The sequence below is a fragment of the Chiroxiphia lanceolata genome, chromosome 5, assembly GCF_009829145.1.
Source record: "Chiroxiphia lanceolata isolate bChiLan1 chromosome 5, bChiLan1.pri, whole genome shotgun sequence".
Lineage (NCBI taxonomy): Eukaryota > Metazoa > Chordata > Aves > Passeriformes > Pipridae > Chiroxiphia > Chiroxiphia lanceolata.
In genome coordinates this window covers 59,791,402-59,935,580 of record NC_045641.1, presented here as the reverse complement: position 1 = coordinate 59,935,580, position 144,179 = coordinate 59,791,402, and the positions used below count along the sequence as shown (strand labels likewise).

The 144,179-nt window shown below is 37.9% G+C and overlaps 2 protein-coding genes across 2 annotated transcripts; one reads left to right on the top strand and one right to left on the bottom strand.

The window, feature by feature from the left end:
* Positions 1 to 23,123: 23,123 nt before the first annotated feature.
* On the top strand, positions 23,124 to 24,174 carry LOC116787076. Its single transcript, XM_032688341.1, has 2 exons — positions 23,124 to 23,461; positions 23,532 to 24,174. Exons 1-2 carry the CDS (start codon positions 23,159 to 23,161, stop codon positions 24,123 to 24,125), a joined length of 897 nt encoding a protein of 298 aa, XP_032544232.1. The 5' UTR covers positions 23,124 to 23,158; the 3' UTR covers positions 24,126 to 24,174.
* Positions 24,175 to 83,523: 59,349 nt separating this feature from the next.
* On the bottom strand, positions 83,524 to 121,373 carry SYT10 (synaptotagmin 10). The gene is made up of 7 exons (XM_032688243.1): positions 121,155 to 121,373; positions 107,162 to 107,519; positions 100,695 to 101,259; positions 88,796 to 88,916; positions 88,268 to 88,439; positions 86,683 to 86,812; positions 83,524 to 85,572 (listed from the first exon to the last, which is right to left on the bottom strand). The coding sequence occupies exons 1-7, from the start codon at positions 121,303 to 121,305 to the stop codon at positions 85,501 to 85,503; spliced, it is 1,569 nt and encodes a 522-aa protein (XP_032544134.1). The 5' UTR covers positions 121,306 to 121,373; the 3' UTR covers positions 83,524 to 85,500.
* Between the last annotated feature and the right edge of the window lie 22,806 nt (positions 121,374 to 144,179).

Sequence of the window (144,179 nt, the reverse complement as noted above, 5' to 3'; positions counted from 1 at the left end):
GCACATATGGATAAAGTAAGAAAATTTAAACACTGACTTCCAAGTAAAAAGGGACATGGCAAGAAATAAAATATTCAGTGAATACATTAGAAATAAGAAGGAAAATGAGGAAAAGAGATTGAACAAAATGTTCTACAGAGAAAAAGAATCATTTTCTTTCATCACAGAAAACAAAAATTAATTGTTTGCTTTAATCTTCATGTAAAACGTAAATTGCACTGGATACTTTAACAAATTAAGTTTAACAAGTTGTTTGGAATTCAGGCAGAGTAGAAAAGGGGACAGTTCAGGGAATATTTATGTAAGTTTGGTACGTTAAAGTTCTCAGTGTTTGATGAAATTCATCCCAATAAATGAGACAAAGTAATCTCTAAATGATTAGTGATTATCTCCTGGAAGCTGTAGACAGGAGAGATTCTAGAAGACTAAGAAAAACAAACCTTTCATAATTTTTTTTAAGAGGAGCAAAGGAATTACAGATCAAGCAGTCTTCTTTCCTGGAAATAATATGAAACAAATTACTGCAGTAATTTCAAGCACCAACGAAATATAAAGGCTGTAACATAAGCCAACAAGGAACTACCACGAACAGATCATATTGATTTTTATGATTACCTTCTTTGAGAAGGGTGCCAGCCTAGTGTAGAAAGGAAAAAGCAATAGATATACATGTAAATTAACTCTTAAAAAGTTTTTAGGCATTTTTTTCAATATTAGAATCTCAAAAACTGAGGAAATATGTTGTGCATGTGTTTGTCTTTGGGTAGCTAGTAGTTGAAAACTTTATAAACAAATCCACATCTAACATGGAAGATGTGCTGAGTGAATTCCCTTAAGAACTCGCTGTTGCTCAGATTCTACTTGGTTTCTTCATGAAAAATGTGCATAATAGAATGGAGACTATATCTTTTAATTTATGGCTTGTACAAAGCTGAAAAGAGTTTTAAGTATTTTGGGAAAAATGCTAAAAATACTAGTGGCAGTTTGGAGAGTTGCTCAGAAACCTGAAAGGTTGTGTCTAAGTATTTATGAACCAGAGCTCTGTACCTAAGAAAAAAGAAAGCAAATTGAAATTTGTAACTGGATATATTTCCTTAAAGAAAGAAAGCAGTACAATGGAAGAAGACATAATAGGAAAGCAGTTTTAATTTTAGATTCATGAAGCAGAAGTTTGTACAGAAATCATCTAGTTACATTCCTGACTGAACTCCAGAGAAGCCTTGGAATGTATATTGTCTCTCTTTGGGAACTACATTTTTAAGGCAAAGTAAAGAGAATCCAGCGGTGTGAATGAAGGATTTAGAAAGCATGACCTATAAAGGAACTGGCTTACTGAGACGTAGTAGAGGGTGACTTGATTATATGTGGTTACAACATCAGTGATCACCAAATGTTTTACAAGGCCTGACAAAATCAATTTGTTTTTCATCATAGATGACTTTGGATGCAAAAACTTAGAAAACCTGGGAGGACGGTGGAGCATGAGAGGGCGTAATTTGAGGATATGGGGAAATTGCTTTTACCAGAAATGTTTAAGATCAGGGTATAGTACAATCTGTAAGGGATGGCCAAGGCCTGTATGATCTTGGTTTTGGTGGGGACATTACTTAAGATGTTCCCTGGGGTACTCTTTGAGTCTAATAATGACATAACAATGTCTGAAAAGAAGTTAGAGAGGATTCATTGCTTCTCATCTGGTGGAAACAATGCTGCAGGAGAGAAAAAAAGGTCAATCTGAGGACAAGAGTAGGAGCTTTTGAGGTGTGGACTCACATTGTTTTATGAAGGAGAACAATAATCTGTTTTTAATGTTAAACTTTCAGAACTTATTGGTTCTTGCCACTTCCTGTCATGTAATTATTTTGTAATCTTTAAAAAGCCTTACACAACTAGAGATGTTATGGTTTTATCTTGAATTTATAAAAGCAAGAATATTTAAAGGTACTGCCTTAAAGAGCTCTGAATACAGTCCATTTTTGCCTTTTTTACAATTTTCCACGTTAGATTTTGATGTGGTAATTTTCTGGCATTTGGAATAACAGAATTAATTTGTAGGACTGAGAATTCAGGTTCAGAGTAACTAGGTGATGGAGAAGAAGATGTAAGACAATTTAACCTATATTTGAACCTCAAATCATAAGCTACTGTTTTGTCTGGTCACAAAGAAAAAGCACTAATGAGCTGAATGTATTAATTCAATTTATATGACTGAATAATCTTTGGCTGTCAAGTTATATGCTTTGTGAAAGTCTGAATGTGGATTGTCAAATTGTCCAGCCAGGAAGAAAAACGCCTTTTACTTACAATGGGCTAATGATTGTTTGACAATTTAATTATACAACATGGAAATTGTAAAGAGGAAATGGGGTACAGAGGGAAGTCTGCTTATCCATACTGAAGTTCACTTCTTTGAATTAAATCTGAGGACAGTATATTGCACACAGAACAGGTTTCTCACCCCACACGTTCTAAATCGCTTGTTGGATGGATCCAGAATGGGGGACACTGCTAAATTTAATCTTAAAATAAGTTGATTAGAGCTTTACTACTATGCCTGACTCTTGGCTCCATAAATCTTTGCATATATTGTTGATTATGGTTCCTTTTAAAAAACAATGGCTTTTATTTGCTGTAACCTCATTTATGCTTTGTCTGTGTTAATTTTAAGTTAGTTGATTAACATCCTGCATTTCATCTGTACAGCATCTCATTTTAAAACCAGCATCCTGGTCCAGATTTTCAGTGTCCAGAAGCTTGCACGACTCTCTAGGGCATCCAAAGAGTAAGATGCATCTTCCAGATTCCTGGGAAAGCTCAGGAGATGATAACACAAGAGATAAGGAAGAACTGTGGTGGTCAGCATTCGCTAGGAAAGCTTGGACTTGAACAGAAGGGTAGAGGAGATGAAAATATCTGGAAAATTGTTCATCAAATTAATCACTTCAAAGCTCCTCTAACTTTTTTGCTTCACTGATAAGACTTGTGAAGTGGCAATCGTAATGGAAGCTTTCTTACAATTGGGAATATCACATATTCTGTGGCTCTGAGCTCAGATCAACTCAGTTCATGAAGGCTGCTAAACAGCTATCAGACACAAAATTCCCCTTTACACTGACTTGAACTGGATTCAAACTAGTGACCTAGAGAGGAAAGTCTTGCTAAGCTGCTGTTAGTTTTTCTTTCAATGATTTTCCTTCTTCAGAAAGAGCGAGCAGCTGAAAATGTTTGAAATCAAACATTTAACTCAAATATCCTTAGACACAAACACATTCCATTGCTTTTAAAATGTACATACTCTTCCTTTGCTTTACAGTTTGGACACGGGACATAGGAACACAGGGAACATTAAGACTTTTTCCAAAACACGGTATTTTTTGATCGTAAAGGGCAATGCTGAAATTGAAGTCTATTTCTGTTGAAAACAGGCACACATCTTGTTAGCACTGATAACTTCCAGATGGCACTACTGGCTCTCATAGTCTGGGTAGCTGTGCCTGGGAATCCATACAATAGAAAATGTCTATTAGCACCTGTTTTACAGCTGAGAAAGGTGCTGGGAGCATCAGGGAAAAGGATCAGTTCTGCACTCTATTCCTTTTCTTGAGATTTGTGTTTCAGCATAGAGCTTCAGATTGTATCCAGCCACTCTAATGTGTTGTCAAAACATGAAAGCCTTCTTTAAATCAGTTTGGATAACATGCATAATAACACTGTAATAAAAATTAAGAAATGCTAACTGCTACTTTTTAATTAGACTCCTTCTTCAAATAAAATAACCCTCAAGAAGAAGGTTATTTTTACTGACTGAAAAGTCAGATTTTCTAGACAATGCCATCAGAGGATTCTCTCTAGGCTACTTCATGAGATGTATTAAATTAATATTTTTATTGCCTTTCTCTTCATACAGTCCTTACTGACTATACCCATATTGTAGATATTATTAACATTAGAAAAAAGACACATTTTTCCTTTAGAAACAGAAAGGGAATTGTGCTTTATGGAATTTATGGAAGTTATTTATATTTTACTGCTGTGTATCAGCATTCTCCCGTCTTTTTGTTTTTCTCGAGATGTTCTGTCTAAAGGGTCTAACAGGACTGCACTCCTTTGCATGACTTTTTATTTGTACCGTTCCTTAGAAGCAGTTCCCCATATTTCATAGAATCACAGAAGAGCTGAGGTTGGAAGGGACTTCTGGAGGTCATCTTCTCAAATCCAGGTTGCCCAAGACCATATTCAGGTGATTTCTGAGTGTCTCCAAGTATGGAGACTCCACAGCCTCTCTGGGCACCCTGTGCCAGTGCCCGACCACTCTTAGAGTAAAAAAGTGTTCCCTGATGTTCAGCGGGAACCTGTGTGTTACAGCTTGTGCCCATTGCCTCAGGTCCTGTCATGGGACAGCACTGAAAAGAGCCTGGCTCTGCCTTCTTTGCACCCTCCCTTCAGATATTTATCTACATTGATAAGATCTCCCCGAGCTTTCTCTTCTGAAGGCTGATAAGCCCCAGCTCTCAGCCTTTTCTTGAAAGAGACGTTGCAGTGCCTTAACTATCTCTATGGCTCTTCTTTGAACTCTCATCATATACATATTTCTTTTGTACTGGGAAGCCCAGGACTGGACACAGCACTCAGCCTCACCAGTGCTGGAAAGAGTGGAAGGAAAGCCTCCCCCTGACCTGCTGGTAATACTACTTCTAGTGCAACCTGGGATACTGCTTAGCTTCTTTGCCACAGGGGTACGTTGTGGTCTCATGTTCAACTTGGTGATCCTTTTCTACCAAGCTGCTTTTCAGCTGCTCAGCCTCCAGCATGTTAGGTACGTGGGGTTTTTCCTCATGCAATACTTGGCCCTTCCCTTTGTTGAACTTCATGAGGCTTCTGCCAACCCATTTCCCCAGCATGTTGGAGTCCCTCTGGATGGCAGCACAATCCCCTGGCGTATCATCCACTCCTCTCTGTAGCATTGACAAATTTGCTGAGAGTCCACTCTGTCCCATCATCCACACCATAAATGAAGATGCTGAACGAGATGTGTTTATTAATAAAACAAATAAAAATGTGTTATTCCTGATCAAGCTGTACCTAGGCAAGCAAAAGGGCTAGTTAATCCTTTTAGAAGGGTGCTACTGTAAGTCTCTTGGGAAGAACAGTGATAATTTTGTATATTTCTTTTTAGGATTCATAAGTCGTGATGATGGAGTGGATAAGATAATTTGCTTTTAATTGTACCCTCCTCTCTCCCAAACCAATTTTGAGTCTTGTTTGGAATCACACAGAAATATACAGCCAAAGCTTGGGAATCAAAAGTGCTCTGAAACAAAGCTAGTTATATAACTCTTTTTAATGAGTTCTTTCTGATGAACTGGTGCCTCTTGGGCTAAATTTTGTCTTAAAATAGATCTTGTTCATGAGTTTTATGAATAGTATTATCTTGCTGGACACAAGATGGCAAAAACTCTGTTCCATTATGAAGCATATTTTTTCTGTCTGGAAATTCCTAGATACAACCTTTGTATAAGCAGGAAAGAACCAAGTTGGAATAACAACTGGTAATTAAACAACTCTTCCTCTGATTTCTATGGAACTGTCCTACAAACTATAGTCTAGATTACAGTCTAGGACTCATCCATACTGGAACAGCCATGGCTAAGTGTCATGGCAGATATAGTCAGATTTTTTTCCTATTAACTGTTATAATTGAGGATATCATTGGCCGCGTTTAAGTGTCTCTTACTTTTTCTGATGAAAAAAAGTCCTTTGTCATGTTTCAGTGATTTTAGAATGGATTTATTTTCTTCCAGTAAAAAAAGTGTGAAGTTTGAGTACACTATATAGAAACAAATAGACACGACATAGACACGAAGATGACACAAAGTTTAAGAAATAAATCTTTTTTTTTTTACTTCCCATCCCTCTCCCGCCCCCCACTGCCAGTTCCAAGCTAAGAATCAAGTGTTGCTTCCTATAGAAAAACTTAAAAGTTAGTTTACTCAATTTTCTTTCAACAGGAAAAAAGAGATTATGTCTAAACATGTCCATTTGTCTTAAGATAGCTACCTAAATATGTTCATGGGTTAGACACAATTTTATTGAAGAGGTCTTTCTAGCATTCAATGCAGTTTAAGACATGAAAAAAAAATTAAGGAAAACCCAGAAAATTAGATCTGTTGTCAAGGAAAATTTTTCTTTTTGTTAGTTTAGTTCCTCAAGATCAAACCTTCTACATGGTATCAGAATTCTGTTTTAAAATATTTTTAAAGATACCTTTTTGACAGTTTCTGGTTAAGAACCAGTTAAGAGCAGTCTAGTCAAAAAAGGAGTTAGGCAAACTGGTAGCATTTCTGGTACAGCATTTCTGTGACATTAGCTAGGCCAACATTTTTGAATTTAGAATGCTTAATCAAATGGTCTGAATTTGTAACATAAACTACTGAACTTGTAACTGCACTTTAACAGCAAAAGTGCAGAATAAGGGAGTCATGATATATTGTCAAAATAGTGGACAAGTTGTTCAAATAAATTTGTAAAAATTAATATTTTATAGCCTTGATTAAGGATTTCCCCTTCATTTAACTGATTAATCTACTCATCAATTTTCTTCCAGTGTTATTATGACCTGATTAATGAAAATATTTATGCCTTAAGATCCAACTGTAAAAAATCCCAACTCATATTAGAAAACGTGTTTTTACCAAGGAGATGTAGATATTAATATTTTTTAAGTTGATTAGGGATTTTTTTAAATGAACTTCACCAATTAACTTTCTGCATTATAAGGTAATTTAACACATAAATCTGGCTTGGGGTGACAGATTTGGCAGCAAGCAATATTAAGTCTGTTATTAAAGAAGGTGGTGGGTAAGACAATCATCAAGGTTAAAGTGATATTGTAAAACTTTTGCACTAAAATACAACCATAATTTCAAGGCAGAAACTAATGGGAACAGTTGCTGTTTGTAAACACAAGTGTCCTTTTTCTGACCAGAGTGCAATCAGAGTAAGAAAATGATCAAAAGAACCTCAGTCAAAAAGACAAATGTGGAGACAGTGAAAAGAGTATGTGATTGTACAGAGCAAGGGCTAGAAATACGTAGCTGACCAGGAAATATAGTTTGATAATTAATTAATTGCTTTTATAAAACAAATGGATAACAAGAATATATATACAATTCAGAAAAGAAACTTATGAATTGTGGTTGGATTAGACCAAACTGGGTGATTTAACAAGTGAAATAAAGGTCTTCTTGGAATTATTGGCTCCTCCTTCTGTGATACAGGGAAAAAAGAAAGATATTCCTGATAAAAATCTTTCTCGAAAAATTCCTACCGAACCCTTCTTATTCCCTGATGTGCTCTTGGGATTTCATTTCTCTTGCTACCCTTCACATTATGCTTGAGCACAAGTTATTTTAGTGTTGCTGTGTTCTTTCAATGGTAAGAGAAATCAACTAAGTCAAAATCAGTGTGCTTCACAGTTTCATCAATATCATATGATTTGTGATTGTAAATTTAATGACATTTTGAAGCATTTTCGGCAGCATTTTGTCATTGCATTATGTAAAATATTAGCATTATGTAAAATATTCAGAAGTACTTGCTGAAGCCCGTCTATCTGTTAAAGAGTTCAGCGTTTCACTGAAAAGTACACTTTTTATTTTTTTTTGGACATAATATTGTGCAGCATGAACTTGTAAATATCCACCAGAAGATTTAATTCTCGAAAGAAATAGAGGAACAATCTGGAATTGCAGACTTAGGAAATAAAAAGGAGCTCTGAAGTGTGCAGTAATGGCCGTGGAAACAAGCTATCTTTTCTTATTGCATAAGGGACTCGTGAAAATCACCAGGTCTGCTCCATGATAAGTAGCCACCTCTTGGACTATGAGCCACTGGAGAACTGAGAGTCTTGCTAGAAGCAAGGATGGCGAAGGCTGTACGTTCCACAGTTATTTTGGTAATGCCAGAAAACTGATGGATGCAAAGCCACATCAACCAGCCTCGTACACAACACCAACAATAACTTACTAGTTATAGCCTTTACAGCATCTCCAGACTGCTCACATCACAGTTGGGTACCATTTACCAACAGCAACTCTGTGTGATAAAGTCTTTCTTGTAACTCATTTTTCATTAACAAAAATGGACTTATAAGGAAATTAAATAAGTTATTAATCAAAATAGCCTTTGTATAGTATGCTGCCACTGCAGCTAAGACAAACGGTGTGCAGGTATCCATACAGAATAGTTTTTTCTGTCCAAAACCTGTGCTGTCATAGTCATCCTATGTCTGGGATGCATCTGCTTGCACCTCTTCTGTGAGACAGGGATTCGTGCTACCTTAAGTGTAGCAGACAAAGATCTGATTACAGAGCAACTGGTTGGGGTCACCACACTCTGCTGCTTTGCTCACCTCTTCTTCCCTCTCCATCTGGCACTACAACAGATGCCAACACTGTGGAAACAGCTGCTCTGCAGCTTCATAGCTGACTGACAGTGCAGGCGTCCTCTAGACTAAGGAGCTTCTTCCCAAGCCTGTGCTAACAACAACTGAACCTATGGAGTGGTGTGGTGGCTGGGAGTGATATGTACACGTCAAAAGGAGAAGACTCATAGAGCTGGAAGAGGGAATCAAAGGGAATTTGTGACTTCAGCTCATTTCTCGGAATCTGAGGTGTGTCTGATGGGTTGATAATACCCAACCCATCACACCCCACAGGAAAGTGCACGGTCCAGCAGGCTCGACTGGAGTATCAAGCCAAGTGGTTATAACCTTCCAAAATGCCAAATGCGAATTGTGGGAAGAATGATGTTGCTTTGTTAAAATAATAGTTTGGGTTGCAGTAGGATACAGCCAACTCCATAGAGACAAATAATCACGAATTGTTAAATCTACAATGAATAGTTCATCCAAACAGTGAAAAGTAGATCTCTGTAAGCAAGACCCCTTGATCTCTATTTTCCCCTGACAAAATAAAAGCTGTGTATGTTGAATGCCTTCTGAAATTTACCACGATAATTTATCTGCTAGTAAATATTTGGAAAACTCTTAGTGTGTTGTTTGATGAGTTTTATGTGTGCATTTTGTTTTGTAAGTTGTTTTGTCACAAAGGTTTTGAAGCACATAGCTGATCTGTCAACTCCAAAAGGCTGCTTGCTAGTAGGGATGCAAAATTCTGCTTGTGTACTAAAATTTTTATCTGTTTCTCAAAAGTTTACTCCATCATTTATTCTACCAGAATGGATATTTAGCATCTGGTTGTTGTGTGAGTTAATGATACAAAAAATAGCTGTTGACATTTAAGTAGCCATAATATGCACTTATTAGCAAGCAGAGAGACAGAAATGTTTATGTTTGTTAATTACACAGAGCTTACTTGTAAATTTTTAAAAGACTAATCTCCCTCTAGAAAGATCCTAGAATATTTCTTATTTTATACCCCATTTAGCTAAGTTGTGATATTGAGCGTCTTGGAGTGTCAAGAGCACCATCACGTTAATGAAATTTTTTATTAAAAAAATGTAGATGTTTTGCAAATTATCTTGATGTAGCATAATGGTGAAAACCAGACTTCAATGACCATCTCCATCCCTCTGGGCCTGGGTCTTTTACAGATTTGCTAAATAAGTCTGATAAGCCCCATACCTATAGCTGTAAAACTAGTAGATCAACCTTTATGTTGTCTGTTGTGTTATCACCACAATAATATGAGATGTCCATCAGCAAGATTTCAAGCCACCCAGTGTGCCACAGTGCTGTCAGGCCACGGGACAAGTAAATCTCCATGAATTCCCATGAACTACTTGGTTTGACTTCTTTTGAGTTTCAGTTTCTCCAGGGCAAAGCTTTATATTTTCCCCCTTTTTTGGAGTGTTGTGAGAAGATGCCTCCATGCTTGTGCTTCTCACACATTGCCAAGGAACAGAAAATTCAAGCAAGAACATTTAAATGGACATAGTTATTTAGCTACAGATAAAAAAATTAACAATTTTTACCCTAAAATGATTGTTACTTGGCTAGCTAAAAGTTGACAGGCCCTAGGAGTGTGAGCCTCTGGTTATTATGAAGATAATATCAAGACTTAGAACTCAAGTCAAGCTTAAACGAGAGCAGTGCTGTGATTTTTCAGGTGTAGACTACCTCCATCTTAAAATGCAAGCTAAACATTTGCATACCAAAATGTTAATTTTAGAGATGCATTCTTTCTAGCAGTGATAAAGCAGGAATTGATGAGACACACTTTAAAATAATAATGCACTTAAGCAGACAACTTGATATTGGACTGAGTGACAAAGCACTTGCTTGTCTTGGAGACTCAAATCTTCATTTATTTATTATTTAATCAGATACACTCAAACTCTGAAAAGGAGATTGACTTGTAATATTATCATGCCTTGAAAATACATTTCATTACAAAAGAGAGCATTGTCAGGGTATTCGGAAATTTTTCTCCTCTACTAATCCTTCCATTTCTCCTTCTTCCTTCTTATTTTTCTTGTCCATTTTGAAAGTGACAAGTAACAAAATTATTGCACACTCTTAGACTAAATTCCTCTGCATCACTCCAGGAACTTCTGGACTCTATGCATCAATCTCCCTCTACTTGCTTTCATCTCCTCCTCTGATGGCAGAAGTTTTGTGTGTTTAATATTCCCACTCTCTCATTGAGCTGTTCCTCTCATTCCCTTTTGGGACACTCATTTTCCCTGTGGCAGACTGGTCTCTAAATTCAATATAGCTCTTAGAAAAGTGGTTCACTCAGGTTTTTTCCTCTCACTCTCTGTAGAGATGCTCTCACTGTCTGTAGCCAGACCTGTCTGTGTGTCTTCACTCTCCCAATCCTATCATAAAGTATTCCTTTTCCATTATCTGTTAGTGAAAGTTATTTGGGATGTCTGTAGTTTTAAATTTTAATAGGAAGCGAAGACTGAGAAGGCACAGGAGTTTTGTTTTACCCCAAAAGTTCATAAACCACAGTCCACCACTTTTTTGGTCAGAAATTAGAGAGGAGGGTGAAACCAGTTTTTTTTCCATTGCTTTACTTCCCCTATTTATTTCTTTAATGCTTGTAACTGTCACAAAAAACCACAGAGTTCTACTCTGGATACCATGAAAACACTATGAAATTTCAGAATGGATCAGGTGCAGCATTCAGCATTTATCATGGTACAAAGAAATGCCAGACAGCTGAATGTGAAACATTATCCCAGTCAGCCAAAAGGATGGACGTTGCTTTGTCCTCTGGAAGTCTTCCATTAAGGCCATTTGTCTTTGGCTAGTCTGATTCCAGAGGAATATTAAAAACATACTTTATGCCTGCAAACTGATTGCTATGTATGTAGATGACATATATATTTGTGAAAAATCTAGAGTCACCTTTCCTATAACATTAGTGGTTCTGCTAAATTTATGTAAGTTAATTTCAAGAGATATGATGAATGATAAGAAACTACAAGTCGTGTGTTGATAAAGGTCTCATCCTGTTTGACCTTTGTTTGCTAAAAATATAATTCAAATGAACATTTCAAATTTGCTTTATCTATTTATAAAATAAATTAGAGGCTAGGTGATGAGTGAAACGTAAATAAGGCTTAAAGATTTAGCAGATTTATCATTTCTAAATCTTAGCTAGGGGAGTTTCTATAGGTTATTAAAATGACATATTCTTATTTAATTAAATACCTGCCACTAATGAGTCCTTCACAGTTAGCTTCTAATGTGTACTGTATTCATACAGAAGGCTTCTTTTTTATTTTTTTTTTTTTGGTTGGGAAATCCACAAATTACAGAAAAAAAAAATTAAAAACATTCAAACCTGCTATTTCCCCTAGTAGTTGTAACATAACTGCTTAAGTGTTCATTTTTTTCTGTTTCTCTATTAATGATGCATTATTGATCATAAAAATATGTGCTCAAAGGATGTTAGAAACAATATTATTGTAGTAGCTGTGAAAAATAAATGCAATACTAACAGATGAAGACAACTTCACTACTGCAAGTGTTAGATTTTGTTTGCAACAGCTGAAAAATTTCTTTCACATTTCAAAGAACAGCAAACCACCAGCCAGGTTAGCTGAACTATTAAGAATTAGGGGGATTCAACATTTTTCATTTTTTTTTTTCATTTTTGTCTGCAATGTAGATATTTTAGTTATGTACATTTTTCTCAACCTTGCCTAGATCTTCCATAATAGAAACATGTAGTAAAAGCAATTCCTGTATACACTTTCTCTAGAACTATAACATCTACTTTCCCATGCTTCATCACACTTCTGTCAAAGGATTTTTTAAGTTTATCCAGGTTTTCCATAACTTGGCTAAATTTGTTGTGTTTTATTAAACATTTAGTACAGAAAACTTTTAAAGTACCAACAGTTGGACAATATTAAGCAGTGAAGTGTAGTTAACATTCTATTAACAGTACACGTTTGTTTAAATTAGTTTTTAGTGATATGTTTGGCTAGAATGTTCACTTCATGATAGGATTTTTAGTCTTTATCAGTGTTTCTCAAATTTACCACTTGTTCTGGTAAAAAAAAAAAGAAATTCTTGTGATTTAGTTATATATCTAGTAACTTTGTCATGATTAATCCTTGCTAGGATTCTCTGTTCAATATTAGGCAATATCTATTGCCTTTGATGTATTTTCAATAACCCAAACACCTTTACTTATTGGAATTGCATTAGGTCAGGAGACTTCTTAACACAGATGATGTGTTCTTGAGTATCTGCATATTTCCACAATTTTTCAAGAAGTTTTACAAAATACTTTACATGAAAATTCTCAGCCAATAATCAGCTGAGACATACCAAACTAGCAAATGATTCTTTGGAAGTTATGTAACATAGAAGAGAAAGCTGGAGTGGCAGTGGTCTTATTTCCAATTGTTTCCAAAGCAGTGATATCTCAGTACTTTGTTTTAAGCAGAATTTCATATACTGAAAACAAACATGGTTGGTTGGTTATGTTTTTTCAAGGGCATCAGTGAGTTTAACCACATGTGACCTGTTGAGGGCGAGAAATCCATAACATCATCTTGAGTTACCAGAGACTGATGGGGTATCAATTTTTTTCTAAATGTGTTGTGTGGGGTACACGATATGGGCTTCAGGTCTGTTCCACAGCTGCACTGAGGCTTCTTTGAGGCACAGTGTGTTAGAAGGGATCAGTTGCTTGAGAGAGCTGCAGATCACCCAGTATTTGAAACCTGTCTGATATGTAAGATTGTTCTCGATCAATTTTACAACCTCGACTACTAAAACAACAGCAAAATTTCATTTGAATCAATACAGCACTACATCCATATAATATAATCCATATATTTGATTTGTTTAACTTCAAAATATGTATCTTTCTAGCAGCTGAACAACTATTGGCATGCAGCCAATAGTTACATGTCCCTCATGGCTTAGAACTTATTAGCAAGATGCAAAACCCTTTCTATTGCTTTTCCTCATTTCAGATGATCAGGCCAACAGTACCAAGGGGTGACAGACTGATTTACCTGTTCCATTTCTGGTGCATTTATCACTAAGTCTAACCACTAAAATATAGCTTGTGTCTCAGTATTTTGAAGAACTAAGCATTATAAAAAAAGCAACTTCTACCAAGAATCTCTTCTGGTTCTGTACAAGGCAAGTTCTAGTGAGGAGCTGCAAATTTGATATCCTTTTGCTAAGAGCTCTTAAATAATTACAAAGCCTCCCTTTCAGAACTTTTACTACTGGAGTAGATTCCTATTTTTTTGCTGTTGACTCTGTATTTCTATATGCTCTAAAATGGACCCAATCCTACTCTGAAGGTGTATCCAACTTCTCCAGGTAGGACAGGAGTCCAAAGGATAAAAAGCTCCTTTCTCACAGGACTTTCAGATCAAGACAAAGCGCTACGGTTGGGGGAAACATTTTGCTATACACAAGGTATTTTTTCTCCCTAAAATGATTTGTACTGTGTTAGTTACAGGCATCATGACCTCTCAAAGGCCATTTAGAGGAGTATTTTAGTCTTATATTAGTGGTACTCTATCTCTTCCTATGAGAAGCTGCAAGCTAACCAGTTCAGATATCTTTGCCAGGGGTACCTCCTGTCCAGATTTGCTTAGTTCCTTATTCTAAAGAGACACAAAAGAGACTCAAGACTTTAGCAAAGACTTTAGCGAAGACTTTAATGTCTAATTTCAGATTGACTGTCGTTGAGCATCGACACAACAATCCTGGAATATTTTTATAGGAAATTAGGTAAGGTGGATGCTTCTAGGGTGCAAAAATTAGGTGTCATATAACAGAAACTGATGTTGAAAGGAAAATCAGACAGAATATGATTAGTGCAAGTTAAAAAGCAGAAAAATTGAAATTTAAATGGAAACACATTTCTCTTCAACAAATACAAAGAAAAAATCTTTACAAGGAAATTTTAGACATCTATCAGAGAAAGTCTCACTTTCCAAAAGTTTATGCTTTCAGTTTGTTCCATTGTGTTGTGACCTATAGGAAGAAAACTGTAAGAAAGAATAATTTTGTCACTTTAGACAGTCAGCTATTACAAGAAAAAGCAGAGGAGTTCTCCTACAGTGTAACTACAGAAAAACAACAGTGACAAAAAAGCTTTCATTAATCTAGAGTTTTATAGCATAAAAGAAACTTATATGAGTTAAATAGTTATGATGTATCTAAATTACAAAATTTTAGAGCTTTCACTTTAATTCCTGTTACATTTGGAGCTATTTACATCCAGCCCGGGTTCCATCCCTTCCTTTTTCTAGAGAAATGGGATTTAAAAAACTGTATACCTACTTTAAGCTTAGATTGAAGCTGAAGAAGGAATGAAAATGTGATGCTAAAATCCTTTCTCCCAAAATGATCTTGATGCATCCATTAGATTTTGTAGCAAGTAACCCTCCACCTAGAACTAACAAAATTTCTTTGCTTCCTACCACACTAAATTCTTGGTTTTATTTCTTCTTCTGCCCTTCCCTCATCTTTCTAAAATCAGCATATACCTTTCATATTTCTCTCATCCTTTATAATTCTTCCATTTGATTTAACTGAATTTTCCTTCTCTTATTTATTAGATTACTTCTACCTTTCTTCTCCAGTGATTCCCTTCTTATGCTTCAGTTCAATATATAAAGACAGATTTTTCCCAGGCAAAGTAAAATAACATTAATGAAGGACTGAAGGTACATCGTATGGACAATAGCTCTGCTCACTAAGTTTTTGCTTTTGGAGAACTGAAGTTGGAAGAAATGGTGGAAAATTGTGGTATAAAGCATATAAAAAACTGAGTAGTAGAAAGGTACAAATAGCATAGCAAAGGCAATTCTGAAGGCAAGTCATAATTACAAGCTTATTAAAGTGACTTTGCTTTGAGTCCAAGGCCACTGTTTCAATGACATTGGAAGGAAGGCATGTTTCCACTGTTAGAACATCTCTTGAAAACACTTCCTTTATTTTTGCTTAACTAACTGCAGAGACAAGTCACAAGAGGGACTTGGAAACACTAAGTCTTGAGATTAAAAAATAGTACCAAAATTCCTTCTAAATTTTAATAAGAAGTTACATTATCTCACTGCCTAGTAAGTGGTAGGTAGTGCTGGAAAGATGCAGAAAGGCTGGCAGCTGGTGCCTGGACCTGAATTTGGTTGCAACAGCCAGAGAGGAAGGCAGTACTCAAGGGAAATTTATTATAGCAAAAATCAGCCACGGGGAAAAGACAAGACCACAGTTTTTGATTGTTTGTCCAGATGTATATTTGGAATAATTCAAGGAGGTGGAAATAAGAGGAGGAAGCAAGACAAAGATACCATCCTGTATTTTGACAGAGTAAAAAGCAATGTCTACTAAAAAGCAGAAATTAGATACTATGGGAAAGGTGCAGCAGTTAATCAACGCAACCAGTAAAGGCTGAGGTTTGCTAGATGAACAAGGGCATTGTGTTGGCAGAGGGGTGTTGCATCTTTTGTCACAAAAATTAAAGGTGTGCAGGAGTCAGTGTAATCAAGAATTAAAGCATCTCTTCAGAAACTGTTTTGAAAGGTCTTTTGGACCCTCTGGACTCAGGTGCAGAATGTTACTGTTATGATCTCATTCATCAGCAGCCCTATATCAAAACAAGAGGAAAGGAGACAATGACAAATTCAGAGGTTAAATGCAAGACACTTTCTAAAGAGGTAGATTAAGAATCAGATTGCCATAGTTATGCTGGCATTAATATGCTATAGCAACACTGTTCTGTATAAAAAGAGAGGGCTTTTTTTTTTTTCATTGTGTGAATTAATCTCACAGTATATTTTGTTTTTGCAGCAGGCCTGGATGGCTTTTTTTGCTAAATTTAGAGAATTAGATGTTGGGAGGAAGTCCTATTTATTGAGTTTATAATCTAAATAGTTTATAATCTAAATAGGTGTGTGAATGAAGCAATGCCAAGACTATTATCTTTCTTTAGGAGGTGGGACAAACTGATCAACTGACTAGCCCACAAATAATAGCAGTTTGTGGCAGAGCTTTACCACGGATTGTGTCTCCAACTCTCCTTTCCATCCTGCTGCAGGGAGGGGTCAGGGGGATGCGAGCGAGAGGCACTGTGGTCTGACATGTTCCAGTGGGAACTCTAAATTGGGGAATACCATTCCTAAAGAAACACAGAGATTAAGCACAGTGTGTATTCACAGAGGAGCATTCAGAGCTGCTGTGGGGGTGGGGGGAAGAAATATTGAATATGTATGCTTTTGAGTGCAGATAGGTGCAAAAGTGATAAGTGCAAATATATTTTTGGGATGAAAAGACTTAAATGCAGAGGTCCTCATTTCATAGGTTTTGACTTTTCAATGGCAATAGGGAAAGAAGAAAGAAAAAAAAGAGTGAAATCTGGAGTAGATATCAGCTAGCTAGGAACTGTACTCAGAAGGGAAGACAGAACAACATGAGACAGACTTGGATTTTAGAATAAGAGGAATAAAATTGTGGAAGATCTGTCCTAAATGAGATGGCAAGGGAAGGGTGAGAGAACAAAAGAAAGAAATATAGAAAACTGTCTGCAGAAAAGGTCATGGTGATTGTGGTGGCCACTTTGAGGCTTTTTGTAAATGTGGTATGACAAGAAGACAAGGTCAGTTTATGCAGGAGCACATAATGTAAGAGAAAACATATTGCCTGTCTCTGCAGGTTTGTTGAGAATTTGAGCTGAAATAGTGTTATTCTGAGTACTTCAAATAACAGAGATGTATGCAAAAAACCCAAAAGCTATTAACATGATTGCAGTATGAATTGCAGTATGCAATTGAAACCTTAGTTGTTTAAGTGACTATCTTATTAAGATGCTTACAACACTATAATTGTTCAAAGATGTTGTGAGGGCCAAAATCCTAAACAAACAGGAGAAATTGCATGGAATGGTACCAGCAATGTAAGGGAAAGTAAATGGAAAATTACAGTGTGTGTTTAGACTGAGTTTCCAACTGGAAGATGCCAGGCTAAGCAATGGTTTCTCAGAGCACAGGAAAATAAAAAATAAAAATTGCAAGTAGACTTAATGAATTGTGCTTTTACAGAGGGGAACTCAATTTTTATGTCTTCTCTGGCTTCATTTTAATTATATTCAAAGTTTTGGGAAAGGTAAATCCTAAAAAATACCAGCCTACACTATATCTTAATATATTCTTCTTCTTCCCCTCACACAAAATAAAGACTGATCTGTATTTCCAGAAAGATTCTTGGTATTTCAAAGCTTTCCCAAGAATGCACACATCTGTTTTTTGCATACATTAGCATACATATGTACTTCATGCATAACATCCTCTTTCTGCATATTATCTCCTGTCCCACAACACATTCAAAACCAATTCAAGTGTTTCTAGTTTGTTTGAAGCACTTCTCTATCTACAAGTAGATGTTTGGCAACAGCTGTTTTTTGGCAAGACAGCTTTCTGCAATTTGAGTCAGTCAGCTGTGGCTTTGTACATCTTCACTTGGTGGTCAGTTTTCTGTCTTATTTGTGATTATTTTTCTAATTCCTGATTGTACAATCCCAGAAAACTCTCTCCAGTATTCTAAGGCACCTGGTCATGCAGTTAGGTTTCACTCAAGAAAAATGAAGATTTTTTTAAATCTTCTGTAGAGTTACTATTCTCAAGCAGAAGTAGCCAGTTGTCTGAATGTAGATATGTTTGACTGCAATATTTTTGGGTCTGCCCTACTTTTAGAATTCATGAGCTCCTACAGTGCATTGCTGCAGACACTAAATCTACATTTTTCTCTCTCCATACTGGTCCTGTTTCTGCTTTGTTGACTGGATTCTGAGAGTGGCTGAATACCTGACTAGATCAACTCTCCTGTAAGACTGATTCTGGGGATGAAAGAAGCACTCCCTATTCTTATCAGTGTAATGATTTTTAATACAATAATTTAATTTTCAACTCAAAAAGTGGAACATAAGCTGTCCACTCAGATAAACTCATCATGGAGGGTAGGCCAGCCAGTGATTTATGAAAGTCATTAACAGCATGGTTGCAAGTTCATTAAGCCATTTTGTTGGCTTTGCAATTAGTGCAGATTGTTCCATAGCCAGCTGTAGAATGCTGAGATTTATGACAGAGATTTTTGTTATCCCTAACATTTACTGATATTTTACTACACAGTACAGTTTAAGCAAGGATGCCATGGTAATTCAAGATGTCATGTACTACTGACAGAACTTAGAATCATAGCAGATGTGTTTGTGCAATAGTTCCTGTTAAAGTCCGTGTACTGTGCTAAACATCTGCCATAACAAAATCTGCCAACAGATAAAATTAAGATATTGCTTCTTCAGGGTATGGAAAGTGCATTGATCTTACAGTAAGTGTACAAAGTAGCATATATTAAGTGACTGAGACTGTAAAGTGTGAAATTTTACAAATGAAGACACAATTTCACTTCGTAAGCTATAACCGTATATTGCCCTTTTGTAGAATGAGGAAACACTGCCTTGTGATACACTAAGTATTTAATCATTGCTTTCAATCGATCTTCATAACATTTCTCTAATGCCTTGAATCTCAGATCTTCCTTTTGCATGCTCTGCATGCCAAGACACTGGTGATTGATAAAAAAATACAGCTCATTTGGATGCGAAGTCAATAGAAGAGCACTCCTTAACTACCCTACTATGGCAGTACAAAACACTAGATTTAATTCCTCATTATAAACTGTTGCTCGAAAAATCCAACGCTGTTTGTAATGCCAGACACAACCATAACACAGTTTGGACTAGAGATATGAACATTGATCTTTCAGATTTGCTGTCTGCCCTTTTTTTAACTTTATGGGTACTCTACTGTGCTAGACTGAGAAATTCAATGCCAACTAAGATATTTTTTTTCCTGTTGTTACCTGTGGAATGAGAACAACAGGACTTTCAGGGAAAGTTTGGATGCCTGCTCTGAAATAAGCAGCTGTTCTGGGCCAGTTGGCCACAGGATCAATTGGCAGGGCAAGAAAATGAGAAAAAAAGAAGCTGTCCTCTTCATACCCATGTATCTGTTATTTAGAGCACTGAAGGGACAGAGCAGTGAAGGCAGAGAGCACAGATCCCTGCATGGGAGAAAGGGTCCAAAAAGCAGTCTGACTCACTCATAATATAAATACGCTCTGTGCAACCTGAAGGCATCAACCACAGGGTCTGCCCTGCAGTTCTCTTGTGTGCCATATCTGTTGACCGTAAAGATTATCTCTGATTATATTAATGAAATCTTATGGACCAGGCTGTAAGATATCTAGAGTGAACTCCTGCCTTCCCAAAGACAAGGAATGCAGTTCTGTGGTGACTATAAGCATGTGCATTCCACAGGTGAATGTATGGATCTAGACAGTAGAGATGACATGACTTAGACCAGAAGGACTCCGTAACATGGAATGATGCAAATAAGCCTCTTTTTTTTTTTCCTAATAATACATTCTAAGTTATATTCAGATCACACAAGTAATTGATTTTTATACGTGAACTAAGGTTTGCTCTTGCAAACCCAGAGCAAGATGTTTTTTGAATTGGAAAAATTTCCTGATATCATTTTAACACTAGTAAGAAAGTAGCAAGACCCCATTAATATACACTGTTACAGAGAAATTACAAATAGGTGATGTGTGAGGGTGAATTTCAATCAACAGTTTCATCAATGTGATGGATATTTTATTAACAATCTCATTTTCATCTCACTAGTTTTCCAAGTAAAAGAATTTACTGACCCTGCATGTACTTGGTTGTAATGAGGCTTCATTTATATTTTCACCACCAAAATACCAGCATGATTAAACTTTAAAATAGAAGGTGAACCAGGTCATTTCTATCAGTAAAGAAAACCTCTAAAAATTTGGTCCTACAAAAGGTACTGCAAATACATCTTTTCTTTTCTTTTCTGTATTCCCATGAAATGAGATAAATGCAAATTAGTCTATGTAACTGAAATTAGTCTATGCAACTAAAAATGTAGAAACCTCTTTAAACCTGCAATGCAACGCTGTCCAAAGCAAGGAATTAAATACTGATGCAATGTGATAACATTTTAGGGGACAAGAGTCATCTATTTATCTATATAAAATCCAATCTGGCCAGTTCTGGTGTTTCTGTCCCACTTTTCCTGGGCAGCTGAACAAATTACACTAGACAAGTGTAAACTGCAAACCTGTAAAGATAAGAGGTCTGTTTTGTTTCATGGTAAGAGCTCATTAACAGCAAAGATGTCTAAAGTATAGAACTGGGCTGGACATATTTGATTTTATTATATATGTTTGCAGGTTTGAGAATACTGATTGATGACTGATTTAATGTGCACTATGTTCTTTTGCTGCCTTCAACACTAAAAACCTGTGTGCCTGTGCATACATAGAATCATAGAATCAACCAGGTTGGAAAAGACCTCTGAGATCATCAAGTCCAACCCTCGATCCAGCACCGCCGTGGTTACCAGACCATGGCACTTTGTACCACATCCAGTCTCATCTTAAAAACCTCCAGGGATGGTGAATCCACCACTTCCCTGGGCAGCCCATTCCAATGTCTGATTACTCTCTCTGTAAAAGATTTCTTCCTAATATTCAACCTAAACCTCCCCTGGCAGAGCTTAAGACCATGCCCTCTTGTCCTACTGCTGGTTGCCTGGGAGAAGAGACCGATGTCCATCTGGCTACAGCCTCCTTTCAGGGAGTTGTATATATTACAGGAGGACAACCCATGCACATGAGCAACAGTATTAATCTGCTTAGGAAAGGTGGCAGCCTGGCACAAAGGGGTTAATATTTCTACAGACTAGGTGTATTACCAAATTATATGAACTCACAGAGAGACAGAAAGAATGATCTGCTGACTGCTGACAATGTCAGTGTGTCCTGTGCCCACCAAGATGACTTAGGGAGAAGGACGAGAGAGAGAAAGTTTGTTCCTGGAGGTTTCCTAAAATAAAATACATCTTTTAAGTTTACTTCAAAAAAACCTGGCAGAACTTTGTAGTGAGGTGGCATTTTCAGCACATTTATTTGATTATTTTCTTCTCTGCTGCATGGAACATAGATGGACTCTGTGGATGATTCCAAGTATGGAAACAAGCAACTACATTTTCAAAGTGCTGCCTCAGTAGGATATCGAGGCAATCATACACTTAAGGGTAAAGCAAAATTGAAAAATAATGTTCAAGACATAAAAAATAATGTTGAGACGTCACAGAAGCTGTATTAAAGTTGACTCGATCAACTTCATTTGTATTCTGTTTATTTTCACACAGAGGTTCTTCTTTTCATGATTATTTGCTATTGTAACTATGTGTATATATTTATAGAAATATATAATATAAATGTATATATTGTCCATAAACATACAAACCCCTCTCTCTCTGTATATAGTATGATGAAATATAGAAATACAAATATACACATATCTAAAAAACAGTAATATAATATTTAAATACGGTAACATGAGTTTAATTTTTGCCAGCTGGACAATCAGATGATAAAACATAATGCTCAGTTATCATCCCCTTAAGCACCTTTTATTCATGATCTGGTCACATTAATCACATTTTGACATGATACATTTACCAAACAATCTAAGCCAAATCTTTGTTTTACTGTGTAATTATGGACAATGCATCTATTCATGAGGTTTTGTGCATTCACTTGTTCCTTTTGAGAACACTGTTAACACTTAAAAGTGGTGGTGGGCAGTGATATGGAGATCACCATAATTTGAACAAATTCATGTGAAATATTAGCAACAATAGCAAAGCTTAAAATTCTAGACCTTTTCCCTAATTTTACTCTATTTTGTAGTGGATCAAAACTGTTATCAGTTTGTCCAACAGTTTGCTGCCTAGTCTTCTATGTCAGAGAATAATTTGACTTTAAAATGTTCCCTTTTCAAATAATATGACTATTTAAAGCATTAGTAACAGCTTCTTGAGTCCCTTTGGGGAAAAAATAAAAACTAAAAAAGCTTATACTTTTCCTGTAGCAAAATTGTTGGTATGTAACTACTGTCTAAGCAAAACATGTTGTGAAGTTGTGCATCTTGTCATAATAAATCATCCCCTGCGTAGCTGTAGTTTTGTGTTTGACTGGACTGAGGTCAAAGCACATGGCTAAGTGGAAAGGAGCAATATGAGCAGCAAAAATAGCTGCAAAACATAACAATGGGCTTGCTGTCTGCAACAGGGTTGCTTTGACCTGCTAACAAACACCTCTGAATATTCACTGGTGTTCATAAGATCTCATGTGCCATCTCAAGGAAGCCCTTTTTGGTGTCTGACCACTGAGCTTTGGTCAGCTATAAAGTAGTCAGGCAGTTGGACTACATACCTCTTGTAAGTCCCTGCCAACTAGAACTACTCCATGCAATCCTACGCCATGCTATGCTAAATAAACATGTGTGCAAGCTGCTGAACCAAATGAAAACAGAAAGTCAAAACCGCCTGGACATGTTAGAGTCCTGGGAAAACACATCTGAGGCCCCAGTGATTGATGTGAAACACTAGTGCAGAGCACAAGAGAAGGAGGGATGCAGTGGACAGTTCAGTGACGGCCCCAGACGCATCTGCTGGGGCAGAGTGCCGCGGCTGCGGATGGACCATTGTGATGTCACATAGTGGTGGATTTTGATGTCACCAGTGACAGATCCAATCCACCTAGTAAAGGACTATGATGTCACAAATGACTAGGCGTCCCTTGCAGCTTAAGTTTGGGCATTTAGTATGGCACGCTGGTAGCTCTCAGTGTGTAAGCACAGAGCTCTTGGAGGATTTTCCCTGGTTCAGGCAGCTAGGGCACCCAGGAGGTGTGCTCGTAGCAGTAGAGGTGGTCTTGGAGGGGAAACTTCACCCGGGGGAGCTGGGAAGGTTTCCTTCTTGGGGGACCTCGGCATTGTTTCCACTCCTCGCTGGGCCAGCCGACGACTGTGGCCTCTCTCCCTCGTCTTGCATGATATTCGCTGTTGCAGCGCTGGTGAGAGAGAACAGCAAGCCTGAGTGACCCTGCTGCCAGACAAAATCCAGCACTTTACATGTCCCTCTAGGCAGGACATGGCAGGAGCGCTGAAGAAAGCATGGGGGAGAGCACCTCTGCTGCAGGGGGTGGTGGCCTGCGCCAGCCACCCCAGGCAGGGCCGCTGAAGGCAGCAGCCGGCTCCAAGTGCCCCATCTGCCTGGGAGACGTGAAAAAGCCAGCCTATGTGGCCTACTGCATGCACCAATTCTGCTTTAGGTGCATCCAGCAGTGGGCCAGGGGGAGGGACGACTGCCCCGTGTGCAGGCAGCCCGTGGAGGAGGTGCTGCACTCTGTGCGAGGGGACGATGACTACGAGGTGTTTGTGACCGGCCTGCCCGCCCGCCTGCGCAGGAGGACGGCCATGGACAGGCCTCGCCGCCGGGCCCTGCAGCGACGCTACAACCTGCGCAGGAGGCCCACCATCAACCCACCCGCGGCTGGTGGGAGTGAGCCTGCGGGGACTGAAAGCTCCCAGGGGCAGGAGGCAGCTGCAGGACCCTCCAACACCCCATCCCAGCTGGCTCCCGCTCCCAGTGCTCCTGAGGAACCAACCCAGCTGAGGGCAGGCGAACATGCGGCTGCCCCTGATGCTCCTCCAGACCCGCACAACAGCAGAGTGTAGCTGCTGCCCCTCTACCATTTGCAATAAATAGTTTGGTGAATGGAAAGGAGTGCACGGTTGTGGCCCCTCCCTCTCCCCCTGTCCGAAAATCTGGACTTTTTCACGCATTGAGCAAATTGGTATATATTATTCATAATAAATTCAAGTAGGTATCCTATAAAGTGAAAGGGAAAGCAACATACTCCTCAATAAACTTCATGATAAAAATATAAACATTATTAAGATCAGAAAAAAATATAAGATGTCTATTCATACCTTGAATTATACATGTCTTAAATGAAAAACTAGCCATGATGCTCTTTTGCAGTATTTAGGTCATGGTGTAAATTTGCAAAACCAAACCAGAATGTCAAGGAAAACCACATTACCACAAAAACAAGGTGGAAAACTAGTGTCAAGAAATACACTTTATGTTTGGCTGAATCTGAAAACTAGAAGACGTACATATGACATCTAATCTGTATTGAACAATTTGATTTACAGTATGATTCAGATATTACATGATATTTCACTACTAATAGAATATGGTCACCCAAGGAATTAGAAAATGACTTTTGTTTTGAATGTCTCCCAGTAATAATAACATTAAGCACTCTGTTTGTTAAGTGTGATTAGTACAGAATGGAGTTTTATACAATAGTAAATGGTAATGTAATTACAGATGCAAGCTGTCTCCTAACACATAATTAAGTCAAATTTTATATGCAGTAGAGTTTGTATTATGGTTGATATGTATTCATAAGCAGACACACTTGATGTCATCTCTCAGCTAAAAACTAAAGAAAAAGTATCTGTGCACATCCCTCACAATTACTTATATTTGCCATGAATCCAAATCGGATATTTCTAATCTTTTATTCCCAACTAATATAACTGTGGTCCTTTTAAATCTATGTTTCAAAATAGACATACCTCCATTTTTAAGTTATTTAAGATCATTATACATATCCAAGCTTAAAAGAACTTGTTTTATGAATAACATTACAATCAGAGATATATTAAAAGAGAGACCAGCTAAACACTTGGAAGATCTATTTTAGGCTAGACTAAATAGTTAAACTGCATCAGGGTCAAGAAATCCTTGGAGCTGTTACTTGGCATCTGGGAAAGTATTAGGGCCAGTATCAGGGCCAGTATCAGGGCCAGTATCAAATACGTTTTGCCCTGATCTCCAGATATTGGTTAATGTATGCTGTTCCCACAGGTTCTGTCCCTGCTATCTATTGGTAACCAAAAAAAGTCCTCTCATTCTGACTCATTTTCTTCTCCAAAAATAAAATAATATAGACTGAGAAAAAACAGGTCTGTTAAGATATGACTGATGAAAAAAGAGAGAAGTGTAAGAGGCTAATTAATAATAAAAACAACAACAACAAGAATAATGAAGTATGGACTGATAACTGGAGGCTGTTTCAAGAGGTGGAGGTGGAAAGAAGCATAAGTGATTCCCTATTGTGTAATTGAGAGAGCACGGTACAATTGGGAGCTACCCTGGCTCTGTTGGTAAATTTGTCCTTGGGATTTTTGGAGTACCTACACAATGAATCTGTATGACCAATGTGTGACAGACACATTTATGTTACAGTAGGAACAGATGAAAGATTTTGTTGTATAGATGACTAAAAGTATTTCTTCTTGGGAGAACAGATCCAACATAGTGATCTCTTTTGCAGTTTGGGAAAGATAAGCCTGAAAACAGCAGCTTGGAGGCAGCCAATTTTCTACATCTTAATTCATGTGGTGCTTAAAAAATAATGGCAATGCTTAGATTTGTAGGACTCCTTTCTTCATGATCCCAACACATCTTGACCAGAGCAATTTTATTCTGTGGGTATTTGAGTGGCTGAATTCCACTACAGCAAATATATGAAGATTCCTTATTTCAAAGCAGAACAGGCAAAGCATAAAAGGCATTGATTTTACATCTGTTTGGCTATTCAGACCAAAAATGTTTCTGCAATCATCCAGTTAAAGAAAAGCATTAGCAGATTTACCTGCCAACCACAGTTATTCAACACTGAATCAGATCTGTCAAACTCTGCATCAGATCTCAGAACTTTATTCTTCCAATTCTTTTACTTCGGTTTTTAAGACTACTGATAACTCAATACACCACTTAACTTGATTGTGTGTGATCCATTTTACAGGTTGATTTATCGGCTGTTTCAAGGAGAGATGATTAATGCATTTGTCAGTAAATCTGAGCCTGAGAGAAGATTCTTAGGCTAGGACACAAATGGAGATTCTTTTCAAAAGCATTTTAGTTTTTTTAGTAAAATCATGGTAAGTAAAATTTAGAAACAAAATGAAACTTCAGAGAAGACAACCTAAAACTAGTAAAAGACTTAAAAAGGAAAAGTGTTAAAAGGAATCCTCACAGATCTCACAGAGAAGGCTGTGGAAATGTAGCCATGCAAAAAAATAAAATCAAACACAAATAATTGAGTTTACTAAAATTATAACCAATAACATTGTGACAAGCTTAAATATGTCATTTTCTATTCTTATTTCAGTATTTCTGTTACATTAAATGTAGCTGTTTCAGCACATGCTCATTTCCTTATCTGTTCATCACCAGCTCTGCTTTTGGGACAGATACTTTGTGGTTACACCAGCATTACAGCTCAGCACTGCGTGGCTTGATGCACAACCTGCTTGTGACCAACACCATGGAGTCTTTCAGCTGGCATATGGCACACATAGCACATAGCACATAAGGTTATGAGAGTTCCAAGAGCTCCTGAGACCTCTTCAAATCTTGCTCTTGAGAGCTAAGTGTTACTTCTCATCGGCTCTGTCAGTCCAAAATTGTAGGACAGCTACAACTGAAAGTACAAGAGAAATTTGTTCTTTCAAACTAGATAAAATTTAAGCCCAAATTAATCCTGCATTCTGTTAATAGGTATCATGAGCTAAGGTAAAATTATTTCAGGCCAAAGCTCAGCTACAGTTACCACAGCAGAATATACTTGTCTGCTGGTATAGGTGCATCACTGTCTGCCTTATGCTGTAAATGTCTGAAGACCTTACCTTCCTTTATTGTTTGTATCATCCCAAGTGTGGTGACTGTGACCAAAAATTGAGTTGTTACAAAAATAAAAGATAAACAGTAGTTGACAAAACAGTAAACAAAAATAAATGTGATATGCTGATCATGTGTTAGGAGGAGATTTGAGGAGGAAAGTTGTGTCTTGTAAGTCATCTAGCCAGGGAAGAAAGATGAGAGAAGACCTGCCAGAGAGAGTCAAGTTCTACCTTTGATGTACAGTGGGAGGAAGCACTCTGGCTGGCAGCAGCAAGCCCCCAGGGACTCAAAAACCCCAGAGGTAGGGTAGAGCTATGGGGATCTCCAATGCCCCATCCCAGCTGGCTCCCACACCCAGCACATCTCAGGAGCCAACCCCAATGAGAGCTCCCCCCGATGGTCCTTTTGACCCACACAGTGGCACAGTCAGTGGTGCAGCCCCTCAGCATCCCTGTCTACTGCTTCCAACAAGCAGCTTGGTGCTTTCCAGGGCTTGTGTGTGTCATGACCAAAGAGCTACACATCACAAGGAATGCTTTCTCATAAGTCTTAGAGTTCTTTGAACAAGCCTGAAAGTACATGGTATAATGGTAGTCCAGGGTATTAAAGGCAACCAAAACTCTGAAAGAGTTTGGAGGACAGCCATGAAAGTATTCTAAACAACCCAAACTATAGAGAAACAAGAGGAAATTTTTTTCTCACAGACAGTATGAATTACCAACAGTTGGGTAGGAAGCAAAGGGTAGAAATAATGGTTCAGTTCTCATAATAGAGAGGAATCACCATGGGGACAATTACTTTTGCTTTGTAGCATCCTCCTGAAAAATCCAGCAAGTTGAGAGATGCATCCGACATCAAGGTTTGATAAAGATATAAAATTATTCAAACATGTCAAAACTAAATTGACTACAAAGAGTCACAGAAGGTTTTTGTGATCTTGAGTAATTGAGACATAAAGCAGCTGATGAAATTTCAGTTCAATAAATGCAAAGTCATGCACATGGGGAAAACACAGTCCTAACTTTATACACCAACAGATGATGATAAGCTTGAAATGAGATGTTGCCAGTTAGGAGTCACTGTAGATAATTCTCTGAAAACAGATTAAACAAATACAGAAAAACTGCAAAAAAACAAATAAAGAAAGAGAGCCCTTCTGCTGGATCTTGGGTACAAAAACCATCCTTCAAGAATTAAGAAATTCATACACACACACACACACACACAACTGCTTGCATTTTGATTGCTCTAGTGCAGTGACCCCTTCTCCCAAATGCAGTGTAGGGGTACTCCTGTGCATACACTTTATCCTTGCTTTCTCCCAAACACTGAGCAGAAGCTTGAAATACCTGGTATTCTTCCCATATTTTTCTTTAAGGAAATTGAAATGAACATCAAGACTGTACTGAGACTTCTTGAACCTCAGCTTTTGTTTGTAGAACTGTTTTACCTACTTTCTTTTGCCAGATGAATTGCTTGTATTCAGGGTAGAACCTAGGAGTTAAATTACAATTGCAATAAAATCTCATTATTTATTTAATTTAAGGACCAATCTGTTCCTTTAAACAGCTTTTCCTAATTCCAAAAGTGATTTTAGCTCAATTTTTAAAATTATATTCTGGCTCAGGACATTCAATTTTTTTTTCAGATTAAGAACTTCATCTTTTTCTCTTTTGAAAACAATAATATAGCCAAAATGTAAACAAATGAGAGCATTCTGAAAGCAGACTCAACTCTAAGAATAAAAAAGATCAAAAGGAAAATGATACAAGCCTTGATGTTACATAACACAAAATAAACAGTTCTTTAAAGAAAGGTCACAGACATTCAACAGTATGATGTTGCATAGGTATGCATTTTATACTGGGAGAAATTATTATGCAAAGGGGTTGCAGAGTCTCTTCTGTCACTCATATTAAAACATTGTGGAAGAGGAAACAAACGTATACCGTTTTTGTTTGAGAGAAGTGTGTGGCACCCTGTGCCAGCGTGTGGCTCCACAGAAGTCTCTACACAATATTTCCGTAAAGAAGATTTCCTTGGACAATAAGTAGTAGTAGAAGAACTGGCAGGAAGAGCAAATTCTGTCCAGTTAGTACAAGCTTTTGCATATAGAGGTAAAAATAAAAAAAACAAATGGCTTCATAAAAAACGTATAGATTTTTTTGCTAGCAGAGGCTACCAGAATTGAATGTTTTTGCATTCATACAAATGTCATTTTGGCTAAAAAGAATCTAGCAAACCAGATCATTCAAACAGATCTTAAAATCTCATCTTCATGATACAACAAGCTACCATGGAGGAGTAATAATTTCAGTATGAACCTAGCAAGTCAACTCTTGTACCCAGTGTGTGTACAAATTGGGCTAACACAGCTAAGGACTTCATCTGAAGAGTGATCCCAGATGCATTTCTTTTAGCTAAGGAATGGATCCCAGTCACAAACGGATATGCTGGGCATTACATGGAAAAAATAAGTTAGGTGCAGTGTGATTTTGAGAAAAGCAAGTACTCCTAAAAGAATGTACTACACCATTTTTGGGGGAGACACTGACCTACGTTCAGTAGTCAGAGAATCTGCTGGAGATAGACACCAAAATATATTAATCCAGCCAAGTGAGCTTTCTGTGCAACTTATCCATTGACTTCCTGGGACTAGACACAAAACCCCACAGACAACACTGTCTTGCTCCCTGCTTCCATTGCCTCCTCCTAGTAGATCCAGTGGTGCAGCCTTCACCTGAACCAGGTCGTGAAGTTTTCCAATAGCTAAATGGGCAAGCGGGGAGGATGGGGATGATACCAGATTAAGGAATGTTGAAAACCTATTTTTTGCTGGAGCTGACCAATATTTCTGAAAAAGGCAGAAGCAGCTGAATGTTGGGCTCAGGTACTTATGGGCAGAAGTGGCTACAGGCACAGATAGGTACCTACAATATTAAATGAAAAAAAAATAAAAAGGAAAGATTTACTTACCGTTAATCAGAGTCAACAGGCAAGCCAAGCAACATCAGTCCAAATACCACTCGGAATAAGCTAGAAGCTAAAGCTGACTATCCACTTCAAATATTAATAGAAATGTTATGTCTTGTCTTTACCTTCGGGCAGAAGAGAAAGCATAAATACAAACTCTTGATAACCTGTGGCAGGCTGACCCTATCAAGGCCAAGTTACATGTACAGCAATTGTACTGCAGGCAGAGCATTTAGGTCTATTGAAACCTGTGTTCAAACCACAGACCATTACATACCAAATGTTTCTTCTGATTGTGAATCACAAAGTTTTTTTTGTCAGGCTATAACTTTCGCATCCTAACAGCAGATTTTACAACAGTTTTTGCCACACTTTAAATTTTATTATCAGAATTTGCAGAAGAAACAGAAGAGAGATTAGTATTCTTAGTTCTGTAATACCCATTCTGATGTTTAAATTGCTGTTTTATTTTGAAACTGCTATTTGAACAACATGGTCTGTGGAAGGTTACAAAATATGGCTAGGGGAAAAAAATATGGCTACTCCATTCAGCTCTGGAGTCTCCAGTACAAAAAAGACATGGCCCTTTTATAGGTGGTCCAGAGGAAGGCCATGTGAATGAGGAGAGGATGGAACAGCTCTTCTGTGAAAGAAGGCTGAGAGAGCTGGTGTCCTTCAGCACTGAGAAAGCTTTGGGGAGAACTTATTGTGACCTTTCAATGCTTAGTAAGAAACACGGGCTTTTTAATATTACCTGTAGTGATTGGACAAGGGCTAAGTTTTAAATTGAAAGAGGGTAGATTTAGATCTGATAAAAGGGAGAAATTCTTTACTTTGAGGATGGTGAGATACTGGAATAGGTTGTTCAGAAGAGTTGTGGATGCCTCATACCTGGAAGTGTTCAAGGCCAGGTTGGGTGTGGTTTTGAGTAACATGATCTAGTGGAAGATATGTTTGCCCATGGTTGGGAGTTGGACTAGATAACCTTTAAAATTCCCTTCCCAATCATTCTGTGATCTGTCAATGAATGTATGAGTCCAAAACATTCTCTTGCAGGGAAAGGCATGTGTGGGTTTGGGGGAGATCCAGCAGATGGCCTGTAAACCTGCAAGCTTTCCTAGTTCTGTTCTTCCTTTTCTGGCAAAGAAAATATGGATACCTCACATATGTCAGCTCTGTTTTCTAAGTTTACATGAAATATGATTTCTAAATATTTTAATAATAAAAATATAATACTTTTGTGACATATTTGAATCCAGTCCTCACCTTTCTGTCCTTAGTTACTGCTTTGCTCCAGGAGGCAAAGATTTTGTTACTAGCAAATCACTATGCAACCAAAATTTTCCAAATAAAACCTTTCCTTTGAAAATAAAACATGTCAATTAGAGGAGACATTTACTTTTTAAAATTTACTTATTCAGTACCTGGCCTTTCAGCAAATGCCTGTTTACCCTAGACTACTTCCCATGAACTGATTCTGGCATAACTGAGCCACCGCTGAGTTGGCCATCAGAACTAAAAAATACAGGAACTATGCAAACCCTATTTGACACTTCAATAAAAATTTAGCAGGATGGGAACACACTGAAAAATGAGATAAAATGTGGCTTTAAAGTGTTATACCTGTCATCAACATTTATTCCTTACTGAACATTAATGGTGACTTTGTGTTCAATAGCTGCAAGATCCATCTACAACACCTAAGTCTACCTCTTTCTCATATTTTAAAAAACGTTTTTATTGAAAAATTAAAGTAATTCACAGCATCATGAACTTTCTGTCTTATGATTTTCAGTGTAAAAAACTTCCAGTTAAGAGAGTTCTCTAACTAGTCCTAGTGTTCTTTAAAGAAAAAAACCCAACAATTTTCTTTTAATTAATGTCATTAGAACATTTAAAGTCACTATTCAGTTTAAATTATGTAATTTTCCATTTTCAATATTTAAAAATTATCACCTTATGGATTGTTTTTGGTGCAAAACCACTTTCTTTTCTCACTAAGAAGTAGCAGAAGAATTTTATAGTCTAAAAAGCACTTCAAATAGTGCTCTTTAAATGCACCTATAAACTTCTTTCTTTAAGGACCTGATGCTAAATACACTGTCAAATTTATGTGGGAATAAATGAGAATTTAAGAACACTAAACAGAAGTAATAGTGTATAACGACTTCAGATGAAGCAAGAATATTGTATGTGCATTTTTCTCTTGCTGTCACACAAGAGGGAAACTCACTTGAGTTCAATTTTGTCTTGGTGTTCACAGCCCTATTTCATCTGATTACAATAACTGCTGAAGGGTCATAAAATCGTTTGGTAGGGGAAAAAACCTCATTCACCTCACACAGATTTCTGTTGCGTGGTATCAATAACAGGAACATTTCCAGCAGATGGGAAATGATCTTTTCCCTCTGCTGGTATAATCACATCTGGAGAGCCGGGGCCAGTGCTGGACTCCTCAGTACAAGAGGGTCATGGGCACACTGGGGTAAGTCTTGCCAAGGGCCATGAAGGTCATTTAGGGATTGGAGCATCTGTCCTACAAGGAGAGGCTGAGAGAGCTGGGTTGTTCATCCTGGATAACGTATCAGGGGTATCCTATCCATGTGTATAAATACCTGTCTGTTGGGGAGTAAAGAAGACAGATAGACTCTTCTCAGTGTTGCCCAGGGCAAAATTTTAAATACAGAAAAGTCCATCTAAACATAAAAAAAAGAGTAAATTATGATGAGGCTGGCCAAATACTGGAGTGGATTTTCCAAAGAGATTGTGAAGTCCCTGTTCTTGGAGTTATTCAAAACATGATTTTGCATGACCTTGAACAGTGTGGTCTAGCTGACCTTGCTTTGAGCAGTGGGGTTGGACTAGAGGATCTCCAGAGATCCCTGGTAACCCTTGCAATTCTGCAGCAATTCATGCAACTCAGAGACTACTTGAACCTCAGTCCATTAAAAGTGTCCCTTACAAAGGATAAACATTTGCTGTTATGTTGAATTCAGGAAAATCAACAAATGGGGAGTGGGAACTGCATTGCCCATCAAAAATGTAGATCAGAACATATTCACATTTTGAATCAAATTTATAGAGTTTACTGGACAGCCTGTGTTTCCCCCCTGTATAAACAAGAATTAGATGCAGATAGAACCCAACAGGGAATTTCAAAGGGGAATTAAATACAAATAAATTTATTTATCTCGGTAGATTCTAGGATTTTTTTTTCTCTTTAAAATATAGTAAATATCTGTGAATCACAGTGAGAAGGAAGGAGAACAGAAGATTTTGAAAAAAAACCAAATCCCCAAACAATAGTCAAAACACCACAAATTCTGAAATTACTCTGGATGTGTTCAGCTGCCCCATGAAAAGGACTGTTTCAATTGCATTTTCCTTTTATTTGTGAAACTCCTAGATGGGATAAAAAGTACTTTTAAAACTAAGATTATTGCCTCCTCAAGAGAAAATAGGAAGCAATGTTCTGTCCAGGGACATGCCTAATCCAGCTGCTTTGACACAAATCTGCTGTGCAGTAGTGTGGTAGGGCTGACTATAACCCACAGTTGCTAAGGCTTGCTAATATTTCCTGGAAGTATTTCTCTCAGAAACTGGTTTTTGCAGCTATAAAGAGCTCTCTATTCTGACCCCTCAGAGACTCTTCTCATGCTTCCCTGCCATACCCAAAGTCACCAGTGTGCAAATCACACCCTATCATCCTGTGGTCCACCATGGCCAGATGTTTTAACGTAGCAGGAGAGTGTTGAGGGCAGTTAGTAACCTCCAAATTTTATTTCTGTAATTGGTTAAAGGGAATCTGTTTTAGAGCTGGTACAATTAGCCTGCACTCAAGTATCACATTGATGTGGAAATGGATAACACAAGACAATAGTGGGGGGAGAGTGCTTTCATTGACTTGCAAACATTTCCATGGTTCACATCCTTTCCCCGGAATAGGGCTGTCTGTCAGGTGCTCAGAGACTTGAGGATAACCATTGCCCTGCTGTAGAAGAAGCAAATATAAAGGTAAGGCCATAATTATATATATAAACTGTAGTGCACTGCTCCATGGAAACTGACAGTAGGTTTCCAAGGCAGCCAAATCAAGAAAAGAACAGGGCTATAAAAGAGTAAAGTACAAAGAACACCAACTAACAGCTTGATGTGTTAAGTGGTAAATTTTGGAAAGTGCTTAAGCCCCACTGGAAGTAAATGACAGTTGTGCTCTTAACTCACTGAGGACTTTCCAAAAAGCCCAGCCAGAAACACTGTTGCTTGATGTGCATCAGTGATTATTCTTTGTCCGGCAGAGTTGTCCTGCAGCTGCACTTTCATTCCACGCTGTGCTCTGATCTGGGACTGCTTCTGTCTCTTTCCTCTCCCACAGGCACTGTGCTTCAGGGGACTGTTGTTCCTCCTCCTCCTCCTCTTCCTCTCCCCAGCCTCCATGTAGCTTTACATCAACCCAACAACCCAGTAACTGTGTGGCCTTTCTAACAGCCAGGAGTGTGATGCCAAAGTAGCGCCTGCTCTGGATGCCAATGACCAAAGAAAGTTTGGGCCCTAACCCATTCCCATCCATCATGAAAGGCTGATATTTCTTCATATCAGCCTGAGCTGGCAAGAAAGAAAAAGAAGGACCATGAACTGTGGAAAACATAACTAATGTGACCCCTAACAAGGGCTTTGAGTTAATAAAATCTTTTTTCTGAAAGCAACAGTTCCAGAGTAGCTGGTTGTTATTTTGGAAGCTGGTCCTACCAAACTGAACTCACCTTGAGCACAGCATTGCTTTCCAAGCTTTCTCCTTTCCATTTACATTAGAAGAAAACAAAACAGACCAGTAGAATTTGTCTCAGTGTGCCAGGGTACCTGACATCTCAGTAGAAGCTGCAAGCAGCCTGCAAGCTCTGGTATTTCTTATCAAAACAATTGGAAAATGCCAAACCAATAAAAAGTCTTCTAGAAAAAAATACAAATAAGGATGTAGATTTAAAATGCAGTTAAATCGTCTTTGTAATGAAAACATGCACTAAGTGATCAACAAGATTATTAACCTCTAAAACCAGCAAACAACCCCCCATAAACAATAGATTTTTCATTCATTTATCTGGAAGGCTGTAAACTATTCAATAGTAATAGTCTTCAACCCACCCTTCAAGACTTTGGCAGTGAATTACAAACAATAAAGCTAAGGCATAGTATAATTAGTTATGTGAAGCTTTTTTCACCCCCTTCCTATGTTTGAAAATTTCCAGGTAGTGAAAGCTCCTCAGAGATCAAAATGTAATAAATATTTCATAGCAGTTGCCAAAGAAAAGTGCAGACCCAATAAATTAACTGAAAGTATTTTGAGCATGGATAGAAAAATTTTCCCTTCCACTTCAACCAGAACTAGTTTGGTTTTCAGTACATTTGCCACTCTAGATGTAGTCTGAAAATAATGAATTCCAAAACTATAGGCTCTCAGTATCTATTATGGAAACAAACATGTCAAGTGTTCCTTTGATTTAGAGCACAACTAAGATTTAAAACTAGTGATTTATGTAGCTGATTTATAGTGAAGTCTAGCTATGAAGAGTCATTTTTTCTTTGCTGAGGAAGACAAACGTCTATTTACGTTCTGTGCTTCAGGTGCAGATGGATCTCTCCCTTCATGAAGTTCATGTGAATCCTCCTTCAGGATACTGACCCAGTGAAATCCCCAAGAGGCAGTGTTTAGCTACAGAGACATCATGTAGATTATCTTCTTGTTCTCAGATATGAAGATTTAAGCATTTAATCACTAGCAATGCAGAAAGTAGCTAAAATCAGTAAGTTTGACTGGAGCACTAGGAATCAGTGAGGGATGGTGGCTTCTCTTGTTGCTTTTAGTAGTGAGATTCTTTGTCCCAAGCTTTCAGTTCGAAAGGATTCAACTTATTATCACAGCAATATTTTCTGAAGCTTTTCTGGGGGAAGCTATGCTATGCTGCACACATTTATTTCACTGTTTTTGAGCGATTTCAGAGGTAAGTTATTAGCAAAAAATAAAAGTCAACAGGTACTATTTGTTTTTGTTTGTTTGTTTGTTTGTTTGTTTGTTTTGTTTTGTTTTGTTTTTTTAAATATTAAAAATAATAAAGAAACAACAAGCAGCTTAACAACCTGTAGTTAAACCTCTGATCTTGTACCCGGGGTGTTTGTGGCAATGGCTTGTGCATCTTTGCAACCTACTGCACCCGCAGGTTAAGATTATGTCCACAACCTGTGCGCTCAGTCTGGTCTGACAAACAGATCCATGGCGCCACTGTGTCAAATTCAGCTGGCCTGAAGGCTCCTTAGGCTGCACAGGATCAATGAAATAAACATCATTTGTGTCATAAACTGGGATCATTCTTATCTTCCACAAGGCAGAAAATCTCAGAAGTTATTTGGCCACAGCAGCTTTTGTTACATGGGTGACAGATTTTCTGGGGAGAGGAAGAGGAGACAAGGGCAGAGACATGGAGCAAGACATGTTCCCTGTGAAGCAATACTGGAGCTCCTTGGGACATGACAAGTGTTACTGATCCCAGATAGTGGGTAGCAAAATCCATGTTAGTGGAAACCAACAGACTCTTCTTGTCCCAAATCAGAGATCTGCAACATTGCACTCCTGTACCTGTCTGAATAAAAAGTATCACCAGACGGAGGGCAGGAAAGCATCCAGCCAGCACTGAACAGGAAAAATGGCCCTGGGACCACAAGGATGACTTTTCCCCAAAGATGTTGAATGAGGTAAGTCAGTTCACATGATGATTGACCACTGGTCCCCAAATGATAAAAGCTTGCAGCACCAGGAAGGTCAGGCTATGGTTCACCATCCTGGGGGGCCAGTCAAGTGAGGTGAAGGAGACAGAGTCATGAGGAAGCAGATCAAAGGAGCCTGATAAAACATGGGCTCCTTTATCACTGCTAAACTACTTTGGAACAGGTTGCACTTTTCATACCTATATGTTTCTTTTGGGATTTGACTAATCACATCCTAAAGGTCTTATCAAATGAATAATCCCCAGTCTGGCTTTCCATGAAGGTCATACTCCCTGTTTTCACACTTTACCCTTGAAGTCTGATAAACTGCAGTGATCCAGTAGAACTTACTTATAAATCTACTTGTTATTTAAAGTTATAACTTTCAGCAGGCCTTTAGTTCACTTTTTATTTCCAATTCCTTGCCCATCTTTAGATATTATCTTAGAGTTGTGATGAATTTGGCTGGCAAAGGAAATGGTCTTGTCTAAATTTTTAATACATTTATTTTGACGTTTTTCTTCAAGCACAGATAAGGCACTTACAGTTATCTCTTCTGTCATACATTATCATATTTTCAGAGAAGTAGTTTTGAGAAGTCAAATCAGTTATGATATTTGATGTCACTCCAGCACTTCTCTCCTGGATTTCTCTCTTTGTAATATTTAAAGCAGAATAGATGGAGTTGTGGTAAATGTTTTAGTTTGTATTTTCTTTTAAATTGTTCAATATGAGCTGAGGAATTAAGCACAATGTAAATGCAGACTGAACTAAGTATGTAGAAGCATTATACAGAAAATAAAAATTTGGAAATAAAAGCCTCTCAGCAATTATAAAAACTAGGGTTACAAAAGTCTGAAAAAACTCTTGATTTCCAATGTCTCATTTATTTCAGCTCACTGGCACCATAGGATTTCTATTTTCTATAGAAATTACATTTTTGAATGTGTTTTTTCTTATTGAATTTAAAAAGACATAAGCAAGGAGGTTTTTATAGTTTCTTTGAGTATATTATTCCACTTATTTTTCTTTTCAAACTAATTCAACTATTTCTTATCTGATTTTTCTCCATATGTATCGAGTTAATTATTTTTTCACTGCTTCTAGTACATCTTAAAAGTCCTGCATCATGTTTGTTCTCCTTCATTAAATTCTTCCAAGAGTTGTTGGCTCCTCACTTCTTTCACCCTCATTTGTGATCAAAGAAATCTCTACATTTGAAATAAAATATCCACCACAACACGAACTCTGATTTCTTTCCCAACATACAATGTTTCCCTGTGCTTCTCTCTCACTCTTTGGAAGCATCCAAAGCAGATTGAGTGCATTCAGGAGAGAAGATATAGGAATAATACATCCATAAGTGTGCTGTACATATGGAGGGACACAGGGAGACTAAAAGTTTCTGGTACAGTCAGCAAGCTGAAATATCCATGTGCTGCACCAGAAGTAGGCAGCTCATATCTTACAGAGTACAGCATCCTGGCCAGGTGATCCTCCTCATGACAGGGCACAGCTAACCTGACTTCTGAAGGGACCCATTATTTGAGACCTCTCATGTTACCAGATGAACTACAAGAAGTGAAGACTCAGCATTGATCTAACTCAGAATATTCTCTGTGCATGTGTGTGTGTGTGTGTGTGTGTGTGTGTGACAGATTACTGAAACCTTCATGGGTTTCCTGAGAGGAACACAGCTTCCCTGGTAAAGCTACAGCACTGACTGCATGGCTGACAAGTACTGTGACCCAGGATGCCCTCAGCACACTTAAATGGAGCTACTAATCTCAGTAATTTCTGCTATTATTGAATATTTTGTTTCTTATTTGTCACCTATGGTACCAAGTCAGAGCCTGAGATGACTGGTTGAAACACTGCAGGACAGGCAATCAGTAGTAACTGTGGGGCAATGAAGGGAAGCTCCAGACTCCTGAGAGAGCTTGATATAGATTGTCTTAATGTTTTAAAAGTACACTCAAGCTTCTTCAGGAACCAGCTTGTCCAAAATTCCCATTTGCTACTGGTTATTGTGGCCTGCTGACTGGACACAGCTCAATTACCATACTGTTAAAGGAAAAGGAAGAAACCCTGGAACAGGCATCACCCTATCTTGTACAGCTCTATGCTTATCTTCCCATCCCTCTTTTTCACTCCTGCTTGTGTTTAGGAAGGAAAGAAATACTTTTCCTGAGTGTAAGAAATGCTGACAAAAGTAGGTAAGGTGACGAGCAAACCATAAAATAAGTTTCTATTCCTGCAATATATTATCCTGTACACAGACCAATTGAATTTCAGAATATTTTTCTTCAGAAGCTCCTGGCACAATTTGTGCTGAATTTCTAGGGACTGACTCAGCATATAGCTCAGCAAAGTAAGGACGAAAACCCGTGTTGTTGAATTCATGCAACAAAATAATTAGATTAAAAAGAGGGTGCAGGCTGTTATTCCAGTGGCCTAGAGATAACTACTGGTTTTTAAAAAACCTACCTGCTGTGGTCAATGTTACTGCATTTACCAGTAGAAATTCTGTCTACCCAAGTAATATTCTAGCATATTTTAGTTCACTCATCTGTTTCAAATCTTCATTTGTGCCACTTACTGAACACTAAATTGCTTGCTGCTGCTCCCATCACAGTCAGAGGAGGTAAATACAGACCACAAGTTCAACAGGAAAGGGTATAAATTACATGGGCCCAAGGACAGCTTTGTGGAGCAATAGCTATGAAAATGGTGAAAGTGATCTGCTGTTTATGTGCAAAGCATATTAAAAAAATTTTCTGCTTTCCACGGACACTTGAGGTAGTTTCATATGGGTATTTGTTGTCCAAACAGAAATTTTTTTAAAAAAAAATTACTTTTTCTTTCCTGTTCTTTCCCTCAGGTTTCAGCTGCATCATTGCTGTGACTGCTATCTACTGTGTTAATGAGAATTTCTATTAGCCTTGAAAAGCTGAGCTCAGCGGCGCTGTCTGTCTGCCACTTGCATTGTGCTTGCTCAAATACCCACTGCCTGAACTTACACCTGTCTGATCTCACTAGTTCAACACAGCAGCCACCCAATTTGTGTTACACATTTTAATGCAATCATCTTAGAGCAGCTTTGCATCTCCATGCAGGGTTTGCCTTATTACTTATTAATTGAATCTTTGCTGAAACCATGACCTAACAGTGATAGCAAATCTTAAACCTCAGCAAACAAAGGCTTGAGTAATGAATACTGAGTAAACTAAATTGCTTTTTTGTGTTTAATCACCATCAGGAAGTTTTTGGTCCTGTGATCTGAAGGCATCTTCCCTGTTGACTTAAACTCCCAATTACTTGTGAGGTACCTCATCCTTTCACTTAAACTTTGATAAGTAGAAAGCTCTTAGATGCCTCTTCCTCCACCCCCGAGTGTCTAAAAATTCCTTTGAACTTGAACATACTGTTGTAGGTAGCAAGGTAAAGAGCAGCAGTATTTCTCTTCTCAGGTACTTTTATGGTACCTCTACTCTTTCCTGTGACACCTCATGCTGGAATCACACTTGGAGGTCAGGATGAAGAAAATCTTAGAGGACACTCAGTTATTTGTGGCAAATGGTGTCTCACCTCGCCAAAGCCTCTACTGTCTATTACTATATTCAAGAATCTGCTTTTCACTCTGCCCAAAGTTATAACTGTAAAAACAAAGGGGTTGAGTTTAGTTGCATCCCTGCAGCTTAGTTAAAAAATGGTAAGATTTCCATTTACTTTTGTCCTGGCAGTTTTGAAAACAGAAAAATCTTTTGCATAGTATAGTAAAATAGAAGTATAATCTATACTTTTCTGCTGTGATTTCAAACATTCAGAATGACAGACTGCTCTGCCCAGCTTTAAACATGTTGTGTTCTACTCGGCACTACTCCTACTCCTCCCTCTTTGTCTCTCATACATGCTTGGATGAGGAAGAATTCACTGAATTAACATTTCATAGGCTGGGGTGAACCCTGGCTCTGTGTTTTAGGACACATTTGTAAAGAAGATAGATTTTAAAAACCTCTCAGTGTAAACAGAGAATATTTTTAGTTTCAGAGCATACGCGAGGGGGCTTAATTTCATTTTGTGCTACTGTATTTTCAGGAGAATCTTAGTACTGCAGTGCACCAGATGCTGATATTAAATGTACAAAATATATTCTCAGACAGTGAAAGCTGTTCCAAGCTGATAAATACTTGCAACCACTTACTTAAAAATTAAGTAAGAGAAGTTATATTGTCTTGAACTTTAATTTCAAAGATCTAATCTGGTTAAGAACACGCTCTCTGTGTACTCTTCCTTTCAAAAGTAAGTGAAGTGCTACATGTAAAAAAATCCAAAATGAGTCATAGGACAAAATCACTGGGAAAAAAAAGCCCCAGCCCGACTAGTCTGGCAGCTATTTGTGGTGATAAGAAGAGTGAAAAGGGCTTCTTCCATCACTGGGAAACTCATCCAGGATGTAGCTTCTTGTTAGTGAAGGTCCTAACGGGGAATCCTGCAGGACCCTGTCACCAAGTGGCTGCTCTGAGGCAGCACATCTATTTGGTTTTAGCAGAATTGGGACGAGAGTAATTCAGTAGCCTCAGTACATATGTGTGAAGTTGGGGCAAAAAGACACACAGATACTTTCCATCTCAACCAGAGAAAAGCGTAGATGCAGGTAAATGGTGTTATTCCATTTTTTGTTTTGGGCACTTACTCCCTGTAAGTGGTGACAGGTTGGCCATTTATGAAACAAACAAAAAGAACACGTTTCCCTGGTATGACCAAACTCCTCCTCCCATGGGAATTCAAGTATCATCTGTCAGCTTCTTCTGCCACAAAGTTGGAAGAGTCCAAGCTACAGGAAGAGGTGGAAGAAATCAGAAACTAGAACATCACCTCCTACCTCCATGACTGCACAGCCTGAACTGCCAGCAATGGTTGATGTATTTTACAAAGGGAAGAGGTAATTCAACAGAGATTAAAGGGTCAAATGATCGGTTCTAAAGAGAGAATGAAACAATCCTTTTTCAATTGAAAAATGTGAGTTTCTAGTGTTGCACCCCACGTAGAGAAAGCCTAGTATTTTAAAGGAAAGAAGTGAAAACTTAGCAAGTGCACTTGTCCTTGGCTGTTTTCCATGACATCTCAGCTGTTCCAGTGAATTTAAAATGTGAAATGAATCAAGTATATGAGATTGGATATTTTATAAGTTACTATTTTCTTCTTTAAATAATGAACAAAACTCTAAATTATCCTGGAAAAATATCCCATTTTTCATATAAATTTTAGGAGCTGTTTCCCAGCTGTGTTTCCCAGTACAACAGGCTCCAGGTTCCCAGATTCAGGCACTCATCTTTAATTTAGAGATATCTGGACCATGCATAATCTAGGTGTAAAAGGAACAAAGTAGGAAGGCTTGAGGAAAGTGAGGCACTTGAACAAGCTACCCTCACTTAGGGACTTGTCTGGGATATCATCTGCTTTAGGCATTGACTGCTGCTCTTTTCTGTGAGCAGCAGATAGAAGAAATTGGGGCTATTTGATAATTAGCCTAAAAATAATGTTCTGAGATTACCTAGTTTGAAAAGAGAAATTGTCAAGAGAGTCTTAGTGGTGATTTGCCAGACCAGACCAGATTGATTGGGTAGAGAAGAAAATAAGCTGACAGGTTTACAATTACACTTTTAGAGGGTTGAATACATTCAAAGTGTTTCTTTAGAATTTCTAGAACAGTAAACGGGTATCTCATTAGCTCTTGAGGAATACAGAAATAGCTGTTGCAACAATAACCTTATTGTTGCTCTTTTCTGCAGTGGTTCCAGTGATTGCCTTTCAAAAAAGGAGCAACATATAATGTTTGCAACTAAGCCACCACAATGGTAAAGGTATATAACTGTGAAAAAGACATGTCTATGTCTTATATACTCCCATCTTCAGTACAGTGTGGTTGAAAGGGACACTGTATTCACATCTTTTTCCAAGTTTCTAGGAGCCACATCCACTGATGGACACATAAAATATCTGTTGGGAAAAGTAGATTGCATAAATTTGGATGCAAAACAGAAGGTGAAAAGAAAAAGAGATTATATATATACCGCCAGGGAAATACTCTCCAAATAAATTAACATAGTGTAAAAACCCCATGCTGAATGATGAGTCCTTCTTAAAGGGCCATACACTTAGCTTATAATATGACCAGGGTTTATATTATGTACATTGTCCAGCATGAAATTTTATCAAAACCAAATCTTGTTAAACCAAAGAAATACTCCAAAAATTCTGTGTGAAAGGATGATAAGAATTGTGCATATCTTGTACCCTAGGGCCAGTTTCAAACTTCATCCCCAGCTTTTGTTGTAGAAAATATCCTTTCTGCTTTACTAAACTAATTTCAACAAGCCCAAAAGGTATTTAGACATGAGGTCACGAGAACTGGAAGCCTCAGTAGAGAAAATGATAGATCATGTGGTTAAGTTCAAATCGATTAAGCCAAAACCAACCAGCCAACCAAAAAAAACAAAAAAGAAAGATGTATTCTTTAGAGTTTCTTCAGAAATTAAATTTTAAGTGTTAAAAATATGTAATTTTTGTTGAATCAAGAAAAGCTTAATTTCAAGATAATTGGTGATCTACAATCCCATTTAATATCCTTGTTTTATATTTATTAGAACAGAGGGTATCCCATTTTTATACATATATATGCACAAAATACTGAACACTAATATGAATTTAACTGATTGCAGTAATATTCCTACTCTCCTGTATCTTGGCCAAACTATTTTTCTCTTTCATTGCTTCAGCATCCCTACATGGTTGCTGCAGTAACAAAGTAATTTGCTGATAAATTCATCAGGAAAAGTGCACTACAGAGAACATGTATAACTCTAAACCTGTCAGACCATCACAATTGTAAGACAATTATTCTCCTAGGGAAAAAAGGAAAATTACATAATATAATTGCGCAGAGTGAAAGATAAGCTATCGTAATTTTATGCTACCAAACCTAACTTTCTTAGATGTGCTCAGCATAGGAAGATGCTCCCTTATGGGCAATATAGATCATCTCAAGCTGTATCAACCACAGTGTCAACTAGGCTGGCAAATAATGCAAATCAAGATTTTTGGCACATTCAGACTACTAAAGATTACGGCTGAAGGAAAAGTTTTACAATAACGCTCATCTTCCAAGCTGTGGCGAACGTTTTGCTAAGCAAAATTAAATACTACAGTCTCCTTAGTTCAATTACTTTAAGGGTACTCAAAATCTATAACATAATTGAAGGTGTAGTCACTGTAGTTAAGCTTAATATTTATTCTGTAAAGCATAAAACCTGCAATACCTGAAACCGACAGCAAATCCTGGATAATGGGAATAAGAAACCGCATTTTAAACACTTTACATGAACCTTCTTTCACCTATTAAAGGAAATTCAAACATCACCTAGGATGTTGAAAACACTGATTTCTAAACAACCTACTGTTGCCTCTCCTTCTTCCCCAGATCCCATGAGAGATTCCTAAAATGTGTTTTGGAGTAAATATAGAATAAGTAGTTTTGGATGATTTGCTAAAGAGATACCTACAGGATCTCACATTTTCAAGAGTCCATATGAGCCCATTACTGACTGAAAAAAAGCAGCATTTTCTCTTATTATGACATTCAACACATCTTAATTGTGTATAAAACTGGTGTCACGTCTTTGTAAATTTTCAATGTGTCACTATTTGATTTATAAATTCAATTATGACCCAAAACTATTAAAAAAAAATTTTTTTTGGGATCTCCTGTTTCCAAATAGAAAAGCTTGGTGTTGGTGTAAAGGGATAATGTCAGCCCAAATCAACAACTTCACTGTTTATTAAGAAAGGAACTTGCTATTGTTTGAATGATGTTATGATTGGAAGGTATCAATTCCTCACATCCACAATTTGACACTATTTCATCAAAGGTTTTTCAAAAAGGAATTCCAGAATTCTAAAATTCCAGCATTCTCAGCTCAAATCTATTTGACTTGAGCACATATATTTAAAAAGTGAAGTAGAATCAGAGAAGTCTTTGAAAAAAGGCCAGCCCCTCCCTGCAACAAATAAACCCCAAGTATTTTTAACTGAAGTGTATGGTACCTAAGCTGTATGTTTAGTAGCAGTGAAAGCAAGCACAGTTTGGCATAAGGAGAATTAGATATTTGGAATCAAATACTTGCCAGCATTCTGGCTGTAGGTGACATTCCACAACGCAGTACAGCTGAGACAATCTTGCTAAATTCCTAAGTATAGAGTCCCCAGAAAAACTCCACAGTAATTGAAAACTGAGAAGTACCAGTTCCTGATTTCAGGGCAGCCTGAAAGTCTCTCAGAGATATGTCTGATCTAGACCATTGACACCATCTAGATTTTATGGCCCAGCCGAAGACACCTTCGGGAGGTTCCTTATGGTTGCGATTCCACACTGTGATTCTGTGCCACATGCTTGTGTGCTGTCAAAAGCTTTCACTAAGGAAATGCCATCATAACAAACAAAACTCTTTCTCACAAGCTAATGATGACAACAAAGATGATTTTGATACACTGTAAATGTCAGAACTCTTTTGTTAGTCTTCAGACCTACCTTGAACCTTGATGTTTAGGAAACATCCTCAGATTCCCTGTCTGCCTGCATGCAAAGTAAAGGTTGGGGTTTTCTGTGGTGGAGATGAGCTGTTCTCTTAACTTGGACAATGCACATATTTTCTCTGGAGTCTGCAGCAAATTATTCTTCTAAGATAAGTGACACTTTCAGATGAGTCAAATGCACATTGCAATGAATGTCAGAGTAAATAACACTCAACATTATCACCCAGTGAGAAGATAGCAAAAAAAATTGGACTGAAGTACACAGTGGATGTATACTGGATGTATGCAGTGAATTACAGAAGTTCAGGCAACAAAAGTGACCCACTTTGTAGTCATAACATCAGTGAGATAGAGCATACACAAGGTTGCACAAACCACACTTGCTATCAATTCTACTTCCTTGAGACCAGAGGCGTATGCCATTGCAGACACTGATTAAAAAAAAGAAAAAAACCCTCCTTCAGTGTGGTTCAAGATGGCATCTACTTCTCTCTCAACAGATAATATGGGTGTAAAGAGTGAAAATGCTGAGAATCAACTCATGTACTGAAAGTGGATACTTACATAGTGCAATTTTAGTCTGCTCAAAGGAGAAGGTGGCGTAAGACATGAATGTACAACAGTACTAAAAGTATACTGATTTCATAACGTGAAAAAGAAATAGAAAGAGAGAGATTGAGAGGACTACAGTCAGAGCAGAAGAACTCCCCTCCCAAGAATAAAAGGACTTTTCTGGCAGTCCTTCTTAGAGACTGAAAGTTTGTAGTGAACCTTCACACATGAAAGATTGGCACCATATATGAGCTGATGAACCAGCTTTTGACATGGTCTTTAACACAATGTAATGTAAAGTGTCTTAAATTAGGAAAAGCCGATAGATGCCTTATATATTTATTCAACAGGAATGGAATTTTCTAGTCAGAGGGAATAAAATGGTTGTCCCAAATGCTTATTCTGATTTGATAACTTCACAATGTCCAGCCCAGGTTGATGTGATCTAGCTGACAGTTCAGAACTTAATAGAATGGTATTTTAGCTTTTCTTTCTGTTCTTCTATTCATATTTCGTACTGGTTTTGTGTTTATCCCCAAAGGCATATTTTTCCATAGAAACTCAGACAGAAAGATTGCCAACACTGCATGTCCAAGTGGAAAAGCAAATATTAAAATTTCTGACATGCCTTTCTTTATGCCAATGTCACAGTGGTTCTAGACTTCTTCAGGTCTCTGTGAATTGGTTTGTATAGATTGGACAAATTATTAGTTGGAGGAACACATACATTTTGGTATTAAATTATGAGATTAGTCCTTGCCTCAGAAAAATTGCTACTGCATTTTTACTTCCTCATTAAACAAAGGTGTCAAATAGTCACAACTAAGATTTGGATGCATTTCTGAATATTCCTGAATTCCCAACTGTATGGTTAATTTATATCATTAATTTCAGTTTGTTTTAGAAAATATTGTGCTGCAGTGTTAGCTACTGGACGGAAACTGAATCAAAGTGCTGTTTACCAGTGAGTGAGGATCTGGAATTTCCAGTAGGTTAAGAACTCGTGGGACTTCCGTCTTATATTAATTGCATCTTCAGGATTTGAATCCAGGCAAAGATTTTGCTTTGTCTCTGGGAGATATTCAATGCAGTTGCATGTTGAAGTGTGGATGCATCATATCCATATGTATGGAAATGCCTCCATGGAGAAATCGAAACACCAGTGTAGCAAATTGGTCTTTGTTCTAAGGATATGTTGTCACTAGGCAGTTAACTCAATGTTGCTAATCTTTCCAATAATTATCTTCAAATATTAGGTACAGGCATTCATATTAGGAATATGTCTGGTGGTATGTATGGAATATCTTGTGGCTGACACGTGTTAACTTTCATATCACCTGACCACTTCACATTAGGTGCTCTCTATTACAAGTAACATTCCTGAAAGAAGAAAAAGGAGAATGAGTCATGGAATAGTAATTTCAAGAAATACACACCTGTCAGTATTTGAGGAAGATTTTGGATGCAAGTATGAGTATTTGACTTGCAATTTGGATTTTCAAGACTGATGCATTAACAACTCCTGCATATTCTGATGTACTATTTTGACACTTGTACTGAGCTCTTCAAAGGCACTCACCTCTTCCATCAGTGTCTATGGAACACAATGTTCCAAATGTATCTCATAAATAAAGAATCATCTAAGTGCTGTTCACATTTGCAAGTCATTAAATGCTTTTGGAGCTCTTCAACTTAGATACATCAACTTCTTACCAGCAGGAGAGTTTAGCAGGAGATGAGGTACCAGCTCTGTTCTGCTCCTCTAATTTGAGAAAGGGGAGAGGAGGAATGCAATCCAGAACTGCTCTTGCAACTTCTGCTAAATGCCAGACAGATAAAGATGGCCTTGAACTTCAGGAGCAGAAAGGCCTAGGGTGCTCCTCAGCCAGGAAACAGTGGCATGTAGTGCTAATATTACCCTTCTTCTGTGCTGACCAAAGGAACTCAGAGGGGTTTTAGGAGCACAAAATATCCAAAAGTCAGTATTGACACTGCAGTTCATGTAGGACAGCTGATTGCAGAAATAGTTTATTTCCCTTCTGTGATTCTTTTGTCCCTATTATGTGCCACTAGAAGAGTATTTCTTCAGAACTTTGTTGCACATAGGCCTGTATTCAAGCGTTCTTAAAAAACTCACAGTGAACTCAGAGTTGGTTGCTTCTTATTAGTATACTCTAAAAGCACTAATTTAATCAAGCTAAAACCTCAAAACTTGAAATCTGGCAGAAGACTTCAGAATAGGTGTACATCAAGAATGAAAAATGACCCGTGACCAGCACAGAGCAAGACAGAATTCAGAGGATTTGCACAGGCGCACATGGAATTTTCTTCCTAAGCCAGCTACGACTGAATAGTTGAATGTATAGGAAGTCAACCTAAGAAATCTCTAATTACTAGAGTACAATTAAGAAATATAAGGTGTCACTTGGGCATCATGTAGTCTAGATTTAGTCCAGTCTTGGAGGGAATTAGCCCTTTTGCAAGCCCCATCTTGCCAACCTCTAAAATTAGGAGACTGAATGGGAATCTTGAGTTTCAGCAGAAAGTCTCTAAACATCATGTTTGTGAAGTAAAGCTCAAAATTGTGAAGCAAAAGGCTCACAAAGCAAAGGCAACTTACGTCAATAAATAGCTTTTTCACTGCCTGAGATTAGCAATACATGTTCAGAAACCAGTGATGAAAGACACTGGCTGTGTGATTAGGGAGCACTTCTCTATGAGAAACCACATTTTGGTATCAGTCATCCTGCTTCTTGTCATATTTCTCAGTTTGTGTTAATGTCATTTTGAGAAACACCATTTTCAGAGAGACTATTTCTGTGATTGATTATTGTGTGTGGAAGATATCAGATACCTGAACAGCCTTTAGGTCACTTTTGGATATACAACTGGTCTGTAAGTTCACTCCATTGGTGAACAAAATGGCTCCTCTTTTATTAAAGGAATAATTATCAAAATAGGGGAAGGAAGAGGCTGAATGATAATAACCTCTGGAGGTCTCTTTCAGGCTACAAGTCTATGATTCTGAGATATGCTCTAACTTTCCGTTATTAATGGTAGGATTTATTTGAGTTACACTTTTGGGATGGCAGTGACATGCACAATGAAAACCTACATTTAAAATAGAAAGAATGTAAGAGAAATGCAAGTATTCATTTCCAATACCTATAAGTTCTGTTAGTACTTGTGCCAGCTGGTTTCACAAACACAGCTTCAAAGAGCATTCACAGACCCTTCTGTATTATTTACTTGGTAGGAATCACAGCAAATGGTCCAGGAAAATAACTCTGAGTAGTATATGAATTTTCATATATACTTGAATAGAACCTTGTCTTATATTGTGTTATACATTGTCTCAAACTGCACTCAGTTCAGCTAAACTGAAAGTTTACTATTCAAATTTAGAAAAATAAAAATTAAGGTCAAGAAGGTTAATGAAGTTAGTGAGCTGGCAAAATAGAAATGTATGTACAATATAAGTAGTGTTGTAGAGCACTCGTGTTTTGACCTAGTTCACAACCCCCATTAAGTCTGACTATAGACAAATGTTACCACATCTGTATAGATGAATATTGAGTGATATAACTAAAAGTTAGTAATGCTTAGGTATATTGCTGGTATTGTTTTGATCCATAAGCTATGCTTTAGCTTGGGTCCTTCTATCACATAAGCATTCTGTATTTAATTCATATTTGGTTCTGATCTTTCATGATAATTTTACTCAAGATGTAATCACCTGTATATCTAAAACTGTGTCCCGGAAACACTAACAAATAGGAGAAACAATGACATACCAAGCCTTTTCATGATAAGCAGAAATATTAGGGATGAACATCTGAAGGAATGCAGAAAGGAAAATATGAAAAGTAGCAAGATTATGTTAGCATTCCTAACAGGTTAGAACACTGAGAAGAAACAATTAAAAATGTAATTATTGTAGCACATCTTGTAACTTATTTTCTGTCTGTACATGCTAATACAGAACATTGGCTCATTGTGGTAGAGATCTAGCTAATGTTTCCTCAGAATGCCAAACTATTCCACTAATATTGGGTAAAATTTACCTTTCTCTTCCCTCCTCTTGAATGGTTAAAAAAGTAAAAATGCTTCTAAAGCAGAGCCTGGAAAATTAAAGTTTCTGCAGGATGTGTGTTTAAAACTATAACAATATGTTTTCCAGACCTGAATATTCACAAGCTCAGATTTCTAACATATGGCTATTTCTGCACAATTTGTGACAGGGAAGTCCCATGTACTTGAAAAATGAATCTACAAACGAACAGGTGTAACACATCACAGTGTGATTTGCAACAACTACAAATAAAGAGTGGGATATACACATTGCAGTTACAGAGTGGGAGTAAGGGGGAGGGAAAAGAAAAAGTATTTTATTGGTAACTACTTCTTTTTCTTGTATTTTTTTTTCTATCGCCATCGAAGGTTTTGTATTGATTTAATGCAAGTTCGTAGTCCCTCTGCAACCAAATTCAGGCTATTTAATTTCTATTCAACAGACCATATCAATGAAATAGATACTTCCAGTAGTGCTTTGGTGTCTTCTATCAAATCTCTTGATTTGGACTATCAGGATGAATAATCCTGGGACCAGGACTTACGTTTTAAAGTCTCATCTTCTACTCTCTATTCTAGGTGATTCTAGGAGATTGGAGAGAGAAGACATGTGCAAGGAATTAATTCTGTTTGCCTTCTCCTGTAAGTCAAGGAAAAATGTCTTGATTCTTTTTAATCCTTGAAACTGACATTTCCATGAAAACCAATCCATACAAATCCCAGTAACCAAATTCACTAATTATAGCAATAGAACATTCACGTTTCGAAGAACACAGCTGAAAGCCAGGAGAATAAGGCAATTTGTTTTTTGCTTAAATAAACTAAACAACTACCTCTCATTCTCGGTTGTCTCTAAGGTTTCAGAGAATTAGAGCAGAAAACAAGTAGCATGCTAAGTTTGTTTCCTAGGTGGCTAATTTTCATTCAGTTTGAGAAGCAGCATGGATAGGGAAGAGAGCTATGCTTTAGGAATTAAGACAGTAAAATACTGAGAGGAATCTCAAGAGACAGCTGAGAAAGAATTACTCCCTATTGCCAAGCAATAAAATGAAATGTGTGTTGTGCTCTTTTTTTGGAGTTGCAAGTGATATCTCAAAGGATAACAACCTTTCTCTCAAAGAAAGGCTTCCTTTGTGTTTCCAGAATTTTTTGAATTCTTCTCACTTCAAATTAAATTACTGTCTTTGCATGTTCAACACAAGAGATTGAATCTTGTACAACTAGAAGACTATGCCTTTAAGAGCCAGAACAGTCTTTCTTCTAAAGTTACCCTAAAATGTCAAAACAAGACTTACAAAAAATATGTACAACACATTTTATTTTGATTGTAGTTAACATTTGGCCTTCTGATGCTTAAAAGAAATCTAGCAGCAAACACAGAAACCACTATAAATTGTAATAAAACTGCCAATGAGCCTAGTTTCCCCTTCCAGCCCATCTCTTTCACTCAGGAAAACAAGTGAAAATCTGTCCTTACATATGTATCTCTCTGAGCATGGTCTGATGCTTGTTTGATTCACCTGCTTCAGGCTTCTCAGACTGGGGTGATCAGCCCATGTGTTGAGGTCTGGAATGAGCCATTTTGGTTTTGAAAGCCATAGCACACACTTCTTATGAAAACCATAATGCATATCCAAAAATATGACTGGATGTATTTAACATTACATTTTTGTTCAGATGTTTTTAAGTACATGTCCCAGACATCTTTAGTTACTGTGCCTCCCAAAGCATCATGGAACAGTTATAGAGCAGGAGAAATGGATGAGTTTCGGATCACACTTAACCAGGAAATGTGGTTTCAAGTTTGCAAATTTTTGCAATTCTTGGCAGGCATTCATTGCCTGGGACCAGGCTAGAGCTAATCTGAAGTAATGCCCCTAAGCACACGCAGCATGGACAAGGGATTGCAACTTCAGATTCTCTCCTAATGCAACATGCTTGTTGCTAATACACACTTGATCATTGGGGGACTCCTGCTCAATTGCACCTTGCTTCTGCAGAAATCTTCAATCACACCATGATTGCTCCTTGGATACCCAACAGCTCTATGCCTGCTCAGAAGTGCTGGTAAGAGTTCCAGGAGGAGACTGTTTGTGGCACTAACTTTTTGACAAACTGAACTAATTGGAGACAGTCCAGAGAGGACAGTGATAGTGAGGAAAGTTCAGGGTGACTTGTGAAGAGTGATGTAAAGGAGAGTGCTGCTTAGCCTAGAGCAAAAAGCAAAACAGGGAGGTTATAGCAGTCTTCAATACCTGAAGACTGTTGGGAATATATTAGATAGAGAATAACTTTTTCTCTGTGTCCATTTTGAATTAGACAAAAGGAATCTGCCAATTTCTGGAAAGGGAGGTTTAGGTTAAACATTAAAATGACTTAATAATTGCACAAATAGTGAAGCTCTAGAGAAAATTGTGTGAGGGTGTAATGGAATCCTACCATGAAGTCTTTTAAAAATAGGCTAGACACATATCTGACAGGTATGGTTAGTCACATTGTGGGAAAAGGTGATGGACAATACAACCTTTGAAGTTGCTGTCATCCTGTCTGACATAAGTTCAGAAGGGCTTCATTTTTAAAGGACAAGTACTTGGTACCCACTGAGATTTCTGCGGTCATAGAGAATTAGGAAATGGATATTGAATGGATAAAATGTTGCCATTACTGTGATAAATCTTTAGGAACTGCCTTTACTTATGATGAAGTCAGTGGGAGGCTTACCTGTTAATGAGAGCTAGAAGGGCTCTTTGATTCAGTAAGAGTTTATATGTGTGAATGATGAAAAAACTGTCGAAACTGGCAAGTCCTAAAAGCAGTGACTGAAAAAGGACAGGTACATATGTTATTGTCTACATGTTATTCTGGGGAACTGAGAAGCTAAAGGCAACGTTCCTGACAACCCAAAGGAATATATGGCAGGGGAAGAACACAGGCTTGGGTTTGGCATGTTCATTCTGCCAGATTGTGCTACATTTCCACTTTCCAGTTTTAATTTTTTCTGATGCCTTCCTGTTATATAACTGCACTTTGTGCATCCAAGACCTGCAGTTAATAATTCTTAAGGAAACTCCAAATGAACATTGCTGGGTATTTATTTATTTATAGTGTTGTTAGTCCCCTGCAGAGGCACAAACTGCTCTAGAGCATACAGGAGAGAACGTGTCAAGTAGGAGGTGGTGGAAGCAGAAGAAGAGGATGCATTTATGAATGAATTAAGCACTCTAAATTATTTACTTCAATATATGACCTGAATTCCTTCGTCATGCTATTCATGACTATCTGTAACCATTGCCATGACGGTTGTGACTGGGGTCTGAGTCTTTGCAGCTAAAAACGTGAGCTTAACAACTAAAGCAGAAGGCAAAGCCTGAAACCAACACGTAAGGACAAACAATTTCCATGGATAAGGTGCAGAATGCATAACTCCATAACTGATGTGCCTCTGGAACTGAGAAAATCATGGATGCCTCGGTGACTCAAACGAAAACCCAGAAGGATGTTACGCTATTATTAGAAGAATGAATCCTTGCCTAAAATTTCCTTTTGCAGGAATGTGAATAGCTTCCTTTTTTTTTAAAAAAAAAAATAATCTGTAATAGAATGTTTTGATTTGTTTTAGATGTTCAATTATTTATTTTTTTATTTAATACAACACTCGTTAATTGTAGCATGCTGTTTTAAAATGAAAGAATAAGTTTAATTGTGAAAATATCAGAATGACAAAAACTAAACTGGAATTGTACACTATTTCCATAGAACTTCACTGATATTATTTGGGAGAAAATAATTTCTGGTCTAATTTTAAAACAGAAACAGATGATGTGCCTGAACAATGATTCTTCTTTTTCCTCCTGAAATTTTTAGAAGAATTGCTACAATTCTATGAGTTACACATACCAATTTATCTTATCATGCTATACAGTGATTCAAACCGTAATATCTAACATATAATTGCATATCATTTATCACTGCCTAAAATGCCTCGTCATCTACTTATTTCATTCATCAGTTTACCGAGTCTTTAATGTTATATATTCCACTATTTACTGCTGCTTATTTATTTTATATCTCAGAGATATAAATGGCCAAAGTCAGATTGTCTCAAGTCCCTACAGAAGACCATTATATCATTCTGTGTAGACAACATCACACACAGCCTTAGCATACCGAAATCCTGAGGAACACTGTTCACTCAAAGTTGGTCAGAGCAACAGCAAATAAGCTCAATACACTGTGGACTCTTCTCACAGTGTGCATGTAGCAAGAACTAAAAACGAGCTAGAGGAAAGTAAAACAGTCTGGAGGAGCTCTGAAAGTATTCCAGATAGCCAGACATCAGAGAAGCACAGAGTGTGATAGCAGGAGAGTTGTACACTGTGTTTTTAGTAACTCTACTTTCTCTGCGTGCGTCCTGTGAGCTGCACTCAGTGGTTCTGTTCTGGCTGTGCAGTGGTGTGTTTCTCCTCCTTCTGTGACTGAGACTCATTACTGCAACTACTTCCATGTAGACTTTTTTTTTTTTCCTGTTTCTTTCCCAGTAATAACTGGCAGTTTGAGTATCCAAACTGAGTAACCATAAGAGCAGAAGAACAGCACCAAAGACCCATGTTTTCTAACGATAGAACCGCTCAATAGGGAAATTGTGAGGAGCAGTAAGTAGAAAATTATTCTGATATGCCTGGAAAAGCTTGTTTAGCTGTTAGATACTGTGATCATTGGCTCCTGGGTCAGGGTTTGAGCTTTGTGATGAAGCTCCACTCATGGTTCTTTGACAGGAAGCAAATATACAATCTGAATCTTATCTCAAAAGATCTGTAAGTGTTAATACAGAATAGCAGCTCTTAATAGCAGTTGTCGCTGATTTCCTATATATTTCAGTGTACTTTGGCGTGCTGGCTATTAGAGAACACAGAATTCAATTTAGTATATATGTGCATAAGAAAGTGCTCACTTGCAGATCAAGCAAAACAAAACTTATACATATTTATTCCAGAAATAATTGGATAATAGACTTCAAAAATATGTGCCATTCAGGAAACATAGGGAAATTACAAGTATTATAGAAATTGTAGCTATTACAGAGTTATACTAACGCTGTTAAAATTGTTAGCACTTATCAAGAGACAATGGAAGAATACACAGTCACATTATAAGAAAAGTTAGTGTCTGCAGTAAAATTGCTCATCTCTGTGTGTATATGAATTGCAAATACAAAGATGATAAAAACCTTTAAAATTTTTTATTGTTAAACAAGAAGGTAGGCAAAAATAAAACATTTTTTCAGCAGATATTAGAATAATCTTCAAAATAAAGCAGCCAAATAGGCTAGTTCTGCCTGTGTAATGTTAACTGGTGACTTGCAAATATGTATTTAGAATTACTCAGGAGTTTGTCCTGAAGGTCCAGTGCAGAGCACAGATGAACTGGGTAGCGATGTGCCACTTCAGAGCTTTGAATGCTGTAAGAAAATGAACAAAAACATCAAGTGCACATGTGTAGGAGCTGCTGCCCTACAGGCCACATTGTCCACCAGGCACTGTGTGGGCCACCTGGCACCTTTCACATCTGGGTGTGAATATCTGCCTTCCTAGATGACACAAAGAACGAATGGTTGCCACCTCTGTGGGGCCAGCCACACCAGGCTCCTACTGATCATTTCAACAGTCTTGGGAAGGTGACTTAGGGTGCTAAATTCATGACAGAGCGTTGATCTCCAGGTAAATGTGAGCTCAATTTTCTCAGAAGAGCAGGTAGGGTTATCAGATGGTCACAGGCAGGTGGGAGAAAAGTGCTTCTTCCAGAGCTCTGGTCTGCTACTAATTGCCTTCCTCACAATCATGCCTTCTTGGCATGACAAATCAATAACCATCAGAAAATTATCTACCTTTTCGACTGCACGTACATATATATGTATGAATAAACACCTAAGTATTTACATATCTAGAGACAGACCTATACTTATGTATAATGAATGAAGCTTTTGAGAGGTTTCATCGATCATATGCAGGGATGCAGCGTCAGAAGCATGCAGTCTGCATTGATCCCTCTGAGTAGGTTATCATATAAGAGTAAATATATTTTCTTACAGTGCCAAGGCGGCCAATACCCCTGGGTAGGACTCTCACATGCTGTTTTTCATTGACTGCATCCTACAGACCTCATTTATAGACTTGGGACTTCTCTTACCTGGTTTACTGAAGTGAAGTATCAGTCCATATCAACAGGGTTTTTTTTCAGGGCACATGAATATAACATGCCCTGCTGAGAGGAGGAAAGTTGTATTTCAAAGTCTGGTCTGAAAATCCTGATTAGTGCTAAAGAAATCAATTTAACACAAGGAAACTTCATAAAAGTCTATTCACTCTGCAGAAAATAAGTCTGTTATTCCATGGGGAGGGAAAAGAAAGAAGAAAGCATCTATCCAAATAGCTTCTACAAGATTTTTCTTCCCTGAAGGGTCCTCTGTGTGTAAATTAAACCACTGCACTTGAAAATGGTTGACTCAAAGAAAGAGTTCTTTGTTTTAAAAGGTGGCTTGCTATTGTGCATATACCTCTGGGTCCTATGTTTTATAGGTTTATTTTATATAAGATGTATATAATATTTATTTAATTTATTACACAAATGGACAAGAAACCTAATGTAACATTGCTGTTTGACTTTAAAAAAGAAGTTATGGATTTCTTGGAGAAAATTTGAAACTTTAAATGGAAAACAGAAAACAGAACTGACAAGTCTTGAAAGAACATGTAGACCCCATATATAATAAACAAACAAACAAGAATTTTATATATATATATATATAATGTTTTTAAGGAAATACTTTGTTAACACCTAAACACCTGCACACAAGATTGTTCTTTTTTTATTTTCAGCATTTTTCCTTCTGTGATTTCATTTTTATAATTCATCATTTTTCGCTTCTGTCTTAGAAAAGCTGCTGATTTGCCCCAGGGAAAATATAGATGCCTCATGCCATCCTATATCCACTTTTCCTTGATTTTCAGGTGATTAGGAAAACATAGACAATCAAACTTCGTTGCCACCAGTAAGTTTCTCTTGGTGTCACCCTGCATAGTATCTCTGACTCAACTATGTTTGTATATTTGTTCTGCAGGGAATCTGGTCAAATATTTGACAAATGCTGGCCCAAGGAAGCAATATTAGAATCCACATTTGCACAATCCAGATCTAAAAATCACTGTATAATGAAATTTAGACTTTGGTGTTAAGGTCATTTTTATGTCTGTCCCTGTGAGCAGAATGAAGGCTGTGACTTTGTCTCGAGCACCCAGTTTCTTAAGCTGGTCTGCCTCTAAATCTCATCCTCACACCCTTAAGTCAACATTTAAAAGAATTTCTAGCTGGATACGACCCTGAGAACCAGAATCCAACTTCGAAGTTGAATCTGACTTCAAAGTTGGCCCTCCTGTGTGAGGATTTGTGGACCAGGAGGCCTCTAGGATTTCCTTCTGGACCAACTATTCTAGAATTTCCCAGGGCACATGGAGTGTAAAAAGGAGGCAAGAAAGGCAAGCCTGCTGGCTTAAACCTACTATGTAAAGATGCCCACCTCCAATGGAAGCCTTTAAGGATCTGCATCCTGGAACTGATAGGATACTTACTTAGAGGTGACTAATTATAAAAAGACAAAAAAGTTAATGAAGTCCATGTCTAGTAGTTCCCAGATTGGCAGAATGTGACTGTAATGATTAGCATTCCCAAGATGTTGATGGGTAAATAACTTCTTCCTTAGACTTTTCTGCCCATCCTTCTAAGTCACTTGTCAGTCTCTTGTCCTGTCAGTTCTGGGTTTTTATGGAAATTCATGTCAAATAAAGCTATTTTTCTTTGAAATTAAACATTATTTATAATGCACACAAGCTGCTAATTATGCACTTAATTTTCAGATCAGTTGTTTACTAAATGAATTGTTTGACCTCTAGCAAAGAAATTTTCTGTAGAAGCTGTCAAATAAAACCATTTTAGCTAAGATATATAGTATGTGTTTTTCAACTTCGTGAGTTAAATTCTGCCATGACTTCTGGCCAAATGTTCACTGTAGTCAGTGGATTTGAGCTGGCTATGGAATAGAGTTCAGTTTTGTGACATTGTTTGTAAATGAAAACGAAAATGAAAAGCTCAACCCCAAACTTCAGGATTATTTGTAGCCTCACAACAATCAAACAGTAAAACTGACAATACATAAACCAGTAGAACCTGACATCATATAACCATGCTGAGTTTTTATTTTTGCATTACCATTACCATTGATTTGAAAGCAAAATGGTAATAAGCACCGCAAAGGGGATCTACAGCCAGCCAGTAGGGAAGGATGTTAAAATTCTCCACATCAATCTGCCAGAGGAGCAAGACTGGACTGGAACAATTACAACTCAAAATTTTATTAAAAAATGTATTGCTGGAATTTTTCTGTAGAGAAGAGGAGAAATAGAAGCAATTTACACATGCTGCATGTATAGTGACAGTGACTTCAAATTATAATTTTAGGAAAGGTAACCTTGAGGGTGATCCACTATTCATGGTTAGCCTGTGTTGCGCATAAGCGTGTCTCCTTTTCCGTGTTAAAAATGCGTTTTGGAAAGCTATCCATGTTCTTTGTTAAACCACTCAGATTACTGGTGAACTTGGGCCAGTGTTGTAGGATCCCATGAGTGGAGAGGACTATTCTGTCATGACTCCCTGAGGTCTGGCAGGGTGACAGTTGCTGAGGAGAGGTACAAAACACCTCTTTCAATGAGAAAATTTGGTTCATCTGACCCATGCATTTTTATGTCATGAAAGCCTTCCTATAAAATGTAGTTGTATTTTGCCTATCCGTTCTTCTAGGCTCTTTATTTTCCACCTACCCTCAGTGTTGATTAATATAATTTTTCCTTATTGTTCTCTGGTTCTCTTAATTCCTCCTTTATTTTCATAATTGTTCCTCTCAGTCAAGTCTATACCACATTTTCATGATACACAAAAGTGATTCAGGTATAGGTTGACCTTCCATTTAAAAGGACAGAAACAAACCTATGCAAAAGTCAAACACCTCTTCCACTTGAAGAAGAATCAAGCAATACCTAGCATGGATTCTGCATGCTATAAGTGCTTGTGGTGGAGATGAGGAAGATGGACAGGATCTCAGTACTAACACATGCCCTTTTGCAGCATTAAGAAGTAGCAAAGTTCCCAGATTTGACTGCAAAGCAGGACTGCCTTAATTAAAGAGAAGCTTGTGGTAGAGACAACATTGTAGCTGCTTGCTACTCACTCTCCACCTTCCAAATACATATGAGGGAGGAAGGCACTCAAGAAGTGGCCAAAGTTTGTGAGAAAAACATGCCTGTTCTGTTCCAGTGCTTCTGGCTGCTTTAATGTCACTGCGGAGCAAAGAAAAATGAACAGGATTGACTTCCTGAATTTTACACTTGAGCAGCACCTGGATCCAATGAAGGATTTTCTTTGACAGATATGGCAATGCATTGCTCCCAAATCCATGCAGTGTTGGCTTAGTCCACACTGACTCACTGATGCAGTGACTGGCTCTTTCTGAGACATGGGCTTCATGTAAACAGAAAACTTCAGTTCCACACAGATCACTCCTCTGCAGTAGTTCAAAAGAACATATATTCATTGAAGCTCATTTCTTCTTACTTCTTCAAGTGGATTACAGTCAAACCTTTTTTTTTGGCTGTGTGAACAGTCATTAGCTGAAGCTTATTCTTTTTTCTACATCTGACAATCATCTTTTTGAAAGTACACAGTGGGAAAGTTCCCAGGATGGCACTGTAATAAACAAAAGTCCTAAATGTGAAGTTTCTGCAATGAGTTATACCTCCAATGCTGAATGCATGGGTCTTACATTTTGGGTTTTCTTAGCAAAACTTAACAATGACAGAAGTAGAAATAACAAGCTTCTCTTCTTCTGACTGACATGTGTTAATTTACAGCACAAAACACATCAAGGCAAGCACACTACAAAACCTTTTCTCTCTTTATTTCTTGACTTTGTGCCTATTAACCCAGCGTTTCAGTTTTGGAATTCAGGAGCATGAGAGAGATGTGTAGAAATCCAAAGTTAAATTAGTTGCAAGTGAACAAGAAACACATCCTATAACCTCTGTTTTTTTTTTTTTTTTTTTGCCATTTCCCACCATTCTTCCCCTCACTCCCTTGCAATGTTGCATTGTGTAGTCCTTTTGCTTTTGTGGATATTGTCAGGCTGTGCTAGACTGGTAGATAACTGCTAAACTGTTGGCTAGCTGAAGCCAACTCAAGATGTGCCTGAGGCAAGATGTGCATTATCAGCATGCAGTGCATGCAAAAGACACACACACTTCAAAGACAGAAACACTTCAGAAGACACCTACAAGCCCTTCAGTAAAACTATAGAGGGAATTTGCACATCAGCTAACATAGATATATTTTTAATAGGAAGCACTAGGCTTTTCTTTTTGTGTGTGTTTTCAGCTGTGCTAATTGTCCTGCTATTTTCTCTCTCAGTCAACTATATGAAGGATAGTGGTATTCTAATTTTCTGTCAAAATCGCTGGTTTGGTTATGGTGGATCTGGCTGACAGAAAGAGATTGCTTTTCAGAGATTATTGAGAAAAATAAAAGTGTAAATGTAAACTCAGTATAAGTGTAAATTAACTTTAAAGATTACTTTGAGTTTTACATTGAATATTTAAATCCATACAAGGCCATATTGTATCTTACAGAGGATCTGAGCAACAACTGAAAGGATTCAGTTTGACTGCAGAAATTTAATACTCTCAAGAAACAAGGTCCAAAGATGCTTCCTATCTCAACATAGAAGCAGAATGAAATGAAGAAAATTATGTAATTTAAAGTAGTACTTTTCTTACGGATAAATATTAAGGCCTTTCTTGGGCTCTGTATGCATGAACAAGACAGAAAAGGTGTCAAGTCTACGTTAACATTACATCTGAGATAGCTGTCCTCCAAAGCAATTGGAATACCTATCATACTCTGGATACCTGCCGTCTCATATCCACACTGACCATATTAACATTAGCTGCTCAGCTAGAATTTCAAAAGAATACAGATCCCAGCTATCTTTTCAGCCCTCACCACCATTTTTTTCTAGCAGGAAAGCCTGATAGTCTGTCTTGTTTACCTGGAGTTGGTTACAGTACATCAGTACACAGACAGAGAGTATAGATGGAGGCTATTGGGCCAGATAAAGAGTAAAAACCTTTTTGGGTATTTTCTACATGGAGAGTGCTTTCATGTGGACCAAAGGATGCCCCTGAGGTAGATAAAGTGGATGAAGGACTTGACCTTGATCTTGGTAGTTTCCTAAACCAGAGATGTAGAAATAGGTAGTGAGTCTTACCTTAAGCTGAGGTCAAACTCTGAGACCTTCCTATTTTTACCTGGAGGAGTAAGGGAGATAGCGAAGAGAGGAAAAACTGTTTTTCAAAGCAATTTTAAAATAATAGAAGTGTGTTATTTGGAGACAAAACTATTATCCCAAGGATCTAAAATTAGAAAAGCTAGCTATTTCTAGCTAGTCTAGAATCATGAGTCTCTATTGTATAATATTTATAAAAAATAGAAACTTTCTGGATGACTGTACCCTGCCACTATTTGACATTTGTCCTTGCCCTTCCATGATCCACTTTGCTGGTCTAGCCTTTGTGATGTTTCTTGATGATACCTGAGCAGTCAGCCATTCAGTTTGACCTCCATCCCTGCCCATTTGCAAAGTGGTTCTTAAATGCTGTGGGAAGTCTTCACACTGGTGGATGCAACTTAATGTGGGCAGATCAAATACTATATCTGTTCGTGTAAATATTCCCTTCTACATCAATGACCTTTGTACAATTGTGTAGAATGGACATACCAGCAATGTTTATGGAAGTTGGGCTTATTCTTAATGATTTCTCATTTCTTTCCTATGTTACTCAACTCTACTTGTGCATGTATTAAGATGGTCATATATGTAGCTTTATAAGCTGTAAATGTTCTTTCATTTTTCTTGGGTTTTGTTTGTTTGTTTTTTTTTCCTACTTAGAAATTGCAAGCACACAGCAAGCAGACAGACCAGGGCATGAAAGATGAGGAAGGAAAAGATGTTTGCTCTGATACAGCTGACAGTCGTGCAATTAAACTGCCAGGCTAAAAAAACAACATGCTTTACTTGTCTAAAGAATGATTTCAAGCCAAGCACATTTTGTACTGCACATTCAAGGAAGTAATTAGCATATCTGGCATTGTAATAGCCTAGGTGATGGGCAGCAAGATATTAGTCACTGCAAATAGCTGCAGTTTGAGACTAAAGTAAATTACACGGATGGTTGTTTGACACCATTTATTTGATGAGGAAGAGCATGTAAATGCATGTAAATAAATTAGAATGCAAAATTATGTTTCTCCCTTGCTTTTGAGAACAGGATTAAATTTATTGAAATAATTTTTACACGCTTGCCTCACATTGGCTTGTGTATTTTTTTTAGACTAAATGGGCCAGGGACAGTGGGCAATCACAGACCTCTTAGCCATTGGCTCCACGAGCAGCAGAGATGGGGATTACTCTATCGGAGTCCATGTTTTGTAGTGATGATATAGACAAATCCATTAACATTTCATATAACCTCGTTCATGTAGGGCTCTATGTTCCTCAGGTCAGTTAAGAAACAATTCATCTGAATCAGTTAATCATGAAAATACAGGTGTAATATGAGATCCAGTGCACAGAAATGGTAGGGTAAGGAAATTGTTGCAAGGAACTGCACTTAGGTCCAAAATCTCTGTATCAGACAGGAGGCAAGTGAGCCACAGCACTCACACTGAGATCAAGGATAACCATACAATATTTTTTTCTGATAGAAAAAACCCAAAAGTCAAACTGTAGAAAGGAAATTCTTGCCTGGGTTCAGTCGTCTTTCCAAGTATTGCCTTCCATAAAATTTCCACTGAGGGTAATTATTTGAGTCTTTAAAAAGTCTATGTGTCCTTGCATACTCCAGTATAGCACACACTCAGCTGACATGATATGAATGGCAGATCTGATACACAGCAATAAGTATGTGTCAGCTCAGATGTGAAAGCAAGTTCAGAATTATCCAACAGCACTCACTAGATGAGCCTTTATAAAAGTGAGGTCACAACTTGCCATAGCAGATCTCTGTGCATTGGGGATACTACAAAAGCTTATTGCTAAATTGCACTATTGATACAAAGGCCTTGACATTTGTCTGTGGCTGTAAAACACGCATATCACCTTTAACAAGATGCTAATCTTAGATAAAACTTGTTGTAGACTAAGTGACAGAGAAGATGTAGCAAACAATTTCACATCTGGGAATGCAGAGGTTATTTGTTTCATCTAAAAAAACCCCAAACCCAACCAAACCATCTGATTTTAGGCACGTAGTGAATGTCAGCTGTGACTATCAAGATTACTACTGTAGGCAGGTACCTGTAGGCAGGTATCCATAGGCTAATTTTAGAAAACAGATAAAACAGCATATTACCTGCATCTAGTATTGATTGCATGAGAAACTCTGGGTATATAAGAGGGTTTGAAGAAGGGATCCAAGAAGAATATGTTTACTTTTCTTAAATATTTCAAAAGGCATCAGATCAGCTTAGCTGTTTGTCAGAGGGCTCGTTTTCATTTTATTGACCAAATCAAATTGAACTTCAGTCATCTTAGATATAGTGTTCTTGGAGTAGTCATCTATCGGGAATCTGTCTGCACTGTGCTTGCTGGCACAAATGTTAATATCTTTTGTGGAGAAACACAGACATAGAACTGAAGACTTGCAGGTGGAATTACAGTTTATGTGTAAGGAGAAAACACAGGGGAAATTTAATTCTCTTCAGGGGAAATATTCTCTTCAGAAGGGATTGCATTCTCTTTTATTTCTCAAGAACTTCTTTCCTCCTGCTGCTTTTATTTTGAATCTTTCCTGGCTCTCTGCTGCAGTTTATGCTTTATAAATTGGCAGCGGGAGTACTGCATGCTTCCAAATTCTCACTACTGCAAATGTTCTCCTTGTTCATTCAAGAATGAATCTTGCACCTGGAATATAGTTATACTCCTTTTCCTAGCCCAGGTAGCCACTGTGAACTGAACTATTCAGCTTTTTATTATTGGCATGTACAAAAGTAAGATTACGACCTAATCTGAATATTAGGACATGTACAGCTATATAGAGTCCTTGTGTTCAAAGTCTCTCCTGGAAGAGCATGACATGACTGGAAGATGAGAGTTGGTCTCCAGAAATAATTGATTTGGGTGCTGTTAATGGGGTCTGTTCATATTGCAGCTGATTGCCCCACTGCTTTGTTCCAGTCCCTCTCTGGTACATCATCCCTTGGTTCACAGAAAATCTTTTCTACTGCAGGCTGAAATGAGTGGGCATTTTGTACATTTATACATGTCTGTACAAACTGCAATACAAGAGTGAGGCAAGCTGGAGGGTTTTTTTTGCTTTCTCATTTTTTTTTTTAGCCTGTAGCATTACTTTAAAACTTTTTCAAGTAATAAATGGGTAAACCTGAAAAAAATTTATTTGTTGTTTTGATACCACGTTGCCAAAATATGTGTTATGCTACCTATGGCTATAAAATCGTGCTAGTTTAATGTTTTTTTGTTTCTTCCGGGCTTTTTTTCTGGTTGAACTGCCTAAGAAGATGATCTTATAATTTGTAATCTACATTACTTGCACATGTAGTCCTTCTGGTGCAACTTAGCAAGTCGAATTGGTCACTGCTGTCTGAGCCTGGTGGAGGCATCACCAGGTATATTAGCCAGCAACTAGTTCTGTAGTATGTGTTGTTCACAGGATCTCATATTTAAGCTAAACTTGAATTAATATTTTTTTCAGAATACTTAGGCAGTGAGAAATCTAGTGAAAAGCGAAAAACTGTAAGAAGAAAAGTAGTAAGAGAAAGTATTCAGAATGTGTCAAATGACTGCAGAATGCACATGAATATAGGAGTTAGCAAAAATTAAGCCTAGTTGACAACAGCGTCAGTGTAGGTAGATGAGGTTTAATTAGAATCAGGGAGTAATTAAATGTAAGAATAGAGTAACAAACATAAAGAATCTTATTCACTCAGAATGCAAAGGTGTCAAGCAGATCACGAGTATCATTGGTGTTGGCAGCCAGTTGTCTGAGTCATCTAAGAATGAGGTGTCTTGCACCCCATCCTGTAGCACACAATGCTTGGAGTCACTAGGGAGGAGACTGGTAGAAAGGTAGAAGAAAGGCCATGTCTGTAAGATTTAGGTCTGCAATTTTCATGTCCAGTCTTCTGAGATTTACTGTATAGGAAGCTCCAGAATCATTTTAATGGAAACAGATTGTTCTAAGCATGTATGTGTGAAATGAAGAAAAAAAATGATTATTTATTAGCAATAATCAGTTTGACAGTATGTAAAATGAGACAGAAAAAAAAAGTAGTTCAAAAGAGTTTTTTCAGCTGTGGCATTTGTTCAGATTCAGCAAACTAAACAATCTTTTAAACAGCAAGAGGGCACAAAGAACATGGAAGATAAATATCACATATTTAGAAATCAACAGGTTATCAGGGTATGAGGGCAGGCAGAGGAAAACCCAATTGCTAGCTGTGGTAATGATTTGATTTTAAACAAATAGTATCATAAAAAGCAGGAATGATTTCTTTGTCATAATTATAGCATGACACAAGTAACCTTAATCTTCATATGCCTTTTCAAGGGACTGTAGTCCATGAAGAGATGTACCAGCCAGTCAGCCTTGTCATTTTAGTGTTTGGATACAAGGGAAGATGGAGCAAAGCGAAAGGGATATTTTTCCATTTTCTGTGATGAAAGAGGAAAATACTACCTTTATATTTATTAAATAAATGCTCAGCAGCTTGAGGAATATGAAGTTGATGCAGCTGAGGGAGGCAGAGGGAGACTGAGGGTGTTTGGAGGCTACCACTGTAAGAAATAGTTTCACATTCTCAGGGATGAGCAGAACAGGAACTATTGTTCAAGCAGGTGGGTAGGACGGAATTAATAAGGTAACTTGGGCTCTGCTCACACTCTCTACAGCTCAGGGATCTTAACTGTGCCTTTCATAAAGAAGGAACTATCCTGCAATTTCTTGCACATAATCTCTTCAGTAATCCACCCAAAAAATCCTTAGCTTTAGTTGCCGTAATACTTCAGAAGTGATGGAAACTACAGACTTTTCATGAGTGTAAATGCAATGTTCCCAATTCCAATAGTCACAAATTCACAGGATTATTTAAAAACATATGTGATAGTGAATGTAAACATTTACATGTATCTGAATTTGTAGTCTTCCAGGTGTGCTACAGCTGCACTTTCAAATTTATGACACAATTATAATGGTAATATTTACTTTAATAAAGGCTTAAAACCTGGTACTTTCTTGTTGGGCCAAACACTGAAGTTTTGGGAAACAAAAAAATCCCAAACCCTCAGAACAAACACCATAGAATTCCTAAGAAAGCTGAGATATCTGACAAATCCCTGTTCAAAAGGACTGGGTCTGTATTTTCATTTCCTTGCATTTTCATGTTCCTTGTACAGACAAAAACCCTATACCAAGGCAAAAACAAAGGCTGTGGTAATCTTGAAAGATAATAGTTAAATCTGTCTCTTTGAAAACCCTTTACAGACTGTATACAGCAGCCAGTGCACCAGTGCTCCTCAGAAACAAGAACTGAACAATGTTACCTTGGCCTTACTCATCATGGAGGGCAATAGGATTGTTATGGAAACAGGACGGTCAACTACAATGAATCCACCTGTATATTCAGAAACTCTCCTTTGAATGCAGGGAGCAAGAATGCCCTTTCTCCTGGGAAAAATACACCTTTGTATGCAGGGAGATGATATATTACTCTATATATCTCATTTGCTTCTCCAGAATGCATAGATATATTTCGATCAAAATGCTTGCAATTTGAATGTACGTTCTAAAGTAAAATGCATTATTGATGTATTAAATCTAAATCATACAAAGTGACACTGAACAGTCAAAGTAATTTGTCTGACTGCTTTCACCAACCATTGCTTCTGAAGATAGATGATAAAACTCCTCAAGTTTTTCTGTTTCCTAGGTAAACAGCTGAAGGAAATCTATCTGTGTTCCTCTATTCTTACCCTAGGGCATTTTGATTAATATTGACATCATCAAGGCCTGTGCCAGTAGACCAAAAGAAAAATAACATATTCTGGTGACTAATCCAATCCTGACAGCAGCAAGCAGCCTGAATTCAACATAGAAAAATATTTTTAGTGGATTTCTCATGAGTCTAGGACTGAAGCCAGCACTTGGCAAGTGTCATCACTCACCAGACAATCAGCTGGAACTTTGAAAGCTTTTGAAGATATGAAAAAATATGTTCTTACTCTTTAGCACCTCACCTTGCACAATCAGATTAAAGATAGTTCTATTTTTAAATTCAACTTTCTTGGGCAAACCACTTATTTAGACACATTCACCAGTCTGCAGTGTTGAGCACACAAAGTTGTATAAACAAAACCAAGCACCACCAGCTGTGGTAACAGTTACAGAATCAAAATCACATGACTTTCACGAGATTTTAGTATGTTCCATTTCCTTCCCTTTTCCTTACTTTTCCCCCCTTTTTTTTTCAACTCCTCATCAATCTAGTTAGGTTGGAAGTTTTTAACAAGAGCAGATGCTGAAGCGCTAGGCAGACAGTCACCTTTGCAACTGAAAATTATGTTGGTAGGAAATAACATGTGCTGGTGGGACTCCACTTTTGCTGGGAATAGAGCAGTTGAGTGCAGCTTTGAGGACTCACTTACACAGTAGAGAAAGACAGGCCAGCACCCCACATTACCTTCTACAAGTGCTCTATGTCATGGCTGCAGTCATTCAGAGGAGAGTGGGGTCAAGTTCTTCCTCTTCATACAGGTAGGGAACCAGAGAAGATAGGAAAAAGGCTAAGCTTGGCTTTTTCAAAGTATCATTTCAAATGAAAGTGACCTGGATTGAGCAGAAAATACCTTGTGCTTTCCTTCCTGAAGCAAAAAGAGAAGCCACAAAGACAGTGAAATGTCGTTGAATACATTTCCCCAGGCTGATCCCGGATTTAGGAAGTTCTTCCTCTGGGGAGAGAAGCAAGGCTCAATCCAGTCACTTAAATATCAGCCATGAAGTGTGAAGGAAAGGAAACAATTGAGGAGTGTAGAAGGCTTTTGGGTGACATGACCGAAAGGGGACAATACAATAGTTCCCTTCAGTACAATCCCACAGCTTGCCATGATGGGTTTCTAGATGGAACAAAACAGAAGTTTATATTCATTGGTAAATAGGAAAGAATTTAGATGTGAGTGCCCTAGCCACATATACCACTCTTGAGGTAGGAGAAAAAAAAATAGATGCTTTAAAAGACTTTAATTCTGTAATAAGCTTACACAGTCATTCATACAGCACAGACATTTAAAACATTACTTGCAGATGTTCAATTAGTTTTCTGAAAGCTATGCTTGGTATCATTTTACTTGAGTATGCAGCCTGTATTTGTCTGCATAATAGACCTTAAATATCCAAATTCAATAAGAATTCAATGTAAATATTTAAATCTAATTATTATAAGCAGGCGAGCACACAGATAAATATTACCAGACAGCAATGTCAGTCAAAATTACACATAATTCAGTTCACTTGGAAGATAATCAGAGTTCATATTAGCTTGTGAGTTCTTTATGCAATAAAATGGATACCAAAATTAGCTTGTATTACCATGCTGTAGGCAGGTTATCACCATCCCCTAGCTAAGATCCCACGTGTGACCATGGATGGGCAGCGTCACACAGCTTTCCTTCTCTCACTTGAAAGAATTAGAAACTAATCTCTACTGCTACTCAGACAAATGGTTCTATATGCCTGACTGACATTTGCTTTTCTGCTAGAGATATTTATGTAAAGTCACTTTTAAATCAGGCCAAAAGAAGTAATGAGAGTCAGCTGAGAGCAACCAAACATTGTGTAGTTTGACAATACATTTTTGTTTTCTTTTTCTTATCTCTCCTGGATTTCTTCCTTCTGTCTCACCCCCAAAGGCTGCTTCTCTGAAACATCATGAATACTGGTTGAATTTATGGTTATGCTGATCTCATTAAGAGCCTTTGTGCCACAGCTAAAGCATGTGAGCCAGTTTCTGCTGCCAATGAAAATATTTGTGAGACAACAAGAATGATCCCCTGTGTTATTGCAGTGTGGTCATTTTGAATATATAAGTAATTTCATGGAACTTGGGAAGAACATAAGGGAATTTTTTTTGATGCTTGCCAATATTTTATGCTTGTGTGATGGGTTCAATTCCTAACCTTTAACCTCAGTGGATTGATTTCATCAAGCTTTGGGAATTAAGAACTGATCAACAGTGTAGGAATAAAATTTTATAAGTAAAAAACAGGCATACATTTCCAGAAACATCTACTTTCAGTTTTTAGCCAACAGCCACAACTCCAAAACAAAGCTTTGCTCCAACTCCCTCCTGCAAAACACTACTCCTTCTGATTGTGTGCCCAGGAAAAAGTAACTGTCAATTCCCTGTGCCAGTGTAATGCCTGGAGGTGATGCTCCCCAGCCAGGAGAGCATGCCCACCTTAGCTGTTAGAAGACTTGACTTTGTCTAAATCACAGCACATTTAAGCCAGAAGCACAAGCTACAAAGGAAAATCAGCAAGGAATTGCTTGCTGTTGTCTCTCTGGATACCTTCCAGGTTTGTGAGGTTGGCTGCTGTGCTGGTCAGGGCTCTGGCCTTAAGGGCCTGGGTACAGGTATTTTTTTGTTTGGCTGTTATTTGTTAATAATGAGGAAGATGGTGGGTGACTAAAATGGTTTCAGACTGACTTGGTATCACAGGGATTTTAGCAGGATGTTTCCTTAAAAAAAGCTGTTTAATGATCCTATATTTCAGGGGTGTCCAAAACTAATAGTTATGGTTTGGTTTTAACCAGCTGGATTTAACAAATATAACCTAGAGAACAAGGCTAAAGGACAGACAAACTTATTAGGCAGGTTTCTTTGTGGACTTAATGGACACAGACCTCAGAAACGAAGAGCTGAAATGCCAAGAATTCCCAAATGTAAATTCTAAGTTAAATTAAAACTGAGTATAAATGGGTCATACTTCTGTTTTGTTAGTTTCATCTATATTTAAGTACAAACCCATTATTTTGTATTTCAATATTTTACATCCCAATATTTTTAGGGATTTTTTTTTGTACTACTGAAAAAAGTAATATTCAATGAATGAAACACTATCAACTTTGGATAAAAGGTGTCTACCCAATCTCACTATTGCAAAGACTTTACAAATAACTATTTTTATATAACATCACATATGGTATTTAATACATAAAGTCTCAGATATTGACTTGATTCCTGAATCTCAGTGAGTACTTCATAGCAGTCAACCTAACAGCAAGTCTTCTTCACTCACTTCAAAGAAAATTTTTAACCTGACATGCTGCTCTGTGTTTGAAATTATATTAGAGCTGGGACAGACAACAATCTCTTCTCAATCTCACTCACTCTTTGGAACAAAACAATTCAATATTTTCCTTGAGAAACAGCATTAGACAAAAGAGAATTCATACTGAAAAGCTATGAAAAAAATTAAAATGGGAAACTATGACTGGTCACCTTAACTGGAAAAACACTGTTCCATGGGATGTATGACACAGACACAAAGAGAATTGTTATTTTATGAAGATGTGTAGTGTGAAGGCTGAGGGCATAAAATATATATGCTGGAGAAGGCAAAAAAGCATCTAAGCGTGAGTGAGTATGCTCATCACTTCAACAGAAGGGCTTAGGCTGTGATTGCTCCATTTTAAAATTCCAAAGAGGAGAGTAATAGAGTAATTTAAGCACAGTGGGCATGTTAAGAAAAATCAATGCATTTGCAAATCAGAGCACTTGCACTGCTTCTAAAATGCCACCTTCAGAACGTGACAATTGATAAAGATTTTTTTCTTTATAATGCCATAGACTTAAAGTTTTTAAAGTTATCTGTTTTGTATTACTGTAACCAGCATTGTGATCAACTGAACTGCATACAAGCAGCACAGAGAAGGGAGTTCATGTGGGACTTTTTGTTCTGAAAATACGTATATCTGTCATTTGACTTAAAAAACAAGTTCTGTTATCTACAGCAGTAGTGGCAGGAGGGCTTTTATTCAACTTTCAGAATGACAGAATAGACAATATTGTGAGAAAATCATATTTCTCTCTGCTTATCTGAACCAATGTATTTTAGCAGGATAAGAGGTTACTATTTATATTTTTTTCTTAAAATCATTTTCTGTCTCCTTCTGCATAACATCTTTTCCTTTGGGAGACTCTCATATACTCCATGCAAAGTACAGATCCATGTAGAGGAAAGGTAGTTTTGAGGCCTAGAAGATGGGAGACCTGGATTCTGTTCTGATCCCTGATCTTCTCTGCCTCACTTTTAATTTTGTGGTAATAGTGTAGATTGACTGAACAATAGTGTTCTTCTGTGTGTGCAAGAATACTTAATAATTTGCAAAATTATATCAGGTAAGTTTTTCACTGGGCTGAAGTGTAAAACAATATGGCTTTTCACAGGAGCCATTATCCTCTCCTAAAGTCAATAGGATGTAACTCTTAGTGTATTTCTGAGCCAAGCTTGAAAAGGAGGCGACAGCTGCCAAAAGTTTTCCTAAACTGTAAGGTTGTCCCAAAACACATGGAGGTCTGAAAAGAACATACCATGGTGCACTGTGAGCCCTTGCACTTGCAGGAGCAGGTGCAGGAGAGGGGTAGGGGCAAAGCCTCCCACCAGACAGCACAACTTGCACCCAGTGCTGAACTCGTGGCACTGCAGAAAGTGGGGAGACACCTGCACCAGCATCCTGACACCCTCCCCATGCAGCCTGTGTCAGGGAGCTGAGGAGAAGCCACCACAATGCCCTGGACAGCACCCATTTCTTGCTTCTTTGGTGTAGAACTAACACAAAGGTCAAATCTCTCAGGGCTTTGTTTGCCTTCCTTTCTTACCCTCTTTTCTGGACAAATCAGCTCCTAATTTCCCTTCTGGTTCTTGCACCACTTTAAGCTGCATGGTCTCTGGCTCCTCTGTGGGCTAGTAAATTTGATTAATGTAAGGAATGCAGATATATTCAGGAATGACTGAAGTAGAAGGATTAGGACTTCAAGTGGAAATCATATTTCACAGACTGCAATGAAATCTTAGTGGTGTTGTTTTTATGCAAATTAGAGATAAATTTCCGAAATAAATTCATTACCATCAGAACCCATCCTTCTAAAAATTAGTATTTTATAAATGAAAGAGGGAATATTAAGATTAAAGGCAATGGCAAACTGAAATGACCTTAGAGAAAGACAAGAAGGTTTTCACAAAAACTGAATCTTTCAATCACAGATGTGAACCATGTCCCTGGATTGAAGCAGAGAACTGAATTGCATTTAACACCTTAGCAAAAATTTGACTTAGGATAGATTAATGTTCAGCCACCAGAGATCAGAAACAGGATTGGAACCTCAATAATATATATCTAATTTCACTTCAGGAGAATTACAAAAGCCTGTCAAAGGGTAATTGCTTGTGTGTTGAACTTGAATACTATTTTTATCCAGGCAATAATTGCCAGTGCTGCAGGTAGACCAGAGTACTGTTTTTTTCCCAATGTTTATCATATAGAATTAAGCATCTGGTAGAAGGGAAAAAGATCTCATCCAGCTGAAACAACACTTGCAGCTTAGTTTTCATCTTTAAATAGTACTGTTCTTGTAAGTGTCAACAAAGATCTGACACACTTGAGCCTGTACACCCTGGATCATCATTGCTTCATTATTGCCTATAACATCAATTCAGTTTAAACATAAATTACATCCTATCCAAATCGGTCTATTTTTTATATTTAATGGTGATAAAGTTCTTGTCTCTTTGATCTATATGATTATGCAAATAAGGATAGGGAAGATGGAAATTAGGCTTGTGGCTCTTAAGTGAAATACTTCAATATTCTTAAATACTTTAATAATATTAAATTATAATCAATTCATTATTTAAAATATAGTCTAATGACTTCGAAGATTACAGTAAACATGGTCTTAGCTGGAAATGGAAGATAATGTGAAAGACATTATACAAAGTAGTAGTTAATAGTGGAGCTGCTTGACTTAATTGTTTTCACTCAAAAGGCATTCTTTCTTGAACCTTGCAAAGCTGGTGGTAAAAATGTCCTACACCTTCTTCGTGGTGTAGAATTTTAAAGTAACAGTTTCACGAGAAGCAAACATCTTGTCATGGCACTTGGATATAGTCAGGGCTGCTCAGCTTGGGCCCAAAAGGGTCAAAAGGTGCCTCTTCCCACCCATGGAGAATGAAAATGAATTGATTTTTTGTTTAGAGTTGATCTTAAGGCAACAAGCCAATGAAAATATGCTGTAGGTGCACAAGGAATTCCGGCATGGAAAAGGGAGAGAATAAACAGGAAAAATAATCTCTGCAATTATAATCCTCTGATCCTTATTTACTTTTGAACAGTTTGCTGTTGTAAGGAAGACAAAAAGAATAATTTTAATCACTTTATTTCTTGTTCAAAATACATATGAAACAATTAGAATAAAATTATTTCAAATGAGTTTTTTTATTTTTCTTGTCTTTTTTTTAATATAAAATTATCACAAACTGTACACTTCATAACATCTTTTGAGGTTTCATTGTTACATATTTTTTTTCAGAACTGACAAATAGATTCACACTTTCCAGAGAATACATTGTAAAAATACTGAAATGTGTTACAGCTCTCAAAGGCTAGTGCAAAAAAACCCATTTACTATTAGTAGTACAATTTATGTTGTCAAGTTTCACAAATGGCCATTTAGCGCATACAAAAAGCCAGTAACACAAGTTCAAAAAGTTTTGTTTTCTTGTCTCTATAATGCAGAAGCCAAGGATATTGACTTGAACAATGTCTAGGTATCAAATCACAGACTTCATTTAAAAAGTCACATCATGAACACTGAATAAAGGGTACTAAAACAGTCAGGAATTTAATATTAGATCTTGGTCAGCCAACACCACATAGCAAAAAGAGACAAAAGCTTAGAAGAACTCTGCAGTTCTTTGTAAGCTACATAGACTTGGCAATATTTCTGATCTAATCATAAAGACTATTTTAAAGGTAGGGAGTTCTATTAGAGTTTGGGCCAGTTAGGGCCTAATGCAGAACTTCTCATTGTCACAGCAAATATGCTTATTCTTACAGACATTATGTTGGATGACTTCCCTTAATATTTCAAAATATGAAGTGCTTAAATATTGAGTGGGAGTTTTTTTAGCAGTCAATATTTCCTATGACCAGGAACTCCATTTTAACTTCCTACCTTTTGAAGTATACACTCTGGAGAATGCCTTCCCCACAAACAAGCATATACTAGAGAAACATATTGTTCTGTGATGAAGAAAAGATGTGGCTAATTTCTATTCTACTTTTCCTGCTTCAATTTTCATGAGGGGCACACTGAAGTCAGTCAGCTTGAATGCAGCATGGACTGCAAGCTCATGAAAAGCAAGGAGAAGCTTTTTTGGACTCCTCTTGCAGTGGCTAGAGGAGCATCTGGAGGGCTCAGAGGAACCAGTGCTGCAGTCCTGCTGCCTAGGGTGGTGAGGACTGGGCAGAGCAGGACAATGAAGAGATGCAATTTGGCTTTGTCCACTCTCATCCTGGCTAGCAGGGCTAGTCTAGTGTGGAGGGTGCTGAGATGTGCTTTTAGCATAGACTGGCTGTGAGACTTCCCACATCATTCCAATCCCAGCCAGCAAAGCACCTGAGTGGCTGCTCTGCTCAGTGTGCACACCCAAGACACTGTGACTGCACAGCGACTTGATTAGCAGGTCATAGTTGAAACATATTTCACATGGTTTGCTGAATAAAGGCCCTTTTGATTTCCACCAGAAAGTGGAGAAAGTACAAGTCAGAAGTGCATCTCCAGCTCAGGACACCAACAATGCCTATTCTAGGGTAGAGAACTAGCCATATCCCATCCTTAGACATGTGCATTTAAGTCCAGAATATCTTACTGAAACTACTCACCTAAACACAGAAGAATAGAAAGAATGTAGACCCACACTTGGAAGAAAGAGAAACAAGGAAAAATATTAAATATATATCTATATTTTTTCCTTCTCTGGAGAAATAGTTTTCTATTTATTTAACAAAAGTAAATTTTGTTCAATATTTTTCCATAGAAATATAGACTGAAAAGAAGTGCTTTATATCTAATGTGCAACAGGACTATCTAAAAGTTACATAACAACTAGTCTGTACAGACACCCTCTGAGCTTCAAAAAGAAGATGGCATTATATGGAAACCTGTAGGCCACCATTAAAAAGGAAAAGTCCTGTAAATATATGTTACTTCCATGCCTGACTACATAAACTAGACATTTTTATTTTCCAAATCAGGCAGCTGAGGCTCAAATTCCTTGCCAGTATTAGTAAAATCAGCATTTGCAATAATAGTTCATACCTTAGAGATGCACTGAAGACTTCTAATATAGTCTGATTTGTCAGAAAGTGACAAAAATCCGTGGTGGATGTAAGAGAAATCATTCTATTTGCCTTGAGACTCCTTGTGGGGTTCATTTCATAAGATGCTATGATACATCATCACATGCAACCTAATGCAAAGTGAACTGAAATCAACAGCAGTGATCCTGCTGGATTTCAGTGTTGGGCTGGACAAGTACATAATGCTGTGCTTTGAAATGAAATGACATATTAAAAAGACCTACAGGATGCTTTTGGTTGATATATTTAATGGTCTATTGTCATGATATTAAAAAAAAAATTCATTTTAATTAACACAAGAGCAATTTCCCTATAAAGTAGCAAGTGAAAGACCTAAAAGAAAGATCCTTTTGAAAGCAGGCTATAATTTTTGTATATTGGAAATACGGTCATGAATAGATTTTAGTAAGCTTTTGTAGCAATGCAAAATATATAAATGTATATTGTTAACACTACACCTTAAGAGGCTGAATTAAATCCCTTTTATGTGTTATAATAGTTTAATAAATATTAAAACTACATTAAATACATTTACCATTTTGTGTTTTTCTTGAGATAGCCCAAAATTGGAGGTGGAGTATTCTAATTCTATTAAGAAAAAGTCACATAAAAAGCAAAATATCTATGTGTCAGCATCTTTATATTTTGCTGCCACAGATACTTTTGCTAAAAGGCTTTTTAATTTTTTTGCATCAATATTATGGTCAGTGCATGAGTAGATTGGTACTTTAGTACCACATTTTGCCCTGCTAGAGATTAAATTATAAAGTTCTGTCTTAAGAAAAAGTCCATTTTTAACAACAGTGCATAAAACAAGGCAAGAAAAATCCAGAAGATGTGTTGGTATAGTTTGAATGAAATCTCTTTTCTCAGGACAGATTGCTCATCATCAAGCCCTCTTCAACTTCATGGGCTGCCCTGGGTCTGGAGGGCATGCAGAATCAGACCCAGGATTTTAGGGGTTAATCCTCAGAACTTCTCTGAAACCTGGCTATGACCTACAATTGTTTGTCTGCTACTGGCAAGCAGCTAAAGTGCAATAGTGCCAGGCTCCCTTTCAGAGTAATACAGAAAAAGTCCAGCTGTGAAGATTCAGTTGCTGGCTAAGATAAAGCTATATTTTTTTTGTTAGGGGTTTTGATTTTCTAGCCCAAAGTTACCTTTGTGGACTAAGAACTGAAAAGGTTGTAGGTTTAAATAAATGAATCAGGTTCTTGTGCTATAAGGATAATTAAGATCATTAAACACTTAGAGTACATAAAGGCTGAAAGGAATAAATGTAACAGTGTGAAGTGCTCTTTGGAGAGTCCACAAAATTTCCTATTTAATTTTCTGGGTAGCCAATTCTCCATTTACATAAAGAAGAAAGATACACACACACCCATTTGACAAAAATAATTACAGTTGGCAATTCTCTGTCTTGTTCAGCTATGCAGTCATTTCCCTCATAACTATTATTACACAATTAAGCCTCAGAAATCTGTGGTGAGGGAAGTAATGGTCCTCTATTGGTCACTGTGATTTTCAATAAGAGGCAGCCACTCCCAGGACAAAACATTCACAGTACACCCAGCACTGTATGACAATTTGGGACAAAGGAATAAGAATTCATTATTCAGCTGAACCTCCATGAATAGGAAGAACAGGAGGAGATGGGATTTGTCTGAGACATCAGTTCCAGGACTCTATTCATACACAAAGGCCTGTGGGGTATTAGGTGGGAAATATACCATAATTATGACTTCATTTTTTTGAGTCACCAGAGAATTAGCACCTGCAATGGCCCAACAACTCGTCCATCGTTGTGTGGTATTAGTTTAGGCTTGACTTGAAAACAAAGCCAGTACCTTGTGTACAACAGCAGCATTTTCAGAGGTGTTTTCTATTGGTAATTCAAGTACTGATTGTCAGAAGCTTTGATAATGTGAAGAGGTGACATTATATAAAAATGATTTTTCACCTGCTGGAGATTTTCCAACCTATGCCAGGTGCAAATAAAAAAAGGAGGCCATTACAACATCTAGAGAGGATGTGTTTAGTGCGTGCTAGCAACATCCCTTTTTTGCCTCAATTATGCTGAAAGAAAAAGATCAGGGAGGAAGGATGTGCCATGAGCAACTACTAGTGCTCTTTGCACAGTGAATCCTCTGTGATCATGATCTGTGGTGTGGGGGGCTGGTTTTATTTTAATAACTGACTCATGTTCTATAGCATGGCTCCCACTAACCTTGTGAGGTTGCAAATGGCCATACAAGATATAAAGTAGGAGAATTACATTAAAAATCCCCCTTTTTTTGAAATGTTTGCTACACATACATGTTTGTCTTTGAAAAGACTCCGTATTCATCCCCTTCTTATATTTTCCACTTTTCAACAGGGTTTTGGTTTTTTTTTTTTTTCCTAAAGGGCTCTTTACATACTCAATAGGCTTTTCCCCTTCTCTCTTCTCTCCTGTTCATGACTCAATTGTCACAAAAGGTTTTAAATGTCTTCCTGTTCAGTCCTCTTCACTTGTGAAGCTATTATCAGTCTCAACTCATAGCATATTGAAAAAAAGCAACCCCACTCTTTATCTCTCTCCTCCAGCGGGCTGTATTTATGGAAATGTATCTGCTTCACGAGAACAGGGAACAGCCTACAGTCTCTTGTCCCCTGAAATTAATCTAGAAACTGTCCCAAAAAAACAGATTCCTTTCTGGCAATGCTAATCTTAAGTGCCTAAAATGCCTGTCTGTTATGCTGACAAGCATTTGTCAGAACATTTCTGATATTCAAAATCACACAGGGGCAGGCAACTAGAAATTCTACACCTGCCAGAAAATATTGCTTTATAATTGGAAAACCAGACTTTCCTTTTTAGCCTAAGAGGTCTCAAGATATCAGATCTTAAATCTATACCACTATTCTACACTGGAAAGCAACTTTAAGCATGTTCTGGAGCTTTACTGGTTTTACAGAAAGTTTTGATTTCCTGCTTTTTTTTTTTTTCATGAGTAGATGCACAGATAGATTTGCTTTACTTCGGGGCTTTGAATTTCTAAGGCGTGAAAAGATTCTGAACTACTTAAAAGGAATGTCTCAAAAACACTTAAATGCTTGTATTTCGAGGGAGAGAAAAACTGTATAAAGGGTATGTTGCTGCCATGAAAACATCCTCCTGGCACTCTTGTTATGCTCTGTCTAATAAATGACTATGTGAACCCTGAAGTTGTCATGAGATAGCTGTGTCCTCGTCCTTTCCTTGGTCTGTCTTCAGTTCTCTTTTCTGCCAGTCTTCCTGACTTCACCTATCCAGAGGAGAGGTAGGATTTCACAATTCTCCTTTCTTTTTGCTGTCTCTCTCATAACTGTGCCAGCCCAGGAGTCTGAATGGATTTGCAACTTTTCTTTCAGGGAGTCTGTGAATACTCCACTTCATTAAAAATAGAATTGTATTTAAATATTTAAGCTTAAATATGCAAACTGAAATATTTCAAATGAATGGATTTGAAAATGACAATCTATGTGCATATCTGTCCTGCCTCAAGCTTTCCTATCCATTAGAGGCAGAGTAACCAAGCTTATTTTCTCTGTAAACTACAGCAGTAGCTTGCATTCCCAGCCTGCTCAGTCATAAATCATGTCCTTTCTCAATCAGACCTCTTGGTCTTTCCTATGCTTTTTTCCCTATGCCTGCTTGGGATTTCAACATCTTAGTTGAGATGCATTTTTCAGAGTGGCTCTATCATCAGTAGATTCTCCCAGAACACTAAGATGGACATTAACATTTTGTAAAGTTCACTTTCTTTTGAGAGGCTGTCCCCTTGTCAAAGATCTGCTGCCTGTTCTGTTTTTCTCCAAAGTCTACTTTGTGAACTCAGTTCAAGACCAATAGCCAAGGCAACATATTGTATTCATAAATTATTACAGAGTAGCTCCACTTTCATCACAGCAGTTATGTGACTTTCTGCACATCCAAATTCCAGAGCACACTGTCTTATGTTTCATCATGCCTTTCCCACAGGAGAGAGCTTTGGTGTTCTGGTAACCTATATAACCTGTATTTATATGTATTAGTTATATTTTGACAATGTTGATACGGCAACAGAGGCTTAGACATACAGAGTGCTGTGGGAAATATCCTCCCTTGGAACAATAAGGCACCAACACTTGTCCTTAGTATCAGCAAAGTGAATAGTCCTCATGATGACACAGTGCCAAACTTTAATTGATTTTTCTTGTTCTGCAAATTTAACATGCTTTCTGCCCTTCCAGAGGACTGAGTCACACGTGACATAAGAGTTACAGTCTATATTTGTGAGGAAAAAATTTACATAGCAATACCAGAGGCATTCTCATCTCTGCACCAGTAAAGAGGTTTCCCAGCAACAGCAACACTGTAGAGGTACTATCAGATAAAACATAAAATCACAGCCCTGAGCACCTGCTATCATCAAGCATCCCCTAGCACTCAGCACAAGATTGAAGGTGTTAGTTCCATTTCCCTGACCAGATTCCCCTGTGATATTTTAAATCCCACCTCCAACTTCACTTTCTCTTAGATTTCTAGCTCTTGGTTTCCTGCATGCTGTTAAAATTTGCCAGTTTCCAGCTGGAGTTAAGGAAAAGGGGAATTGTGCAGGAGATGTTTATTCATCTGGATGAGTAAACAAAAGATACTTTTTGTAATGAAGTTATTATTTGCCTTGGAAATGGCAAATGGCTCTGATCAGCACCTCAATTATCTCCTATGCCTAATGCCGATGCTTTTTCAGTGACATGCTTCTTTTGTCCTGTTTTACAGTACAGAAAGAAAGGACAAATGATATGACTATTATTATGTTTCAAAAGGAAGGTTTCCATTTCAGAGCATTGGCAGTTGCATCAAACAGCTTTGTGCCTACTGCCTCATTTTCCTTTGTCTTTCTTAGCTCTGGGGTCTGCTCTGTGCCATGATTTAGCTGTTTTCTGACACCAGGGAGCTCAGTTTAGACTGGCAAGCCTCAGAAGCTGGATGAAAGTGAATCTCAAGCAAAGGGTTAAACTAAATCTCTACTGGTGTGAATACGAGAGAAAATTTCCCATCAAAATATGCATTAATACTCCTGTCATATATACTACATTTTATCCATATTTTGGATGGTCTAACACATACTACATGAGCTTAGTCCAAAAGTCACCTCTCTGTCTGAGTAACACATAAGTCATATTTTAACACCTACAGAATTTTCAAGCACATTCATTTGTAGAAATAATGTCATATGAACTTTTCAGGTCAAAGAACTATCACTCAGTACAGATTTGTCAAGTATTTATTATGAATTGAAACATATTTCTGATTAGGTGTGGGTGTTCCGTTGTAAGAGAAGTGCTAAACAATAGTGATTGTACATTTAGCAAGTGCAAATACTTGTATGTGCAAACCTAGGTTTTTGCATGCTCCAATAAGGTGATTTTCAAATTTTGCAGGCACATTTATGGATCTCTGAAAAACTTTACATTTTCAGCAGGAGAAGAACTCTATTGCTGAGTTCTAAAATACCCTCCTTTTAAATGTTTATTCACTTAAAAAATACAGTCAAATGATTTCAGATGTATAAAGCTTGTTAAATTAATGGACTGTAATAAAAAGTTAGTACATATAAAAGTTTATAAAAAGACATAGCAAAATAATCTTAGAATTAGACTATCATGTATATGTTGTGCATCATCATGTTAAATATTTTTAAAATGAGATTACATTGAAGCCAATTAAAAAAAAACAAAGAAGGAGGAGAAAAGGATGGATCAAATGCCTTTGTTTTTGAAACCCAAAGTTTTTTTAATATTGCTCCAAAAATGCATCCATAGAAAGAAATTAGGTAAGTAATTGCTTATCCCCTTGGAAAAAATCAACTCAACGGAAACATTCCCTGTTTGCACAACATTTTTTTCAAAAATATTGAATGCGGTTGGGATTCTTTAAGAAAAATGTATAGTTTTGTCACTTAAACACAAGAAGTCCAAAGAATTCCATATACTGAAGAAGAAATTTTGTGGTGGAACTTTCTGACCACTTCATCTGTCTCTGACCAATATACATATCCCTGAGATATGTATATTGCTCTTTAAGGGCTTGCTCAAAGCAGAACATCAGGCAAGGTTGCTGATGTATGAATGTCTGATGCTCATAAAGGACTGTGGAGAAAGGAGGTTATTTCCTTGACAGCTCTTTGAAAATGAGAGATGCAGATATCCTTCACCTTTTGGTCAAGACCCCACATGTTTCATATTGCGAATTTTTTAAGGCCAGGACTCAGTTTTGAACACTGCAGATAAAAGTAAGGGTAAGTGTTCTACTCCTTGAACAGAAGTTCAGTATAGACAAAAGATGGTGGGGATAGGGGCAGTTGCTTGCTGGGAGGGTGAGGAGAAGGGCCATATGAGCAGAAGTGTGCAATGCTGTCACCTAAAGTTGAGGTCATGGAGTGCAGTAAGTGACTGACATCTTATTGAGCATCTTACTGAGCATAAAAAAGCTATGCCGTGTAAAATACAATTCTTATTAAGTACTCTTGCTGTTTCCAGTAAACTGCTTCAATAAAAATAATTCAGGCTTTTAGGAAACTAAGCTTTTCAAACGGTTGTAAAATTACTACAATATATTTTACACCAAACATTTGCCAGATTTGATTTTTCTCAATTTAGACTAATGTATGAGATATGGCAGAAATGTGGATAAGCAACAACAAAATCAAAAAAGAATTCAGGGTGGGAGCAGGAAATTTACAACTTCTCCAAATTAAAATATTTTAAATTTCTTAATAAAGATATACATAAAGCAACACATTTCTTGACTTAAACTGTGCTAAGCTTTTTCTCAAGGCTTCTGTGATTACACTCAGACTAACTTGTGAACCAGGTTCTAAAGCCAATAGATGGGTTATACTGAGTGTATACTCTGTCTTTTGACATAGTTAAGAAAGCAGTTGGGAAAAAATATCTTTTGCATGAATTCTATTCATCACTGTTAAGGGACTAAATATAATTAATTAGGGCATCATCTTTGAAATTAGGTGTGCCAATAATTTTGCAGCCTGATTTTTCCTAGATGCAGAGCACCCATCAATCAAGTTTAGACACAGAAGTCATTCACTATTGTTATTAACAATATCAAAAAAAACACAACAAGAGGGCACAAACTGAGCCTTTGGTATTTGACAACAATTAAAATTTAAGAAAAAGAATTTTGGAATACCTTACTACCTATGATGAAACATAGAGAATATTCAGAGAGAACAATGAAATAGTTAAAAATACGTTGCTCATTGCTGAACAATTATGCTACATTTGATCATGAAATTGTTAGCTTTTTGGATATTAGGTGCAAAAAAGTGCAAAGAATATTTAGTTAACTGTTACAGTACCACAATACAAAAAGTATTTTCTAGGCCACAAAGGCCACTGCTAATATAATTTATATTAAGATAAATGTATACACAAAATAGTTTTTCAATCTCCACATATACGTATATATATATCTGTTTCTATATCAACCTTGCAGAATCATGTTGAAAATGAACTAGGCCACAGAATTTCATTATGATAACAATGATAGGAGGAAAAAGCTCACAGAGGAGAGCTTGTTCTCCTGTTAAAAAAATTACTCACCCAGAGCAAATGAGGGAATGAAATTCTGCAAGGTCACTCTGTATTTATGGTGATGAAAATACAATCTTAAGCAGGGAGAATTAGTGTTCAGAATTACCAGCCCTCTCTGGGAGAAACCATTTCTGCCTAGAAGCCATGAAAAGCAACCTGAAACAAACATTCTTAAACTTGGGCTGGAGCCTTTTCTTTTTTTCTGCTTTTTTCTTTTTTTTTTTTTTGTAATTAATTTGTAAAGTCTGTCTGAAAGATTGATTTTTGTATTTATTTCCTTGTTTGCTGTGTTTGTAGTCACAGAAGGCAAGGTGTAAAACCCGTCTCCTTTTTTTGACTTAGAAACACTTACAATGTTAGGACCAGCCTTCCTAACTTTCCTGGAGCAGTTAAGACACTTCAAGGCATGACTGACTGCCTTAGGACTGGATCTTCATAAATATATTTTGTGTCAGCCAGGCTAAACCAAACCAAAATTGTTCTTCAGAATTTTGCCAAAACTACCTTTTCCCTTCATATCTAGATTAATTCTCATAATTTCTTTCATTATCTTAAACCAATCCTCTGTATGACACCTTTTTTCTGTAAAAATGCTGTTTTGGGAAACACTATCTCCTCTGTTTTCTTTATATATTGCAAAGATACAAGAAGTGCCACTACCTCAACTTATTTCTAGTTACACTTCAGCTTTCAAAATCTCAGACCCAATTATGCAGTCTTTGCCATGCTCTTCACAGAAAGACAAAAAATAGAAAAAAGAGAAAAGGAAATAACTATCTGATTTATCCAATTGAGGTAAACTACAGTGTTTAAAACAGATAAATTTACAAAATAATGTGTAGTTCTTTTCTAATTTTTAAAGCATCTGACTACAGCCAACAGTTTGTTGCATTTGCTGTCACTGTGTATTCTAATACACAGTTTATAAAATAGCTACATTTCAATTTCTCTCTCCATATACTGACAGAAAACATATCTCAAACTCATATTTAGTATATAATTCTAGAGGCATCCAGCAGGTGAACAGAAACTATTCCACGTGCACTATGCACACAGTCAAAATAACTTCAAAGTAATCTAAATCTATCACATTAAATCGTAGAATCTGAAAAGTGTTCTGGGTAACTGCAGTATTTGTTCAATTTTCTGAACAGATAAAACACATTAAATCAATTCCTTTACTTCAGAGCATTCTCTCCTAGTTTACACTAGTTTGACTTGTGTAAACATCAAGCAAGGACTGTCAGCAACGATCGGGCTGTTTTGAGGGGCTGGATGCACCTCATCAGGAGACACCTACAACCTTGTGGAGCTGCATCCACCTCCACACACCTCACTGCAGAGACATCAGCTCTCCACAGCCATACCCATACACGGACTGTCAGTGCCACGCACAGATCCCCCCAGACAGCTCCTCGTCAGCCACTGGGCAGCTGAAGCAAACCATCTCCTGAGGGCAGCCACCTCCCCTGGGGAGGCACCTGCCTGGCTGCTTTGCTGGACAGGATAACAGGGGCAGCTGGCATTGTGATTGCTGGAAGATTATAACTGCATAGATCCAGTTCTGGTCCCTGTTCCATAAGGGTTGAACTAAAACCCAGCAAAGCCAGTAGGTCCTTGTCAGTGGCTTTGGGGGACTTTTGATCAGCCCTTTCTCCCTGCCCGAGGAATGAGCTGATTTTACACTCAAAACATGACAACAGTTGTTTTTTTCATGCAACATTCAGTTTGGAATGCTATCTTGCAAAGTCTCTCAGGATTTAGTGCAATTTAGAAAAAATTTACGACATGATATATGTATATATATATTTACTATTCGCTCTCCCTCAAAAGAATTAGGTGTTACAAGCTGCAGTAGTTTTGAATTGCTTAAGGGATTTTTTTTTTCTCTGATTTCTTTGTCTATGCAAAGATACAGGTCATATCAAAACACTGCTTGGCTGTGACACTGGATACATGCCAGCGATAAAATAGGTGAATGAATTTGCACAAGGAAGGGTTATATTTTACTCGAGTCAGCTTCGCTCATACATTAAGAAATTATTATAAACTGTATAATAAGACTTAGAATAGGAAAAATGTATCTTAATAAAAAAATATGGATACAGTTCATCTGTGGAAGCCGAACCTTCTGTTTATGTAGATGAGAGGGAGCTTTGGACACTGAACATGATGAATCCACTCTTGTTCCTTAGGGCGTAAGTGGAGGTTTTGGTGATGAACAGGATCCCTGGCTATCAAAACTGGTTGCTCGGCCAGGTAGCTGCAAGAGAAGTGTTATTTTTACAAATGTCATCAAATCTGGCTGCGTATCACACTCATTTCAGAGGATAAGAGACTCTCAAAAAAGAACTCCAATCCCACCCAGACCCTTTCTAGCCTCTGGGTCAAAGTCTGTAGCATCAAAGTCTCCAGCAGAACTAATAATGAAAGAAAATTTCTGAAGTGACTTCCTAAAAATGCCTCTGACTTGTTTCACTCAAGTGGGTGTATTTCGCCAGTCAGGGGTGGTACCTCTGTCTCCAAATCTACATAAACCAGAGAGAGTTATAAACCTCTAAAACCTTCTCTACTGCCTTGATTGAATTTTCTTGCCCCCACACTCTTCTTTAGATGTTTTACTGAAGCCTTCATTTTAGGCTTTTGCTACCTGTCACCAGACATGTTGTCCAGCCATGTGCTACAGAGTGAGGAAAACAAATGGCCTGTGATGCCTCAGACAGCTACTCATTTTTCAACAAAGATTGCTTTTGGGATGAGCTAAACAGTGTGTCCTTTGTGTCCCAAAACAAGGCCTGCTGCTTCTTAAGGCTTCCACATGTGTCTTTCTGAATCCAAAGCTACGAGCATTTTGTATGCAGAACACCAGCAATATGTGGCCTGAAGGCTGAAGCCCATGTCCAGGGACATAGAGATATAATGACCCATGCATTTGAACAAGCTTCCAATAAGTGTCTTTTGAACAGCTGTGGAAGGAGCTGCTGGCATGTTGCTTGAATTTAGCCTAATTCGCTGGCCAATTTCAGATTAATGTTTTAGCAACAACTGTTCATGCTAAAGGTTTTTTAATAGGACATGATACCTTCCGAAATTCTTGCAAATGATCTGTAAGTAGTTGCAAGTTCCTTATCATAAACTCTAGAAATTCCAAATGTCTTAATGTAATTTTGCAGTGCTGCTAGAGCATTAGGGAAACTTTTGAAGTGGTCCCTTTTAGTAATCAATAAACCCATGCAACTAGTTTTAGGTTGTGTTAAGGATCTTGTAGCTGATATTTAGATGCTGCACTGATTTTGGTTTTCTCAGAAGCACGTAAGTGTGAGAGGCAAAACCATTCAATATCCTGAGAATGAGAAAATTTTCTACTTCTTACCTCCACTAGTGGATGCCAGTGAGTTATTGGTTTACGTGGGTAAGCCAACATTTCATTCCAATGATCTCTTCCAAGCCCTTCAGCATCAATGCCTGTCCGACACACCCCAATGACCTCATTGTGCCCTACTCTGAGAATTGTAGAGAGACAGAATCTGTTTTTAATAAAAATAGTTTTAATAACATCTGATGTACAATTCTGTTTACTGGTTTAGTGTGGCACAGAGTACATGACCAAAGTTTTCACATCATTTGTTACAGATATTAGTTTTAATGGTAGTATAGTAATATTAAGTTCTGTATTGGTAACATCAAAAACCTCCAGCCACTATCAGAGTGCTTCTAGCAGCTATAAAAATAGTAATGAAAACATAACCTTTGCCATTAAAGGGTTACAACCCAAAGGACACAAGGACAGAAAAAGATCATAATACACAAAATTATCCATAAAGAAAACATAGTTTGAATTTTGTGGGAGAGGAAGGTAAAAATGATGGGGTATACATTTCATGCTGCAAATCCTTCGGACATCATTTCATAAACTATTTTGCAGTTCTAGCTGTTGTGATCTTTGGAAGTTTGGTCAAAAATGTGAAAGGTAAGCATCAAATAGGCTATACCTTAATACTTCATGCTCCTAGCAGTGCCATAGACTTGCTAAGGGACTCCAGAAAGCAGTTTTCTGTACCTTGACTGTATGTACCTAACAATAATGTTTTCTAATTTCCTCTTAGCAAATGCTGAGAAAGGAGCAGCTGAGGAGGACTGAAAGTGTGCAAGTTGCTGTGCAACTAACAGCACCACAATGCCTCTTTCACATCTGACAAAGTCTTACTGACAGAAATTGGAGGACAACCAGAAATCTGATGGCAAGGAAAAACAGTCTGAAGGGTGATGTTACTAAATTGGACTTTCAGCATTTATTTGCCCTGCAATCTCAAGAACTCATTACTAATAGCACTTGAATGAAGCAGACTTGGCTAAGGCAGAATTCTGTCAGTCACTGTCTAGTTCAGCCTGCAGTCTTTGACTCACTCTAAGCAGGAGTCTCTTCCTGTCAGGTCTTGGGGGAGGACACAGATAAGTGAGGCTTAGATACGTTGTCAGCGAGGGCTGAACCCAAAGGTTACATATTCAAAGGTTACTTTATTGAATCAACCAAAGAATTAATTATTACTTAATTCAATGGGGCAATTAGCATCTAATTCTTTTTTAGTCATTTAGTCAAATACCTGTCATTTAAATAGAAATAAGAGGTGTGAGGGATGTTTTTAAACTGGAAGACGTATCCGATTTATAAAGCTTTTACATAGTCCAGCCACCAGATGTGCACAGGAATGTTTACCAAGGCTAGTGGTCCATAGGAAGATTGAGCCATATTTCTCCCTCATCACAGTTATTTATGGCACAGATAAAAGGCTAAAAGGTGTGAAAGCTTTAAACCTCTCCAGGAAAAAAAACCCCAAAGCTTTATCTTTTGTGCCACTGAAGCTGCTTACAAGTTCAAGGGGGCAGAAAGTTGCAACTTGCAATGATCAGGTATCGTCTCACTGATGATTAACAGTCAGAAGGCAAACTGTGCTTACCGATCATAATCCATCACTGCAATGGAGAGGCTGACCTGGTCCACATTCTCTGGAGGGATATCAAAGATGATGGCCTCGTTATAAACGGGATTGAGGGTGTTCTTCTTTGTGGTGGTTTTCCGTTTTTTCAGTCTTCGTCCCTCACACATCAGTGACACTTTGACATAGGGATCTGAGTAACAGATAATCAGTTGCACGCATTTGGACTCAAAGTCATTCAAACGTGTAGCTTAAGGATAATATTTGGTTTAGGAACGTAATATTGATAAGATAGGAAATTTCAAAGGTTTTAGTGACCCTGGGAAGTGTTGCTTTCAACATGCTGTAAATGCAAAGGAAAGGTATGGGCATTCTGAACAGAGTGACTGCCAGACCAAAGATAACCAGTGGATCTAAACAGGATCTATATCCATTCTCCTGCTATTTCCATTCCACAGCTATGCTAAACACAGAAAACCGAAGGAGTTCTTATTTATCCCCTTCTTGAATAAACTCTGCTTTGTTATTTAAAAAAAGAAGTAGATTCACCTGATGCTCCAGTTATATCCATTGCTTTGAGATTCCTACATTTGATGACTGTCAATGTCATTCTCCCAGCAGTAGGCAAATAACAAAGGGAAAACATGATCTCGCCCAAATCTATGCTTTCCTGAAAAAGAAAAGCAATGATTAAAAACTTGATCATACTGCCAGCAGTTCAGTACAGATCATGCAAAACTTTAGAATTTCTTTTTTAACACGGAGATAGGCTTCTTTTGCAATATACAATGTGATTTTCAAAAATTATTTCTATAAAGTACAGAAAGAGTAACAACAGGGTAATATTTCAGAGACAGGATCTACAATTAATAAACTGAGAAATTAAAACAAAAGCAGAACCAAAACTTTCTGTGTTTCTGATATTTTTGTGTTGAATTTACACAAATGAAAAGGTGCTGATGTAGAATGTCAAGTTCTGCTCTTGAAAAAACTCATACTCCATCAACAACACTGGAATTTATGTAGGAGATTTATTTCTGGACACCTGTATGTGAATGAAAAGCTAATCCTGTCAAAGAAGAACTTACTTGTAAAAGTTGATGTCTTTACTGCTTTTAATGTACTTTGGGAGGTTGCTCTGTTTTAGGAGAAAAGCAGAGTAAAGGAATGGAATCTACAGCTTTCCTGGCTCAAGAACAACTTTTTGGAGGATAATACACTCAGAAAGATCGATAAGGCCCACATGGATCTTAATAATCCTCATAAAGAGACAGTTGCTGTATTGAGACAATGTGCTCTGAATTTATGCAATATGATATTGCTATACAGTTCTACAATACTTGAGAAATGTAACCTAAGGAAGAGAGTTTCCATCAGTTCTTATTCTTTTCTTTTCTCCCAGTTATATAATTATCCTAATACTGTAAAAGTTTATGCTTTGAAATGTTAGTTATGTTCTAAATTGTTCCTGTTCCAAATTTTAACACCCCCTTCCAACCCCCCACCCAAAAAAACCCCCAAAAACAAGAAAGAAAATTGCATATTAAGAACTCATGATATGAGTTTGTAAGGAGCATGTAAGGAAGCTGCTTCTGTAAGGCAGCCACTCTCAAGCATGCTCATGTGATCTCAAAGGACCTTTTTTTTGACTACTCCTAAAAAGCTTATTTTTAACAGCTCAGCTTCAATATTTTATCTGTCAAAGCTACAGTTACCCTGAGAATACAGATTCTCTTGAGAGCTGCTGGATTTATCCTACAGCTGTTCTGGCTTCAGAAGGCAAGAATGATATATTTTTAAATGGAACATATTAAAATAATGATTGCTGTGTAGATGACAAATACATTGTTTATAGTTATTAGGCAAGACTGAGGCTTCTTGTTCACATTCTTCAGCTGCTTATGTGAAGAGTTTTATTGACTTCCTTTGGGTTAATACTCTGTCTAAACTGAAATAGGTGCTTCACCTGCTTCATCTTTCTTGAGTAAAGACAGACTTAATCACATGCTTCAGGGTTTGGGGGTTTTTTTGTATTATTTTTTTTTTCCCCTGCATTGCAGACTTTAGATTGAAGAATGCAGTTTTGGAATAGTTTTAAATCCTCTGCTGTGCTGGTAATAAAATATTGACTTTTGTGTAGGTTGGTCAATTCATATGTTCAGTCGTTTTTCTGAGATTCTTTTCTGAGAATTAACAGATTGATAAGCGTGTGAACATGCACTATGGGCAAATTTCATGCTTGTCAGTATTTCAGATTTCTCAGGATTTCAAAATGATTTAACTAGTTCAGTCCACGCAGGACAAATACAGCTATTTGACATCTCCTTAGGTCAACCCCATTCTTTGACATGAAGAGCATAGAATTTTGTGGCACAAGGTAAATTACCAAATTCACTTTTCTGTTTCAGAAAATAAAAATGAAACATGAACAAATTAAGTGTAATTATTTTCACACATTTGTTAAAGTGGCAAGTGCTCTCTTATATTTTACAGTTTTTGTCATATCTGAAACCTGCTTAAAGTACAGCTTCTGTTACTAACATTACTTTCTGAATTCAGAGTCTGATTGTTGTTCTTCATATCCATATCAAACAGATCTCACATCTTTTGTTTGAAAAGTTCCCCCACTTTCAGTGCTTTGAAGTTTAAGGTCTATGTTGAGAGAGGAGATGAAGATAGGTTGGATATGAAACAACATGGGCAGCTCATAAAAAAAGCCTAATTTTTCCCTCTTCAGAGAGATGAACAGAGAAAAATTCACTTTTGAAGACAGGAACATGAACTTGAGTATTCTATTATTTATATAAGAGAAACTGGATAGACACTTGAAGGTTTGGGTGAACTCAACTGATAAAGAAGAATACTGACAGGGCTATGTGGTATGACTTAAATACTTTAAAAGAGGCATTGCTCAAAATGCTTGCAAAACTCCATGTGGTGGTTACTCTACAGTACTGTTTGAAGAGCAGAGAAAACCATCAGTGCTTAATAAAATGGCAACCATATGAGTCTCATGCCCAGTCCTTTTCCTTTCCTTTCTGAACGGCATGCACTGAAGGTATATTGAAAAAGAGCTTGTAAAATGCCCTGCAATCACACACAGTGCTTTTAACAATTCAATGAATAAGGAAGCTGCCTTAATGCGAAAATAAATGCTCAGAAAACCAGTGAAGGGGATCTTTTCACTCCACACAGCAGACTGTCCGAAAGGCAGATGTACTGAATTTACCAGAGCTCTGTAACTTGTGCAGTGACTACTCAGTTTGAAGTGGTAAGGGATGGTTTTAGGACTGGGAAAAGGCTCCCTATCACTCCACTGTTTATGCAGGAATTTTCTGACATCTATGCTCTATACCCAGCAAAAATGTGGTTTGTGCTTCCCCAAAAGGTCTGCCTTTCTTATTACGGAACAACACTCATGTTTCTACACATAAATTCTGCAGCAGACTAGAATAGATAATATTTCACATTAATACTTGTCAATATCAAAGACATTTATGAGTCAGACATTGTAAGATCAAAGGACTAGAAACAAAATGAGTAGTTACCCTGCACTAGTCCATAAACTACACCTAATTCTCCTCCTTGTGGGGAGAACTGGCTGTCATAGATTGCTATTACAGACTAGGAGTTCCCATGGTCCCCAGCCTGAGTTAAAATACAACTTCTTTCAGAATCTTTTAAACAACTCAGATGATTTTATCTTTTTAATTTAATTTGATACTATTTGTGGCATCTGTTGTTTGATGACAGTTTTGTAGACTGTGTCTTTTCGATTAGTAAGGAATAGAAAGCTTTTACTCAGCTTCTACCCTGAGTATCTGCCAAGAATAGTGGTCTTTCTTCATACATGAGTGTGAAGCTGACTATATTTTGTTAGGACCTCTATAAACCAACTGAAGATTAAAAAATTAAAAAGAATCATTAAAACAAATATGCTTTGGAAATCAATCAGAGTGCGAAGTACAAGACTTATGAACTTTTAAATGCTCTTTTGAAGAGTTAAGATGAAAATTGTCTATCTATATGTATATGATAGCATCTGAAACTGGGTATTTGATAAAATGTCTGGGACATCACTATTTTCCCCCCCAAATTATATTGTTAACTTGAGCACTAGAGGTTCATGAATTTGGAGCTGAAAACACAGATTCAGATCTAGACAACAAACAACATAAGGCTTTGAGTTTCTTTAAACTTCTTACGACAGTCTTTGTCTATCACATTGATTATCATGTGTAATATTTTTAAATTCCCAGGATCCTTAAGCATTATTGATTTTAGTTGAGATTTATAAATAGAATGCAAATTACTTTGGAACCTCAGTGGTCTAGAAAATCCATATTTTTCTCACTTTGTAATACACTAGCTAATCAAGTTCACACAAGTAATCTGACAGGAACCCTTCAGTACAAGCAAATCTGAGGAAGCTAAGGCACAGACTGCCCTCAACAATCATGTCTGCATTAAAGCTCACCTCAAACAAAACACAACTCAGAAGACACAATGCTGAACCCCGTGGTTGCCATTCATGCAAATTTTTAGCTATGCCTCAGATTGTCTTACATGTATCTTATATTTACTGAGAATTGCACATTACTTACATTACTCCCTTGGAATTTTATCTCTTTCCTAGACCTATTTTGAGCATTTCTTTTTTTTTTTTCTTGAATCAAACTTAGATTTCAATTAACAACTAGCTTTACAGATGCTTGTAATGAATGCTCCCCACTGACTTCCAGTAACAGGTACAGACAAACCAGCATTAAGCACAGTTGCACTAATGCAAATGGAAGCATTTCTTGGTACTTCATATCTCTTCACTTATTTCCCTTTTTGTGTGCCCAAGTCATCACACAGTACTAAGGAAGTGGAACAGTGGCAAACACTACACCATCTTCAGTTATTTTTATAGCTACGATGTTATTCTATCCGATACATTTTCTGGTATGGTGATGGTAGAACGAAAATAAAACTAAGAAAACAATGATCTCATGTGTGCATGTCAGTTATTCAGATGAACTTCACTTTTTTTTATCTACAGAATATGGATTTTTTTAAACAGCATAATTCTCACCTCACACAAACAACCATGTGAATGGATGCGCTAATAATTTTTTCCATTAATTCCATTAGGAGAGATCCATTAAGATATGTCTGCATTCCCTGCTTTATGGGCTCTTGGGAAATCAGTCCAGAAGTTGGCAAAGTCAGATGAAAAAAGTTCCGTATCGTATTATATTTGTTATCATATCCAATGGACACCAGTGTCCTCATTTCCATACTTATGCCTGTAGAACTAGCAGGGTTTCTCCTGAGGTTCATGAGTGCTCCCCACTTATAACACAGAAAAACAGTGGAAAGATCTGAGAAGTCTGGAGAACTTGTAGGGGAGCATCAATTAAACTGATCGAGTTCTTAGAGCTGTTGTTGCTGGAAAAAGCTTTGCTGTCACTTACTCCAATTACTTTTCCCAGTTGTTTACACTAAATTCAATAGGAGAGACAACTTTTAATCAGAAACCTCCACAAACTCAGTGGGGAAGTTAGGTATAGGTCCTTCCATGTTCAGGGTAGTTTCTACTCACATATCAACACCCATAATCCTGAAAGGAACAGGAGAAAGTATTTACTAACTATACTGTCAGAGTAAGAACTTCTGTAGTCTCTCTTCCATATGCCAACATCTTAATTGGTTTCCTATGCCAGCAGGTGTGAAAAGCATATGGGGAGCTGATATGTGAAATAAGGAGTCATTTTTGAATCACAAATGACCCCGGGCCACTTTTTTTCACTGATGTTTGTTTCTCCTTCCTTTCCCCTAGCTTTTCAAGTTTTGAAATTCAAATGAAGTCTTAAAAGAGTACCTCACTATGGATTCTTACAGTGAACTATGTAAATGCTACTGGAACTAAAAAATTTGTATGCTGTTATTTTTACTGGTCTGTCATTAACTTCCATGGTTGAAATAACAAACATTTGCATAATTAATAGGACATTATAAATTAAATTCCCTCAGAAACTTGGTTCTTGTTACTTTCATTATCATCCAGATTATCATAACCCACAGTAGTAATTTCAATTCGTAATCTCAATTTTAATACCCAGAACTACTTTCTTATTAACTGTAATTTAAATGATGTTTTAAAGACTGCATGTAAGAGTAGCATAGCAAAAATACAAAGAGTAGCACGAATTCCCTTTGCACTTAATTCCTAAACAAGTGATTTGCAAATTTTTTTCTCTTCTTTTTCTGTTGTATTTTGAGTAAGCATCTGTAATAAATAATAATAATAGCAATTTTCTATCTATCTAAGAAGTTATTCAGGCATTTATGTTACTAGACTTTTGACTGCTTCTTTTAGTCACACTGAAAATTGTTTTTCATTGTGTTATGCAAAATTAAAGAAAATGAAAGAAAAAATGCATTGGATTACTTGAATACTGCAGGAAGATAATTCCCCCAAAGGAATTCTTTCTTTCTTGTTCTATTTAGAAGCATGTTATATATATTTTTCTGCTTTCCAGTAAAAACTACTGACATCAAGCTTCAAGAATCAGGGATAAAATAAAACAAAATTATTAATGTTGGGAGTTGAATGGAAAAAAAGAGGAAGGATGCCTTACCCCTCAGACGAGCTAAGAACATATTAAGATATTTCTGGTTTTGAGGTATAGATCAAGAATTTAAAGAGTGATAGCAAAGAGCAGAACAAAAATCTACCAGTCTGTTTTCTCATTTACACATTCAGAATCTAATGGTAACCATGCCATGACAGAAATTGTTGAAAGCTATATGAAACTCAAACTGGAGACCTAATTCTACAACCTCTCAAGGGGATTTTACTTTGGAAACCTTGTCCCCACCCCTAATATTTATTTTTGTCTCTAGTTATTCTTTGCATATCGAATTCAGCTCTTTTTTCCCCTCTCAGCAGCAGTTACTGCTTGAGCTGTTGTCCTGGGAAATGAATCAATTAAGTCTGTGTTTGTTCTTGCCTCTGTGGAAGACGGTATGGAAGCAGTGGGGCCTATTGCTCTGTGATGACTGTGACTTCTGCTTGTGGAGGCTTAATGCTTGTTTTAGCCTGATACCCTGATTGCTCTGGGTAAGCACTGCTGCTGATTGCAGTCCTGATTACAGGGAGAGGACTCCATGAGATTGTGCACAGGGTCCAGTAGGCTGAATGCTCTCAATAGCACCCTGCCAAGACTCCTGGGTGCTTCTTGTGTCACCCCCTCTGCACGTAACCATCTGCCTTGTGCACCTGGGGGGTAGTTGCATCTTGCCACGCAGCAAGGAAACCCATTCCTGCTTCAGAACAGAGGTACTTCTGTGAACTAACCGTGGCATGTACTGACACTCAAAGGAACCAAATTATATATGGTTTCCCATATAAAGATGCTCTTCCGAAGCCACAGTGCATTGTCTGCAAAGAGATTATCTGCAGTGAGAAACTCAGAGAGCACTCAGGGTACAGCAGGCGAGACAAGCCATGCACCCTAACATAGCTGCCACAGTACTGTCTGGATGCAGAGATATTAAAATCCTTTGAGGAAACCATGTTCTTCATTCATCCAATATTTATTACTTTCAAGATAGACTGAAAGTAATAGTTTGCCTCTAGCAAATCAGAATATTCAAATAATTTGTCATTTCAAATGAAAAGAAGCATTGAATAATAATAGAAATCTTCCCTGCCTTCAGTAACGGGATGGAACCCTCCCCTTTCTCCATTGCTTTTTCTAGTTATCACCCACACTTTAAGCAGTCCCAAACCTAAACTAAAAATCTCAAACTGTTTCCTCTTAAGACTCATTCAGATTATTTTCTCACTTTCTCTGCAGCAGCAGTGACCATGTGTATCCTTTATATCACTTGGCCCTGAGCAGAAATGACAAGTGCCAGCAATTCTCAGCTTAGAAGGGGCTGTTCCCCTTGTAAAGATGATAAATGTTTCTACACTGACAACCCTTTATTCTTTCAGACCTGTTTAACATTCTGTTAAATCTTTTAGGTGCATTTCCAGAAACACTAATAGTATATCTTTGTCAGCTTTCTACCACTAGTTCCACTTTTTCGTCCACTTACAAAGCAGCAGACTATGGAGAAAACTAACATAAGATAATGGCTGCAATTGCTCTGGTTGAATTTCAGAGATGGGCTTCATTCTTTTTTCATCAGGAAGTCAGAAGAATCTCTTTCCATAACAGAAGCCAACAGCCAGCAGGACTGCCTTTGTGATATACTACTCTAGCCAGTGTTCAATAAAAATGAACTGAGACAAATGTTAAAAAAGTATATTTAAGCACTTCTCCCTTTCCCAGTGACACTATTCACCTACATTTCAATTGCTTTAGAAACAGCAATCATACACCGTGGGCATCACATGAAGACTATGTCCTTACAAAACTTTCTTTTATATTCCACTTCACAAATGAGAAAACTGCAGCTCTGAAATGTCTGGTGTTGGAGAACTAAATAATAATCGAGTTCCATCTGTCTACATGAGATAATTCAAGAGGTTACAAGTATGACAGTTTGATGGCTAAGATCCCCAAGAGACTACCACTGTGCTGGTAATGGTTTTTAACTGAATTCTGAGTTCTATTTTTTTTTCCCAATTGCATAGTTTCCTATAATTGGTTACTCTAACAGACTTCACAGAATACCTTCAGAAAAAAAGTGTTTCTGACAGTCACTTGCCAATTTTTTTAGACAATGACACTAGAGGCAGAGATTTCCAAAGCAATCAATAATTTTAAAAAGTATTATAGGAAGTTAATAAACTTTTACATTCAGAAATTTTTGGATCACAAGAGGTGGACTTTTTGCCTAGACAATTTTAAGACACTGAGTATTAGGAGTTAAATACTTGTTAGCAATTGCAGTAAATGAGTCTTCTTTTTTTTTAAAGTATGCAGTATATTTTTGATAGTAACAAAACCTCAGAAATGTATGGAAAATTTACAAGTACTTCACAAAAAATATGTTGATTAAACAATCCATTTGATATTATTTGTTTGCCTCTGATGTTATGAATTAATGTTCTAAAGTGTATTAAGAATTACAGTATTCCAATATACTGAACAACTTTCACAGGTGATACCAAGCTGTCTCTTGATTTTTTCTTTTTTTTTTAAATCAATCAAGTGAACAGAAGCAAATGGTGAAATACTTATTAAAATTCAATCATCCATGTATCAGCAAAATTTGGGGATATTAATATCATCAGATATCTAAGATATATCTCTTCCACAACTGATTTTACACCAAATTTACCTTGATAATCTAACATGAAGAAATGAAAATACTTTAACACTTACAACAGGTACATGCTATACATTATGCAATGTTATAGGTTTTCAACACATTTATTTGAATACATATCAGCAGTTGAAAACCATAAGAATAAAAATGAGTGTGTACGCCCCGTCCTGCACTTCTACAGAATAGTTTCAAATTATTATTATGAGCAAAAAAAGTGTATTAAAACTGTAGATTCCCATACAGCCATTGGTTTCACCACCAAAAAGACTCAGTGCAACCATCTAGCCTGATCTTTCCCAGACTCTATTTCCTGCAACAAATAAAAACTTTTTATGGATGTGCAAGCAAATCGTTTAAAAATGATGTTAGCTAATGAAAAGGAGTCTTTGCATAACAGAGAATCTCCTGATTTCCTGCATTAATTTCCTTCACTGGTAAAACGTTGCAACTCATTTTCTTCGTAAATCTCTCTAGCAGTGTTCAAGACTGTAGTTTTGTGTCATAAAAATAGGTTCTTTTCAAGCAGGTAATAGGAATTGTTTTTACCCTCATTTTCCCTTCTGAATAGAAAATCCTTGACTGTGGAAGAGATGTAAAAGACTCGTAGCTCAGGAGAGGCTACTTCTGCTGTGTCCTTTAAGTTTTGGACTAATACTTTGATCTATCACTTCTATCATTTTCCACCACCTATCATTTAGCAACAGCATGAGCAGACCACCGAATGTAGGAAACAAGTCTAAGCAAAGGGATGAAAAACTTCACAGAACACACAACAAAACAGAGCAAAGGTGAAGAAGAAAAAAGCGTGAGAGAAATATATTTGCAGAATGGCATCTGGGTTCCTGGACTCTACTGTGTAAGTATGGCCTTTTCCACTGAGACAGCCTCTTTGATTTTCAAAGGTTCTTTATGAACATCAAAGCATATTTGCTTGCAGTAGAGTTATTTTTCACCAACTGTAGAACTAGCTGCATTGTTCTTTTTCAAGGCTTAATCAAAGTTCAGTTGACTCTGTCAAACGTTAATTAGTTATTTAATTGCTAGTTAATGACTCTGATAAACTTTAGATCTGGTGCCTAAGACTATAAGTCCCCACTGATTAACATCTCATGCAGTGTTTACTCCTGTGCAGGTTTGGCTGTCTCAGCTTACAGTTTCTGAAATGCCAGAACTAAAACCCTGTATTATTAGCCAATTTTAATCTACATGAAACAGCTCAAGTAAAACACAGGGCAATACATTGCACATATAATAATAGGACATCTTATGGGAGGGTTTAATTTTTCCAGGAAAAAATCAATTCAGTTAATTTCTTAGATAATTTTCTGAGAATAGAGTAGGGTGTGTGGAAGCTAATGAGGTCACCCAATACTAGAAGATATCTCAATTTTATATGCTTATCGTTAATGGTTTAAGTGGAGACAACTTTTTCATTCATGTGCAGTATTGTAAACTATACTGGCTGAAAGGCTGAAATCCAAGAACTTCATGCTTTCTTTTAAGCTTTATACAAATCAAAACACCAGCAGAATGAGTTAGGCACTATAACTGAATGTACTAACCCTTAGCAAGGAAGAAACCTGAATTACTATTCAGTGCCAAGTTTAGCAACCATTTTCATCCAGATGTATATTAGTATCTATCCCAACTGCATAATTTGGTATGGCAATTCAATCTACTCAAAACCAGTGATAAAGAGTCCAGAGATTCTAATTTTCTGAAATCATTCTAGTTATCAGCGAAAAAATGTCACACACATGCCTGCTGTAAAGGACCAGTGAGCATTTAAGTCATTACTAAAGTATGAAAGATAATATCAGAGCTAGAAGAAATTTTTAAAAATGGTTACTGGACTATTATTCCAAGACCTTAAACACAGATTCAATTTTAAGCTTGAAAACACAATTCTTAAATTTACCTGAAATCTGAGCTAGATCAAACTAAGCATACATAGATTCAGTTTTCTGGAGGTGTGCCGAAGGCTGTTCAGACCAGTTTGATAGACCCAGCAGTTAAAATAAATAGCTGCTACTGTGAATTCACATTAAAAAACTGTCTCCACTATGCTACACTGCCTGGTATTTCTCATTTCTTAAGAAACAGAGGGCTAATGCTCAGTCTGGTGAGGACATACCAGTCCTCTTTGTCTTTCTAATCGTGCAGACCTAGACTTCACTGTCTAGCAGGTACTAACATCACAAAAATGTTTGGTAAAAAAGGCGTGGGGAGCGTCCAGCTCTAATGAAGGGATGGTGTGAAGCTCTTGTCACCGGAGCAATGTCTAGTATTGTTCTGCCCTCTGTTCATCCCCATATGGAAGGCTAGCCTGTGCTCAAACAGTCATGAGTCAGACTGTTTTGGATAATCCTACATAGCAAGGGATGGGAAAACGTTTATATAAATAGCATAGTTAAAAAGAAATCAAGACCAAAACAAACATCCTACATCTCAACATTTTAAATGCTTTTTTTTTCCATTCAAATTCCGGCTGGGGAGGATGAGTTTGGCTTTCAAGGTTAATAAAGACAATGTTTGAAGATTGTTGCTTTTCTCTCTGGTAGCATGCCATCTGTCCAGTCATCCATGCACAGGCCTCCTTCTCTTACTTGCAACAGTAAACAAATTAATTTCTATTTCCTAATTCTACTTGCTTGTGTCTCTTGAGTTCTGCTAATAACCAGCAGCAATGCAGATACGTCTACTGGGGACCCTAAGCACAGGGCAGTCAGCAAAGAACATTTTAGACTTCAAGCACTTTTAGCCTTTTTTCCTTCGCAAGACTCCTAACCTATGAAAATCCACTAACAAGAGTAGGATGGGATGTGCCCTTTTCCTTATTAGATGGTAATTTTGCAGGATCAGGTGTTTTGCTAACAGGAAAACGTTAATAGTTCTTGCTAGGCAGTGACTTTCATGATGCTGTATTTAATTAATAAACATAATTTATATATACACAGTGAGACATAAAGATGACAGTATGTTCCCAGAAGATTTTTTAGTAATTAAATTTTATAGCTTCCCAAGCATCTTATTTTCTGTGCTCAGAGGAAAATATTGACAACTGTTTTTATTTTTTTTTTTTTTATTCAAGACTCTGCTGATAAACAGGATACACTGCTACAAACTACAAAAGAGAAATGAAAATATCATATCAATGCTTTTGGAACACACTACTTACTGTGGTGGCACAGTGGATGTCTTTCCATACATTGGCTTCCCTGGAGAGATCTGAGACTTCAAAAAGGTTATCAAGAATAACTTCCCCAATCATGTCATGTCTAGAAAATCTGTCAAAATCATAAACACTGAAATGCAATTTCCTGTTGCTGAGTTGATCATAGGCTACAGGAAACTGAAAGGTTTCATCAAAGACAGGATTTAATGTCTTCCTGTGAACTCGTGTCTGAAACTTCTTTTTCCTATCTGGAAGCAGATAAATCTTAACGTAGGGGTCGGATGTTCCTGTGAAGTCTTTAGCAGGCAGATCTAAGGCTTTGACAATTGTGACAGCCAGAAGTTCATTTTCATAATCATACCGGAGAGTGAAGTTAAGTTTTCCACATGTTTTCACATCTTCTTGTTGCCCATCAGAATCCACAGACTTCTGTTTGTAGAGTTCTGGTTTTATTCTCCCAATGCTGGTTGTCGTCTCTCCCCTTTGCAAAATCGGATCTGTCCCCATGTTAAAATCAACACTGGACACTTGCATCTGCCTTGGCAAGTGCCTCCTGAAAGAATTGTGCCTGCACACACACACACACACATACACACACACACACAAAACAAGCCATGGTTATCTCTGAGAAAAGACCATTGCTAAACAGAAAATACAAGAAGACCAAATTAATAAGGGTTCCTATCTTAAGTATTATTTTAAAGTAATCCCCCCTCAATTATTTGCAAGTGTTTAAACATCTTTGAGAGAAATAATAATTCAGAATTAATTTCTTGACCTGAGAGACACCCAGTATCTTGGAAATACCTATATTTATGACCTTGCTTTCAGACTATGCAGCTGAAACTGAATTTATGTTCTTTCACAGAACAAGTTGACAGTTCCAGCATTGCTTGATCCCACTGTGCTAGGGCCTGAGTAAAGTACGGTAAGGTAGAAAAAAAAAAAAGGCACTTGCAGAATTGTCATTAGCACTGCCTGGTTTTTAGAGGCATTCCATGGTGGTTTTCCAATTAAATATTTACCAAGTTTCACAATGATGACCATGAAAGGCTCCTGAAAGGGACAGCTATGTCTGGAGGTTTTCGCCACAGTGTTTTGCAATCCTACAACATTTTATATACACCTGCTTGGTATTTGCTACACTGAGGTACAGGCTGCCTTCTCCAATTTGACCGGGAACATTTTGTTCTGGCTGCAATACATTTCAAAGTTTTGGTCAGCATTTTTCTGTGACAGCTTTTTTTCCTTCTGTTCTCACTGTCTGCTGTGCAGTGTATTGAAAGCTGATCCCTGTACTAACATACAATATGTTAAAATCCTTGTAATTCTGAATACAGTGTTGCATAAGCATATGTATTTATGGGCTTAACTTGGCTCATGAACATAAATGGAAAGCTGTGCCATTCCTACTGTGACTGAAATCAAACCCCTGGTATACCATACAGCCTTACAGTAACATAAAAACACTGGTCAAAAAGCTTCATAGTATTTATCAGCAGCAGATTCCATTATGACTACACTCTCCAGTTTATGTTCTGGACATTTTCACATTTTCTTGCTACTTCACTACCCCAGCAATCAGTACTGCAAAAGCTCACTACATCCTCCTGTTAGCACACTTAGTTGCCATTACAGAGCAATCCGATTGTCAGAATTCCCTCTGCTTTTTGCAATCAATTGCTTATTAATGCCAAATGTAGCCTTGCCTTATTGCTTGGTTCCCCTGTGGTGGTGTGTTCTGAAAACAAGAGGTGTCACAGCTGTGTGTTTCTTTCTTTAAATCAGAAATGCAAATTGTCCATTTGAAAGCAACCAGGACTCATTTCATAGATATTATTTGTATTTTTGCTGTAAGTGAAGAGGTTGCAGAAGGCATGAAGCACAAAACTACCGCAGTTCTGCTGAGCAGAGATACAAGAGGGTAATCTGCAGCTATTAAATAATAGACAAGAACATTTCCCATTTCAGCTGTTTCAGTACTGCTAGGTGCAGGGAGCAGTCCTAGCACTACACAAGAACAGGGGAGGGAGAATTTCATAGTCTAGATTTGAAGTAGCTCCAAAAAATCCAGGTGTGATCTCAAATTTAGATGAACTATACCTGAACCCTCATGTAACACATTCTGCCTTTCTTTCTTCACAGATGGACAAGTTGAAAGATTTCCATTTCTCTTAAATGTTAGAACTCCCTGAATTCATAGTAGATGATGTCCACATTGGAATGGAGTGAGGAATGAAAAGGCTCCAACAGGTCAGAAAAGTACAATATTGTCCCCAGGGAGTTTCATAGCATTTTTTCTCTGAGAAGTCCAACCTCATAGGTGTGCCAAACACAGGGGAGGAACTGAACTCCACCCAAAATGTAGTGCAATAAACGTTTGGGCAGGCAGCAATTCAGGCACCATCTCTCTAGTATCTTTGACTCATAATGAGGTCCAGAAAGACCTGTGTTTACTCCTGCTTCTATCACTGCTAAGGAAACTTGTGCAGGTAGGCCTTCTTGAGTCCTCCTTGTACCTGCAGCTGTGGTACTGAGATGCCCAGAAAATCATAGAATCACAGAATGGTTTGAATGAGAAGGGACCCTAAAGATCCCAATCCCTCTGCCATGGGGTTATCATGTTTAAACCCCATTGCACATAAGCACTGAATAAAACTGCCTGTGCAGGGGAAATAGTGAAGCTCGTTGTATGACATTTCCAGTTTGGGTGAAAACAGGTAGATGACAAATTCTCTTTTCTTCAACTTCTCTTTCGTTTATGAAGATCTGTCTTAAAACATGTAAAAGTAATACATAAAACACCAAATCTATCTTTAAACTACAAGATCCACTAGTGAATGTAGTCATTGCTGGAAGATGTCACTAAGTAAAACAGTGCAGCTGTATGGCTGTCCCCTCTGGGAACCAGCAGCACTCTTGCTCTAGGAAGCCATAGTCCTAATTACATAGTGCCAAGTATCTGCTCTGAGTCACAGCATTTCACCAAGACAGCTAATTGGTCTGTTAATTATTAAGATGTTTCCTTGTTGCCATGGTAACATATTTATCTTCCTTTGTTCTGCAATAACAAAGGGATTAATGACTGTGATAATGAAGTACAAGGATGTCAGACAACCAGGTTGTGAAAATGTGGCAAAGCTACTAACATGCAAATCTAGGTACCTCAACCTCTACTGACTCCTATAAATAGACTTGCCTTCCATAGCATAGAACAGATGTATTTTGAGTGACAGTAAATCTCTGTATGTAAATCTCTAACATAAAACTGTGCTGCACAGGAATAGTGACAGTGTGAAGCTGATTTCTAACTCACTAAGATGCCATATGTATGAAAGAAGAGAGGGACAGGATGCTGATTTATGACATGACTTCAGATTTATGAGGACTGACTCTGGTCTAGCTTTTCTAGATGGCACTAGAGCAATCTTTTGGACCAAATCCAGGAAAAAGTATGTTCTTGTGCTATTTAGATGGAACGGAGACTGCTGTCTCCTCCTTGCAAACACTGAAGTCAACACACATGCTCATTTTTCTTTAACTAACATTTCCAGGCACCTCCCTTTTGTCCTTGTGCCTCTTGAGGACTGACTAACTCAACATGCTATGCTAATGCTAGAGAGCCAAAAGTATGTTCTTTGAAAATACAGGTGAACATTTGAAGAAGCAATAAACTATATTACAGAATACTTCCACAAAGTAGTGGAAAGAGTGCTTTGCAATAACACAGGGTAGAAATATTTGTAAACGAACACCACTGCTGCAGTTCTTCTGTCATGGTGTACTGGTTAATTGGGATTGAGGACTAAAGAGTTTTAACAAGAAGGTCTTTTCATATTATCGGGAAGCATAAAAATGACAGAATTCTATTCTAGCAGAAATGTATCATTTCACTACACTAACATGTCTCTGTGTTAAATGTATGGTCTAAAAATTGTGATCAGGTGCATTTTATTGTTGCTCTCAGTGGCTTATTAAAATCTTTGTGCTCAATTACAATGACCTAATATGATTTCATTTATTTTATTAAGAAACTGATGGCTCTATGAACCTATCATAGAACCGGTTACAACCCTTTTATTTGCCCCAGCTCAGGTGAGACCAGTGTAGAGAAGACAATCCAGGCAGCAAACATTTTCCTTTGATCCTTTGTCAACAGAATGCATTTGGATCACTCAGGACTCCTGAGGACAAGGAAGCAGTGCTGCATTGAAGACAATGCAAAAGTTGTGCTGTCTCTTCTAAGAGCTCTCCTATATTTAGAGACCCCCAATGAAGAACACCAGAGTCAGGTTTTAGACATTTTGCTGGTACATAGTTGCCAGCTGGGACTAAATCACAATTAGGAATAATGCAGAAAGCTGGTCTAAATTTCCAGCTGCCTTCTCATACATGACGTTCTGGGCAGCAATAATTAATATGGGTTGTCAGTGAGTTAAGACTCCCTTAAGGCAGGTAGGGGTATTGATAAAATGGATTACTATTACTGGGTAATTTTTAAGACACACCTAATTCTTAACATCTTTTGTGGCAAGGATGCAGAGTTTTTCAGCAAACTGTAAAAGAAGGTGATATCTCCAAACACCCTGTTATTAACTGGCTATGGTGCAACAATCAGGGTTTACTTAAAGCAAAGGAACTGTCCCTTTCAGGAAAGATTTAACTCTGATAATCCAGATAGAATAAATAAAAAACTCCCTTACAAGGTTACCAACATATGCAGAAAGAGTAGGATTGATAGCAGGTTTTAATTTTGTAAAACTGTCCTTGGTGTCACAGATATTTCATAGGCATTTAGATATCAGTCCAAATCACTCTAGAGGTCTGTGAGAATATTTTCACAGCATGAAGCAGCTCTAGATCATGTTTCTGGAACTTCTTTTTTCCCCTATGGTACCACAGGGACTACTTAAGTCCTTTGCCAGCCAGCTATTACTTTTGTCTGTTCAGGAAGTCAGACAGTCTGATTACCTGGATTTACCTGTCGGTAAATGATGGATAAAACTCCACCAATTAATACCCAGTTAGGTAATACTGAGTTGGGTAACAATCTTCTCATGCTAAACTGCACCAATTTTGGTCCCTCTGGGTTCAGCATAACAGTTACAATTTCAAAATTATCAACCCAGTATTGTGGCAAATGTTCCTCAGAATGGTTTGGATGCTGTGCTCCCTCTCTGAGCAGACAGATACAGTAGCTGGAGCCAGGCACAGCCAGGGTAACATGGCTTAAAGCCATCTGTACAGTCTCATAATTCAGGAGATAGTTCAGCTGCTAAAGTCAGTCAGACCTCCCCTGGCTGGAGTGCTCTCATTTTTGGGAGCCTCCTGTGGCTGCTTGTTGGCTGTTTCACGATGTTGGAACAGCTGGGAAAAAGCACTTGATCACTCACCACCAAAATGAGCACACTCAACTGGCAAAACGCTATCTTAGGGACTCACAGAAAGCCAACAAAGTGCGTGCCACTAAAAGTAAAGCACGTGTCTTCTCCAGTCTCATGCCTCTAATGATTACTGCGAGCGTAGGCCCTTTTTTGTTTGGTTTTTTTTTGTTTTGTTTTGGTAACAATGTGTTTCCTTAGCAAATGGATTATTGAGAGAAAGCTACTTCCTACACAGTATTCTAACTTATGGCATTACACAATACTTCAGATGCCTCCTCCAGCCTTAATTTCTCCACTCTTTGTTTATAAAACATTTCCTTTTTCAATGTAGAAAGTGATCTTTGCAGTTCACTGTTTGTTTTCCATGCATTAAATTTGCTCACAGTATTTGAAGAAAATCCCATTTGAAATTATAGGTCCCTGCATGTCTTCACTACTTTTCAATATAAAGTGGTACCTAATACAAAATAAAAGTTTGTTTCCTCTTTAATACCAAAGGAATCATTTTAGGAATGCTGCATGCATGTCATTTATTTAAAGGTCTATATAGAATCTCTATTGCTTTAAGATCTGTCAATAAGGACCTATGTACTTAGTCTGGGGTTTTAATTCCTTCATAATAGACACCATAATTGGCAAACCATGTCTTAAAGAAATGCGCCATCAACAGTGAATCTATAATTTATTTATAGGAGAGGGAAAGTTTCTTCTGTGAAAGCAACAGATGTATCTATCTACCTCTGTCAAAAGACATTGCAGTACTTTAAAAAATAACACTGAAATCAGTCTTCTTATAATCAAAACCCCAAAGGGAAATGATTAAAGTAGCAACGTTATGTATTTACAAAGTAGTAGGTTTTGTTTTCATATGTTAAAATAACTGTGTAAGTGAAGGTACACTGTATGTTTCAGAATGTTCTGTTCAAAGAACAGTGAGGCTTTGCCTTCACGTGACTACTGTTTCACCCGTAATTGTGAAGAAACCCGTGAATCAGGATTTCAAGGATCCTGGAAATTTTCAGCAGAGCATTTCTGGTCTACCTGTTCCTAGGAAATGTGCCACAAACTCGAGTGCCTCGGACTTACCTTGACGACGACGTGGGCTCAGTGATCTGCCTCTGCATGCGAGCATGTCTGATCAGATGCTCTTTCAGTGCGTTCTGGACCTCTGCTGGTATATCTGGTGAAGTGTGGCTAATTTTCAGCGCAGCTTCAAGTACCTTTGTTGTAGGTTTCCCGTTTTCTTTAACTTCCTTTTTCTCACTGGTCTCCATAACCTCTGTAGGAGCACTGGAGTTGCTCTGTGGGACATTACTGGCATTGGAAGTGAGAGGTTTGCTCTTCCAGCAGGGCCAACACAGCTTCCAAAAGACAAAAAGCGAGACCACCAGCAGAGCGAGCCCACAGAAGCTGACAACTACTGCTAACAAACTGACTGAGACGTCTGCAAAGAATTAGAAACAAAAATCATCATGACAGACAAACATGAAGAGAAAAATATAATTAAAAATGACACAGGCAAGGGCATAGAAGCATTTTTATCATTATTTTTGCATAGAGCTTTAAGGTCCTATTTAAGGTTGTGTTATTTTTGTGTGGGGGGTTTTTTTGTTTGCTTTTTGGTTTTTTTGCTATCTAAGCCTGTACTTTAAAATGTTATTATTTTCTAATATCTGCTTCACAAACACTCCATTAATTGTTGTTCAGACCAAGGGCCAGTATCTAGCCACGCACTCAGACATACTTCTAAGGAAGTAAGAATCTACTGAAGCAGTCCCCAAAACTCTTAGATGTTGTTGTCAAAGGATTTAGAAATCTGTAGGTAAAAGTAATATTGCCCAGGGCTAAAGCAAAGTTATTATACTCAAACAACAAATGTCTTCACTAAGATTTAAAGCAAATACACGAGATTCTGTTCCCAGAGTTAGATTTCCAAATTTAATAATAAGCACCTATATGGATAGCCTTCTCCTTATAAGCAATGTACACATGCCTTTGCTCACTGACTTTGGGTGGAGGACAGACAGCTCCTGAAAACATCAAAAACTTTGATTTCAGTGAGAGGTTATGGATGCTTAATCCTTTAGAACACATATTTAGAACATCAAGAACACATCTTGATGAAAAAGTTAAATCACCTTCAACATTTTGTATCAGTGCACATGAAGATAGACCAGATCTAAACTGCCAGGCTGATACACAGATTTCTTCAGGACTCGCCAAACTTTTGATTCTCTATGCCAACTGCTTCAGTAACATTTGAAAACCTAATATTTAAGTGGTGTAAATAGGGACAGGATAAAGTCTGTCATAAATAAGAAATTTCTAGGGTTAAATCTTCAGCTCTAGACCAAGGCTGCATTAAACCAAGACAGCACATACACCAATATCTAAAATTCTGCTATGAAAACGCAGCTGGCTTCACAGAACACTATCCAGATGCCCTGAGTTGTACAGAGATCATACTGTATATTTAGCTACCCCTTCTGCCCTGTATTTGACTTTTGCTTGACACAATTGCTTATGATATCCAATAGCCTGGCCAAAAATGGAACAGATTTCGTACCAACAAAATTCTGCGAACACACTTGTATTTTAGGGGATGGTGGATCACCAGCACTGCCAGTTGAGCCCTAATTAGGAGTTTTATTCTATGTGACATGTTTCAGTTTGATTTTTCCAGTTTCATGTAATACTACAACTAAAAAAATCCCTTTCCTTTTCAAAAGAGCCATTTGTAAGCTTTACAAGTACTCACTAAACCGTGCTTAAATATTCCTCAAGTAATGGCTGCTGCTTCTGGTTACAACAAGTTTTGACATTTTAACAGCTAATATTTTGTATCCATAACTCCGGGCTACAGGCTTCTAAACTGAATGAGTGGAAAAGTGCAAAGAGGGTTTGAGTGCATTTTTTTCTAGATTTTCACAGGAAGAAAAACAGTATGTATTGGGTCCACAGGACAGTATACACCTCACCAGTCCCTTTGAGAGCAAAGATAGAGAGATGAAGTATAGAAAGACGAAGGTAGAAAGATGAAGGCTAGAAAGATGAAGCAGAAAATTTGGGAATGTTTTCTTTACTAATATATAATATCCAGGTAACAAATACTTAACTTAAGGCCTATTCATCATGAAAATGCATGAGAAAAGCAAAAAGCATATAGAAAATGTTGTAGTCTGGAGATTTGAAAGATACAGTTCTGTTCAAACTTACTTTGCCTTTTGTCCTGGTCAGTGTCATGGGGTAAGTGCAGATGTGCTCCTGGATTTAAGGAGTCTGGCACAAGCTGCTGCCCTGCCCTGAAGACAGGTATGTCTCCCTGACCATTTCCTGCCAGACCCAAGAAAGGTCTGGCCCCCCTTTTCTACCTGCAGGTAAATGTCAAAACATAGCCCTTGGAATAAGCATGTCAGCTTAGTGAGAAATTCATACAGCAAATTTTGGAAGATGCTTCCATGAAATGAATGGATACATAATTATATCTAATAATAATGTAACACAAGAAGCAAATGATACTTTTACATATGATTTTTCTACATAATTTATCCCCAGTAGGGATTAATAGGCTATTTGGTTTCATCCAATATTTACCCTGATATTTTTCCTGAGTCCACTGATTTTTACTTGGCTCGTGCATGTTCTGCAGGAGACTGTCTTGACAAGGGAAGACATTAAGAGATACTGAGTTTACAGCTTCTTTCTAAGGTTAATCACTTTGTTGCAAATTTGCATCTCGGATTTCTGTTTTTGTAGTTCTAATTTACAGCCATTGCTTCTTTCATGTTTTTGCATGAGAGATTAAAAGATATGCTATGCTTCATGAGGCATGCCTATAGAAAATGCAAATAAAATAAACTGTGCCAGAAAACAAACCCAGGAGTCAAAACTCACTTGCCTATATCACTCCCTGGAACGGTTTTAAACTGGGCTAATTTATACCCTCCCAACCAATTCCTAGCCATGGATCAGGTGTTAGAATAGGACAATGATCATTCTTAGAAGGTGATCTGGATGTGGTCCTTCTGTTCCAGCAGATGACAGACAGTAATAGCATGGAGAGAGGCTCTTGCATGTGAATTGACCTCAGTGCCAGGGAACAGTCTGTAGTGGGTTGACTGATGGGTGCCAGGCTCCTGTCAAAGCTGCTCTATCATTCCCCTCCTCAGACGGACAGGGGAAAAAAAATATAGCAAAAAGCTTGTGGGTTGAGATAAGGACAGGGAGCGATCGCTCAGCAATTACTCTTACAGGCAAATCATAAAACACCTTTCCCCCACTTCTTCCTTCTTCCTGGGCTCAACCTCACTCCTGATTTCTCTACCTCCTCCTGCCAGCAGGAATGGGGCTGCAGTCAGTTCATTATACATTGTCTCTGGTGTTCCTTCCCCTTCAAGGGCAGGACCCATCACACTCTTCCCCTGCTCCTCCTCTCTGTCCCTCCCACACGAAAAACATTCCTCCACAAACTCCAGCATGAGTCTTTCTCACACACTGCTCCAGCGTGGGTCCCTTCCACTGGGTGTAGAACTTTGGGAGCAGACTGACAACAGGTTCACAAGTCCTACCAGCAAACCTGCTCCAGCATGGGTTCCTCTCTCTCTCTGTGGGTTCATAGGCCCTGCCAGGAGTTTGCTCCAGCATGGACTTCCCACAGGGTCACAGCCTCATTCATGAGTTCATCTGCTCTGGTATGGGGTTCTGCAGGAGCTGCAGGTGGATATCTGCTCCATGGGCTGCCTCGTCATGGCTTCACCACAGGCTGCAGGGGGATCTCTGCTCCGGTGTCTGGAGCACCTCCTCCTCTCCTTCACCGACCTCTGTGTCTGCAGAGTTGTTCTGCTCACACATTTTCACTCTTCCAGCTGATGATGCACAGATTTTTGCCCCCTTAAAAACGTTATCCCACTGTTGCTGGTGGGCCTTGAGCAGCAGTGGGTCTGTCTTGGAGCTGGCTGGTGTTGGTTCTATCAGATATGGGGCAAACTTCTAGCAGCTTCTCACAGAAGCTGCCCTGTAGACCCCCACTGCCAAAACCTGGCCACACAAACCCATTACATGGTCAAAAGTGAATTTAATCCATTGATACAGAAGTATGCCCCACTGAAGGAACTTTTTTGATAAACTGAACCAGCTGAATTTTCAGGCAGGCTGGCCAATTTTTTTTTCCATTCTCAAAGTGACAAAAAGTAGAACTCTTGAAAATGTTGATGATCTACCAGAAATGAATACAAAAAATAAAATAAAAAAAAACAAAACAAAACACCCCCAAAATGAAAAACAAAAAAACAAACCAAACCAAAATAACCAACCAACCAACCAAAACCCCAAAAATTGAAGAAGCAATTCAATTTTGGGTAATTTGCAATATTTCCAGCTCAGTTTAGAAATGGTTGGCGTAATTAGATTACATTTTGTGAGGAAGGCTTTTAAAAATGAAAATTGTAGGGTTTTTTTTTCATTTAGAAAACATTGAAAAAGGATGCTTTAAGAACTTTAAAACTGCTGGAAACATTTAAAACCAGATATATGAAAATTGATCCTTTCCAGCAGAGTTTCAATTTGATGAATAGATACTATCAGCTGGAAAACATTCCATCAAAGCATTTCTAGCCAATTCTAATTTAAGTTTTTCACTGCAAGACATTTTTCAAGCCTTCAAATAACTTGGTGTCTCCTTTCAACACCTACTGCTGTACTTCAGCTTTCTCTAAGCTGTTTTACTGTATTTCTACTAAACTGCTTAAAATTTGAAGTTGCTCCTAAAATCTTTGCAGAAAATATATGTTTTAAAGCCCTAAAATAATCACATGAAATATCTCAAGTCTGAAGAGCAGAGATAAGGAGCTAGTTCTACAAACAGTTGTCGTTTCCGTTTTTGCTATTTTAGTAATAAATTAAAAAGCCTCACATATTGTATTTCATAATGCAACGGACAGTTAAAGAGAAACAAAATATTTTAATTGCAAAAAAAAAAATGAGCAAAAATAGTTCACTACGAGAAAGTATTTATTACATTTACATCCACAATTGCTAAAAAGCAATCAGTATGCCATATAAATTGACATAAAAAGCATATTGCTTAATGTCCTTACTTCTGTCAGTCACTCTATTGAGCAATTGCCAGAGATTTGTTGTTGCATGACGACTGAAATCATTTGAAGAACAATCAAATGGAGCTTCCCAAAGCCTTTGTGTGTTAGACTGGATATGTGTCTTATATTACCTTTTTATAGGAGTTTTTGTTAAGGAATATAAAACACTAATAGAGTTCTGCAGACTAGGAGCTTCTTCATATCCCTTCCACAGATACCTGGTTAGGAACTAAAATGGGTACTGAAGAATGGATATGTCATCAGACAAAGGTTGTGCTTCACATGCAAAATATTATTTAGAGTAGTAGAACTGGTGAAAAATTCAAAGACTGTCCAAGTTTTTATGGGCAGAAGGAGACATTCTGATTCTGCTGGTGATAACATTCATTGTCAACATTGTGAACAATGTTCTCACTGGTCACGGGGAAGAAAGAAAAGAAAAACTGTCTCAAACTAGAAGTAGTGGTTTGACAACTCTTTTTCTGAGCTGATAATTGCAGTTTTTCTTCAATGGTAAAGATTTGCACAGAACAGGTTATTTTTCTGAGTATTCATCTCCAACTAAAAAGCATTATGCTTTTCCCATTCTTGTTCTCATGCTGGGTATACTCAGTAATGTGAAGAAAATCTTTTTTTTCTCACAACACCCCCTTCTGAGCAGTGGAAGATCTTCCAGTGATTTCAGCAGAGTTATCATTTTGGTCCTGGTAAACTTGCTTTACTGACCTCTGTCCTTAATTTCATCTTCATAGTCTTGATAAAATTTCATAACAGAAAGTACCCTGTTTCCCCATGGTTTTATATATCAAACTACTCTTTCAAGATATGGAATTTTGGACAATTTTATATTTCTCATTTGAGACAGGCATGTCTGTTTGAGAAGCTTCAAAATCTCTGCATTTTAAGAAATATCCTAGATACATTTCTCCCATAAAAGGCTCCTTGATAGCCAGTCTTTTGGCTTTTACACAAGTACTTCAGAAATATCCCCTGTTTTGTTTGTTTGTTTGTTTGTTTTTTCCCCCTGGATGCTAGGTAGTGTTTTGAGCAATGGTTTCTGTATCATGGCTTCTAAAAATTTCTTATTTGGAACTTGACTCAGAAAAGTTCTGCCCATGAATCCATTTGCAAACATGCACACTGGCAGACTTCCATTTCCAAACCAATTAAGGTCACTTACGTTTCAGACAGTGCCCAGACAACATATGCCTCTTGAGGCTTAACTTTGGAAAAACATACTCCACAAACCCACGATTTTGAAGAGAGAGAGAGATCACATAGTACTGTGATGTAGCTGCCCATGTGTACGAGAGTCAGGCACATGTCTGATGCAAACCATACTAAAAAGAACATATTCTTGCCAGCAAATTAATAGATGGAAAAGGAACACACGGAAAAAAAGTGTGTGTGGGGGGGTATGTTCTCTTTTGACCCACTTTTTTGTCTATATCTGATCCTGGTTCTTTTACATATTTAAAGTACAATGTCTGTAACCTTTTTTCAAATATATTTTTCTTTAAACTTGTTCATCATCCAAAAGGAACTTCACCCTTTCCAAAATAAGGGAACTCTTGTGTCTGTAATGCCACAAGTCAGCTCAATCAGATAAATTAATGTCTCTTGATTTTCTAGGATTTGAAGGGAAGCAAGAGCCTTATAAATTATAAAAGGTCTGGGGCCAATAAATCTCCCTTATTCCCATGTATATGAACTAGTTGGTCCAACCCATCATTTCTGTTGTTCAGTTTTCCTTGGGGAAATTTTAAGCATGCCAAAGTTTGCTGGTGTTAATTCTTACTCTGCATTAGCAGATCTTCCACAATTACCTCTGTGCCATCCAAATCCCTTCAGATGGGGATATGTTGCTTTAGCATGCCTCAGAAAGTGGCAGGGTGCAGAGTCTCGTATTTTTTCACATAACCTGAACCCGTCAAAACACCCAACTTATATGACAAAATGACAAAAAATAGCCTTTCACTTAAAAGTGTAGGTATGACCTCCTCTCCTGTTCTCATGGAGAAGCATGCTTTGAAGACCTTCCTCAAACCTTTTTACTCTGGCCCTATTGTGAATGTGTTCCCTCCTAGGCTGTTAATTCATTCAACACAGCCATCACCATCTACCTGCTGGTGTGTCACTTCTCAATGCTAACAGAGTTCTATGGTGGCATATTTCCTGACAGTAAGGGAACTAAATGAAGTCAGGTATCACTGTGATTTACTACATGATTACAGCACATAGAATTATTAATCTCTTGTCAACATCACTTTATCTAAGTTGTTTTAGAGAGGATGGCTCTCACTTTTGTCTGACTGGGTCGAGTTTTTTTGCCTGCAGTGTAGGAAGAAAAAGACATTGCACATTGCCCTCTCATCTGTAACACACTACATGTAAACTATTGGCCTTCACTCCCAAGGTTTTTCTGGCCTACCTGCTTTTCTACTTGTTGACTCTCACTTAATCTCAATAGGAAGGAACTCTCTGCTTGACCCAGATCTGCCCATGTAGCTTTCCATTAAACACAAAAAAACCCAGCTTTGGGCTTGGTCCCATGATGCTCTCGCACTTGTGAGGATGTCTCTGTGTCTGCAAGAAACCCTCATTATCCTCTTTCAGATGAGAAAGGGAAATGAAAACACATCATAAGCTCACTGGACTGCCATTCATCATAAGCATATCACAGCTGTAAGGAGGTTCATGCAGCTCAAGTGTCATTTTTGAATTGTCATGGTTATGTTTATTCTCACCCAGCATTATATAACAAACTTCTCAGACACAGGACAGGACATGAGAAAACACTACGTCTCTTCATTATTACAGATTTGTCTTCCAGATGCTATAAATGTTTCTGCATTTTTCATCTGTATTTCTTTACAAAATGAGTATAGAGGAAGATTCTGTTGTAAAGCTCTTGTTTTTACTGTGTATTGCTGCTGTCTGCATATTAAGCACTTTTGCATTGTTGTGACTGCCTTTACATTTGCTGTAAATAAATCTGGTCTCAGTGGTGTATTTACCCCTCTGTTTTGCCTTTACACTGCTGAATTAGATGCATTAATGATTTTCACAGCTTGTTAACACTGATTTTGTAAGTTATATATTTCAGTAACCCTGCATTTTTTTCCCACCAGGTTATATATTTCTCTGGTAGCAACATTATTCTAATCAGGTGCTGAACTCTGTGGTAAATAATTTGGTTGGTCTGCTAACTTAAAATGTTTATTACTTAATTTTACTGCATTTCCCTGTAGCAGAGATGCTCGGTTTCCTTTCTCTGTAACAGAATGCTCAATTGTGTCACACAACTGCTACTTTCTCATGAAGAAAAATATTCCTTTCCTGTATGACGTTGTCCTATATTCTTTTCCTGTCCTACATTGATAGCAGTATTCTTCACATTTGTTCAATCTATTTCTTGTCCCCTTCATGCTAACCTTGGCACAGCTGAGAACAACTTAGAAGCACTCTACAGGGCAAATCTGTTCTTCCTCCTCCCCTAAATATATCCAGGCAGTGTAGGTATACCTACAGCTTAAACTCTTTGTGTATGCCTGTGCATTGTGTGGATGAGCACGTGCATGTTTAAAGGAACCAGAACTAAATGTAAACCATCAGATCCCACCTAGGAGGTTGAGGGTTGTCAGGGAACCATCTGACAGCCAATGGGAAACTCATGCCAGCTACAGCAGGAGGACACAAGACATTGAACTTCATGGAAGAATGAGACTGTGTTACAGAATGGCCACGTGCAGGAGGCTCCAGTGTTTTCTCTACTCCCTCTGTACTTCTATAGTAAACTGTGAATCATGGGTAGGGTTAAAAACTTGGTAGGTTAAACTTTTATGTTAATAAAATAACTGTGAGTAGAATATTAAGATGAATAACAAATGATCCTGTAGAAGCCAATGCTCTTTGTATTGTCAACTTTAAAAAATCAATTGTCTGACAAGCAAAAGAGCAAGAGTGAATATCACTCTCTAGGTACTCTCTACCCACTCCAGTGGGCTACAGTATGCCATTCCTGGCAGGGAAGCAGCTGGGTTCCCAGCTTTGTAATAAACATTGGTCACCCATGAGAACTGATAATGAGATAGCAAAGTTTTGCATGACCAGCAGGCCTAAAAAAATGCAAAGACAGCAGAAAGTAACCACCATTTGCAGAGGACATAAAATGAATTTTAAACATGTGTCCCTAGAGCAGAATGCCCAAACTCCTCTCATTATGCTGTATGTAATTTGCTTAATCTTCAGAAATGCTCACAACTGGAACTTTCAATATGCTGGGTTCCATTGAAAATGAGGAGGTATGCCTAACCGGAAAAAATGAATTAGAGTCCTTTATTAGTCAGATATCCTGAGCTAAAATACAGGCATAACCACATTGCATATATGAATTTGAAGACTTATAGAAATAAATAATTTACTGGGCTCAGATAAAAACTATGTTGGGTGCAACCCTGCACATCCACCTCCCATTTATTTTCCACCTAAACTTACAACTGATATCTTAACCATTTTACCCAAATGTTCTGGAGGTGTAAAATAAAAACAAAACAGCTGCACATGTAATTGAGCATTTTGCAAAAAATTGTATTGAGAAGAAAGCTCACATAGTAATCTAATCATATAAAGATACCATAAACATAAACAGCTTCCTAATCTTTTCACTTGAGCATCCCCCTGAGATGAGAATGAATAGTTCTTGTAATTACCAGGGCAGACAATGTAACAACAGATGTCTATCTTCACTAATTGTCTAAAATTCCCAGAAATTTACAAAATTATTTATCTCACTAAGATTCTTTGCTATGAGTTTTGTAGATTAATTATCCATCACACTAAATACAATTATCCCTTCCTGACCCAAGCAGTGAGCAGTAATTGAGGGTCCTAATGTGGTGGTGCTGTCACTGAGAGCAAAAAACATATTGAATAATCAGTCTTTTCTTCATGTAATCCTGTTTACTCACAAAGAAAGTACAAACTCTTATTTCTCTGGTTCCCAGCAAACCTGAATATCTCTCCGTTCTGTTTTGTTGCTTCATTTTGTTGTACTCTGTCTTCCCAGAGACGTACTCACCATTTTTTATTGTGTCACTGGCTTCCTCTTCTTTGTGTTTGATTCTGTTATCTTTGTCATGCTTTTTTCTCCTATCTAGACACCTACACTATCAAAAAAATCAGTGCCCAGCCTCTCTGCTTCCCTGTGAAACTTCTTGGGTCACGAGGTCAACACTGTCTCATATTTTGCTTTGATCCTGTGACTGGGTGGTGCATCTTCTGCCTCAAGTTGCTGATTCCTTTGAGAAACCTGGCTGCTTTTCATGGTCTAGCTGAACAGAAAGCGATCACCACACTCACTAACACAGCTATATCAATGTAGTTCTTGCTGCATTTTCAAATCTTTTCAACTTCCAGAACATGTTTTTATTCTTTTATTAAATAGAAATAGTCTGCTCTCCTTTTCACCATCTACTCATTTATTTTCTGAAAGGTTCTTTGCACTATTCTTTCCTTTCCAAATATGAGTCTCGTCCTCATTTACAGAATCACAGAATATTCTGAGTTGGAAGGGACCCACAAGGATCATCAAGTCCAACTTCTGTCCCTGCACAGAACATTCCCAATAATCACACCATGTTCCTGAGAGCATTGTCCAAACACTTCTAGAACTCTGTCAGGCTTAGTGAAGTTTAGAGTTCTTTCTTTCAATGAAACCTTAGTAGTGCTACCTTTGTGACACTTTTAGGTATCTTTTTGAGATGAGGAAAACAGAATGAACCCATCATTTAAAGAGAGAACATGCTATCCCAATATAGCTATTGGTTATTTTTTATTTTCTCTCCTCCTTACACTGTCTCTGTGGCTATTTGCTTTTTGGATTTCCATTGAAGGTTGAAAGTTTAGCTGTGATTCTATAACATAACAACATATAATAATAAGCCATTATTCTTTAATAAGCATCTCAGAGTATTTTATCTTCCTCACATATTCCAAAAGTCACAGAATCACAGAATATGCTGAGTTGGAAGGGACCTGCCAGAATCATCAAGTCTAACTCTTAGCCCTGCACAAGTCCTCCTTACAACTCAATTATCTTCTTACTACAGTGTTTTTTTCTCCACACACTTCAGTCCTTGTTGCAGGAGCTAATTCCCAACACACTGCTATTGCTGGAGCCCCAGAGAGCAGATAACTGAACAGATTCCGTGATGCGTGTCACCCAGTGTGGGCATACGCTGGGAAAGTGCTTTCCACAGCATCATTTGGGACTTACAGTAAAACTGATAGGGCTAAATTAGCCATTCCTCGAGGTTCTCTACCATACAGTTACAGCTGCATGACAACAGACCTGTGGAGAATTTACTCAGGCAAGAAGGATATGGCTACATGATATGGATTCTCACACCAAATGCTTCCACCCTATGTATGAGGCACAGATTCAGACAAACACAAATATTTATGACTTATGTTCTCAGAACAATTATGAAGAACACTTGACATTTCTACCTTTAATGGACAGGAACTATGGATGCTCAACACTCTGGACAACATTAGCTTTATCCATAGAGATGATAAGGAGCTCTATGTGCATCTGAAGAGCAGAAGAGATAGAGCATGGTTCACCTTTCAGTGACAACATTTCTCTCAGCCTAAACTGTATTTAGAATTTTTCTGTTCATAAAATTGATGCAAATGATATTTATATCTTGTCTATCCAAGTGTTTACGTATTAAAATACTGTCAATTATCAACAATGACAGTGTGTCTGTTCCTCCTCTGGAGACAGAAAGTATTAATATACATTCATTAGCAGTGTTATTAATGAGACAATGCTCAATATAATATGCATGTCAATAAACCTGACACCCATCATCTAATGATAGTTTCCTTTTAAGGAGAAAAAAGTGAGATTCAGGAATTCACCTGAGATATGGGACCAGTTGTTCAAGCCCCTGGTCTGTTTATTATAATTTCTTCTCTTAATTCAACAATTGCAAGGTAGTTAGGGTTTACAAATGCAAGACCAACAAGATCGTTGACTTTCAAGAAATATTTAAAAAGAAGTTCCTGTTACTGTACACAATGTAATATCAAACCAAGTGTTGAAGACTTATATTTTCTAAATAGCAGATCTTGGTCTACCTCATGGGATGTTTTGTATTCTTCATATCCCACCTGTCCATACAACAACTTTGTTTTTATATGTCACCTAATATATGACACTGACTCTCTGTGCAGTACTTTGTAAAAATCAGATCAACTCTTTTCAGAGCCCAAGTGTCCAGGCTCCATAGGGTACTGTCATTTTCATTCACCCTTTTACTATTTGGACGATGACGACTAACACAGTGCATGATCGATCAGAACATGTTCAGTATTTGGCATTTATAAAGCACAATAAGTTAATGATCCGTGCTGGAGGAAGCAGGCTGCGACCCCCGCGCCCCCGGTGCCTGCCTGCCCTGCCCCGGCGGCGGGGTCGGCGGGGGAAGGGGCACCCGCGGCGAACCGAGACCCGCTGGGTCGGGCCGGGCTGGGTCAGGCAGCATCAGAAACAGGTTTTTTGATCTGAGATATTACAAATAACCCGGCGTTTTGCAGTAAAAGCTGTGATTATTAGAAGAGAAGAAAAAAAAATAAAAATATCAGCTGCGAGAGCGCAGCTGGGGCACACGCTGAGAGCCTGCTGCTTTACATGATCTGGTGTTAATTTATTTAATTTGCACTATACACTTGGCATTTGCTGGCCATAATGCAAGCTGTACATTTGCATTTATGGGCAGACAGAAGAGATTATTAACCCCTCCCGGCAGAAATCAAGCAAAGAACTTCGACTAATTTTCAAGCCCTCTCCTAAAAAAGTGCCAAGGAAAGCAAGGTGTCCAGGGAGTACTGCACAGGATAATGTAAAAGCACAGAGCCAGTTCCGAAAGATGCAGAAAATCCAGAAATCAGGGACCAAAGACACCACTTTTAGGATTCAAAAATCTTGATTTCGATACCGACAATTTTCCTGGCTTCGGAATGCTTGAATTAATCCGAATTCCCTCCTTCCACCCTCCCCAAATTTTTCTGGATGAGTCCTGGACCAGAGTGCTGCCCTGACTTCACAGGTTCCCACCGACCGCCAGACAGCTCTCCTGCCGCCCTCGGCGATTAGTGGAGAGGGTGTAAAATACCTCAAACCCGCTCAGAATGGGGATACTGTGAGCCGCGGACCAGCGAGCTGCGCCCCGACCTGGGCTGAGCTCCGAACCCGGGCTGAGCCCCGAGCCGTGTCTGCTGCCCGTCCTCCCGCCGCCGCCCCGCCGCGCAACCTGTTGCCGGGGCCGCCAGCGCGACCCGCCAAACGCAGAAGGACGGCCGGGGAGAAGGGAGAGGGCGAGAGGGCTCAGCCCACGCGTGGCGTGCCCGTCGCACGGAACCACTGCCCACCCGTGGCAAGAACATCAGAGGCAGCCCCTCTGCTCCGCTCCCCGCGCGCACGGCCCCGCAAATACACGCAGCAGCCCGGGTCCGAGCTTTGCCTAAGGAGAAACTCCCGCCGCGGGGAAAACCTTGCCGGAGCGGAGCTGCGAGGGGGCAAACGAGGCAGCTGCGGGGGGTATGGGACCATCTCCGGCGGCGGGGCTCCAACCGGCGGCGAGGCTCGCACGCCGGCGGCGATTTCTCTCCCCTCGGCATCTCTCGGTGCTCCCTGTGCCCACGCCCGCATCCTCGCCCGCTGCCCCGCGTTTCCCCCCGGAGCGCTGTCCCCCACCCCGGCGGTCCTGGCGCTTCCCTCGCTGCTTCTCGGGAGCCTCCGCGGGCTGCGAGAGGGAGAGGATTTAAAAGCTGGCTGTGTGCCTGCCCCCCTTCCGCCCCCTCCGCACGCAGGGAAAGCAAAGGAAAAAGTTGCGCTCTCCGGCCGCCCACGCCGTCCCTGTCCGCGCCGCGGCGGCGGCAGGACGAGCCCGGCGGCGGGTCCGATGTATCGGTACCTGTGCCACCGATGCCCTGCCGGGCCGTCTCCAGGGGGAAGATGCCAGCGCACTTCTCCCGCTCCACCTGCCCGCCCAGGCACAGCTCCGAGATGATCTGCAGCGCCTTGTGGCAGAGGCTGCCCACGCCGTCCTCCGCCTGGAAACTCATCTTCTGCCCCGGCCGCCCTCCCGCTTAGGCCATGGCCGGAGCGGGACGGCTCCGCGCCCGACCCGCGCTGCCTCCCGCGGGGAGCGGAGCGGGGCGGAGCGGCGGCGGCGGCGGGAGCGGCGCGAGTGAACCGAAGAAGTAGTGAAGGGGGGGGGGAGACACAAAAAAAAAAAAGGGGGGGAGGGAAAAAAATAAAAAGAGGGGTGAAAAAAATAAACATCCACTTAGCAACGCCTTTTGTGGCTGCGGGCTCTGGCAGGCGGCTCGGCCAATGGCAGCCCGGCGCAGGGGGCGGGGGGCCCTCGCATCCCCCGGGAAACTTTTCCTTCCCCCGCCCCACGGCTCCGGTCGGGGCGCGGCGCGGTGGGCGGTGGCGTCGGTCAGGGGCTGAGCCGGGACGGGTGGTGCGGAGCGGTGCGGGGGCTGCGGTGGGGCGGGCGGGTGGAGCCCCGTCCCCTTCCCCGCGACAGGACCCCCCGGCCCCGCGGGGCAGCGGTGGCAGCGGGGCGCTCCAGGCGGAGCTCCTCGACCGCTCATTGCGCCGGGAGGACGAGGCAGAGTTGATTCCCCGGCGCTCCGATCGTTCTTCCCCCAACGCTGTTTCTGAGGTGACCTGGGCAGTGGGATCTTCGGCACGGTCTGTCGAGCCACGTCAGAAAACTTCGTTAACCAAATCGCCGTCTCCACTCCGCTTCCCCAACAGCAGAATTACCAAACAGTTAACTTCGGCTATTTCTTTATCTTATAAAGAGTTAGAGGAACCTTGCGGTTCTCTGGTCTATTTCCTCAAGAAGTTCTGTAAAGTTGGGTTATTTTATAGATAAAAAGTTCCAACGTGTGTCTGAACACACTTTTGAAAATCAGCACAGCATATACCGCTAGTGGCTGTTTCAGTTATTGTCTGTGGAGCTGAACAAGACTTTAGCTGTCAATTTGTTCATATACTTGCTGAAATTCTGATACATTTTTACATATGTGAAGGAAATTTCTTCTAGTTCGATGGCATACATATGCCTTACAATACTTAATTCTAATTAGGCATAGTTGAAGGACGTCTGCTAGCAGTTTACTTAGCAGCTAAGTAAACTTTATTACTGCCTGTAGTCTGCTGCTTGAGTGTCTTGGTTTCATAAAAATGAGAAGTTGTGTACTGCTGTGCTATTTTTTTCCCCTCTGGATTTTGAATTTTTTATCCGTTACCAGTAAATTAACAAATTTAGCAAACTGTAAAGTTGAACAGTCGAAAGCTTTATAACCGTCATTAAATAACTGTAAATTATTAAATTATCCAATAAGTGATCATTCCAGTTTTAATTCTGGAATTCTGTACTTAATATAGTATAGACACTTGTTAAAAACACAAGATGATACTTCTCAAAAACAGGTTTTTGGCATTTTGAAGGTTCATGCATATGAATTCATACACAGGCGTTTTTCAAAATCTTAGGAAAGTAATAGACTATGTTGTATACAAACTGTAACATCTGTTCCATAGAGCTTTTTCACAGATACAGGATGTATTTCAGAAATATCAGATGCTACTAAAGAAATCATTCCCTGAGACTGGCGTTGTCAAAACCCTGTGTTAAAGCTGCAGAATGTTCTGACAAATCTTAGAATGTTTAGACTGTAACTAGTGAGGGCAGGGAACTGTGTAGGTTTATTTGAAGACTTCTTTAACCCTCACAGGGACTTAGATCTGTATAATTATCTCATTAAAGTAAGCTTGCTAGCAATAAAAAGATATGTACATATTTTCATTACAGTGAAGGCAAGTGATGCCTACTTCCAAACTTCAAAATATGAACATATTTACTGTCTGTGTGACATTTACAGTCCTCTCCTCAAAATTCTGTCATGCATCACCAACTAATAATTAAGCAGTCTGTTTATCTTTGAGGCATACCCAGAACTCTAGCAAAAGCTGACAGGAGATGCATGTACAGCCTGATGAAGAAAGGGTCCTAAACAGAAACTGGTTTTAAGGAGAGTAAGGACTGCATCTAAAGGCTGGGAGTTAAGCTCTTCCATTTCTGAACTTTTCTGCAGACCAGCTGTGCCCATGGATGTATCACACAGTCCACAAATGAAATTTTCTGTCTCTGAAGTTACTGGCAGCTTTGCCACTGATTATAGTAGAGTCCAAGTTTTGCACATGGATCAGTTTGCTACTCCACTTGTTTATTTAGGAAGTGAGACTTTGGCGCTTTCTTATATTGCTCATCTTTGCACACAAGAACTTCATTTCAGTGAAGATCATACCACCTTACTGCTATTGATAGTATTGATAAGTACACAGATACAGAAAAGTACAAGCAGGTACATTCTACATAAGTAAAATAAATTAAAAAAAACGAACAACCCCCCCAAAATAACAAAACCAAAACCCCAAAAATCTAAACCAGCATTTAAAGACTGAGATTTTCAGATAGATAGCTGGAGACAGGTACCCAACTCTTATCTCTCTTAGCTGTTCTGAATATTTTAAAACATGCCTTTAGATATACAGAAAATACCAGCTACACTGAGTAGTCTCACTGTATCTTTATCAAATGCATCACTGTCTAAACCTCATTCTTCAGTAAGTAGAATGGATATAAACTTAAATTCATCAACAAAAGAGTTTTTCTCAGTCTAAGTACTATGACATTATTTTCTCTAGGAGATTAATGATTCTGCTTGTGAGATGTGCTCACAAACTTGTCCTAAACCAGTTCCAGACAAAATTTTTGTTGTTGGAGTCAAGTTATGGATGAAGGAAATGCTTCACTTTTCTACTGAGGAGATTAGTCTGAAATGTGAGTTCAGATTAGGGATCATGGAATTTTTTCCAATGTGTTATTTCAGTGGAAATTTTCAGTGGAAAACTACTTTTTCTGTATATGAAAGGATATAACAGCTTGTTTTCTAGCTTCAACTCCCACTGCTTTGATTTTCAATAGCACTGCAGTTTTTAAATGAATATGCAGTTGCATTGTGTTCCCTTGTATCCACAAAGAGCATTAATTTCCCCCTCAGAAGTGGTCTCAGTCTGTGTCACCAGATATGATGTTTTAGGACACAGGGAACTCATGCCTCACAGGTTCTGGTCAGTGGGATCAGACCAGACCTTATCAACTCTTGCTGTACTGGTTGATGGTCATTACCAAGTTCAAACTGGCTTGACTGCTTTTTGTCGATTGATGTTGATTAAGGAAGAAAATTTCCCTTCTTTCAAATTAATTGCATGTATTTACATCTTTACACTGTCCATGTAATATTCAACCAGTGATTAGGGTACTATGCTTTGGAGGGGAAGACCATGGCACAAATACCCAGTTTTGTAAGATGTATCCTTGAACTAACACTGTGTTGGAAGTTTTGAAGTTTAGTCAATATAGGTAGCCTAAAGGCAGATAAGGTTCAGAAGTCTTTCATGGTTAAGCTGCACTACTAAACGTAAGGCTACAAATTACCTGGTGTAAATGAGTGGAGGCTTAGTAATTTGCAAAGGAAGAATAGGCTGGTCTAGCGAGTACTGAATCAAAAGTACTTTTTCTGCTGCAGGTGATGGTAAGTAGGTGTAAGAGTAGCCATAGTAGTGGTACACTCTGCAGTTCATAGCTCTTGACCACTTTCTGAAGTGAATTTCTGTGACATTCAGCTAGAGTGCCAGTGTACCATGCCAAAAATGTCAGCAACAGACAGTAGTCTCTGCCTGCATTCATAACCATGTTTGCAAGCAGAGGCTGACTCTGAGGGCACTGCTGGGCTTGGCAAATGGAAGTTTTGTAGAATTACCTAGGGAGAACCATGATTTGCTCTTCAATCTTCAACAGCCCCCTGCTGTGCTTCTCATAAATCATGCTTGTTTATTTTTGCATAAGAACTTACTCTGTAGTTCTAACAAGGTAACAACCTGGTTTTACTTGGAACCTTCAAGTGTTTCTTTTTACCTCAGATTAGATTTTGGCTTTGGTCTCTTAATTTGGAATTTAATAAGGATATCACAAAAGCATCAGGGACTGGGGAAAAGAGGCATTTCAACAGTCAGCTTTTAAGAAGCTATGAGTATAAGAAAAAATTGGAAACATTGGTTACAAACACAGTTTGTCCTGTAACATTTACAAATATATTTTTTTTTATTCTGTGATAGTATCTCCATAATTTTACATCCCTTACAAACAGTAATATAAACCCTGAAACCTTAAAGATTGCTTTACTCTATCTACATATTTTTAATCGTCTAATTTTGAGTAAGAAGTGGAAAAAAAAAAAAAGAGAACTGTCTGATCGACATTATTATAGTTATACAGCAATCCAGGAGACAGTCAAAGTGGAATGTTCCTGACTGCAAATTAGAGAGGAAGGGTGCTGTGACCCTTCCAGCAAAGGTGTTATTAATAACAGACTGAAACATCATGTCAGCTGGATATGGGAATGCTCCTATTCTTTGCATCCTAACTGAATGAAGATGAGATCATTTTGGTCAGAATGGGTGTCTGCTCATAAGATGAAAGGCCAGCACAGGAATCCAACACATGAAATCATGGCCTTCCTTCTTGTAGCATAGAGAGGTAACTGCTTGGCATCATTTTGTCAGCAGAGCAAATATTGAATAGGTTGAGAGAGAACTTCTAGATTTTTGAATATTCAGAAGTGCCTTCTTGGAAGAGGACTGAGGCTTGTGGCTGTAGCAGTGAAGGGCCAGTCTGAGTTCTCTTCTTCCAACAGTCTTCAGGCTGTCCCTGTGACTTTGAGGGAGATACTTAATTTCCCAGAGTTAGAAGCTATAGGATGATAGCAGTAATTCTTTCTGGCATCCTTTATTTTTCTTTTCCACGTAGAGTTTGAATATGGATGAACCAGAAATCTACCTTAGTTTTAGAATACCAAAAAAAGTTTAATTTTTTTTTTCTGCCATTTAATTTGCTCTACTTGCTTCCATGCTTTTATAATATCTGGAGTCCTCATCTGGGTTGCTTTTTCTGACTTCCAATTCACTGTGAAAAAACCTCATAATCATAAAGAGAGCTCCCAATATTTTGTCCTAACAGATGCGTCCTCGATTTTCAGAAATGTGGAACAACCATTACTTTTTTTCCATTTTACTTTTTTTTTTTTTGAGCAACCATTATTTTTTTCCACTTGATTTGGTGCAGTTGATACTTAAGACTACAAATCTGAGCAAAGAGAGTCCTTCAGGACCTACACAGACAGCTGAAACAACTTCTGATAGCCAGCAGCAAACAATGCTTTCAGTTTTGCAGAAACACTTTGTAAAAGATGCATAGCATGGAATAATTGATGGAGATTTAAGATGTTTTAATTTCTGAAAATAATTTATTAGGGACAGAGGACAAAACAATTACTATTCTATTTTATTTCAAACCGTGCTTTGTAAATGATACATGAGATGGACAAGTTTTTGGTCTCTTGGAGCTCTGCATCCACTGTGAATTGTTGCTTGCTTTTTAGCTACCAGTGGGTAACTGCATAAAATTCCTTTTTTTTCACTGCAAATTGATAAGGATGTGATGTGGTGTTTCCTGTGGCAGTTTGAGCAGGAAGAACAGCAGAGCAATTAACTGGGAAGCCAGCAGATCCCTAGAGCTTCTCCTGGCCTGGAGAGAACAGCCACAGGTGGTTCCCAGCTTGGTGCAGCCAGGGGCCGGGAGAGCAGGGCTATGAGGAGCTGGAGCTGGGCCCTGCTGAGGTGTTGCTGGGGCAGGGGCTGATGGCCACGGGGGCTGACACTGAGTCCTGGGCCGTGGGCAGGGTGAGAGGAGCTCCAGAGAATGGGCAGGGATGGTCTGGAGTGGCAGCACCTTTGGGTGCTACATAAAAGGTCACAATCATTATTAGATGGAAGTAAAGAGTGCTTAGAAAACCTCATTTGGTGAACCTTCAGTTCTAAGTGGGGTGACCCACTGAGTGAAGTTGTGGTGCTCTGTGAGGAGTCGGTTCCAGGCTGGTGTCAGACAGTGAAGGTAACAGTGACTCCTCATGTGTGATGATTAACTACATGTTGGAAGAGGTGAGAATGGTGGTCTGGAGACAATTTTCTTCTCTGATAGTTTTTTGTTTGTTTTTGTTTGTTTGTTTTTCTGATTTGGGTTTTTTTTTACCAGGTAAAATATTTTTGAGGCTAATAAGCCTTTTATATCTGCCATTTCTCAGTTGAAGAAGTGCTTCCTTGCCTGTGGCACTTGGCTGTATCACCTGCATCACTCAGCCTCTCATTTTTGTCACTTTTCACCTCCTTTTGGAAACAGAAGACAAGGTCACAGAGAATCAATGTGTTTGAAGCATGTGTTTGTGACATGGTGTCTTAAAAGGACATATTCTGTAGAATCATAGCATATTAACAGTCTCTGTTGCCTTTTTCTTCCTATTACCTTCCTTGCTTTCTTTTGGAAGGAGGAATGAGGTTGTAACTGGCATTAGTGAGGTTTCTTCAGCTGTGGACAAGAAGTCATGCTGAAATAATCTCACAATTTGCAAAGTAGGTGGGTTTGAAAAACTCACAGAATAAGAGAAAAACTATTTTTTTTCTCTTTCTCAGCATACTTTCCAAAGTTTTCCTCAAAGCCAACTTTCTTAAAACAACCTCTCTCTTGTAATACAAGTCAACCACAAGCTTTGGTGAAATGAGGTATTTTTTGCTACTAGGAATGTTCAATGCAGCCAGGTTTTACTGATTAATTTGGGCTATGCCTCTGCATCTAATGAATTTATGTCTCTTTGTGCCTTCTAGTGAGATGGCTATGAGCACACTCCTTATTGATTTCCCAGACCCATTATCAACCTGTGCCCAGACACAAGTACTTTGTTTGGTGATTATAATTTTTGTTCTGGTTTTGTTCCTCTGTACTTGATATTTCATGGTAGAGTGCCTTCAAATTTATTTTGCTTCAAAAAAATTTAATTAAAAAGCCTGATAAATTAAGAATATTGTGGCCCATTTTGTTGCATCCTGCTCTCACAGCAACAGCAGCACTATTTGGTGAATGTATGATTAGGTCCTAATGGAGCAGTACAAAACCCACTGAAATAACTTGTGATAGTGCAAATACAGCAAAACCATTTGTTTTGAAGGATAACACTATTTTGCTACAATATATTAAGACATATCCTAAGTGAATTAGAATAAAATAGATCAACTATTATGAAATAAATACCTGTTCATCTACACCATCGATTGTCATTGCATAGATGTACATATAGATAATAAAAATATTACATCTATACAAATAATTTAGTTTCACATAATAGAAAAAATAATTACTACTCAGCATTGTCAAAAGCTTCATGTTTTTAAAAGATAGCAGCTCTGCCTCAACACTCATTCATGATGAATGAACCTCATTTCAGCATTTGTTGAGAGCAGGAGACCTTTATCCTGTGACATTGTTCCATTCCACTGTCATTATTTCTTAATTATCTCTGTCATCACTCGTTTGGAGCTTGGTATATGTTGCTGGCGAAATTCAGCTTTGACTTAAGTGGGTACAATGTCATTTACTCACAACGGAAATTATGTTCATTTGTGTCAGAACTTCATTTAATTCTCAGCTCTTAACCAGTGGCTCATGATTCACTTTCCTTGTTCACATCAGATGCTGGAAAATAAACTCAGAAAACTAATTTCTAGAATGAGAAGATGCCATTCATACATCACACACCTGTGGATGAATCTCATCCTGCTACCTTCTTCCTGTCCCTGCCACCTGTCCTACATTCCGCTGGGGGAAAAGCAGAGCTACCCAACTGTGTCTGACCTGTCCTGCAAGCCAGGTTTGCTCTTTGCACAGTGAGATATGTTCTCTGAAGGTCTGATGGTGGCAGCAGGAACGCAGTACTCCTTGAACATCCTCAACCAAAGCAGTCCTCTTAGGTAATTGAGATCTAATCAGATTCTCCCTCCTGTGCTTAAGTCTTTTGGCTGGACCATGGGACCACAATAATGTGCCCAGTCATAAAGTGATACCTCATGTGCTGGTTCTGAGCCTCTTTCCTGCCTAGGCCAAGGTAAATAAATTTTGTTAGGTTTAGAATGATATTTTCTATTCTCTAATAATTTGTAATTTATTTTTTTTTTTCAGTGAGAGAAAGGAACTAAACTCTGGTAATTCTAATTGACGCAACTTCAGTTCTGCATAATCAGTCATTTCAAGGACTTATTTCTAGCCATGAATCATTGCTTTCTCTTTTGTTTACAGTTGGGGAATAAGTCAGAAACAATATTCAAAGATAATGTGTTAGCACCATGCAGAGAACTGGGGGTCTTTCATCAGCAAAGTGTGGTTGCTACTGGCTGAAATTTTGGAAGGGATGGGGGCTGGCAGTGCACATAGTTTCCCAGAAGGGACTGGAAGGGTGCACATAGGCCCATGGTATCAGTTTTTCTTTCAGCCCTGACTGACAAAATGGGCAAGTCTGGTGCACTGGAAGAAGTGTGCTGCAAATTTTTGCACTCAGCCTGAGGGGGCTGAGATTTCCTGATGGAAAACCACAATAATTGTGGTTTTGCAAAGAGCATAACTAAATGCTAGGAATGTTGGTTCCTTCCACCCCACCCCAAAGTCTGGTTACCCATCTTGAATTCATCATCTTATTGCAAAATACAATATTTACAAATTTCTCGATCTAGTGTGTGACCATTGAGGAAATTCACAGCATCACAACCTGCCTAAAGGTCACAGCTATTGATAATTGTGAAGGCTGTATGAAGACTATTTTATTTTAAGCAAATTTTTTTTGGTGTTTATGGAAAGAAAATATTTTTTCAGTCTGTTTGAATATGCTGTCATATTGGCCCACCACATCAATAGGAGTCCTGTGATGTATATGCAGATGTCAGAATGGATAAGGATATAGGGCAGTATAACCATAGTAACAACTCAAGCATGTAAAGAAATCATATTTCAAGCGTGGCTAAACCATGAATAGTCTTATCAAGATTTCATATCAGGGTTTCTAACTTGTCATTCAATCATTGTGCATATATATGAACAGTATTTAAAGAAATAAACTGTGGTGAGGTACAAAGTTAAAGGGCTGGAAGTGGTGTCAGACATTCTTATTAGTACATCTGAGTCTCTAAAACGTGTGGTTCATTAACTTTCATGGGAAGCTTCTTTTGATATCTGGTTTCTGTGATCTTACAGGGAGATATTGTATTTACTTCATTCAAAAAACACCTATTTGAGAAGGAACATGATAGAGTTGTAGAAGATTCTTTACCATTTCAAAGTTCCTTAAGAAAATCTATACCTGCAAAACGGCACTCCTACGTTTATTTTTTTTTCAGATTTAGTTGTCACAAGTACTTTTTCTCTTAAAAACATGAGTTTTTCCCAAATGGTTTATAATGCACATAGTCAAAGGCAACAAATATAATGATAAAATAATATAATGATAACTTTAATCAACCGGCTGAGAGCAAACTTCTGGAATACTGTAATACAGCATCTCTCATTCACTGTCAAAATTCAGAAATCGAGCCACAGTTTTAGGGTAGAATCACTGCCAAATAACCGTGAATATGGAGCATTTCATATTGCTTTCATAACAGTGAATGATGCACTTAGGGAGGAACCTCTAAGAAGATGAACTTTAAAAATGCAGGTTTTAAAGCAGAAGTAAAAAAAAAAAAAATTAAAGCAAGCTTTTTTGTAAACTCAAAAGCTTTTGCATAAATTCTCAGTCAGGCAATAGACAGTAATTTCCTCTGCCCAAAAGAGACAAAAATGTCACCACACTCTTCTCCATATCGAGTTGTCATTTGATTTAATAGAGAGAAGCTCACAAAGAAGGTCTAGGTCTAGTTGTGAGACTGGTACTATATTCAGGTTTTGATGAAGTTTTGATGTTTTGCTCTATTTGAGAGCAGCCTAAAAGCTTTTTTAAGATAAGTTAATAGATTGTGACTCCACTATGCCTGTCCATCAGCTGAAAATCAGCTAGAAATCACAGCTCTTGAGTGCTGTAGACCTTAGCCTATAAAAAAAAGATTGCAGAAAAATTTAGGAGTAGGATTTGTCTTACCTACATTTAACTATTTACAGTGTAGATGCATGTATCTCATCTGTCATCTGTTTGTAGAAGTGGGTACTGTGCTGTGAATTATCTGAGCCCTCTTACTTGTCTACCTTAAGATGAGATAAATTTGTCATTTTGCATAACTAGTCTTCTCCATTGACTGTGAAGGGATGACAAGCTCAAACAGGCACATGAACCCCAGTGCAGGACAATAAGTCCAATTCTGAGATTTAGAATTTCACTCCTCTAAGGTAATGGCACTCACAGAAAGCATTAACATGTTGCAATATGCCATGAAACTACAGAAACAGGAGGTTCTGGGGAAAATGATTCACCTTTCAGTAGCTTTCCAGCTCCTCACACAGTCTGATCTCATGGGAGTCCTCGGATTTTTTTCCCTGATGAACATGGTGGAAGCCACGGGCCAAGATAGTCCTGGGGTCCCCTTGTACAACCTTCTCCCTCAGCTACTCATCTGCCAGGAAGCCAGAACCCTTCCACTGACCTCCTGCCTACAGTGGCTGCTTTGGCAGCCTGCTGCAGAGAGGCAGGACAGCTGCTGGGTGGGCTGGAAATGGGGTGGGGACTGATTTGGGAGGGAGAACTGAAAACATTTGTGTTTTCCCTGGAGCAACCATGTCTCAGTTCTGGGGAGTGTGACCAGCACTTGAAAGAACATGCAGAGGCTCTATTGTGGGTCATGAGATGCTTATAGCAACTAGATTCTTGAGTACTGATATGGTATTTGCATACTGCCCATCCTCATCAGGAAAGGGACACTTTCCTTTCTAAATTGCTTGAGTGATCTAATGTAAGAGAAAGCACACTCTGATAGATCTGTCTTACAGGAGCGGGGTTTGATCTCAAAACATGACTGACATCACATATCTTCTGAAGCTCCCTGGCAAAGACTAGCTGTCCACGTGACAAACAGTTGATTCATGCTGGTCTTGTGAGCCTAAGGCTAAAAAAGTAATAGATTTCCTGCATATGTACAGGCCCACGTGGGCAGCACATGTTAAAATTGGCAGTTCCGAGATTTGTAGAGAGCCCACTGTTGATATAATGGCTTTGCAATCACTGAGGGGAACTACCTTCTTTGGGATTCTGCTCTTTTCCCTGAACCCCACATATTTTAGGTGTGTCAGAGCAATTAGGACGAATCAGAAATTCCTTAGTTTGCTAAGCTGCCTGAATGACAGCAGAGTTTAGTCTGAGGATGAGAATCTGACTGACAAAGCATACGGATCCATGGATACAGCTGATATTGCTATGTGGCTATGTGGAATTATTTATAATGAATATATGTGTGCCCTCTATGAAATGGTAAATCTGTTTACAGAATGACTTGGAATAGGCTGGACTGGAACAGCCCTAATACAAGAATAGAGTAAATGGGTGTGTCTGCACACTTGCAAATGCATGTGTTATACACACTGTGTATGAGGAACAAACCTAAATAGTAATCATATTTGTAGCAATTTTAGCACATAATAAACAATATAACATCCTATAATTTCTAAATATGAAGGAAATCTGAGCTCATTAGAGAGGACAGTGAGACTGGGAGCTATTGAACTAATCCTTTTCTATCAGTATTTTTTATGGAAGTGATGGTGAAACTCATGAACTGAAAATGGTTTTCATGGAAAAATCAGAATACAGACATAATGGAGATGGACACTTAAGAGATTTATTATAACACATTTAGAAAATCTTGCAATACACAACATTCATGTGATATTTGGTGAACAAACCTAATAAAAATGCAGTGTAAATTAGAAGAAAGACTGACGTAATATGAGTTGTAATCAGCTACTTGAGTGGTGAGAATTAGCAAGAAGTTCTTCAGAGGAACTAAGGAAAAACATTGGAAAAGGTAGAATCAAAGGAAAATGTAATAAACTGGGGAAATAAAAAATAAATGAATGTATAAAGCTATGCCTGTTCTGACTAGAACAATAACCCCAAAGAAGCAACAAACTTTGCTTAAAAGGTAAAAGAGGAAATAAAGTAGAAAAGCAGGCTAGAGCAGGGGGCTGAGATTGACACCAATATATTAGTGAACAGTGTATTATGTAGAGAGAGATTTAGTGAAGATGGCCAATAAAGTTCTGAGGAACTTTTGATTCAAGAGTAGGTGACACATCATATTTATTACAGTATGATGGAGAGAGTTTGGGGTCATGATCTGTTAGCAAGGAATCTCTAGCTCCTACATTTTGCTTGGCAGTACCAGACAGCAATCATTCTTACCCACACTTAGTAAACAGTAGGCTTAGGAAGCATCATAATTTGCTGGTTTTATTAGCCAGCAAATTATGCAAACATTTTTTTTCTATCTCAACAAAAAATCTGTATGTCGTTTGCCTGGGAGTGAAGTTAGATCACATCAGAGACCTCTTTGTTCCTTTGAAATACAGATTGGGAATGCACATCGATAGTATTGCAGTAAAACAGTGCATGCCTACAGTTCATGAGCAATTTTTTTAAGCACTGATTAAAATGCTATTCTCAAACATGCTTTAAAAATATATGGTTTTTAATATGTGTTTTAAAAAATATATGAAATGATGCTTTAAAAATCTTTAAAAATATTAGAATACAGCACTTTAAAGTATAAATTTTGTTTGATCTCTATTGAGTAAGACCATGGTGGTTCCTAGTTGATGGGAAACTTGTTGAACAGTAAGAATTCAATTAGTATGGAGGATGAACATTTCATTTTGACTTTTGTAGAGAAAGATATGTGCATATTTTTATGTATATATGCATAACACACACATATGCATCTATAACTGATTGCTAAATTTCCAAATTTCAACCACCTGCTGCTTTTGCTTTCTCTAATTAATATTGTCCTACAGAAGCAGAACAGTTGTCTGTGTAACTGATTAATATTATACAATACCTACTTAGTACCAACTCAAAGGCACTTGAACTAATGAGCAGATTCTTAGTGAGTTCCAGGGGTTTTGGAGCAAGCTCTCAAGAGATGTCTGTTACTCAACAATTGCACTGGATTTCTGCTGTTATATAATCTTAGATAAAAATAAAAATATATTTTCAGAGAATTGGAAGCAGAAGGAACAAACACACCATATTTTAATATATATATAAACACATACACATACCACTAATCTTTGGAGCAGTAAATTTTCTCTAAAGCCTTTCACATATTAATACATATGTCTTTTAAGAATGTACAACTCTCTAATGTTTTTTGAAAGCATTATATCTTTGGGTACTAAATAATTAATCACTTCATCTTACTTTTCAGTAGAGGGCACTCAGAACAAATCATAGATCAAAATAACATATAAAAGATACTAAACATAATGCAAAACATTCATAACAAACCCTACCATGTCTCAAACAAGACCACTATATATTTACATCTATTTAATATTATAAGCAACGGTATCAAAAGATAAAACTCTTCAAAACTTGAGCTGTCTTTTGTGCACATTCTTATGTGTTTCACAGCGTGATGTAAGCAAGCTATTAAACTTTGAGAAAAAGCGGTTTGTTCCTTTTAATGGATTAACTAGCCAGGGTCTAATAAAAAATTTAACAACTTTTTAATGAACTAAGGCTGTCCTCTCTTTCCAGACATAATGAATAGTGTGTATAGGTCTTGGCAACAGTCATCGTTCCCTTTTTTCGTACAGATAATTTAAAATATGCAAAGTTGAAAACATTCAGGTTTTGTTTCCAGCAAAAGCTGATCTATATGTAGGAATAAAAGGGTCCTGATTCTTCACTAGTTTTATCTAGCTTTTGTACCAGTATAACTCTAATGAATGCAACTATCAAACCGTTATAAAAAGAGTAATGCAGTGTAAATCTGGATAAGCAATTTGATTATATTGCATTTAATAAAGAAATACTGCAAATTCAAAGGAGCTTTTATGAAAATGTTGATATTCTAAATAAAGTCAAGAAAATAGTCGACCTATGACACTTAGAAGCCTTTTGCAAGGGGATGTGAAACGTACAGAAGTTTAAAGGATGAAAACTTCTGATACTTCTCATATGGTTGTTATGTAAAAGCTCCATTTTATTCTATAAATAGAAAGAGAAAATATATTTCTTTGTGGTTTGGTTTCACTTTATTTTTTCATACAAGTATCTAAACTCAAAATGTGTATCTGTACTTTATGAAATGGATGCTTTGTGAGTTTGTACTCACTAACATGAGCCCACAAGCTTCGTACACACAAAAGTGTTCCATGAACACCTAGTTAGTTTTTGCTCAGGAAGGTCTTCTATGCTTACATGGAAAGAAGTGTCTATCATCTGTTATGTCTGGATTAAACCCAGAAAACAGAGGGGTGTGTTCATCTGTACCTTCATTGAAAGAAACATCAATCACAGACTTTTACTTATTTCTTCAAATGATACTTTTTTATACATTTTTACATGGTTTTTTAATCCTTGCAAAATAGAAAAACTGCCGCTGTTTATCTACAGAGGAGGTACATCAAAACAGTAAATTTTTTTACACTTTTCCCAAAGTGAGATTCAAATTTGATCTGCTGGAGAAGACAGAAATTCCACCTGCTTGCTGATTCTTTCTGGGCATAACTTGTTGAAAAATGGCCATGCTGAGGTTGGTTGCTAGCACTCTGATTTTGAGACCCGGTGACTAGAAGCGCTGACAGTAGTAGCTATTTCACTAATATGGCACTATCCCTGCTATACCAGTGACAAGTTTCTAATAAACTAGCACTGGTAATCATCCAGAACCAGGCACCAGTTCTTTGAGACTAACCACTGGGTATTAGCAGTAAAATTGCAAACTCATTTTATTTTTGAGCTAAATTGGCACCAGGAGGTGAAGCTGCTTCTGTAGAGGTGAAAAGCTAGAAAACTAATCTACCATACTGCTAACTCTAAGGGTTTAGCCAGTCCTGTATCGCTGTGTGACATAATTCAAGGCTTTTATTTTTTGAAATATATAACCCTGGTGATTTAGATATTGACTTAAAAGATCATCCTAGAAGAAAGTTTATTATAATATCTCTCCTCCATGTCAGAAAGGTACATACTGTGAAATTAAAGTAACACACCATTTCTCATAAAAGGAATCTAGTCTGTGCTCTAGATTTATTGGGTAAAAAAATCTTTATTAAAGTCATTTGAATGTGTTTTGTAAAATTATGTGCTATATTTGAAGACTGTGACCTGAAAAGAAACACATATACATGGTTATGCTCTTAGAAATATCTGTATGTTTATAGTATATTAGGTATATGTGCAAGTATTTGAGATTCCTACAATAATACTTAGGACTACTTCAGAAATATAAATAAAGAGAAAATTGAGTAATTTTTGTTCCATGTTGCATAGAAGTACCTTGCAGTATAAATACTGACAACAAGCAATGCACATATAAGGTACACCTACAGCCCTGGTTTTGTTTCAGGTCAGGTGTGTAATTCCAGTTTTTCTCTTTTTCTGTGCTTTCGTTTGCATCTCGGGGTGGTGTCAGAGTTATGAATGGGATTCCCTTCTAAAGTAAAGAACCTGGAAGAAGATATCCAGGAGAGTGCTTAACATCCTCCATCCACTATGTACTCAGTCATTCATTCACTCATCAGGGGAACAATTTAATCCTCCTTAAAATGTGATGTGGATACTGGGCTCTCAGCACTCATGGTTTCACCCTGTGTGACTTTTCTTTTGTGCTGTACCACCTGTAACACAGACCGTGCCGAAAACCCCCAAAATCTGTACACTTCAGGTATCTTAAAAATTCTCAGTAATATTTCTCGGTCCATAAATCATGCAGAGGCAGTTTATCACAAGCATTCAAAATCTGAAATTTGTGCTGTGTTGGTGATTTAAAATGTGTATTCAGATCAGATGGTAAACGTCATATCTTGATTAATTGAGGATGGGAATGGAATATTTATGTTTATAAATTCAGTTTGTTTTCCACAAAAACAAAAGTTCAATGTTTTATATATTTCTGCCAAAAGGACATTTGCTGTAAAAGTCAAACACGAGAAGGTTCATGATTATAAGCACTGTGAGAGAAAATTAATCTTCTTAAAAATGGTTTTACACTTTTTGCCCAGAACTAATTTGGTCTGTGTGCTTTTTCAATAACAGACAACATAGTTTTTGATTGTTTTAAAAAATATTTATAATGTTAAAATATTAATAACCTCAGGGAACTTAATTATTTTCACTTGAAAAATAAAATGTTAATTATGGCTGGAGGAATCATTGTCCTTTTACATAATATCATGTACTACAGCCACACAATAAAACATGAGAAGAGAAGACTTTTATCTATTTTTTTCTAACACAACACATTTAACATTATTAAAAACATGATTTCTCAAAATGTCTGTTCCTACTTATATATGTCATTGTCCTCATCCAAACACATCTGTAAACTGTCTTATGTGGATTTTTCTGTTAAGATGCCACAACTGCCTAGATAAATGAATAAAAAGTGGGAATGCAGAAGAAACTGTAACTGCCTGATACATTTAAAAAGGTTTTCAAATGTGCACAAGTTTTATGGATGCCACAACAACATGGGCTTTCTGGGCTTCATGAGGAATTATAGAAATCAAAAACAACACTCATTATATGAATACTTTTTATATTAATCTTATTCTTTCAACAAAACGTATTGGTAAAAGAGCAAAGACTTTACCCTGCAAATTTTCCTACATGATCTCTGTTGCTGGGTCTCTGTGTAGTTACAGGAGACCACGAGCACAAAGCCATTTGCAGAACTGTGGTCTTTGCACCGCTTTATCCAATCGATGTTCAAGAGATTTAGAGATTTAATGGCTCTGCTTACCAATGGTAAGCACAAGGCAGAACAATTACCAAGCTATAGCTAACTAGTCATGTGTTAGTTTTGGCACCTTTTATTTCCCAGTGTTGAGATGTAATTTTTGTAACACCAACTTTGTGCTGATATTTACCTCAAGAAAATACATACCTTAAATTCTTGTGTATTGAATAAATATGTTCGTTACCTATACAGACAGTTTTTTTAAATCTCATCTTTTATAATTTTATTTAGAGCTTGCATTGAAATAATGCTTTCTGGAAGAAAGCTTCTTAGGACATTTCCACAGGTCAGAAACATTAGATTTTTCAGATATTTCCCAGTAAACACTTTTAGTTTCAATTCTACCTGACATTTACATGGGATACTAGTTGTCCTACTTACTAATTTCTACAACAGAAGTAAAATAACATTGGTCTTAGAATGGGTTATGATTTTTCCTGGCTCTGGAGAAGAGAGAATGAATTCGTTACTGTGAGGGTGGTGAGGCACTGGCACAGGTTTCCTGGAGAAATTGTGGATGCCCCATCCTTGAAAGTGTTCAAAGCCAGGTTGGATGGGGCTCTGAGCAACCTGGTCTAGTGGAAGGTGTCCCTGCCATGGCAGGGGGAGTTGGAACTAGATGATCTTTTAGGTCTCTTCTAACCCAAATCATTTTATGATTCAATGGGTTTGAGATAATTTTTCCACCTCCAGAGTAAATATTAGGCATTTGTAAACTTCCTTATGCTTGAATTATATTTGACTGTGCTGTAACATTTTACGTCTTTACTGCCACAAGTCACTGCAAATATTTCAACAGAAAAAGAAAAAATCCAAACTTACATTCTTTTGTGCATTAGCTTAACGATGCCAGCACAGGTATGATAAGGAGAACAAAAGAATGTAGTCACAGTGCTGTCAGACTGTTTAATACCAGCGGCCATCTCGTTCCCTATCTCATTTCTGACAGTAGCCAGTATTTGATGCTTTGGGAAAGGCTGCAAGAAATATGGGGAGTTCTTTGCACTTCCTTTGGGAAAAGAGTGCAAGATCATTCTCCATCCACCAGCTTCTAATGACTTTCCTGATTTACGGCCAATTAACTGCGTTAATAGCTGCCAAAGGACCTCTCCCTCTTCACTTTTTCTTTCCAGATCCAGAGCCAGGATTCTTCAGCATATGCCTTTGATTTAAAAAAATAAATAAAAAAAATTTAAAAAAAATTAAGATTTTGATCCCCAGAGGATTGTATTTTAGACTCATAATCCGAATCCATAGTAGGTACACATTTTTATATATTTCCTAAATAGAACTTTAAATCGCAGCACCAAAGCAGTCTGGTCCAGCCTTTTACCGGTGCAGATCACGATGCAGAGCAAGGTCACACTGGTCTTGAGTGATCATAGCTCGGCTGCTCTGTATTGCAGTCTGGTGGCACGGTGCAAACTCACCCTCAGTGCAGATGCTGATCAATGACTGCAACAATATGAATCATGGCCAGCCCCCTGCCATCTTTGCTGGAGGGCTAGAGGGAAGAAAGCAGTAACTTTAAGAGAAGAGACTACATGAAGTAGCTTGGCACTGTCATGCCTTAAACTATTGCAGCAAGATCTTCCAGAGCTCACCTATCATTTCTACTGCTGAGAAATGTAGTTAAATGGCTGCTGCTGACTCTGGCTTGATAAGGCAGTAAGATTATTATGCACACAGGTGAGATAGCATGAGATTTTCCTTTTACAGAAAATAGCAAAGTTTCCTACGTGAATTCCAGAATTTGTTATTCTATTTGATACAGGAACAAAGTGCTATGCTTAAAAGAATGAAAAATGGAGTGTGTGATTCTATGTGAGGTACTTGTTATTTATAAGGTCAGGAGGATGCCATCTTGATCAGGCTGCAGAAAAGAAGAGAGAAGAATGGTGTGCAGCTGCATGGTTAAAACTATGTTATAGATGCAAGAGAACATTCTGAACCAGGCAGTGCTAGTAAGGAGGTTAATTTTTCCCAAAGTCAGGACAATAAAGTTTTCAGAGCTTCTGCTTTTGAAACTTGCGTTTACTTTATAGAGAGGCTTCCAGCTGTATTTATATTGCATTCCTCTGATACTTTCTGAAATGTGGACATATACAGGAGTCTAGTGTTTCTAATTTCTTTAGAAATGTAAAAAGTAAAGCTCTCCTAGAAATGTAGCACTTTAAGGTTAAAATTTCTTTTAGCTCCTGCTCTTGTTCCTATGAAACAGACCCATCATGTAGAGGCATCACAAAAGGGAAAATTAAGATTTTCCTTATAATCATTGTAAAGGTGTCATTTGTAGCATTAAAATTAGAGATATTGCAGTTGATTTCCTTTTTCTGTTAAAATGGAACTCAAGGGCCTAGGTCAAGACTGTTGATCCTTCACTGTAGGTCAAGTCCCAAGATAATGATAGTATTGACATACTGAGCCTTGCGATGATCAGGACTCTATGTAGTTCTGTCTCCATTTGCAAAGTGTTATTAACAAGGAGAGGACAATGAGTGAAAGCAAGTGAATGGCTTTTGAGGGCATCTTCCCCTCCAATTAAATAAATTTCTTTGCTTTGGTGTTGTAGCAAAGTATTTCCTTGATCATTTTTTGGAACAAAGAAGAAATCAGGCAAGGGACTTTGCAGCTGAAATAAACACTGAAGGGGTTTGGCAACATGATTTCATGAGCTCATGAGGGTCATTTCATGAGCTCTCTGGCTACCTACCTTAACAGTAGTTTAGCAACACAAAGTGCTAATCATCAATGGCTAAAAATAATAATACTTCAGCTACAGAACAGTGAGTATACTGCAGTGAATAATTCAATTATAAATATAGAACACCAATCAAGTAAGGTAGTAAAAATCTAAGCCTGTCATCTAATTTTTGAAAGGTACTAGAGTGCTCTGATGCCAGAAAAGCGACTGCAATAAGCTTTGAGTCCAGCTCCAAGGAGCCCAGGAGAGACCTTGATGCCCTGTTACTTACACCTCTGATTTGGAACTACAACTGTCTATCCCAGGGCAGTGATATAAATCCTAGAGTTGCCCAATTTTTGCCCCAAACTTAGGTCCATCCAGATGCAATGTCTGTTAAATAACACTACAAAATCAATCTTTGAGGAGTCCATTAACAAACAACTTTCCACAGATGATCTTTCACACCAATGTTTTGAGAACAAGATTGTTCCATTCTGCAGGATTTCTACAAGAGCTATTTCTGGTTACTCATATGAAGCATCATATTCTGTAGATCCTTAAGTATGTACAGATTTGGCAGTGTGGAAATCGATGTGACCATTTTAACAATAATGACATGTTCTGGTGAGAATGAGATTGCCAGAATCTGGCCAACACTTGCAGCATTTGGCAGTAAATTACAGGTAAACATATGCTGAACAAATGGGAGAAAATGCAGGGTAAACTTGAATATTTCTCTCCCCCGTGCAGCTGAGTAAGGGGAGTGATAGAGGGACTCTGGTGGGCAACTGGTATCCAGTCAGAGTCAACCCATCACACCACCTTTTGAGTTACTTTGCTTGTGACCAGCTTTTCTGAGACCAATGGTGGGAAAAGGAACTATACCAGATAGGGCATGGTGACAGATTGAGATCTTCAGCAGGAAGTATTTGGAAACAAAAGCAGAAAAGGTAAAGATGGGCTTAATTAAATTTAATTATATTATTTCTATATGAAGACTTAGTGTGTGTGAATTCTTCTTCAGATATTTTAGCAACTGCAGGGTCCAATTGCATATCTAGGTTAAATCTTGCTTTGTCTATGCATCATGACAGGAAAAAGATGAGTTTTCTGCATCCAGGGCTTTCTACAAGTGACAAATGGTCAGTACAGATTTGCCCAAAATCCCAGGTGCAGGTATTAGATAATATGTTATATGTTATCAGTTGATTTGAAGTTGCTATAATATTGCAATGAAAAGGTTATGCATAAATGACAATTCATAATGCCTGTCAAAATCAGCTGAAACAAAAAAAAAATTCTCTCTCTTGCTATACATTCCGCAAAATAACAAAGTGACAGCTTTAAAAAGTGTTCCTGATGGATTTGGAGTGAAAGAACTGCAATGTAATCTGAATTTCGCTATGCAGGAAAATATATAATATAATAATTATCAGAGTTGGGAAAAGACAGACCTAAAAGCTTGTTTATGACATTAAACACAAGAACTGAATGAATTTTGGATAGCATTATGCCTCCTTAACAGTCCAAAACGTGCATCACATATTAGCCTGACTTTTAATAAAGAAGTGACACTTCTATTATTTCATTTCTTCAAAGCTGGAAAATTGTAAATATTAAAATATAAATAGCTGTGATAAAGAAGCAAATGATTTTCATTGAATTAAAGAAAATACTTTTGAAAGACTTTAGAAAAAATAGCAAAGAAGCAAAGTTTGAATGCAAAAACCACAGAGGGCAATAATAGGTGGTCAGGGACTTGATCTTTGACTTTATTTTGAATGATTGTGGTGAAACGAAGAACCTGCAAAGTCAAGATAACTAATCATCTGAAGATTTCCCAGAAGATGTCTAAATGTTGGAGATTTAAAAATTCATCACAGCAAGGTGATCTTTGTGGCAGAAAAATTGCTCACACTGAGACAATCTGCAGTATTCAAAGGACAGTCCTTACCTTCTGCAGTGTCTGCAAGCAAGAGCAGTCATCTATTTCTAGACAGTTAGGAAGACAGGTTAACCCATATTAACCCCTAAAGTAAAGCCCACTAGCAAGCAAGGGCACTACTTCAGGGTCTTTACTGGCTTTGAGAACCTCCACCTGCACATCTCCAGCTACAGGACTCCAAAGAAATTCACTGGTAGATTTGTAACTTTGTTGCTGTCTTTTTAATTTATGCGAGTGGCACAGAAAGTCAAGGTCATCATCTAGGAAAGCTGGTTACCAATCTAACCGGTATAGGAAGAGCAGCATTTTGTACACTTTGTTTTATGTGTCTGCACATAAAACTCCTCACCTGACAGTTGAAGAAAGGAAAGCATCTTTAGACTGTCGCTTGCTTTTGTGTTTGTTTGGGTTTTTTTTCCCTGAGGACCACAGGCAGCTGAGTAGTATTTTATCTGCTGAGTGCCATTGTTATCAAATGAGTTCACATCGATCTGCTACTTCTCTTTATGTACAGTGGTATGTAGATGATGTAGCAAAGTTCAGATAGTACACAGTGGGTTAAATTTGGGAAGAAGTATAGGCTACAGAAGATTACAAGAACAACCATTATCCAAATAATTTCAAACAAAACAAAATGACTACATTTAGTTTATTTTGAGGGTGAAGAAAATGGGGAGAGGAGCAGCTCCTCTTTTCAGAAGCAGAACCATTTTAGTTTTTTACTGCTTTTGCATTCTAAAAAACCCCTCAATTGACAGTTCTGACACCACAGCCTCTTTATACTTTAAGAAGTGTGCACTGAAACAGTTTAGACAGTTTATAAATTAATCTTTTCAAAATTATGTTTAATTTTACTAATGTTTTGCCTGACCTCCAGAGTCTACCTTGTTCCCTAGATCTGTTCAATATTTTGCTTTGTTTTGGCTGGATTGGAATTTGTTTACTTTTAGCTTCCTTTATTCACAGAGTGTTTTGATTTCTTAGGTTTTTCACTTGAAGTGAAGATGTTGTCCCTGTGTAATGTTTTTTATGTTCTGGGCAGTTCAACACTTTTTAAATATTTGTTGATAAATGTTGTTTTCATTTTGTTTTGTTTCTCATTTATCTTTTCTTCAAGAAGGTCCACAGGTCCTTGTAGTTTACTGTTTTCATGAGGATGTAGCACTGAATTTTATGTTTGGTTATCTTTGATATAGTTGATCAGTTTTCTATTTTGTACCTTTATAAATTTGAATACATTCCTTTGACTCAATGTAGTTAAATATTTCAGTTTATGACACTTCTAGTGAGATCAGAATTTGAGCAACTGTGTCTTCCATGATTAGGATTTAAAGGGAGAAGGGAGAAGACTTAAGAAACAACTGCATCATTAAGAATAATGATTTAGGCTTTATCACAGT

Coding starts and splice junctions, on each gene's coding strand:
- LOC116787076 (XM_032688341.1), top strand. CDS start 23,159: ATGATGTCACAAATGACTAGGCGTCCCTTGCAGCTTAAGTTTGGGCAT. Junction 23,462..23,531: donor TATTCGCTGTTGCAGCGCTG/GTGAGAGAGAAC, acceptor ATGTCCCTCTAG/GCAGGACATGGCAGGAGCGC.
- SYT10 (XM_032688243.1), bottom strand. CDS start 121,305: ATGAGTTTCCAGGCGGAGGACGGCGTGGGCAGCCTCTGCCACAAGGCG. Junction 107,520..121,154: donor GCAGGGCATCGGTGGCACAG/GTACCGATACAT, acceptor AATTCTTTGCAG/ACGTCTCAGTCAGTTTGTTA. Junction 101,260..107,161: donor GAGCCCACGTCGTCGTCAAG/GTAAGTCCGAGG, acceptor GTGTGTGTGCAG/GCACAATTCTTTCAGGAGGC.